Source organism: Trachurus japonicus, chromosome 6 (genome assembly GCF_045865225.1).
Source record: "Trachurus japonicus isolate A0001 chromosome 6, Traja_1.0".
Lineage (NCBI taxonomy): Eukaryota > Metazoa > Chordata > Actinopteri > Carangiformes > Carangidae > Trachurus > Trachurus japonicus.
The window spans coordinates 24,987,242-25,103,828 of NC_140912.1; the positions used below are offsets into that span (position 1 = coordinate 24,987,242).

Consider the following 116,587-nt stretch of genomic DNA (forward strand, 5'->3'; position numbering starts at 1 on the left):
CACTCTCAGACAAAGTAAACACAAGTTAACGCCCCGAGTCACTCTACAAGATACAAAGTATATGAAAAAGAAAAAGTGTCGACAGGAGGGTAGAAGTGACTGACTTTCACATCATCCGAGTGTGGCTTATATGCTGGTGTGTGTGTGATTTTGGGTACTTTCCCATCCCATGACCTTATCTTCTGCTAAATCCGTGATTTTAGCTAACATGCTATCCAAATGAAGCCATTCTGCCAATGTATTCTTAGAGGCTGCCCATAGACTTACATGGGATTCTGTGATCCCGTTTTCAGCCATAGCATGTTAGCATTTTCACGGATTTGTACTAGCATAACAACTTTCAGCAAAACACCAGGTGTGACTGCACTTTTGCCTTGTACTCCAAACCCTGTTGAAATGTACACTTTTATCCATTTATAAGTGGTGAAAGGGCATGTTGTGATGTTTGTACGCAGATAATGGCAATCAGTGATAAAACTCAAGAAATAAGTATTCTAACTATTTAAATCAACACATAATAACATAAATGGTGATTATTAATGACATAATAACACAGTTCACACTCAGTCTTTAAAGGTGGCATAACTTTCTTTTCATTGGTCTTGTTGTTTTCAGGCTTATGTCATTTCTCATAAAAAATGCCACCACAATTGCTGTCGGAAGCTGCGTAGCCCTTTTTGAAGCAATGGTACAAAGACGCACTTTACATCAGTACATAAAACAGAACGGCATTGTATCAGTAACTGTCATTAAAAGATAATATGTATTAATGGGTAATTAATGTGCAGTATTTATTACCTCCACACAATTTACAAAGAGCAGAAGTTGTAAACACAAGACAAAGAGATAGTTAAGGCAACTGTGAAATGACAGACTCCACATGAAACAGTCCTCTAAGCTGCATGTGGTGGGAAAGGTTATCTGTAAGATAACACGTGATTTATGGAACAGATTGGGCTGTGAGGTCCGTGGAGAGAAAAATGACTGACATGGCGCAGAGAGTCGAATGACATTGAGCTTCATGAGATATCACAATGAGGACTTATATGAGAAGAGTTGGGTTTCTTGGAATTTGTACACTTTTACTTTGCATGGTCGCCTACTTGAATGGGAGATTGGGATGGGGCCAACTTGGAGACACACATGAAGAGGTTGTGAGGAAGAAACTGGACCGGATTGAACACAGTCTGGACAGGCTGGGTGAGTCCACTTTACTCTGAATCAGCGGTTAAAACTTCACACCAGGCCTCCAAATGTTTTTGAAGTTGTTTCTGAAATTCATGTTCATAGGTCTGAGTAGCTCCAGCAGTATTTTTTATTTTCCTTTTATGATCCAATTTTACGCATTTCACCAACATTGTTTCAGACTTAACACACAAATGGACAAGCTTTCAAACAATACACCTTAAATTAAAAATAACCCCAAACATGTATATCTTTTGGTAAAAAAAAATCAACAGTACCATATCACTAATCTCAATGGCAAGTCTTGCATAAACAACTGCTGCACTGTTCATTCAAGATTTACTCTAAACTCTACTCTACCAAACTGATTTCAAATTTTAAAAGGCACAAATGTGAGCAGACAGTAATATAAGTAAGTAATATTAGTAATATATCACATCATCAATGGAACAAGTGAGGCAAAGATATGTCTACAAAATTTTTTGCGTGACATTGTCTAAAAGTGAAAGAAAATTTTGCACCTATTTTGGAGACATGTGTGAATTAGAATAAAGTGGGAAACAATGAGGGAGATTGAAGTGTCAAACAAATGCACTCTACATGTACAGTATAAATCTAAATCGTTAGCTACCATTGATACAGCAGCCAAATGCTCAAACGCCCTTGAGAATGTAGACCTGTAATGGACAAAAGAGGAAACGAGGCACAAAATGGCAGAATGGGGCTGAGAGAACATGCAGCACCGATGAGCCTTCCAATCCTTTTTTATTCCTCTACTGAGATTTGTCAGTGACATTGAACAACACTGATTATTATTTCAATTGCCACCCTTCTCTGTCTTTTTATGAACGCAATCAACCAAAGCAAAGCTAATAGAAGTATCCGGTCAAAAGAGCTCCGTCAATGAACGTTCTCCAAAGGAGGAGCAAGAGAAAAAGAAGATTGCCGTGCCCAAGTTATTTCCAAAGTCCTATCTGTTTGCCAAGTGGGGTGATGATCTGTCAGAGGAGGAACAGAAAGAGGCAGAAAACCTGTTTAAGATTTATGGATACAACGTCTTCCTGAGCAACCAGTTACCACTCGACAGGGAGCTTCCAGACACAAGAGATAAGAAGTAAGCATTGCTCATGGGAACTTTCAGGAAGTAACAAACGTGCATTAGGGTTGACTGAATGAGTATGAACCAGATTTTTTTTTTCCACATTTCACCATTTAGATGTCTGACAAAGACGTATCCCAAAGACCTGCCAACCATCAGTGTGGTTCTCATCTACATCAATGAAGCTCTGTCTATCATTAAGAGGGCAATACGAAGTATTATCACTCACACTCCTAAGCACCTGCTCAAGGAAATCATCTTGGTGGATGACTGTAGCACTTACAGTAAGTTTGTCACACAGTAGGCTACAATAATCATGTTTCATTACATCACCCAGGTGGTGTCTCATTCTTTTTTACCAAATCATTTAAATGGATAGTAGCATTTTTTTAAAGTGGGGTTGTATGATCTACAAATAGCCCCTAAGTACTTTAATTGCAGTAGAAGACTCTCTGCACTCCTCCCGTTAGCAACGCCAGCCCATAGCCCTGCCCAGAGATTTACAACATACAGTGTTGTGAACAGACCCAAAGAAACGGCCAATTTTCGTGGCCTAAAAGAGGTTTTACCTGAAAAAAAAATACACAGTTCCATTGTTCGCTATAATATAATTTTTTCCAGCCCTTCAAAGTGCAGGAAAAAACGCAGTTTTTATTTGGACCTAACCAACTGCTGATCAGCGGGCGCTAACCCTGGGCGGAGGGATACGTGAGTTGGTTAGGTCCAAATAAAAACTGCGTTTTTCCTGCACTTTGAGGGGCTGGAAAAAATTATATTATAGCGAACAATGGAACTGTGTATTTTTTTTCAGGTAAAACCTCTTTTAGGCCGTGAAAATAGGCCGTTTCTTTGGGTCTGTTCACAACAATGTATGTTGTAAATCTCTGGGCAGGGCTATGGGCTGGCGTTGCTAACGGGAGGAGTGCAGAGAGTCTTCTACTGCAATTAAAGTACTTAGGGGCTATTTGTAGATCATACAACCCCACTTTAAAAAAATGCTACTATCCATTTAAGTCTGACTGTAGGCCATCTTTTACAGATGACCTAGGAAAACCTCTACAGGATTACATAGATGAGATTCACAAAGAGAGGCCTGGACTCATAATAAAAGTGCGACATGAGCAACAAATGGGCCTATCCCAGTCACGAAACTCAGGTTGGGAGCGTGCCACAGCTGATGTTGTGGCCATTTTAGATGCACATATTGAAGCCAAAGAGGGATGGTAAGAACATAATTGCAATGTAGCCTTATTGGTAAAATCTTTAATTTCCTTGCTCCTGTTATAACCCTAAACAAATACTGTTGTGATTTGGCCTCCTCCTCCTCCTCTTGTGTAGTAATTTATCTTGGTGTCCTTTACAGGGCAGAGCCTATGCTGGCCAGGATCAAAGCTGACAGGACAGTAGTCGTGTCCCCTGTGTTCGATAGGGTCCAGTATGATGACCTGCAGGCGCAAAAGTATTCAGCATACGCTCATGGCTTTGACTGGGCTTTGTGGTGCATGTATGAGTCCTTCACCCCAGAGTGGATGAAGCTGCAGGATGCATCACAGCCTGGGAAGTATGTGAAACACGTAACACTTTTTTACAATGAGCAGGGTTATAATGATGGACCCTGAGCCAGAACATATTGTTGCCGTAATAACTTGATCATAAAATGCATACAGAGAGTGTCCTTGATTTATTAGGGCATTGTTTTCATGTCTAGTGACAAGAGACATAGCACCAAAAATTACAACATCTAACATATAGCAACTACATTTGAAGTACTGCAATACTTTAGTACACACTTTAATGTGTGATAAATAATGTGGTCAATGAGACATGTATGTTTTTCTTGAGGCCATTAAGTTTGCTGTTTGGTGTATTATGTTTTATGGTTACTATGCTGGCCAGGACTCTTTTGTAAAGGATTCTCTCAATGGTAGACTAAGGGAAGTAGTAATAGCACCGTTTTGGTTGGTTTTGACACAGGAGTCCGTCTGTTATGGGAATCCTTGTGGCAGACAGACGTTTCCTTCGAGAAATTGGCGGGCTGGACGGTGGAATGACAGTTTACGGTGGAGAAAATGTTGAGCTTGGGATTCGTGTGAGTAGCCACAACTGTTAAGTCGCACACTGCATGTCTCCCACAGTTGAGTCATTTATGGCTGAGGCTTTGCACCAGTGTTGATCTCTGTCTTGGCTGCTCAGGTTTGGCTGTGTGGAGGGAGCGTCGAGGTCGTGACATGCTCAAGGATAGCTCACATTGAGAGAGCCCATAAACCGTACGCACCTGATCTCAGTGCCGCCATGAGGAGAAACGCCTTGAGGGTTGCTGAGATCTGGTTGGACGATTACAAGAAGAATGTCATGATTGCCTGGAATATTCCTTTTAAGGTTCCCACACTTACTTATATTCCTGGATGTATATATATATATATACACACACACACACACACACACACTACTCACAAAAAGTTGGGGATATTTGACTTTCGGGTGAAATTTATGGAAAATGTAAAGTTCATGCTACAGTTATGTATGTATATTATGGAATGGTAATTTCTTCATTTCAAACAATATATTGAAACAAAAGCTAACAACAGTGGTGGATATAGGCTACCACAACACAAAATATCAATGTGTCAATAAGTTGTCATGTGACCAAAGGATACCTGCTAATGATGCTCTGTGACACTTGAAGCTCAGTGGACACTGCCCTCTGACAACATCCCATCGTTTCAAGCCTCAACATGGCCAAGTCCTGTTGATGGATTGTCAGGTGTCAGAACAGAAAGATGAAGATAGAGGACTGTAAAACACTAGAACCGCCAACATTCCATGTACTCCTAGAACCGCCAAGAGGTCATTTTGACCTCCATTCATTCTAATGCAAAAATGGTAAATGGACTGCTTTTATACAGCCATATATATTATATAAGCAGCCAGACACACAACTCAAAACACTTTATAGTAATGCTTCACATTCATATACATACACATACTTTACAAAAAATAACAATAGTCGTTGGTAGGCAACCAATAGGCTATAGACGACTCTTTATTTTTCTATTGTGTATATAAAAATTTTCAAAATTGTTACAAATTTCTGAATTCATGTCCATTTCTCATGAGAGCAAGGGACTGTCATTGTTATGTTCAATGTTTATGAGTAATGTTCATTTGTTATCTGTTTGACACCTGTTTTAACTGTTTGACAACTTTCTAATATCTGAACTCGTGTTGTGTTGTGGGATGGGGTCAAAATGACTAACTCACTAAATAACTAACTATCTAACTAACTAACTGACAAACTGAGTGACTAAATGGACATTCTTTAGCCCAGATTGCAATGATTGGAAAATCAGTTTTATAATTTTTTATATACACACACTGTTCGAAAAATAGAAAAATAAAGAGTCGTCTATATTGGTTGCCTAGCAACGACTATTTTTTTTTTTGGTAAAGTATGTGTATGTATATGAATGTGAAGCATTACCATAAAGTGTTTTGAACTGTGTGCCTGGCTGGCTTTATAATATATATGGCTATATAAATGCAGTACATTTTGCATTTTTGCATTAGAATGAATGGAGGTCAAAATGACCTCTTGGCGGTTCTAGGTAAAATCACTCTTTTTTTCGTTCTCTTTTATACTAGAATCGTGAAAACGCATAAGATGATGTAGAACACACTTTTAGGAAAAGTCACCGACTGGGAGACATAGGGTTTTTACGCAAACAGAGTTACGTGCATTTTAAGAAGCGAGAGAGGTCAAAATGACCTCACGGCGGTTCTAGTGTTAAATACAGTCATTGAACCAGATCATTTAGTTGCCGACTTATGGATCAGACACTTGTGATTTTTGCAGTTAATCACCTACATAACAAAATGTTATAAGTATTGAAACATTGAACATTTTAGACTAGGTCAAATTAATTTAACCTGTGAAGGTTATAGTGCATTTTAGGTGTGTTCTGAAATTTAATCTGGAAGCCGAATATCCCTAACTTTTTGTGAGTAGTGGGTAACACGTTATAATAAGTACACACTATTAAGCATTACTATACTGAATTCTTCATTTATAACACATGAATACTCACTATGTAATTTATAAATACAGTTAGTAGTAGCAACGATGAGTGAAACATTTTTAACTGTTGTTATAAACTACATATTAATGAGTATTCATGTGTTATGAATTCAGTATTGAGCATTAGTTAAGCTTTCACTTAACTAATGCTTAATAATGTGTACTTATTATAAAGTGTATACTGTATATATTAAGATTAATAGAGAATCTTACAAAACTGTACCTTTCTGACATGACACACAGGATCATGGAATCGATATTGGCGATGTGTCCGAGAGGAAGAAACTGAGGGACAAGCTCCAGTGTAAACCTTTCAAGTGGTACAAGGACAACGTTTATCCAAATCTGGAAACATGGGATAATCTGTTGGGTTATGGTGTGGTAAGGACCAGTTTCAGTCACTAATTGTAACAATTAATCTTACATGTGAGCGTTATAACAGCAAATTAATTCAAGATCAGCACTAAAATGTAGCCGTGCTAAAGCTGTGATTGACAATTGCATTTTAATATACATAAAACACATGTAAATTAGTAAAGCAAACGCAAAACACATAGCAACTTGAGATTCTTTACTACTGTAAGTAAAATCAACAGTATGGCATCTCTACAGCTCAATTGAGAACATCTTGTTACATTGTCCATTACAGACTTTAATGGACATCACTAATCAGAATCAAGAGTTAGCCTACTATGAATCATATAAACCCTAGTAATGTGCTTAAACTAAATGCAAATTTTAAAAGGCATGAATATTTAGTCAACAGTTGTATAAGTAATTTCAAACTGACCTGTGCAGCTGAGGAACAGCCTTCTTGAAAAGTTCTGTGTGGACCAGGGAGCCGTCCCAGGAAACATCCCCATCTTGTACGGGTGCCACGCCATGCAGCCTCAGGTAATATAAAGTAAGACAGATTTCAGAAAAAGGATACAAGAGTCATAATGAATCATAAAATTAAGTCCAGACTTAACTTTCTCACCAGCATTGCTATTACAACACAGAAGGTGAAATCATCATCGGGGCGCTTAAAGCTCACAAATATAACCATAACCGTTGCCTGACGGATCCCGGCTCTGGTAGCACCCCCACCCTGCATGACTGCCATGTGGCGAGGGAGAGTAAACTACACATGTACTGGGACTTCAAACAAGTAAGACCTAAGCTGGCACTGTCCATTATAGCAGTCGAAGGCTCCCACATCGGGAATTGTAGCTACACACAGGCATTTTGAAATATTGTTTCTTATTTTTTTGAACTAATTATTGTTCTATTTTGATCACACGTTTGCAGGGCCAAGCAATCAGAAACAAAGGAACAAACAGATGTTTCGAGATCGCCCAGGGAAAAAACTCATACTATGAGCTCATCATTCAGAAGTGCAGTGGACAGAGCTGGACCATTGAGCATGTCACCAGAAGTTTTTAGTTCAGTGCTTGATCAAAATGTACAATGTGTTAAGATATCAAACTGTTTTTTTGTTTTTGTTTTTGTTTTTTTCCTGTTTGTGTTCTTGTTCAGTATAAAATTGAAATCTAATGACCATGCTTTGAGTGTGCATTTGTGTTTGTCCTTGCAGGTAATCCTTTTAACTAATCTTAAATATTTCAACCAATGTTCAAACTTTTCCTACCACATTTTTAGGAGAAAGGTTCAAATTATTATTTTTTTTTATAACTTAGTGCAAATGGCAGGCTGAGTAGTATATCACCAGAGAATGTGTAAAACAGAAACCCTGTGCAGGATAAACAGACAGGGGCATAGCTAGCCATTAAGCTCCACTGGGGCACAACTCAGTCTGAACTGACTTTAGTGTATTTTTGCCAGGGGGGCTTTGTGACACCTGTAATGGAAATTTCAATTTTTCTGTATTTCAACCACTTAAGATGTCTCTACACCCTATTTTTCCACCACGATATCAGGTGTCCTTTTGTCTTTTAACCATTTGTGAATTGTAATGTCTAGCACTAACTTTCCACATAGATACAAAACCGCAGCAGGAAAAGGGATATGAAACTACCCTAAGAGCATTCCTCAGGTATAAATGTTTAGGTCTCCCCATGCCCAGGGTCTTTCCTTTAATATCACTGCTCGGGTGAGGACTGACCTTTCCTTGCAAGAAAATAAAAACTTGTCGGACGGCAAAAGTCTCTTTTTAATTATTCACCCAGATGGCGCCGCAAAGAATTTTCACAACACACCACACCCAAGCGATGCCACAGTTACATTCACAGGAAAAATAGTTTTGGATTGTTCGCTTTTAAATAGGCCTACTGTACACATGACAATAACAGCACTACGGAGGAACTTGATAAGTTCTTTTCTAAAATCCAACTGTTGGCGTATCCCTTTAACAAAGCTCATCATTCTCCCGAAACAATGTCATTAGTCAGTATTTGTCTAATCTTGAAAAAAGATAAAGATCCCGAAGATCCGGCGTCATATATGTAGGCCTATATGAGTTAGTAGAATAGAAGTCAAAATGCTCACACACATGCTGTATTTTCTTTCTTTCTTTTTTACTTTTTATTTATATTGTGCATTTAATTAATAAATAAAAGAGAGGAAAAAATCGCAATGACTACACAAGTTTAAATAATAAAACTACACCTTTCACAGAAAAGACAAGCGGTAAGCATACAAATCATGGGGACCTACTAAGAATCCGAAGTTTGTGTAACTTGTTCCTAGTATACAACAGCACAAATTCACTTCATAGTCTCCACTTTACCTGACCTCTCCACACCCAGGATGTTTTCAACTGATAGATTAATCATCCCAGCTGACTATTTAAACCTAGCTTTGTCTGAGGGATCTTTATTTAGCCGACTTCCTTTCAAAGAGGTAAGGTCTGTTGGTAAACCCACAGTTGGCAGAAGGTCTTTTGAGAGCATGCATGGTCCCCAGAGGATAAATCTTCTCCAATGAATCCAGTTTTTTAATTTTCATGACAATCGGTTCATAATTATCTATACAAAAGACAAAGCCTACTACCGTAATCTAATTGTTAATTGTCAAATAATGGCATATAATTACTAATACAAATACAAATACAATTTCAAATACCTTAAATAAACCCACATGTTTCTTTTCTAGAATCTGTCATATTCATGATGTTCATAACCATCACATGAGACAGGTTGCAAAGGGCTTATTTTGTTGTGCCTCCTGCAAAATCGTGCTCAATTCTTACATAGAATATGGCTCTTACATAGAGCTATATCTTCATAGAAACAGATTCTGTATCTTAACTGTTTAGGTTAGATGGCATGGATGATTTTAAGTCTGCTTTGATTTCCGGTTTATCCAGGCCCAGGGTTACTTACTTTGAAGTTCAACATGTTTTGTTATAACTGATTTTGTCATTGTTTTTATTGGTATTTTATTGTTGTATTGATTTTGTTTTTGTTGTTATGATTTTCGTTATTATTATTATAATTATTGTTATGGGTAGGCTACCATGCAGCATTTTTATATTATTTGGAAGTTCAGCTCCTTTTCATATGTGTTCATAATTTATGTGGATCTTAATAAAATCAAGTCAAATCTAATCAAATTAAATATTAGCTGATGTCATGGTGATCATGTTGTAGCTACTGAAGAAGAATAGGCTAAGACAGGATTAAATGACAGATAGGCTACAAGTCAAGGTCACTAAGGTGGAAATGCCACTGTGTTGTTAACCATTTGTCACCAACCATGGGGAAAAAAAGGTTGTTTGTCCTCCTAGAGAAAAGAAAAGAGCGAAGCATAAATGGACACTGAGTATTTTTTCCCCCTTCTTCTTTCTTTTTTTTAACCTGTTCTCCAAAGGTGTGTTTTCTTTTTAGAAAGGTGAAGAAGTCCAACGTGGATAAGTTTCACTATCAGTCAACATGCAGCCGTTGGTTAGTTAGGTATAGCCTAGGTGACGAAATCCTGACGTAGGCGTTCATCAGTGGCACCTGTGCCCGACGCGGATAGGAAGCGCAGATTTCATGTGAGATACCCTCAACTCACACCCAAAACACACACACACACACACACACGCACCGCTACCTGTCTAGCTGAACCAGTTTGCCAGGGAACCTGTGGCATCGCTGCGGGGGCTCACAGTTGGCGACTCGCTGTCAGCATGAGGGCGGTGTGGCTGAAGCGGCCGGTGGTCGTGTTGATGGGCATAGGGCTCATGTTCGTGGTGGGCACGTTTGTAAAGAGCGGATATGATTACACCGACAAGACGGCCGGCGGCTCGTCGCAGATGATCAGGACTTTTTCCGACCTGGAGGCGAGCATCAGCAATCTCCGTGAGTTGAGAGACAATGATTAACCTCATGTAGACAGACGCTTTATCTCGATTTCCTATAGGGTCCAGTTGGCAAACAAAGTAGTGAGTCTTTTTTATTCATTTATTTATTTTTAAAGGAGGACAATCTAAGACTTTAACATCAATTAACAAAGTACAAAAAAAGGTTTCTCATTTGTATGCATGTGCCAGGACAGATTGAATGAAAGAAAGAAAGAAAGAAAGAAAGAAAGAAAATAATAATATCAACAACAAACCACAATTTATTCTTTTGGAAAAAGTCAAAGACTTGATGATATGGTCTGTTGCCTACAGCTTGTATGTGTTTCTGTGTGTGTAAATATACCCACCCACCCTCATTTAAAAAATCACAGCTTAACTTATATACACACTTACTGTAATGGTAATTTTGTACATGGCATGTCCATGCACACTGCACCTTTACTGTGGTAGCACCAAATGATCTTGTGGAAACCAACAAAATAACTGTATGATAAACAAACCACACAACATTGATTCACAAGGTGTTTTTTCTTATTCACATTTAACATGTCGAGGTCTAGTCTGGCCAACGGTGATTGTGACTCATTTTCCTTCCGTCTGTCTCCTTGATCCAAGACAATGTAATCCTGGCTTTTGAGAAAAAGCAGGATATCATGCAGAAAATCCTTGAGGAGGACCGAGACAGACGGAGACAAGCTGCAGAGGTCCAACAGCCGGCCCCGGTCCAAAAAGAGCCAGAGCAGAAAGAGCAACCTGCAGCGGAGGTCAAGGAACAGAAGGAGGAGGCACCGAAAGAAAAAAAGACCTCTAAACTGTACCCCAACTCTGCACTGTTCAAGGAGTGGGGTCACAATCTGTCTGAAGATGACCAAAGAGAAGCACAGGGTCTGTTTGAGAAGTATGGATACAACGTCTTCCTCAGCGATCGCCTCCCATTAGATCGAGTTCTTCCAGATACCAGAGACCAAAGGTACAGACTCTCAGTCATTTTTTCATCATACTCAAGAGTCAAGAGTGATACAGGCCCATCCCTAATTGTGAATATGTGATTTGTGGTTAACCATTACACAACCATCTAATGAATCATTTCTCTCAATAGGTGTTTAAAAAAGACTTATCCAAAAGATCTGCCGACTGTTGGGGTGATACTGATTTACCTGAATGAAGCCTTGTCTATTATAAAAAGAGCCATGCGCAGCATCATCGATCGCACCCCGAAACACCTATTGGCCGAGATAATACTGGTGGATGACAACAGCTCCAATGGTTAGTTGGCTATACAAACACATCTGTGTGATAAAGCATGCCAGGCTGAAATAAAAGCATTGTGCAGATGTCCACACTCATACTCATGTTTCCATCTCCATCGTTTTTTGTTTTTTTTTCAAATGTCAAAATGTGAACAAACTGCAGTCACGTGAAATCTCAAATATCTGTTGTGTCAACATAAAGCTACGGGTTAATGATACCTTCCCTTACTTGATAACCTTTGGACAGTCAGGCTGGCTATTTCCTTGTGTTACCAGTCTGAGTGCTGGTGCCGGTTTCTTTGAGATGTGAGAAACAGCTTTGTTATGCAGGAGTCAGACAGAGATGTTTGATCTAATCTCTGATGTTGTGCAACCGAGTATTGCAAAAAATCATCTCCATTTTTTACCTGGTGTTTCCTGTTTATTTGAGCCAACTAAATGTCAGAGTTGATCAGCAGGCTCCTTCACAGAGCAACTAGCTTTCCATCTGCTTTGCATGCCGGACAGTTGCATCAGCGATGAAAATATAAGCCCCCATTGTTCTTTTAATTTTAGAAAACCTGAAGGGGGAACTTGACGCCTATGTGAAGTCGCTGGAGGAAGAGAACCCAACCCTTCGTATTGCTCGAGTGAGGCACACCGAACAGCGAGGGCTTGCTCACGCGAGGGCCTCTGGGTGGAGAGCTGCTACCGCTGACGTGGTGGCCATCCTGGACGCTCACATAGAGGTCCATGAGATGTGGTAAGAATGTGTTAAAATCTTCAAGCTTTTTACATTTACGTTACATTTTACACTGGGAATCTCCACTGTAAATAAAGCAACTCCAGTAAGTTGTTGCTATAGGCCTGTCACTATTGATTATTTTAGCGGACCACAAATATTTTACATAATCGTTAAAAACGTTTCCATTTGTCTTTATAAAAACAGCTGGATGAAACTAACAGAAATGTAAATTTTCCATCACTATTTCCTCGTTGTTTTCCACTGGTCCTCTTTTAATGACATCATCATGTTGCACCCAGTTCTTCTTCTATGGTTTGATGACACATGAGTGGAGCGGCACAAACTGTTGTCTCTAGAGGAACTGAATTGCTAATATTTGAGGACCGCATTTTGATGACAATCGACTTAAGCATCATTTACGGTAGTTGTAAAGCCAAGGCAAACAGCATTTAAAAAAAAAAAAAAAAAATGTTTCAATGTTTAACGCTAATGGCTCTTCTTCTTCATAAGGTGTATGTGTAATATTAAAGTATGTTTTATTATTATTATTATTGGAGAAAAGCATTTCACAAGTTATTCCACAGCTGTTTCCCACTTTTTTCTTTCTTTTTTTAATGGTACATTAGAAAAAAGAACCAGAAAAAGAACATCCCCCAAGAAGAGGGGAAGAAAAATAGAAAAAATATACAAATAAGTACAAATAAATGCAAAAAGAATTAATTGGGAGGTGAAAATAAATAGGTACATAAGGGAGGCAAAAGAGATAATAATAATAGTAATAACAACAATAGATAATATTAAACTATGTTTAGGCTTATACGATAATAGTGGCATAAAATGATCAGGAAAAGACAATTAAACTGTTCATTGCAATTATTTGTATGGCAATTAATCGTCATCTAAAATTTCATGATTGCAACAGCCCTATGTCACCAAAGATGGCCTCACATTTTAGCTCATAATCCAAGACAATAACTACATGAAATTTAAACAAGTGAATACAGTTGTCATTAAGTAGGAAACCAATGCTGCGTTCACATGGAGTCCGGCAAACGGCAGATGGTAAACGGCAAATGCCACGTCACATTCGGTTGAGGATACCGTCGCGCCAGACGGCAAAAGTTAAAATATTTGAAATATTTCCCCCAAGTCTTACCGTCATTCTCTCGTCCACTAATATGGAGTCCGGCATGCCGTCTGCCAGACTCCATGTGAACGTAGCATAAATCTGCCTACTGTACATGTTATACTGACAATAAGGTTGTTCTTTATATGGTGTTTTGACCTGTCTCCAGCATTCAATGCTGCTTCCAAAGAATTGGGTTTGTTACGCTCTGGCTCTATTTATAAAAACATACCAATCATATCACCAACTGCTGAGGTGATGCTGGGCCTGTGAAATTGAAAGATAACTCAACTGAGTGGAGCTGTAAAATGAAAGATAAGTGTCATATTGTCTTTCTTTCCCTCCACCCACATGTAGGGCTGAACCCATGCTGACACAGATCAAAGGAGACCGGACAGTGGTCGTGTCCCCCGTGTTTGACAGAGTTAACTTCGACGATCTCAAGGTTATTCAGTACCTTCCAGCAGCACATGCCTTCGACTGGGCTTTGTGGTGCATGTATGAGAGCTTCACACCTGAGTATTATGAACTGAAAGACGGCTCACTGCCTGGGAAGTAAGTTGAAGTGGAATTTATTGATCTCATTCTGATTAAGCATCTAACAAATATATATATATGTTCTTATCAGCTACAACTTGGATCATTTGACATTCTTTCTGATGCAACGGTTTCAGTTTATAGCGGTACATTGCATCAAAAGATGTTTTTGAAAGGGGCAGTGGTAACGGCTTTCATCTTTCACTTCAGGAGTCCATCAGTCATGGGAATCCTCGTTGCTGAAAGAAAGTTCCTTGGGGAAATTGGACTCCTTGATGAAGGAATGAAAGTGTACGGAGGAGAAAATGTGGAGCTGGGAATTCGTGTGAGTAGCTACACCACACCTGTCTAACATCAGCTCCCACATCTGGTGACACAATCCTAGTTGCAGCAAAAAAAAGAGTACAATTGTTGAGACAGAGGATTAAATGATTGCTGCTGTAATTGCCCTCTGTAAAACCCTGTCTCGTGGTGTTGCTAAAGAGTGTATGAAGTGCTTACCATCTGCTAAGTCATACATTTCCATTTTCCATTCCTGGATCCTGTTGTATCTTGTCTCGAGTGCCTGACTCAAATGATGCCGAATGCATACAAAGAACAACCAAAGCAATACATCTTCTAACATCACGATGATAGAGTAGTACCACAGCAGTGAGTGATTAGTCTCACAAGCATCTCATAATTATGTTTTATCTTCTGTCGCTATCTCTCTCTCACTATGCTTAACGATCCAATGATAATGCTACCTTCTGATGTTTGATATAGGCGTAACTGTTGTGTAAAAGGTAAACTATTGTCTGGCAGCTGAGTCAGCCTGGTGCCCTAATCCATATTTAAGCCATGTTTGCAGCTGGAGATCAAAACCTTAGCTTTCTATGACAAACCTTAGTGGGGACCAGGGGGAGGGATTGTTTTCCTTGAGAAGAAGGCTTTACATTTTGGAAAGAGTTAGGTAATACAACAACATTGATCCATCTCTTAATGTGTGTATGGTAATTATAAAGCTTTGTCCGGTCTGCTTGTGTGACTTAGAAAGAGGTTTCTGTCTTAAAGTCACCAATAAGCGATTTGACCATCTATTATTGTCTGTACAACGACTTGAAGATAATGATACGTTGCAGTTTCTTGACACACATGATGATACATGGTCATCATTTGTGACCTCTTTGTTTTCTCCAGGTGTGGACATGTGGTGGCAGTGTTGAAGTAGTTCCTTGCTCCAAGATTGCCCACATCGAGAGATACCACAAGCCCTACCTGCCAGATCTGGCCCCAGCCATGAAGAGAAATGCCCTGAGGGTAGCGGAAGTCTGGATGGATGAATACAAACACAACATCAACTTGGCTTGGAACTTGCCGTTTGAGGTGCTTCAGAATTAAAATAGTCCATAATTAAAGGGGAACTATGCAAGTCGGTCACTTTTTCGCTGTTTTGGTCGCTTTTTTTCTCTTCAGAGCTCCACCTACAGTTTTCGGAGTGCATATTTTCACTGTTGTAAAAACTCACCGCTAACCCTCCTCCCTCCCTCCGGTCATGTGCATTTGTTTTCAACAAAGCTGGCTAAATCATGGAGCGATGTCTACCAAGATGGGTAACGTTAGCAAGAGATTATGGATTACCGGGCGTGTTTGTGTCGTAGTGCTATAAAGCAGTCCATTCTGATCTTGCCAGGTTGGTTTTCGGTCAAGAGACCCCAGGAAGAAGGCAAAGAGACTCCATTCTCCCTGTAACAAGTAATTTAACCATCACAGTTACTCCGAAGATGTTTAATTAAGGTGCAAATCTTGCATAGTTTCCCTTTAAAGTCAATTCTCAAGAGGTTGTTATGCAGTTAGGAGATGCACTGGATGGCTTTTAGCACAAGAAAGTAATTTAAAGGGAAAATACCGCAAACAAATCTTGCCTAATTCTTTGCTTTTGCAGAATCACGGAATTGACATTGGGGATGTGTCTGAGAGGAAAAAGCTCAGGGAGAGATTGAACTGTAAACCTTTCAAATGGTACCTGGATAATGTGTATCCCAAGTTGGATCCCTGGGAGAACCTAGTCGCCTATGGAGGGGTACGTTTCGTTCCGTTTTGTTTCATTATATCCATTGCTTGTGTGTTGTCTTGACATGTTGCACTGACAAAATGATGCATTCCTCCTTTGTTAGATGAAGAATCTTAATGCTAATATGTGTTTAGACCAAGGCCCAGTGCCAGGTCACACACCCATTTCCTTCACCTGCTTCTACTATGGGCCTCAAGTAAGTGATGCTACCACGAGGAGACTCTGATCTGTCATCTACTTGCTGCTGGATTACTCTCTGATTTCTGAACATTGTCTCTTTTCTCTAGTTCACATATTACCGCACAAGTGGTGAGCTCTATATCGGCGGCATCAAATCGCACAAGTACAACGACAACCGGTGTTTGACGGATGTTGGCCAAAAGGAAACCGTGCCGGGCCTTTACAACTGCAAAGAAGCTATGCAGAAAGGAATGGGGATATACTGGGACTTCACGCAGGTATTGCAAGATGAGATATTATCCTGACAGGCACGTGAATGGTGCACAATGAAAATCTATGTCAGTTAAAACAGTGGGCGAGGGTGAGATACGATATGAATAAATACTGTACATCTGTGTTCTTCTTGACACATATTCTCTTTTACAGGGCAAAGAACTCAAAAACAGACAAACAAATAGATGCCTGGAGATTAAGGACGCCAAACTTCTAATACAGGAATGCACTGGCCAGAGATGGGAAATCCAGCACATACTCAAGACCTTTTAAAAGTGTCTGTGTGACAAACAACAAGTGCACTTCTCTTCTCATAGGTCAGTGGATAGTAACATCTATCTAACAGAATGTCAATTAAATGAAGCTACTGTTATGAATTATAATTATTTAATTTTTTTCTTATTTGGGATTGAAAAAGTAATTGATTTTGTAAAGAAATGTATTGACTCTCCCTAAAAATACAATTTTGTAAAAGTTTGTTTATCGTCGTGTCTTAACAGAGCCTATAAAGGATTCTTTTTTCTATTCATCAATATGAGCATTTTTTTTATAATGATTATTTTAATGAGTAATAATAATCATCAACTACTGAGGTCCAAGGTTATGTTATAATGATGATAAATGAGAGTTACAATAGGAAAACAAGATAAGTGAGAAAAACCAATATTGTTTGGGCCTCATGTTTTTGGATCCAAAATTATGGCAATTAATTAAATGTGTTTTTTACCGGCTCTACTGATCAGATTAATTGTGACATTCAATGTTATGTGATTGTCTACTGACATGGGAATAACTAAATCCAGCAGCCTATCACTAAAATAATCCAGGCCTGAAACCTTGGTTGCACCGACTTTTTTTTAAGAGTTGGATACAAACTCTCCTATGTTTTTTGAAGTAGCTAAAGCTGTGAGAAATTGTTATACACAATTCCTGATGTAGCTATACACAGTTTGGACCCAGCATCACCTCATCCTCTTTGTAAAAGGGACCCATTGTTATGCAGGTTAGTAATGTCTTCACATCAAACGTTGTTGGTTTTATCTTTGCCTAGTTTTGATTTCGGCACAAAATTTAGACAACAGTTATCATTGCTATTAGTTAACCAGTCAAAAATTCAGTTTTAAGTGTACATTTAATTTACATGTTTCACTTCTGTAACCACAGATAATGAATGCAACACATGCCACATGCAACAGCATTTTAATTACTTTGGGTGCTATTGAGTTTCAGATTTGAAAACATAAATGTAATTTTTAGTTAGGCTATCTTTTTCTACATTACCGATTGTTTTAAAATCACAGCAAGAGAACAACTAGGCTAATTAATTATCTAGTACAAAGGACCAACATGTCACAAAATGTGCTGCGGTATCTTAAAAAGATAATGTATTGGGTTTTTTTTTGTTTCTGTTGTCTGTCTTTCTTTTGCAAATATCCCAAAATTATGGTGTGTGGGGTCTAGTCTTAATGGAAAATGCAGGTCCCATTTGTGTAAAATTGATAACTCACATAGCCTACGTTTGAATATACTGTCTAGTATTTAATTGTACTGTCTATTATTTAATTTTGGATTGTTATAGGTTCTCGGTGTTTCATCAGAGTTTGTTGTAGTAAATTAACCTTCAGCCTTAATCTCCTGAAGTTATTTGACACATCCAGTGTCAAGTAAAGGTCTTATTTGGGTCTGGCCACAAGTTGTTATGTTATGACAAAGGCCTTTATACTGTGTGTATATACATATTTATTTTATTTTTTTCCCAATATCTTATTTTTCTCATGGATTATGAAAATAAAATTGATTTGTACAATAGTAAATGTTTGATATTTCTTGATTTATTAACTTGAACAATGGTTAATCCGAATTTACAACTGGCTGCATTTAGGCTATTTGAATCCATTTTAAAAACCATGTGAATGTGCCTCACCAGTTCATGCAAAAGTACTGAGAGAAGTGTGTGTATAAAGGTAGGGCCATAGCACACCAATGCATAACTGACAGTCTAACCTGTCAGTGTGCATTGGATTTGTCATTCTTTCAGAACATGGTTGCGCAAATTTTTGTTTTTGAATCAACTGCCTCACAGTTCCCACCCATCAGTGTCGCTTGGTTAAAACTGAACTGAAAAGTCTTGTGTGATCAGTTTAGTCAGGGGAATGTTGAGCAACCAGGAGTGGGGGTTAATCAAATAGAGCGTGATTTGTGGTAATTTATCAAAATGAATCATTACACAACTGTAGAGGCTACCGGTAGGCGTACATCATGTGCAACTGACCTTTTTCACCACACGCTCAAAAATAGAAATTTGGCGTCATATGGTTAAAAAAAAAAAAGCATCCAAAAGTGTATTGTTGTTGTTGAAACTAGAAATTGGCATCAAGGGTTTACCAAACTCGTAATGATACACCTCCACCATCAGTCTTGAGCCTTTCCAATACCACATGACTTAGGTTCATCTTGGGAAGGAGTGGAAAAATAAAAATGTATCAAATACATCCACTGTAGACTATCTGCAGCATTTTCTTACATAGGCTATTGGTCACAATAACAACCAAATTTAAACTTAATGGAAAATGTATGTGTCCATGTAATAGCCAACATTTTATTTTTATTTATTTTATTTTTTTCAAGAACATGTAGCTCCACCATCATTAGCCTACATAGAATTGACAGTCATCTACCATGATGTGTTGGAGTTAAGCCATGATATAAAAGGTTGTTTTGTTCTTGTAGGGCATTGGATTGTGTTTGTTTACATGTAAAACATGTAGCCTACAGAGCGTCAGATTTATTTCTCACCTTTCAAACGCGGTCCACACACGACAGGTTTACTCTTTCCAACTTCCATATGCGTTTTCATTTTTTTTCACACGGCGTATCTCGTTCATAGATCTCGAGCTGAGACGTGACGTCGAAGACCACGGAAAAAGCCGACACGTTACGAGGATTCACGACGACACCCCGGTTACTTAGCAACCAGTGTGTTTGAAATTTAAGTCCGTACTGCAGCAGCGTTTCTCGGGTGAAAACTGCTGCTCGTTGAAACGCAAAAGTTTCACGCATAGCCTACTAATTTGTCAAAAATGCTGAACAGTGAACTACTCTGTGACCGCATGGCGAGGGCGAGTCTGCAGAGGCGTCGTGACCGAGAGACTGACCGACAGGAGCGGATTTTTAACGACAAAGTGAGAACCATCGGTGTAAGTGGCTTTTTTTTTTTATCAATAAACTTTATGCAGCGTTCTTGTAAATAACATTCAATAGAACCAGTAGATTCAGGGAACAATGAAAAACTTCATAATAAAATAATAACAGTATGATCAATAAAATAAAAATACATCAGGATTAAGAAACAAAACAAAACCGAGTATGATCTGATCACTAAACACTAAAACCAAAATGTTCAAATAATCTAAATGGTTTTGCCAATTTGTTTATGCTTTTAATGTTAAAGTGAGACACTATGGTAAACTAACAGATGCCATCATGCAACTTCCCAAGTTTATCACTTACATTAAAGTATTTTTTGTATTTGTAAAATTTTGTTTGAATATGTTAATGAGGCTTTATTTGCATAGTTACATTTCCAGAACAGAAATCTGAACATTGGATAAAGCCACTTTCAAAATTCTTGTTTTATTTAGTTTGTAAGTTTTTACAAAGAGGATTTTGGATATCCGTCTTTATCACTGTGTAAATGAGAAAATACTGTCACCAGCCCTAAAAAATCTAATTTTGTCATGTTTTTAGGATAAAATGTTGTATAAATCAGGCTGTAAATGATAGCCTATATCAATAAACCCTCTGTAAAAACCTTCAGAATATAGAAAGGAATAAAACTGGAGGGTTTGGTGTCTATAAGTGCTGCTGAAGTGGATATGTCTAGCTCAGGGTATGAGGAAAAACACATTTTGAGAAAAATGCTGGCATAGAGCTTTAGCTCTAATGTCAACATGTGTGCAGAAAACAAACAAACAAAATAAACATTGTTGACAGATACTTCTGCTGTTGCTGTTGTTGTACAGGTTGACAAAGATGCCCTGGACGTGCAGGTGGAAGAAAAGAAGAAACTAGAAGAGGCAGAAAAAGAGAAACAAAATGCACGCGGTGAGTTACAAATCACGTACTGGTGTTAATATATGACCCAGGGATTGACACTTATTCTGTATATTTTGTACATCCATAATTTCCACTGCTTTGTGATGTGTCAGTGTGGGCTATTTTATCTTTATACAGATGCTGAAATGCAGCATAATAGCAGAGTAGCCTCTATTCTTCATAATAGAGAAGTGAAACAGAAGAGGGCCATGGAGAAGGCCATTGTAAACTACCGCCAGCAGTTCCAGCAGCCTTGGAGCCAGAGGGAGTATGACCTGAACAGCCCAAAAGCAAACAGTGATGCCGCACAGATGACGGTCACGGGCCTGGCGGGCGAGGACCCGGAAAGTAAGACCAGACTGCAGAGGCAGAGGGAGCAGCTCAGAGAGTGGCTCATCCAGCAGCAGAGCGAACAGGAGGCAGAGAGGCATCAACAAAAGTTGGAGGGTAGGTTTTTTTTTCTCACCTCCTCCCCTCAGTTCACACACATGAAACATATCCTCACTTTCTCTACTGACTTTCAGAGCAGCACTATGACCAAAGCAGAGTAGAAGTGGACAACAAAGCCCTGCAGCTTCAGAGCCTCGAGGTGGAGAGGAGAAAAGCAGAAGCCATTGCTACTAAAGAGTTTAACCGAGCCAAGGTAAGTCATAATATTAGCTGCTCAGACTGTTGAAAAAAGGTCGGAAAACTAGCTTTGAAAGCTTGGAAACGCAGGCTGAGATGCATTCATTCATATTTATTTTGTATTTTTTTTTTTTTATGTCATGTGGTGTTAAACTGTACCAAGTTTTTTTTTCAGCTCATATTTTCTGTCTGTTTGTTTGGGCAAAAGGCTGAAGAGAGGCGTCGCCGGGAGCAGGAGCGGAAAAGAGCGGACAAGTCGAACCAACTGCAAGGACAGCTGAACGGTGTAGATGTCAATGCCACATTGGACATGGTGGGACCGGTGCCCGGTCTTTTCCCCAGCAGTGAGAGGAAAACCCCCCAGGAGAGCCCACAGGAGGTCGTCCAGGCTCATAAATATCAAATAGAAGACAGAAAGGTAAAACAGGAAACAAATGACACATGCTCTTTTGGATCATTTAAAAAAAATCAGTCTGTAGGAACTTTTTGTTGACTTGCCGTCATCTGTTTATGCAACTGTAGAGGACAGAATTAGAGAAGAAGCAAGAGGAGGAATTGCTTGATCACGTTCGCTTGGCTTCTGCTCATACGGCTCTGCTACTAGAGAGGAAGCAGGAAAAACTGAAGAAGCAGCTGAGACGACACCTGGACAGCATCAACGTCAAACTGGCCGAAACACACAAACAACAGTCAGTGACATTTCTAAAACTACCTCATGAAATTTTACACAGAGCGTATTCTAAATTCGTATCTAAATGTGTTTTTATTTTAAAGGAGACCAGACATTGAAAGAGGATGCATCGATGAGAGCTTCTTCTCCAAGTTCAACACCTGCAGCAGATGATGGATGACACCATGAACTGATCACTCACTCAGTTCAGTGTCTTTGTACTGACATTAGAGCTGTATAACAGAATAAACTCAACCACAAAGTCAATCAGCTGGTGTTTTTAATTATGTCAAATGTATTCTGGACACATCACAACATTCAAATATGTCTGGATGATGGTGACAAAATTGATCAAGTGGCTCCTCTTTGGTGTTCCTTCAAAAACAGCAGGCAGATGTTACAAAGTTTCTTTGTCCTTGAGCAGTTTTTTGAAAAAATCCATTCACATAAAAACTCTTTATACGCTTCCTGAGAATAGTATTTCAAGGCCCACATCATTTAACAACCATTTCCCTGTTCAACAAACACAAACAACCCATTACACACTCTTCAAACCACAAAACATACAGCAGTGAGAAATCAAACAGCATTTATCACCTTGACTAGTTAACAACGCTGTCTGGAACTGTAGTCGCCCAAAAGCCGAGACAACCCCGAATCTTAAAGTGCAAATACAGTGAAAAATCTTAATAAATCTAGACATAACAAGAGGCTTGTGAAGTTATTTTATATAAGGAGTTCAAGTAATGAGCCTAAATGTTATGGGACAGAGCCCGGGCCTGTTTCACACTGTATATTTACCTCTGTGCTTTTTCTGTGTTTTTTGTTGTCACATTTTTATTCGTACTGTACCACAAACCTGCTCATCTGTGCACTGCTGTATTCATTTTCCATTCCCATTGATAATGCACCAAGGTCAAAAAGGCATCCGTTTTTCAAAGGAAGCATGAACTCATGCACGGTGATGATTACCCTGCAGACAGTCTTTAAAAAAAAAACTGCTACAGATTTCTTTCTAAAAGGCGTTTTCAGAGACAAACTTATCCCATCTTCTCCGCCACAGGACCAAGGCTTCCTCCTGTTGCTTTGGAGTCAAAGAACTGTGCCTGAAAACCAAGGGGAAAACAATGTCAGAGAGCAGTTTTGATCACAGTCAATTCAATTTGTAAATTACATCTCAGTTAAACCTCACCTAATAGAGTTTATGGCCAACTCTTTGAGGGAGCCTACATTGGATCTGAGTCCACCAAAGCCCACAAAGGCTTCATAGAAGTCATAAGAGAGGCCGGAGGCACCAAACATGGCCGGGTCGTCTGAACTGATGACCATAGGGTGATCCTCTGACATCAGAGCAGCTCCTGGATGGTTTCGCAAATCTTTTACCAGCATCATCACCTGGATCAGGAGATATTTATTTATGAGATCCAATAATCAATTCAATTTCATTCAGTAACAGTTGAAAGGGTTTGACAAAGTCTTACAAAACTAAGAAGACAGTGTACCTGGTTGGAGATGGGGCAGACTTCCACAGCCACCCCTCTCTTCCTGTACAGCTCTTTGGCCACCGGGTGGCGAAGCAGAGCAAATCCATGACCAATGCGTGATGTGTTAAACAAAAGAGCATCCAACAAGTTCTGGTCCACTTCTGTGCCCTGGAGATCTGGATGTAGTAGAAGAACAATAAAAAAAATGATGTGATCAAAATAGATCTTTGTGGTTCTCAAATGTCTTTTGCTGCAATTTGGGCAGCAGGACAAAAGGACACTGTGGCTTCTCTAATTGGTTGGTTGACCTGATGCTTTACTTTTTATTTATTTAGGGCAGCTAAAACACAACAATGTAAAAGACAAAAACAAAACATGTACTGCTCTGTAACTGTATGAATTTTCTTGAACTCTAAAACACTGATCACTTTAATCTTAAAAACAAAAATGTATCTCCTGTTCATGAATTCCAACACTAACACAATCTAAATCTAATCTGTCCTAAATCTATATTGCTGTATGAATTTACTGCACTCAAGAGCTCACTTGTCTCTCCAGCATGGAAGAAGAAAGGAAGTGTGACCCCTCTCTCTGTGGGCATTGACAGGGCGTCTCTGAAGTGCCACAGGGGTTTGCCTGCATCCTCGCGGCCCACCTGTACAAAATGAGCATAAATTCAAATCGGCCATGTTTAAATACTGTTGCAGCTGGTTTTTGTTTTTCAACTGGACCACAGCTTCTTCACACTTTCATAAATAACTTTTGTTGCCTCTCACCAGGTCAAAACCCGCCATGATGTCCGGGAAGTCTTTCTGTAGCTTCATTGCCTCCTCCACAACTTCAGTCATCGTGGATGTATTCACCCCCCTGTAGCATACAGTGCAGTAGTGTGATCAGTGATCATATCGACATCCTCTGATGTTCGCTAGTGAGCCAATAAGCCGTATGCATGCAGGTCGGGATAATGGATAAAACCCTGAGCCTGAGCAGTCACCTGTGGACCGTGAAGATGATCCGTGCGCCATAGAAATCTGGGTGGTCTGCGGTGAACTGCCTAGTGACCTCCTGGTAGGTCTTCAGAGTCCAGGCTGTGTCATGAATACTGCCGTCCAATTCATAGGTCTGAGTAGCAAAAGAAAAAAACTTCAAAACAATGATACGTTTTATCTGCAAGCTGTTTGTTTGTATTCTTTTTTTGGTTTTTAAATTCATTCATTCATTCATCTGCAAGCAGTTTGTGGCCCCCGTAGTGCCACATTATGTAATAACGCCACATTGTGTAATAATTTTTCACCTCATGATGTAATAACGCCGCAATATGTAAGATAATTTGCCGCATTTGTAACAAGTTGTTACATAATGCAGCCAATTATTACATTTTCTGTGTAACAAAAAGTGCAACAACCGCATTTTCTAACAACGGATGCAATATGTAACAATTTATTACAAAATGCGGCAAAATGTATTACGTATTGCGTTCAAGAATTTTCTTACAAAATGTGGTGTTGTTTCATAATGAGGTGAAAATGTATTAGATTATTACTTAATGTGGTGTTATTATATAACGTGGTGCTACAGCCCCTAACCTCTTTTTTTGCACTTATTTACCATTTACAATTACCAGAATAGCAATGGCATTGGTTTACCTCTGGGAGTAAAGCTCGTAGTTCCATATACATGACGTTGTCCACGTAGAACTCGTTGAGGCCTTGGTAGTAGTACTCTCTGAAGACGGGAGCATACGTGACCAGACCCCACATGGCACGGAAGGCCTGTTCAAACCTGTCCCACACCACGTCCTGACTGGGGTACACTGTTTCTGGATCCTGATCCGTGAAAATCGTCAGGTTGCCCATGATGCTGAATGTGTAAATACGAAGACATAGAGGTTGAAATCAGATAACCAGTGTTATTTTGGATCCAATAAGCACAGCTGACAATATGACTTATCATTTCTGTAAATAACTTTCTAAAAAACACATTTTTTTCTAGTTTGTTTTTAGTATGTGGTGGTTTAAAAAATGTTTGGACACTGCATCAAAGAGTAAGTTACCTGTTGTCCAGATCTGTGGTGTTGACCATCTTGGACCTGAGATTTTCCAGCAGGGACCAGGGCGAGCAGTGCGCTAGAGGTTTGGGCCATTGAGACGAGAAGATGAACCTGATGGAGCGGTTGTCAGTGCAGCACATGTAGCAGTGGGGGCGATAGGTCACATTCTTCACCAGCCACTGTACATCGACCATGGATAAGTCATGGACATGGAGCGCTCCCCCTGAAACAGTGAAGTATTGAATTATTAACAAAAAAACAACAACAACACTGATATATGAAGTACATATATTACTCCATATCAACAAGCTGTTGCTTTGTAGATCAAAGGAAAAGATGAGATCAACTCATCTTACACTGATAGTTATTATATGTATTTATATGTTGTACACATTATTATCATTATTACTATTATTCTTTTGTTGTCTGCATATATATTAGCACATTTATGCTGCTAATAATAGACTAGTGCCATTACTATATATCATGACTGTCAATGATGTGAGTAAAATTTATTGCAATTGCTACTATTACATACAATTTACTTTATTAGAAGAATGTAGACACAAACATGCGTTATTATTACGTCTCCTATGTTGTATAATGATTATTGTACAATCAATATGTTTCTTTCTGTTTTTGTCTTTCAAAAAAGTTATAACTTGACATTTAACTAGGAATTAATTGATTATCAGAATAACTGTCATTTTACTGTAGATCAACTAAATAAATTTGATTAATTGTTTCAGCCTATAAATTCACATTTGTTTCATAAAAGGAAAGGGAGGTTAAGTGATACACACACATCGGTTGCTAACCAGATAATTAATAAAATATTTGTAGATAATGCCCAGTGTTCTCAAAAATTAACATTAGGGTCAGATTATTGTATTAAAAATCCCTGACGTAAAGGCCCAACTTCTTCACCAGTGTTCATGTAGCTAGGTCTTCATTGTAACTTATACAAAACTAGTAAAACATGCATTTTACAATCTTGTTAAAAGCACACATGTGGGAGTTGTGGGACTGAACTGAACACACCTTTAGGCATCTTCTGCAGCAGGCTGAAGATGGGACTGGACTTGATGAGGTCTCTGGCCTTGAAGAAGTGCATGGCGGGAGGGAAGTCCGGCTGCATCATCTCCTGCTGTTTCATTTTCAGCAGCAGAGAGTCCAGCCGCTGCTCAGCATCGGTCAGCACCATCTGCCCACCTGTCTGCATGGAGGTCTCCAGCTTTATCAGGGCCTCTCTTTGTCTCGGGTCTGGTATGGACAGGCCACCGGTCAAGCACTGCAGGAGGAGCAGGCAGGCCACAGCCGCCAGGGGGCGCTGCAGCTCGACTGCCGACATGGTCCTCCAGAGAGAAGAGAAGAGCTGAATGTAAAAGAGAGAAAACATCACAGAGGCTTTGCTTTGTATGGAAACCCTGGCAGAAAAAAAACAGGAAGGAGAAGTGAAAGCAGGTGGCGTAAAAATAACCATTTAACATTAACTGGAAGAAAGGTGAAAAGCTGCCAGGTGTTTCAATTTATTTTATTTTTGTAGAGGGACCATGTTGTTGCCCTTTAATGCATTGTATCAGCTCTAGCTCAGAGCTAATTTGCATCTGCAGTCCCTTGGCCATTGTTCTAACATTATATACAATGTTTACGTACACCTGCATATAGATATAGTGATATAAAATAAAGAGACACACGGCCTATAGCTAGATGTTAAAAGTAAACCAAAACGTGAACAATTAGAGGCAAATGAAAACATAAGCCCGACTTGAAACAACAACAAAAAGAAAGAAATGTTACCTCTTATCTTGTCTTGGCGTCTGGTGAATGTGAAACACTGTATTTTAACAATATCAGCACGAAGTGTAGCATCGACAGCTGCTGGCGACGGCGATTTTGTAAACAGTCCGGACTGTGTAACAAAAAAAAGATAAAGAAAATACTGACCGCTGTCAGCTGTAAATACGGTGTATGTTTAAAAACAAATAGCTTTCTATGCTACTACGGTGTTGGGGGGAAATTAGCAAGCTAACAAGTGAACAGAGCTAAATGTGTTTACAGTCAGTGGTGGTCCGTTTTTTTCCCCTCCAGCAGTGTTTACATCCCTGTTCAAAGCCTCGGAGGTGCCGAAGCCCCGCCCCCATTCGCTTCCATTGGCTGAGAGCGAACCCTAGCGACCAGCTGATTGGTAGATGATTGACATACAAACAATGGGCCTGCAAGACAGAGATTAGGGATAAAAGTTCCCATTTCTCAGTGAAGGGCTTTATCCTAGAAAGCCTCTGGTTTGTTTACCTGTATTTGGAAGAGACTTACTCTTACACATGTATTAATTAATACAACTAAGATAAATAAATAAATAAATAAATACCGACTTAGAGGAATAATAAAAGAAAAAAAAACAGACAGTTATAACCAGCTAGTTAAGTATGTTTCTATTAATGTTTGAGATATGCACATATTAGTCCAACAGAGCAAGATCCCATGAGAATCAGACACTACCTGCTGCCACAAAATTGAGTGACCCACTTTTTAAAAAATGTTTAATGTTAACAAATAAAAATAATTCTTATGAAGAGACATAGGTGGAACAATAAACACAAAGCCGAAAAGAAAACTGATTTTCAACATTTTAATGTGAAAGCTGCATTAAAAAATTGTGGGGTTTTTTCATTGAAGCTGTTTGTTTACTGTTTTATTTTGTCCTATTTTCCCCACATTCACAATTTATTTCTACAACTTGCTTAATTAGGCTCAATTAAAGTGCCTTAATTACATGCCTAATTTGCATTTTCAACTGCCAATTGTGTCCTCATTAGGCCTGAACAAAAGAATATATTACTTGTTAGCTTAGGAGGAGCTCCAGTGAAGGAAGACTTGGGGAGCTGCGGTGCTTCCTCCTCCACTGACGTCACATCACATCACTGACTCCTGCAGACATGAGAAGGCTCAGAGGAAGCAGCACAAGATTTGTGGAGGGACTTCGTCAAGGGGATAGGCACTAATTGAAAGCGATGGTGTGAGCTGCTCCAATAGATTAATGTATTGTCTTGCCTTGGCCCTCTGGTTTAGCTGTTTGCATTTCATTATTATGGCCTTTCAGCTCCTTTAACGGATTATAGATACGTGCCACATTACTGTGGAGTTGCACAGGCTCGGCCTAGTCAGTCACAGTAGTGGTATTTTAAAAGGACTGTAAGTCTCAGGTTAAATAAAGGGGGAAAAAATACTAATAAATCTTTTTTAGCTACATGACTGAAAATGGAAAAGGTGCAGTTTTTCCATAAACATAAGATTTCTTTATTGACAACGGTAAAGCAAAGTCCTGTTCAGGAAAAGTTATTTATTTCTAAGAAATGTACAGTATAGAAAATATTCCGTTCCATTTCCAAAATAATCTATGTCAGTCAGATAAGAACTTGTAAACGTCACTTAAAAATGAAACGTACAGGTCTTTTTTTTCCAATACCACCATGCTACTGAGGTAAAAGACATCTGCTTAAAAATAACATCAAGAAAAAGAGAAACAGACACCACATTTATATTAAAACAAGTCCAAAAATGTACAAAAATTCTTAAAAGAGCAAATAAATATGATTCACATTTAAATCACGTCTAAATGGTTTTCACTAGTGCAGGGGGATGACAGCAGAATAAATGAAGAGTTGAATGCACACTTCCAAATCGTCTGGTGCCTATTCTACACACCAGAAACGCACGTGCACACACACAAACACACACACACTCATACATACACACGCACGCACATCTGTACACCATAAGACATCACAACCTCACAGATCTTTAATAACAACACTGCCCTTCATACATTAGACAGAAGGAGTGAACACACTACCTCCAAAGTGGCTCACTAAATATCGAGACGATTCCCTATGTCAACAAAAAGTCTTGTCTGACACATTTATAAAATAGTCTCACAGCTTCTAGCATGTTTCCTCAAATATATTTCCTTACAGTGCCTTATGTACCTATTACTAAGGCCATCACAACGCTGCCAAACTCTATGAAGTCTATAAAGACCCTAGACTCGAACACGGCCTAAGCTGTCTAGTTACAACAACCTGTAGGCAGGAAGGCATGCAATCTGTACAACTAAGTCCCACTTCAGACATGTGATGTAATATCATCCAGCATACTCCAAGGATGACATAAAAAAAAAAAAAAGTGTGAAAAAGTGTACACTTTCCAGGATTGCTTCTTTTACAGAGCACCTGCAATCAGTGACAAAGTGACAGCTGAATAATCACAACAGCATCTTGTTGACAGCCAGTCAGCACCACATTTGAGTCAAGTTGCACAGCAACCTGATATTAGATTTACTCCGCAGGTGGAAAGATATTGTAAGGCCATTTAACTATCAGTTCTGGGAGCCTAAAAACTATAAAAAGGGTGGTGCCAAATTCAGGTTACATAAAATGTCGACACTTGGGAGTCTGGCGGTGTAAGAGAGGAAGTGGAGGGGGCTCTGTAGATGCCACTGTCTGGCTAGATGAGGTAGATTCATTTGCTGCCATCACTTAACTGCCCCAGTGAGGTCTCACAGGTGCAACATCAATATGACAGAAGAGTGACAGATGCAGGGGGGGGAAAAAACTCCAAAATAGACAAGAATTACGAGAAACTATGTTGGTCGCTGAAGGCCAAAATTAATTGTGATGACAATAAGTACGACATGAAATCAACAGGAATGCTGAACGACTCAGATTAGATCCATTTCACTTGCAATCAACTTTGAAGAAGACGAAAAAAGAAAAACAAGGGTTTAACCGGCTGGCGGTGTGCTACGATGAATACAGACCCTTAGAGGCCAGGTTCTTCACATGAGGCAGACTGATTTGCCACAGCTGCAGTCCCGTTTTCCTTTTGCTGCTCCTCTTCCAAATAATAATTAAGAAAAATACCCGTATATAGAAACTGTACACCCTGAGGATATGTTTAGTAATGACATGGGAACAAGGAAACAAGGAAACACTCAAGAGAAGCACCCACGCAAAGGGCAGGGTTGTGAATAAACAAAGAGCTAAAGCTACACACGTGTATGTGGAATGTGAAATTGAAACAATTAGAAAACAAAAGCAGGATTTGATGTGTTTGTTTTGTGTATGTACATAAACCAGCTATTAGGTTGTGTCACTGTGTGAGCATTTTAGATTCGCCTCACCTGGGACAAGAGGTACATCTCTACAGTGAAGGGTATATATATTTTCGTACATATATATGTGTGTTATCAGGCATTGACTAAAAATAAGACTATCCAAGGCCTCTCGATTTCAAAATGTCTCGACTAACAAAAGCCATATAGTGCATAACAGAGTCAGGTATAGTCGGAAACAAAACAGCGCCATCCTTGTCGGTCCCTCTCTGCTAGTCAAAGACATTCTTACCAATAAAGGCAGCTCTGAAAGATGCATATACTATGTGTTTCCTCCATAGGTGGAGAAACACTGTTAAAGTTGGGGGTGGAGATGGACAATAACTGGGCCTCGTCAGGACGGTTTATGCCACAGACATATTATCAGTGTGATCACGTGCAGCTACGGTGCTGCACTTTTCTACACATTCACTCATACATTCACAAAAAGGGCCTGTGAGTTGACTGGGTCAGGGTGACAGTCTCATAGTACCTCCTTTTTCTACACCTGAGTTTTAAGATATGGTTGGAACAGAAAAATAGTAGTAAGTAGTAAAAACAACAATCCCTTTTCTCTTCATCACAGTTGTCCTCAGTTCTGTCAGTGGATTTTTACAGCTCTGGCGAGCACTACAGTCAGTGAACAACATTAGCAGGCTGCGTTAATCCATCTATGTTTAGACTCCTCAAAAAGGCGAGGGCTGTCCAGTGTTCTTGAAGGCAGCATGCCCTCGACTTGGCAGGTCGGCCTAGTGGTTAAAAAAGGCTGCCCTTCTGCTGCGGGGAGCCGAGTTCAAATGCTTGTGATGGGAAGGAACTGTTCACGTGAGGTGTCCTTGAGCAAGTCAGTGAATCCCTATCAGCTACCAGCTGTTCTGCTGCTGACCGCTGACGCCGTGGAGACGAACAGGGGAGTTGTTCTCCTAGGCTCACAAACATTTCACATTATCATCATCATCATCCCTGTAATACCAGCTGCCTGGTCAGATCCTCATGTCCAATGATGGGAAAAAAAAGGAGCCAAAGGTTTTTGTCCAGTGTAAGAATATCACTTAAAGATGTATGTGAAGCAAAGCGTCCTTTCTGTTGTCTCAGTCTTCCCAGTCTGCATGCAGGTATCTTCTTCCTTTCAGCACTGAAAGAAAAAGAACAATTAAATTTAACACATATTGGTCCCTTCAGAGATCTATTAAAAATGTTCTTAGAAATACAGACCAGCGCTGTAGAAAAAATTAAATGAAGGATGATGAAATGGGAAATATCTAAGTGCTACTGAACAAAGTAAAGCATAATGTATTGTATCAGAATATTATTTCACTTACTCTGATCACAAGGTGGATGTCACACTCCTTGTTTATTGCTAGGGCCGCCTGGGCCAGCCATCATTTGTTGCCTGTGAACACACACAGTTAGATTTAACAAATAAGGTCAGTTTAATTATTTTACCTGCAAAAAAAACATATTTCACATCATTTCATCTGTCCTTTTTAAAAACACACAAAGAAATTGGACTTGTACAAAAAGATTATATATAAATTATACAAGACAATACAAACTACAGTACATAAGAGTAGGTAAATGTATTTTCTGCTGCTGTAATGTTTGTGTGTACAGTATGTGTGGGACAGTATTTATGCACTAAATGCACTTTATTTTCCTGCTGGGCTCCTCTGGACATTAATGTAATGTAATATGCACTTTTTGCACAAGTTCTGCATCAGTATTAAGCTGCTCTAAACGGATATCTTGTTATTTATAATTGTGTTATTATGACAATGACAATAAAGTAGGGATGTCACAATTACTTGTTTTCACAATTAATCGTGGTATTAAACGCCACAATTAATTGATCATAAAGATTCCTAAATACCGTCACTTTCTGAAAAAGATTATGTTGGAACCATATCTGCAGATGTGCGCCAAAGTAAAGGTAAATGCACAGATACTGTTCCATTTATCTAAAGTAACACTGAATTAGTAGGAATTTAAATGTTAGCGTGTCAAGCGTGTGAAAGAAATGATTAAAATAAACTTAAACATTTGATATAGATGACAATTAATGACTTAAATATTTCAAACACTTCCCCCAGTGGATTAATAACTGGTCCTATATTAACAGATTTGTAATGTAATTATATTTTGACTATATTTGATTTTACACATTCATAGGGTTGTGAAATGTATTAATGTATAATAATCGTGATAGTCGTAATGCCGTGATTATTTCTCTGACAATAATCGCACCAAGAAAATCTATAATCGTGACATCCCTATGAATAAAGTATCTAAGTCTAAGTAAAATATTTTACCCTGGGTGTAAGAAGTGTTCTGGTGCCAGGCCTCTCTGCTGTAGCATCATCCCCTGAAAGTGTCCTGCTGGCCGGGGATGCCGGTACATGGCCATGCGCGTCTGACCTGGCGAGTACGGCAGCTGCTGCGGCCGCTGCAGAGCCTCCATCAGGTGCGGGTGAGGCCGCTGGGCAGCAAAGCGTCCTGGATCTGGGTACGGCTGGCCGGGGTAGGGGCTTCCATTCCCGATGCCCCGATGCCCCTGAGACATGACGTGTGGCGGAGGGACGCCGCCTTGCTGCATCCCGGGGTGCATGGCGCGAGGGTCGTACATGAAGCCGGACGCCGCCATGTGAGCAGCGGAGGGAGGTGGGTGTTGCTGCTGAGGCGGCTGGGCGCTCCGCCGACGTGCAGCCGCGTTATGGCTGTCGAGGTCTAGGATTTCTTTCGGGCTTTCCGGCCGCTCAGTGTGCGCCTGTTTTGCTGGACTGCCGCCGCCGCCGCCGCCACTGGGCTGCGCTCTGCTTTCACGCTTCCCGTCCTCTGCCTCCGACACAGGGCCGGGGGAAACCAAACTAGCCCCGCCCTCAGAGCCCAGCGGTGACAAACTGCTCTCCTTCGACTGGCTGTTGCCCCTGGCGCTGGCTACAGGGAGGTAGGCGTTGGGCGGCATGGGGGGCCGAGGCTGATACCGAGACCGATGCCACTCCTCTGGAGGGAAACCCCCCCTGCTGTTGGCTTGGTTATTATGGGGCTGGGCTTGTTGCTGATGATGAGGCTGGGGGTAGTAGTGTTGCTGCTGGTACTGGTGAGGCGGGTACATGTTGGCGTGCTGTTGCCCCGGCATGTGGTAGGAGTAGGCGGCCCCTCCCTGCTGATGGTAGCCAGGGTGGTTATTAACGGGATTGTGGAGGGGGTTCATGGCCTGGTTGTGGTACGGGTGGTGGGCAGAGGGAGGCATGGATCTGGTCATGTTGGTCTGGCTGTAGAGCGGATGCTGAGGGTTCGCCGCCATGCCGTACGGGCCCATGGCGCCGTTTCCTTGGCCTTGGGCGTGAGGGGGCATGCCGGGGTTGTAATGAGGCGAGGGTCCTCTCTGTGGCTGCTGCATACCCGCCGTGTTGCTGCTACCCACCATCTGGGTTTGATGGTGATTTGGCGATTGGTGAAAATCCTGGTGTTTATAAATCCCGTTCGGAGGCCCGGGTTTCACCGTGGTGTGCTGCGGAGGAACGGCGGGAACCTCCGTGTCCGTCCTGCTCGTGGGCTCGCTGGGTCTTTGATTCCCGTGGTCGGCTGGGCTCGGCTGGGAGGGCAACAGCGGTGCGGGGTGACTGGGGGGCAGAGATGTGAGGGGAGCCGGCTGCTGAGGCGCAGGCTGGTGGGCTGCTCCCTGTGTGGCGCTCTGTGGCGTCCCCTGCATGGGGCTGTTCTGTGCGGGATGCTGTGGCGAGATGCTCGGCGGGGCAGGATGAGGAGGTAGCAGGGAACCGTGTTGCTTTGCATTCTGGGGCATCAGCTGAGGAGGACTAGGAGGGTGGCTTTGAGGAGGGGTATTCTGAGGTTGCTGCTGCTGCTGCTTTTGGTCACTGTTGTCCTCTGACATCTGTTGAGTGGGATTGTGAGATGCAGAAACCGGCAGCGGCAGGACGTGATGAGGAGGAAGTGCAGGGCTCGGAGCGTGTTGCTGTGGACTGGTGTGTGCGTGCTGAGAGGGGTTGGGTGGGGGGGTGGGGTCAGTGGAGCCGCTGTTACTTTTTGTGTTGACATGGGCTGAAACAGTAGAGGCACTATTGTGTAGAGGGGGACAGTGGCTGGCAGATTGTCTCTGGTCGTCGACCTCCTGCTTGTGGCTCTGTGTGGAAGTCTGTGGGAGCTGCGGCCCAGACGGATCCTCCTGTGATCTGCCTAGGTTTGGGGCTGCGGGGCTTTGCTTTGCCTCTGCTGCCCCACTGTGGTGTCCTGTGGGACTGGGGTTGGACGGGTGCTCTTGATTAATTGAAACAGTGTTTTTGTGTGATGAAGCCTCATCTGAAATGTTGTTGGCAGCCACTTTGTTCTCTGATGTCGTGCCTGTTAACATACGGAATGATGAAAGACGAGTTAGCTGGGGAGGTTAGCGTTGGATTAATTGAAGAACAAGGTTTTGTGTCAAAGAATATGAACTGATTAAAATGACAAGGAAAAAAGTGAGTTCTGCAATTTTGTGCTACATACTCATGTCCAAAATCAACAATACAACACAGGCAAATTCAAAAGTAACTATCTCTCCCTTCTCATGAAGATGCAAACATATTTGTAGGACTGCTAGTGAAGTTTAACTGATGACATGTCATCTCTCTTGTAGCCTCACAGCAACCAGCAAAAAAATTCCCACTAAACTAATGAATATTCAATTTGCCTCTTACTGTGAAAAATCATCTAAATCAAATTACAAAAAGCACATGACAGGGAGGAAGGGAACGGATGTTTTCTGTGCTAATTAACAAACAGAGACGCTTCAGTCTAAGTCTAAGAACGTTTCTTGTGGAAAATGGACTGTGCTTTGGGTTCCTTCATGCAGAACATATAATAAGGCTGGTGAAATACTACGAGAGAAGGTCAGGTCTACCTTTGGGCTGCGTGTCTGTCTGCTGGGAGGGCTGGCTGTCTGGTCCATTGTCTCTAGCAGGACGCAGCAGCTGAACCTCAGGGGCAGGGGGAGGCTGCTGAGAGGGGTGAGCTGGGATGCTGCCAATTCCTGATGGGGGCCCAGGCTGCTGAAAGTTGCCCATGTGCTGATGAGGGGCACCAGCAGGGGGTCCAGAAGAGGCTGACAGCTGCTGCAGGGCCAGCATCTCTGGGCTTTCCAGCATGGAAGCCAAGCGTGTCCTGCCAGAGGAGTCTGGGTGGTGGGGAACTGGGGGACGTGCGGACATGGGCCCCTGGGAGCTGACTCCTGCAGACATTTGATACTGGGCATTTGGAGAAGGGTGGGGATATCCGGCGGCTTCTGGCCACGGTTTATGCCCCACAGGAGGCGGGACTCCACCATAACCATAGCTGCGCTGGTTCACCATGTTGGGGTCCTGCATGCCCATCCCGTTCCCGGGTCTCTCCTGGTGACTCATACCGGTCCACATGTTGGAGATGCCCATACCAGGAGGCCTCAAGCCGGGGTAGTTGTGCTGCGGTGGTCCATCTGGTCCTGGGAATCTGTTGCCCATGTGGTGCATGGTGTGGCCCTCCGGGTGGTGGTGGTGGGACGGGTACATGCTGGCTTCAGGAGGAGGTCCAGGCTGTAGCGCCACGGGACGAGGGCCCAGAGACGGGCCGTGAGTTGGACCCATGTAAGGGTGCTGCTGCTGCTGGTGGGGAGGGGGCTGCTGGTTAGGATCTGGACCCATGGGATACCTGGGACCCATGTGATGTCCTTCAACCATGCGATGCTGAGGAAAAAAAAACAAAACAGAAAAACTATAAATATCCCTCTGTATGTGATCACGGACAATTCACAAGTCAATACTTTGTTGATACTGAAGACAACTACAATTAAAGATCAACATTAAAGAGGAACTATGCAGGATTTCTCCCGTGCCTATGCTACATTTTTACCTTAATTAAAAAGCTCCGGAGTAATTGTGATTGTTAACTACATGACTTGTGACTTGTTAAGAGTGAGAATGGAGACTGTCTTCCACCTGGTGTCTCACGGCTGAAAACCAACCATGCAACATCAGTGCAGTACCTGGCCGCCGTCCCGGTGTCCCAGCTCTCGTCTCTGCACAGTGCAACACAAACGTGCTCCGTAACCCGTAATCTTTTGTTCATGACGGTTGAGACTACACAAACGCACACGCCGTAACATCGTATATGTTATGTAAGTTATCCACCGCTTCATTTATTGATATATCACCGGCTTCGTTGTCAACAAATGCAGATGGGCGAGAGGAGCGTAACCGTAGCAGCGGAAAAGCGAGCAGACTTGCATAGTTCCCCTTTAAAGAACAGTTGACGAATAACAATGAGAAGAAGATTGATAATCTAATTAAATTATTTTCACTGTAATCAGGTAAGATACAGGAAATATGTATCTGACAATGTAATATTGAAGTATTCACAAACCTGCAAGTTAAAGTTGCGGGGCAAGCGGTTCAAGTTGGGGTCTCCATGTCTTGGAATGTGGGCAGAGTAAGCGAAGCGTGGATCCATCGCCATTCTTTGAGCATACATATGTGGACCGTGAGGACCAGGGGGACCAGGTGGATGTCGGAGCTGGTAAAGTAACAGAATTCATCACTGAAAACTTGCTGATGAAAAGAAATGTAGCCGTTCATTTTACTACTTAAAATTTTTAGAAATGCAGAGGAACTTCAAAAAACAAGCAAAGTAATCCTAATCATACCTGTTGCCCTGGGTGGTACATGCCTTCGTGCATGCGTTGATGGCTTGGGGGCAGGCCGTGGGGGTGAGGGGGGCCGTTGCCCCAGTGAGGGGGAGGAAGCGGCCGTGTCAGCCTGTTGTCATCTTCATCTGAGGGCGCGCTGCCCTTGCCCCCCTGGGAGCTCCGCTTGCGCTGGACTTGCTCTGTAGCCTTGATCAGACTCTCAGGGCCCAGTTGTCTACTGCCGCGGTTGCGCTTCTTGTCCTTGCGCTCCTTGTCTTCTCGGCTGACGTGGAATTCCTCGTCTGTGTCGCCATCCTCTGACGGGAAGTGTTTCAACAGGGCCCGACTGAAACACCGCTCCAGTGACTCGGCCATGATAGTGTACTCTAGAAAACAGATTGAAATCTCAATCAGTTGTGCTCATATGATAACCACCACACGACAACATCTTCCAGACCCCTATAAACAGCCACAAAGTACATAGCTGTAGCACAATCAATGATGTAGACTCTTTCATTCACACAAAAACACACACATAACGTCACTCATCTCCCAGCCACTCCCTACCACTCCAGTCCTCATGTACCCACAGACACACACTTGCTCCTCTGTTCTCAGCTCACACTGACCGACTGACCAGGTCAGAGGGCTTAGGTCGACCCCTTCCTCCGCCTCCTCCTCCTCCTCCTCCTCCTCCTGCTCCACCCGGGCCCCCCTGACCACTCACCTCCCCCCTTGTCCCTGGGGAGGGTATTCAGTTGGATGGATGACTCCAGACAGGGGGCTTAGGGGCAGGAATGTTTCTCTGGCACTGCAAGGCTCAGATCCCCCTGAGCACTGGAGCACAGCTCAATCACTCCCCATTAATCACTGTCAAAGCTGCCCTGGCCCCGGCCCCAACACACCACTAAGTCCGGCCCCCTTTCTTTTGGCTCTTTCTCCCACTCTCACCCCCTGCCTCTCACCCCCAAAAATGCATATATACACTCCTTTCTTTTCTCACAGCACACACCTACTGATATTTGATTTTGATGCATTACACCTAAACTGAAAGCCGACTGTTAATGGAAGGATGGGGAGTGTTTTTTGGGGGGGGGGTGCAGCTGGTTTGTGTTCATTTACCACTGTCTTCTCCATTGTACTCCGTGCAGTTTTCAAACATGAGCTTCACATCTGCAACAAACTCCTCCTTCGCAATGTACTCCCCGTCATTGAGCTTCTTCTCAATGGTGGACAGGTCCATGGGCGTCTGAGGGGATTGGAAGAATACAATTACAAACCATTAAAAGCTCATGCAGTGTACATACGTGCAGCTGGCGACATTCAGTAGGATGTGAACCAAAGACATATGAAAACTAAACTTCAAAAATTACTCTTTTTGTAAAAAACAATGACAGTAATTAGTACCTGGATGAGCTCATGGTAATTAGGGGCATAGGAGTCATCGACAGGCTCCAAGAAGGGCCAAGCATCTTTATGGGCTTTCAGGGCCTCAAGCACTGAAAAGGATAGATTAGAGCAGATCAGATCAGGCATTAGGAAAGTTATTATTGTGTTTGGAGATAAAGAAACAGCAATCAGCAGCAATTCAGTGAACATACCTTTGTATAAAGCCGTGTAGTCGTCGTCAATTTCATAGCTGTTGTGTCAGACATAGGACATGTTAATACACAACATTAAGTCATCAAGTGAGTAGAAAAAGCTAAATCTGATGTCAAACGCACAAAGTCACTCACAACTCTTTGTTCCTGCGTGTTCTATGGACAGGAGAAGACGGCTCCAGGTTCATGAGTTCAGGTGGTAGGTCTTTTCCTTGAGACAGCAACCAGGCTTTTTCCTCACGCATCTTCCGCCTCTTCGCTCGTTCTAGGAGGAGAAGAAGGATGAGCACAGGGAGAAAAATATGAGGACGGGGAGAAATTAGAGCAACAAATAATAAAACACAACCAGTCCTGGGAGGCTTTGGGAAAACAATGTTTTTAATTGCTTTTTTTCTGTTTTTTTTTAGTTACATTTTAATTTAAATTGCACTTTCGGCCCGTTGAGGCTGTCGGGGCAGTCAATGAGAACCAGGCCCTAGCCTTCAAAGACAGCAGTAGCTTTTAGATAAGTAGAACGAGAGATTCATCAGCCATCTTTTTTCTTAGGCCCATCCGATCAAAAGAGCAGAGCAGAGAAAGTGCATATGTATCACTGCTTTATCTTTTAACATGAAAGCCGGAGAGGCCTGCGCGCTCTCCCCCCCCTGCCGTGTGGATTAAAGATGTTTGAGGGAGGATTCCACATATGCAATCCACACAGAGAGCAGACCAGGTCCTGCTGTTCATCTATAATACATTAATGAGGCTCCTCCACTGAAGCACAATCAGCAGTTCATTAACCCCTGACAGATGACATCAGAGGGAGGGAGAAGAAGAGGAGTGATCCTGTGATTAAAGGCCCTGAACATTCCCTCTCACAGTCTCTGTGTACTACACATAAATCACAAGGCTTCACAAGTGCTGCTATGCTACTGCAGATTTTTTCAGCCGTTAAGAGCCAAACTACAGCAATGGAAATCATGTGAAAGCCAGCGCATGGGGTGCCCTTCACAGCCCATTCTGCCCTTGATCCCCGAGTTGGAAGAAGAGCATGAAAGCACCCTACCTGCTGCCGACAGGCTTCTGATGAAAGAATATGAAATTATTGCAGCTCCTTTATATATTTGACTTTGTGCACTTAGCTTCATTTTTGTTTTGTTACTTCCTTCATACGATACCATTTTTTTTTTTTTAACATATTTGATTGCTACAGTGTTGACCTCGAAAGTATTTTTTTAGAAACTGAAAATGTGCTCCACTGTGCACAAACAGATGTTGTGCAGCTTTCCATTTGTGTTCCATCTGCATCGATCCATCCTACCCTCCACAGCTTTGATCTTCTCCATCTTCTCCCTCTGTCGTTCCTCCTGCTGAAGCCTCTCCTCTTCTCGTCGCTGCTCGGCCAGCAGGACCTGCCTGTCCAGCTCTTCGTCTTTCCTCTTCTCCTCTGCCTCGGCCTTCTGATTGTCCTGAATACACACACACACATAAGCCTGTTAATCCACTATGAACTCATGGTAGGACAGCTTGTGATGAATATATGGGAGTTGAAAGTTGGATCTCTCCATCACTCTTGTGCATACAACATAGAGCATGATGTACAGATGCAACTGAGGCTCCTTGAACACCAACTAAAAAAACTGCAGGGGGATGGACAGCACAATAAAAACCCAACTAATTAAATCAATCAATAAATCAATCAGTCACCTAATTACAGAAAAAAGTCGATACAAAGTGAGTCTTGGATAATTTACTATGCTACTGCAGTGGTGCACCTACAGTTTTAAAAACTAAGACAATATGTACAGACAAACACACACACACACACACACACCTCATCCTCTTGCTGAATGTGTTCTCCAGAGAAGCGTTGTGATATGCGAACTGGGGTTGGGTCCAGTAGTTTCTGTTTCTGCTCCCGCACCTTAAGAAACAATAAAAGGGGAAAAGAAGAGATGAAGTCCACCTCTGATACGTATGGCTGGTCAATGATATCCTGTCCAGACCGGATATTAATGCTGTGTTCAAGACAACTCTGAAAATCGGAAAAAAACGGGCTCTGAGTAGTGAAAAATTAATTGAACGGCAAACTCAAACTAATTTTTTGTGTTCAGCAATCTTGGTTACTTCCGAGTTGTCTTGAATGCAGCATAACATCCCACTCAGGTGATACACAGCTCTAAGTACAGGTGTAGATACATCTCAAATCACTTACACTACATTCAGAGGTGGTCTGAGTCACACGTGGCCACATCGTTTCAGCAATATGAATACATTTGTCTTGGCCCCACTAAAGGCTAATTAGTCGATCTACGGTCTCATAATGAACCCAGTATGTTTTAAAATCTCAAATGGGTAAAATGTAAATTCACTGTAGAGCTGAGCTGTGCAAAGCTCAGCTGCTCCTTGCCTCTCTCTTTCTCTCTCAAGCACGCTGACAACGTCTGTCAGAGTCGGACTGCCTAAAAACAACAGCAGCACATATGGTTTATTTGCATACAGAACAAGGAACTGGTCCCTGGATGAAGGCAGGGATGTATTTCTAACGCCAGGTGTGAACTGATGTGCATAGAGCTGTCCATGTCCATTTGTGTTCAGATCACCCAAGACACAGGTGAATGCCAGATCTGAACTGGGCCGAGAACATCCTCCTTATGTGATATCTATGATCCAAATGTAGACAAAAGGACAAGGCCAGGTAGGAACCTCACTCCTGGATTGACTGATTTGTGAATCATACAGACTGCATGTGAAAATGCCTGCAATTCATATAGTGGACAAATAACCGATTGAGTCTTCAAGATGGATTGACGGACCACCACCACACACAAGCCAACACACTGACAGGCCCTGGGGAGTTGTGAAGAAGCACTGAGCATTGAGAGGTCACCGGCTCTGCTCGCCCCTCCCCCGCCCCCTGGTCACCCTCTTTACCCTGCTGCTTACATTCCCCCACCTTTCCCCGGGGTGACAGGCAGCCAAGCTTAGGGAAAAGAAAGAAATCAAACCACATGTGGCCCCTGGAATTCAGCTAATCATATGTAATGATTAGAGGGGGCGGTGCATGTAAATGCAAGCTGTCAAGTTGGACAAAAAGCACCACGACAGTCACACCACCCATTGGCAGATCAGGGAACTTTTGACGATATTATTCTTTTTTCGTCATTTGGAGTCAAAACCTATACGTATGAGTGATCCACATAGAGGACAGAGTGAGACACTAGTCCACAGAGAGCACCTAGTGGATCCCTGGAAAGCCTGTTTACATCAGGGGTTGACCTCTGCAGCTCATGTCAGAGTTCATCAGCAAAGCACTATTGTGAATAACCGTCACACTCAGGCTTCTGACCATCCATAGAATAACTATTGGAGGTCTGAAGAAATGCATTAGTTTCATGAAGCTTGCATATGTGTGCAGAGAGAAGGCAAATGAGGAAGGGTGTGGGCGGGGAATGAAAGGGCAGAGAAACCAAATTGAGAGAGAGAGCAAATTTAAAAAAAGACAGATGTTCACAAACTGATCTATTCTGCCCTACACAACTCCTCTGTTCCCTTTCCATTTCTGCCTCGCCTTAGTGTGAAGCACTGCCGTATCCTGGGGTTACACAATTCCTCTGGTGTCACCGCATAGAGGGGTCTGGAGAATCCTGCACCGCAGCAGAGCTGTCATTCAAGAGGCTCCACTCTGCCTCAAGGTGAGCTCCAGCCCGCTGTCAGTGCCCCGTGAAATGGTTGGTGACAGCAGCAGGAGACATGACGAGGAGAGATTCAAAAAGACGATACGCATTGTGTGCTGGACACGCCTGTACGCACACAGCCACATAAAGACAGATATATTTATGTGTATTTTCGACACATAAATATTATCTGTGTGTCTGCAGCTGCTCGGTTTGCAGGGGCTTTTCTCTCTTAAACTGGACTATACTTCGAAGACATTACTAAAGGCTTGATCACTTGCAGAAGGGGATTATGGAAAGTTTTTTATACTTTTAACATTACAATATCTGTAGTCTTTAATTAGACACCATTCAGTACCAAAGATTAAAAAAAAGATGACAGCTAGATCTCACTTTGTTGCCTAAGACACATTTGATCTCTAATCAAGGAAGAAAACTGTGTACAGTACAATGAAATGTGTTGATGTAATGAAGATAATTAATACAATTAGTATTTGAGCGTGGGTTCTGACATCAGTGCATGTACGAACATCAGAAGAGTGTACTTTCCTTTAATTCAGTCTTTTGCTTGTGTAAAGTCCAATTAAGCAGAGATTTCTCTTTTATTTTACTGTAATAATAGTGAAGTCAGTTCATTCTTAACGTCTTATGTGCTGTAGCAAAACAAAGGTCCACCAGCCTGCTGTGTTAAATAATATTCTGAACAGAGAAAAGCGATAGACAGAGGGTCTTCTGAGCGCCATATATAATGTGACTTGAGATGTAGAGCTGAGTGTACAGTTAATGAAGGACAAGACCACATTCAGCCACTGACCGCTTGTGATAAGTGAGTGACCCCTCTGTCACTATCAAACCGCCAGCAGGATTCCTCCTTACCTCACTGCTGATGATGGATAAAGGCTGAGAGGGTTTCTATAGCAACAGTCAGTGCTGGTTATATATCACAAGGGTGGAAAGAGCCCACCCACCACTATACAGAAGGTAGGATAGAAAGCAAAAGGACCTACTCAAGCTTTGACTAACTGTAGCACCCAATCAAATAAATTACCTCCGTTACAAGACATAAGTTGGAAGGCAAACTGAAAGAAAGACTGGTGTTGGCTCTAACTCATGTGCTGTGGACAAAGCAAAAGAGTACCATACGTCTATAATTTGCTATAAGCACTGAGCAGATTCCAAGGGAGATAACGACAGACAGATGAGCCGAGCATAACCTGACATATGGACAAGTGCAGAAAAGACAAGACTACAGAACTTGTGCCCTCATTCTGCCAAAGTGGCTCGATAGCGCAGCTCTCCACGGTCAGGCTTAAGTTAAAGGCCCGAGGCCAACCTCATCACCAAGCAGGTGCGCAGAATTAAGAGCAAGCACAGACCAGCTTTCCTTCACACCACCTGTCCTGCAGCCATCTCACCATGCAAAACGACGGGCTCCCAAAAACAACAACTAAAAGGAGGAAAGAACATGAAAGCAGCAAAGTGGAGATTGTGATGCATGTTTCCAGCTCGATAACGGAATAACCACCTATTTGAACAGTGAAAAATAGGGGGCTGCTTGAAGTGAGAAAGCTTTTCTTTTGTTCTTCCAACTCAACAAAAAGGTTAAAACCAAGTAACAACTGGAACTAGTTATGATTTATGGAAAACGGTGCTGATATTATCTTTTAATTATCACACAAATGTAAGTGGAACAAGACTGTAAATGTAGATTCAAGAGGAAAGTTTGAGTTGCTGTAATGGAGGCTTATTGTGATGCCTCTCTTGTGTCTGACCTTGTGCTCAATCATGCTGCTGATCTCAGGCAGGAAGTTCTGGCTGATGACACGGTAGAGGTGGCGGTCCTGTGGGGAGGGTTTGTCCTTGATGCTGTCGGCCAGTCTGACCCACTGTTCCTCTGTATCACAAACAAGGGACCAAGCGCCTCGCTTATGGGCTGAGGGAAGCACAGAAGAGAAACGTTTTCTTATTGATCCAAAGAGGGAAATGTGCAGACAGAGATCATTAAGTCAGTGAACCTACTGGTAAAAATGTAAATAAAGTACAAACAAAAAGATTTCCTCAACAAGGTTAAACCAAATAGATTATAATGCTGAGATCCTGTCACCTTTGCGAGGGGGGGAATCCTCCACTCCATTTTCTGTCTTGACTTCTGACACATCTCTTTCAGTCTCACTGAAAAAAAGAGAAAAAAGATAAAGCCAGAACTGCTACAAATAGATTAAAAACGTGATATTTCTAATGTAAAAAAAAATGAAATTACAGTTCTTCCATCACTTTTAGGCTGAATAGATTTTAAATTCTGAGAAACACTTGTAATCAACATAGGATTATAAACTTTATGACCAAGGAACAATTTATATTTATTTTACTTCAGATCAAGCAACAGGCCACAGGTCAGACAAGACTTGACCAAACATAAAGCCAATAACATAATTATTTCATATCATAAAATGTTTTAGGTTCTCCAGGTCATGTGTTTGAAATTATTAATGTATCACTGCAAAAAAAAAAAAAAAAAATCACCAATATGTGATATGATATTGGCCACATGGGAAAACAAAGAGCCGTGGCATCTGCTATAACAGTTAAATACATGTATTCTCTTGATGTAACAAGTACATCTGTGCAACACATGCACATCTACACAGGAATTCTCCACAATATGCGGTTGGCAATAACAACAAGCAAAATTGGTTTTCACCTCAACAGAGGGTCGTCCAACTTTCTCTTCTTTGGTGGTCTTCCCCTTTTCTTCTTCTCTGGTAATGTTAGTTCAGAGGGTTCGCTGTTGAAAAAACAACACAAAGTAGTAATAACTTTTTAGAATGACAGCCTTTTAACGAGGGTAATTTGCAAATGGGAGAACGCTGTAATTAACCCCTAACAGCACAGCACAACTGTCAAACTGCAATTACACACTTAGCGCATGCACTAGTTAAACCACAGAAAACACGTCTAGTGGCATATCATTCATTCTTGATGTACTGGACAGATAAAGGAGACGCACACACACACTGCGCAGTGGTATTTACCTGATCCTATCTGCCTTCCTCTTGACTGGCTCCTCTTTGTACATACGAGTGCCGTAGAAATACCAGTAGAGGGCTCCATCTCCATCTTGCCCCAACGGTTCCACCCTCAGGCTATCTGCATCCAGTCCCTGGGGGGCGGGTGGGGGTGGGGACGTTACATTTCTTAAATCATGTGTAGGACTGTGTTTCTAAATATTCAGTCATTAGTGGGTGATGTCATTCAGCCCTTTCTGCCTACACAGCTGTGAATCTTTCAGAGGTGAGCCGCTTTCAGTATCTCACTGAGTGCATTCAGGAGCTGAATCTGATACATTATTTAAAAAAATACTCTTATCTGATGGAGAAAAAAAAGGAAAATATATGAGAGGAAAACTCTGCTCTGACAGACAACATGAGGATAAAACTGTCAGGTTATTATTAATCACTCCTGTGTTTATAACAGCACATACATCAGCCGATATTGAGCTATGCTAAGTTTAAATGTACATAAAATTGACACCATCTTCTCATCCCACAATAAAACACTCCAGCAGTTATTAATGATTAAAAAAATAAAAAAATCTTATACTGCCTTAAAGTGATTTACTACCTCCATAAAAAGGTGGAAACAAATCAAGGACTTGACCCTTAGTACCACTGTCCTCGACAACATACTTTAAAATAGTGTAATAGAAAAAAAGGAAAATTAAATTAAAGGGATAGTTCACCCAAAATTCAAATTTCACTCATTATCTACTCACCCTCATGTCGACTAAGGGCTGGGAGAAGTTTCAGAGTCCTCCGTGCAGCATTGTATGTCCATATGACGGTAGTGAACGGAGCTCACTTTTCTTCGTCCAAAAAGACACACCAAAAAACATCCAAATACCATATTCCATAGTGCTCGTCTGTAATGTCCCTCTTGTACTGAAGCCCCAACATGAGAAATTGTTCTGAAAAAAATTAAATAAGTCTATGTTTTAAGCTTGAGCGGAAGCTCCCAGTGTTGCTCTGCCGGAATCTCACGCGATTTGCGGAGCCGTGAACTGGGTGTCAATGCAAATCGCGTGAGATTTGCACAGACACAGGCAAAGCAGTGAACTGAGACACTGGGAGCTTCCGCTACAAACAAGCTTAAAACATAGACTTATTAAATTTTTTTCAGAACAATTTCTCATGTCGGGGCGTCAATACAAGAGGGACATTACAGACGAGCACTATGGAGGTATTTGGATGTTTTTTGGTGTGTCTTTTTGGACGAAGAAAAGTGGTGTCCGTTCGCAACCGTCATATGGACATGCAGTGCTACACGGAGCCCCGCTGTAACTCAGAGAAGCCACGGAGGACTCTGAAACTTCTCCCAACCCTTAGTCGACATGAGGGTGAGTAGATAATGAGTGAAATTTGAATTTTGGGTGAACTATCCCTTTAACTGCATGCACGAGAACGAATGTCCGACTTGTTTTAGCAGATCATTATGAGTGATGTACCTTAAGCAGGTCGAAGACGTCAGCAGCATCCAGGCGGTAGTCGCAGAGCCGGTGCAGCAGCTCCACCTGAGTGCGAGGGGGCAGGTTCTCGAAGGGCCCCTCTCTGAGTGGGTTGGGTTTCCCCTCTTCCAGTTCCCACCTGTAGCTGATGATGTCGTCCAGGTAACTGCTAAACGCTCGGGGGCTAAAGAGCAGAGCAGAGCGCAACAACAGGAGAGATTGACAGGAAGTGAGAATGGCAGGTGCTGTGCCTCTCAAGACCGCAAAAAAAAAAAATTGCTTAACTTTCAACAACAGGAACACATTTCCAAAAGCAGATGGGAGATCTTAAAATAAACTTTCTGACCAGTTATTTAGCCCAAGTTTGTAGCATGGCAGTTTCACAAAAAAAAAACACTGTATATTCTCTTTGTGCTATGACTAATACGATACTAATAGAGGAAGCAGCATGCATGGCCTTGTGGTTGATGTACCCTTTGTATGATCACAATCGTTTGTTGTTGTTTTTGAGGTAGTCTCACTTTGTGTGTCAGTGTCTATTCTTCTGTTTGTTTTTGCATCTGCACAGTTCTTTTTACCCATGAGATCCTTCATTTGTTACTAGTATGACAAGTTAGGATTAACATGTGTCTGTCTTTCTTTCTGTGAGTTTCTGTGGTTTGTGGTGCTGAACAGCCGAGGCAAGACTGTGTCTGTGTAACTTCTTTTATGATTTGACGCTACACAAAAATGACTTAACTCAAAATATCTGACTATTTAATGATTGCTACAAATAACTACAAGATCATGATGTCATAAGGAATGTAATAAAGTACTACTTAAGATCTTGTGTGATGTTTATTTGAACATACAATATAAACAGAATACAGAGAGGAGGTTTTTTTGGTCCATTGAATTCTGTCAGTGTGGATAAATGCAACCAATTCAATTGCAAATGCTGTGTGCACATTGCAAAGCCAACACGCCAGGTTTCAATATCAACTAGTGCCATTGTAACATATAGCTTAAGAAACAAAGTTCAAACTGCCATGGTGGCTGTATAGACGGGGGAGGTGGAGCTGACAGGGGGGAAAAAGGGACTAGTTTCTTTGAATGAGAGTTGGTTTGTTGGTTTCTTTGCTAAGAGTGGGAGATGGTGAATAAATGCAGGTTCCTGTTCGGGTCTGGCCGGTTCATTTGAAACCATTATTCCCCAACTCAGATTAACGGAACAAGAGCACGGGGCAGGGGTGAGCATCTATGCAAACGGCAAAGCGAGAGAGAGAGAGAGAGAAAATATGGCTTATCTTGAAAGAGCAGTGTGCACTTTCTACACAGCTGCAATCTCCACCTCCCACTACCCCATCCCTCTCTCCTCCTTTCTATCCCTCCGTTCTCTCCGACATCCTCCCTCCCTCCTTTCCCCCGCTCCGGCAGAGCGTTTAACACGTGCGGATGAAAAGGGCAGCTCTGTGAAAGGCCAGTGCTGAGCAGCCACCCCCAGGATGCCAGCGCCTGTCCAGTCCAATAAAGCAGGTTGTCCTCCTGTTACCGACTGCCTGGATAGAAAAAACTGGATCACTCCTGCCTCCTTGCTTATCAGTTCACTGGTACCAGTATGCTACTTTCTAATGATGTGCTAGAGCGGGAGATGTACAGCACACACACTCAGGGGGAAGCCCTGCGAGAGATAAAGCATGTCTGTGGATTTGAATAACAACCTCTGCTACATGCTCACTTTCTCCCACACCTCGATCACAGGGAAGATAAAAGTTTCGGTGGCTGAAGTGTTCTCACTCATCACAGCAATAGTAGGGCACGATTTCACCACAGCCTCTAAGTCATCACATGGTGAGTAAACTCTGACGGCTCAGCGAGTCATAGTGCCAGTGACACACACTTCCTGTGGCAGTTCCTGCATGCTCTGACTAATTTTGTCAATGGAAATTCTTGTTTTGGCAGCTCTTACTCTTACTTACATACTTTTTTTTTTTTTTTTACAAACAATACTAGTTCTGGCAGAATTATGACCAAGCTCCTGGTGTGTTGCATTTAACTCAACAGTGCAAGTCAGAGCAAGTTTCAGAGCTTCTATAAGGTCATTAAACAGTAAGCTGTGTGTCATCAAAGTTGCTTGTTCTTTCTTAAGTTTTATGGCTTTTTATGTTGAAACAACATCTAGAGGGGTTCCTTAGTCTTATTAAAAATGATTACTTACAAATTATTACTTACTACGTAGGAAAACATGTTTATGCAAAGGTTTCTCGCCATGATGGAGCAAACACAAAATACGTTACCCGACTGTATGTCATTCAAGAATGCCAAGACATCCTTCAAGACATCCTTCAATTGCAGTGGATATAGTGACAAAAAATACAACAGACTTTGACAATATACGGATACTTACGTGATGTCGGTGCGCTGGTAGCATCCCTGCAACAGACAGGCAATGAGGTCCCCAAGGAAGTCCAAGTCCTGCTCTGACAGGGCTTTCTCCAACTCCTGGACACAACGAAAGGAGAAACTAGAGTCACTGCACATACAAATATCTCTGCAAGTACTTCTATTTAAACAGGCCAGGCACAAAAAGCCTAAAGTTACTACATGTTGCCGTAGCTTCACTGGACAATAGTGGAAACTAAAAAATAAACTCTTTAAATGAAGAAAAAGTATAATTATGACCACAGGTGATATTTGACATGTCAAATAAACTGTAAGTGATTATATAATAAAAGAAAAGCCAATATATCAGCCAACGTTATATTAGTGGGGCCTCAGCCTAGATGTGTGTAAGAGTGCTGGTATCGGTGTGAGGTAATCTGGCAGAGGCAGGCAGCAGGAGGGATGGTTGGAATTTGCAACTTGTCTGATTAGGGCTTCTTGGTTTGCCAGTGGTTGTTTGGCTGTAGCTGAGGTTCAAGTTCAGCCATGACCCCTCTCCTGCCTGGCATTGTGTTTCAGCCATTCAGGTTTTATGAAGCGGCAGTAACCAGCCGAGCAAACTCTAAAAGACCTGAAAGCAACCAAGGAGAGATGGCAGGCAGCAGGGGCCTAGAGCTACAACACAGCCGTGCCCCCTCCTCTCCTCCGCTGACCAACCCCGTGCAGCTTTCCCAGCATGCACTGCTCTCTCCAATGATACCCACCCAAAGGGGAACAGAACGAGGGGGGGAGAGAGGGAACAGGAGGCTGAGAGGGCAGAAATGCTAATGCAAAGTGCTCCATCAGCCAAGTGTCCATTTCACTTAAAGCCCCCTTTTGCAGGATGCAAAGTAGCCCCTTCAGGCTCGAGCCCGACCAGTCACTCTTGAGAAAAAAAGAACATGGCTGCCTGCAGCTGACCACTCCTCAACCCACTTGATGACTGCTCCCTAACAACAACAACAAAAACAACAACGTCTAGTCTGCATGGTATCCTCTCCTCTCAGTTTCAAGAAGAACACACACATAAAAAAAAGAAGTGGTCAAAAATGAGGACGCAGAGGCACGTTTAATTATCGTGCACTCACTCGTCTCTTCTCGGTCTGTCTCTCTAGAGGAACCTGGGTGAGCTCAGAGGTCACCAAAGGTCAGCGTACACACCTCCTGGCCGCGGAGGACGACGGAAGCCAGGAGCCGACAAGTCAGCGCGATGAAAAACAGAAGGGAAGGAGGGGAGGAGGGACAGACAGACAGAGAGGAGGTTGGGAGAGAAGTTGAAAAACAGGATAAGATGAACGTTTCTGCTTGAGATTAGAAAAGAAAAAAGCACGAGGGAAGACAGACGCACAGGGACGGCGGCGCGCGCCAGCCTGCTCCTGACTCAGACTACTTTAGAAACATACCAGGAAAACGAGTTTGATGAGAAAAGATAAAAATCAGCTCAAGTCTCATGACTCAAAGGAAGAACAGTTCATTAAGTTTTATGAGCACATTCTAATGACCAATTTAAAAGCCTACAGATCAACGTGCCGACAATGGCAAACAAGACAGACGGTAATGGGTTTGAGAATAATTCGACGACAACAACACAGGAGGTTCTGTGGTTCTGGGTTTGTTGTGTGAACACGAGACTAAGGCCAAGAGCACAGAACAGAGCAAATGGTATTTAAAGTGTTAAGACAGTAAGACATTTCATATTTACTGACCTTACTTCCCACCTTGCCATGGCAACGATGCATGCACATAATGGCAACACAACTCAAGCAACATTACAATTTACGTTTACGATGACAAGGGCTTTGAAGACAGTCAAGGCCTTCTAGGCAGACAATGCGTTATATTGACTGCCAACCTGCATCACAGAAAAACAGAGAAGAAGAAGAATCCATTTCCTGTCATGCCCTGTCAAACACGAGCACCGCACGCGGACAGATTTGTGCAGTCGTACGTCCACAGAAGGAAGGCCAGAAACACAAAGAAACTGATTATGGACAAGCTGGTGATTCAGTGGTCAACAGTGATTTTACATATGATCGAATTAGAATCATACAATAGTGGTGGCATTGCTTGTGTACACAATCAAAATCTACATAAACACATTTGGGTCTGGACATCCTACAGTGGAGAGAAAGGAGTGATCAGGACTGTACTGCTGCTCTCACTTTCAGTTTGTTTACATGCAGAGCTTAATCGAGCTACCGTATGCTCAAAATTTGATTTTGGCGTCTAATCGGACTTCTGTCCTTGTCCCAGTTTACATGCAACTGAGAAAATCGAATAACTGACGGGAACGCGTCCTGCCGTCCTCCTCAACACTAGGTGGTGATATGCATCGTTTCAGAAGGTGAATATGGCCCTCTTTCCAGTTGACCTATTACATCACATAATAAACAACTGGAGTCAGGTGGCTGACCGGCATTTTCAAACAACATCAAGATGGATAATCATACAGCTTTGTTAATCTTGTACGTAATGTACGCGTTACATGCATTGTCTAGTTAAACTCCGATTAAGGTGTATACATGCTGCAGAAAATCGATTTCCAATCGCTTTATCTTATCTGCGTGTCTTAATTGGAGTTGGAGAACTCCGATATTAGTCGGACTAACGCGTTTACATGCACTTCAGTTGTCCAGTTATAGTCGGATTAAGGTAAATTTCATGTAAATGTACTGATTGATATGTATGCAACAATGCTCTTGGTTCTCAAATCTTGACAATTGGTACAACCAGTTCAAACTGCACAACATATTTAGTGCATGTCCAGTCTAAGACAGCAGGCAGAGCTTTAAGAGTCACAGGCTTGAGGGTTTAACAGTTGCTTAAGCTCGCAGCACATGTGTCATGACTTGTTCACATGTACATATGCAATCCAGCTGCAGTGCTCTGTCATAATCATGGGCTCTGATCATTAATAAGATAAAAAAGAAGGTATGCCTATCTCTGTGTGTACAGGATGGTGGGAGATCTCATGTCACGCTCCCTTCCACTTCCCCGTCCCCCTGTCAGCCAGCCTCTGGGCCAGAGTGAGCCCATCCATCAGACACAAACTGCACTTTGATCACACTTCGAAGAAAAAAAAAAAAGCTGGGGGCCACAGCCGGGGGAAGAGTGGAGAGTTGAGTACAGCACAGCAGCAGAGTGGAGCGCTTGTTACAGCCCCTGGATTAACACCACCCTGCTCCACCTTTGAAGTGCCACACAGCATCTCAGATGGCAAAAGGAAAAAGGGGGAATTAATGTGGTGTCCGTGCCCTTTCTTCAGCCATCCATCCAGCTGGCCAATCTCTCTGCTGCTAACAAACACTCAGCTTGATGAAGGGGCTGCAAGGGACACGCCGGTGCAGCTGGATCCGTCCTGTGTGGCAGCCTTTCCCCCCGGCTATAACCCCATACAAACAAACTAACTCACTACACGGATGTGATCTGTAATAAACATGGTCAACAACAACAACAACAGAGGAAAACGCACACTTTTCCCCACGTTCATTCATACACGTGTCAACAGAACGAGCACAGTGCACTGCCCCGGCCCCTTGGACATTAATGATCAATGGACCTCGGAGATAAGAGGGCTGGATAAGCGATAAGCTACAAAGAGGAGAGATCGTGGAGCCAAACTGTCAGATTTATCACTGAGCTACTGCTGCGAACAAAACAGGCCATTCATATTCACACTCCCCGAGACAAAGATTGGGAGGGCGAGTCAAGGCTTAGTCAAAAAGGTGTGTCATCACCACGGCCCCTCTCTGCAAGGCCTGACTGGAGATCAGCAGTTCAGCCCGGAGCTATTTGCCACTTCTCTCACCCGACTCCCCTGCTGTTTCTCTCTCTCTGCCTCTCTCACTGGCTTAACCTCTTATTCCTCTCCTCTTCCACACCATTTTACTCCCCTGTCCTGCTGCCCAGTGTCTGCGAGGGCCTCTGAGGCATGCTATTATTCCCCTGACAACACCCTCTCTCCACCCCATTCTTTTCCTCTCCTTCCTTATCTCTCCTCTCCCCACACACATTGTCCCTCCTTTACTCAGGCCAGTTGTTGGCCTCACTGTAGCCGAGGAGTGAGGACGCTGCTGCAGACTCTTCATAGTCTAAAGGAGAATGTCCAATGGCACTGATTCTTCAAAAATTACCACTGGTGTAGGAAAATAAACAAATAAAGCTGCATCTAGCGTCATATTTGAAAATCGCCACTGGAAACAGTTATTAAGCGACACCTATGGAGTCAAAACAGCATACCAAGCTGACTTTTTATTTGTCTCAGAAGGCATTGTTACATGATATACCTTCACTAATCGTAACAGAACAAAATACATGGTAATTTCACCAGTTAAGGTACAGTAGCTTTATCGAGTGTGTGGGGACACACAAACCATAAAGGTAACACTTTATAATAAGTACACACTACTAAGCACTAGTTAAGCATTAATACATACTGAATGCTTCATTTATAACTCATGAATACTCATTAGTAGTAGTGCTTATCAATGATGAGTAAAACATCAACTGTGTTTATAAACTACATACTGAGTATTCACGTGTTATAAATGATGAATTCAGTATTTAATGCTTAACTAATGCTTAATAGTGTATACTTATCATAAAGTGTTACCACCATTACTGCTCAAGTCCTGGTGTTGCTCATGTCCATTAATGTCTGTAATACTCAAAAAAACAACATGCCATTCAAGCAGTCATTTTATCTGATGGACAGTCATACTACACCTGCCATCATTCTTTGTGTCTCTATTTACACATGAACGCCTACAAGCTGCTTGTTTTCTCTTACCGGACATGCATCACGTAACATGCAAAAGGGCAAGTTCTGTTATTGGTGTAAAAAAAAAAAAAAAAGAGAAAGAAATTTTAAGATCCACCAGATGAAGATAGTGACACTCCATCTACATCAATGTCGAGCAACGTGACAACTTAAAATTGATCTCCTTAGAGCCAATCTAGTAGTGTACCATGGATAAAGAAAACAACAGAAAGCATGACAGCTAAGAGCATTACGGTCATGTGACTTCAGGTGCCTCAAGGTCAAGTGGAAGCTCTTCTTGTTCCACCGAAGACAAATGAAAGCCACTCCTGATATGCTTAGTCTAACTCATGGTAAATGTTACAGAACCAAAGCGCACATGTGTTGTCAAAGTCAAGTAGGCTGGAAGCTGTCAAAAAGAAATTGATAATGTAACACAGGACTGCTTCTAATATCCTACAACTGAAATCTCACAATTCAGAGGTGAGGGTTCGTTGGAGGATATCAGAAACATCGTATGAAATCAACAGTCAATGAGCAAACAGTGTCAACTAGAGTCTCATCTACCAAAGCTAGAAGGCTTTGAATAACCTCTGTCTTTGGTGCAATCTGTTTGAAACATCAAAAGGACGCCTTCGCCCCCTCCAGAGTCCAGCTCTCATAAAACCACCACCAAAAAAAAAAAATCATATAAAAATGCTCATCTCAGCCAGACTGTCTGGTCTGCGTGCAGGTAACTCCTCACTCAGGTCAACAGCGTGTTGTGTAAAATGCACTGTATGTGAATGAGTCAACCCTAAACTGAAACCCTCTCCCCAGCTTTGGTTAAACATAGGTGGGATGCTATTAGGTCTGGAAATTATTCAATGGCACTGACATCTAAACCTCATTTAACTGACTCCTCTGAAAGAAAAGAAAGGAAAAGACAAAAAGAAGAAGAAGAAAGGAAAAGACAAAGACATACAAAAGAGGTTAAGAATGTGAAAAAGCAAGGGAGATAGAAAACATGCACAGCAAGCAGGAGAATTGAGACATGAAACAGTCATGGAGACGTAACTTTTATTACATACTAATACGATTCTGGGGGTCAGATGTGTGAATCTGTGGTATTCACACATCTGGTTTTGATGTGACAGCCATTTAATAAGAAGGACTCAGTGTGACATGAACATGCATTCACAAAGGCTTTTATATACCAAGCTCAAGATGAGGATCATATGGACGGACTGAACACCAGGAATGATAAACGTTAATGGGATATGAGACATGAATCAACTGAGAGGGAGAGAGGGCCAGACTTTTTGAAAGAAATGAAAAAGAAATCATGGCTTAACTGATATTAAAAAAAAAAAAAAACTTAGACAGCCAGCAGGGCTTGAAGGCAGAGTGGACCATCTGCATTTGCAGATAAAAATGAAATGTGCTTTTCTCAGTGGACAATAAGGCCCCATCATGTGTCACAAACCATATTTGCAGAGGGAGACGGAGTAAAAGCAGAAATAAAACATGCGTATTTGTGCCTGGCTCATGCAAACTGCAACAGAGAGAGAGAAAGAGACAGAGAGGGAGAGAGAGAAGGGGTTGTGATAAGCAGTGCAGCAGCTCCAAGGCTGTGGCAGATCCACAGAGCCTCTAGTATCAGGGGGCTGGCCTCTGGCTACCCTCACAGCAAACACTTTCCATGCCACTGCTGTTAACAGCTCCTCCGGGGTCTATATCACCAACAGTTGGAGGACGTATGCACGGATAGCTGGAGGGGGAAGGGAGGCCTGTTTGTTGTGTAAAGGCTCCTCTCTTCCTCTCCTTTGCTTCTTTCTTTATTTCTTCCTCCCCCACTCCCCTCCCACTTTCAGCTCACACATGGTTCCTTCAGGAGCCATCATCTGACAACACCCTCCACCCCCACACGTAACCACCTCCTGCCATATGACAAACACGCACACACAGCCATAACACCACAGGAAAACGCCCTCGCATCCTCAGGATGTACTGTTCATCTGATCATCAGAGGAAAGCATCAGCATCTTTGAGTTACTGCCAGATATATCTGACTGACTGCATCAAAACAAGAACCTGTTGTTGGCTGATCTGTCTGCATAGTCATTCCTGATTTACAACATGTCTGTTCGAGCCACAGTGAGGAGTTGCGTCCTCCACTTCTGCCACAATTGGCGCTTTGACGCATTCTCACAATTAGAGCCTCCAGGCGAAGGACACCATTTGTTCACAAAGACATGTGAGGAGGAAGAATAGCTACAGGTTGGACCAAAGCAGCCACAACAGCGTGTAGGAGCGGCCACAAACACTAAATATAGCTCAAAGACCACACAGCTGTAAGGTCAGATTCAACTTTGAGTCAAGGTTTTGTTACAGTGTCATGGTCATGGCCAGGTGGGACAGGTGGCTGGGGCTGTAAAGAGATGGGACAGTGGACAGATCCTTCTGGGCCCGGGGTCGCTCCAAACAGACGGAGACCCTTTGCCTTGGCCCGGCTCTCTGGCTATTTGGGTGAGGAGGATCATTAAACACAGGAGATGGGAGGCCACCCACTGCAAAAGCAGCACATCTCATGGCTCAACTGCAAGCTCTGAGGAAGCCACATCATCAACTTCCTCATAGAAAATGGGAGCTTCCTGCTTCAGCTGACATCCCAGTGGTCCTATTGTCTGACTACATAAACAGGGACCAGTATATATGTGTACATACACATACAAACAGATAGTTAAAATTCAGCCAGCTGGCCCTGGGGAGAAAAAATAAAAAGGTTCCCGACCAGTGTGGTTGTAGAGGCTTAAAAAGAAAAAAGGAGAAACATGATGTGTAGATGACTTGCAGGCAGCCTTAGGAGATAAAAACAAAGATACGTGTGGAGGAAACGCTACTACACAGGGGCAGAACTGAAAGTGGCATAGTAGAATGACGTAATGTATCACTTGCTACATTACTTAGATGATGGTTGAGTTCACAAGTAGGAAAGCAGCACTCAAGACTTATTTTTACCCCCAGAATACTCAACTGTCATCATAGGAGTATGAAGAGAGCGACGTGTGACTGGCTGCTTCGCCTACTCAACCAGTGACGTGAAGCTTAACTTTCTAGCGCATTTATTCAAGCAGGCGAATTTTCAAATTGTATTCTGCTCATGCTGCAATAGTATCTGCGCTGTGTTTAAATGCAACATTTAACAGAAGACGTGTGGTGACACAGCATTGAGTCTCGCTGGCTCTATTTCTTTGAAGTCAGCCTAGCGTGTCAAGGTCCTGACATTCCCAAACAACGGCGCAAAGCTCCCAAGGCGCTCTGGACACATTCAGATTGACCTCTGCGAAAAAACAAAACAAAACAAAAAAAACAGCCTCCTAATTCATCTGAATGAGGCCACTCCATGATGTAACAAGGGTGCCAATACAGACGACCCCTGTCAAGCCAAAAATAAAAACACAACAACACAAAAACAAAAAAACAGGTGGTCTAACAAGCTTCTGCTGGAGTGCAGCCTTTGCTGACAAGTTACTGTCAGCTAATCAAATACATGGAAGTTATGCCACATTTCAACTATTCACCTGGGAGTCAGGAGAATCACAGGTAAACTGACTGTCAGCTCAATAACTTGTGGTTGGAAAAATGATAAGCTCTCAAACCATCAGAGCAATTACAAAAACAGGATTTCCTGCATTGTATTTCATTGAAGTGTAACGACGGCCCTACACGTTGCTTTATTTCGGCCTGATATTTCCAAACTACTGTGTCATAAGTCTGCCAGTAACAAAAGCTGAGGAACAGCCTACATATTTTTTTTTTTACTTCTAGTTAATGTTACTTTGCTTACTCTGCTGCTGCTGGTATCCGACACCTGCTGCTGAGCGTCAGAAAATGAATGGATGGACAGTTAACATTTTGAAAACAAACAGTGTAAAGAGATGTGCTGGGTTTGAGAGTTCAGTGCCAAGCACAGTTTTTTCTTTTTATTTAAGCCCCTTCTAATGAAATCTATGTATTCAGCAAACCTCATATATCCAGACCCCCTCTCGATTCTGCTTGCTGCATCTCTCAAACCAATCTGTAGACAACGTTGCGACACCTCAGTTCTCCCGCTTTCCTTGCATGGTAGGAGTTTCTGTGCCTACTCACTGTTTTCTATAGGAGCAAATGACAACATGTTCCAGAATAGACCTTTCTCTTTATTACCTCCTCTTACTGTAATGTTGAGTCATAAAGACACAGACACGCACCAACACAGCAGAAAGCGATGCTTCTTGGCAGGCTGCACAGTGCACACGCACTGACATTAAACCAGTGAGCTTCCCAGAGCTCCCAGTGGATGAGACCTGGTTTGGTGAAGTTGTCATCTCACTCTCCTCATCTCTGCCTCATAATAACAAGCTGCAGATACACACAGAGGGAGAGAGCAACAGTGGAGGGATGGGATGCCGCCCCAGACTGGAGACAGAGAGAGGGAACCATGGGGAGCTGCAACAATGGAGCTGGCTGAAACAAACCCCAGTGTATGTGCCCCCTCCACCTCCCCCTCTGTGCACACACTCCCCATGTGAAACCATCTGATGCATGTACTTCTGCTCTCACTTGTCAATCACAATTGGGGGGAGGGGCAGCAGCCTCTTAGAAAGCTTCCCTCGCAGCGAGTGCTAGTAAGGGAGGGCATTAAAAAAAGAGACATATGCAAAAATGGTTCTTGATCTTGGAGGGGGTATTCATTCACAGAGTGTGAAAAAGTTTAGGAGGCTTTATGTTGTGGTCTGATCTGGGAAGGACAAGTGTCAGAGGTTGGTGTGTGTGAAGCTGTAAGAAGGGCTGAGCTGGGGATGTGTCAGTGGGTGGGACAAGAAGGGAAGAAAGGGAAAAGGATGCAAGGGATGAGTGAGCAGTGTAGATCTGGTATGAGAATAGATCATTGTTGATGTTGAGAGGGGGGGAGCAGTGCTATCTTCTCTCTGGAATTGACAATAAAAGGAAAAAAGCAGGCCAAGGTCCAAGGTAAACGTGTCATTTCAGCCGCAAATGACTGATTCCCGGTGAGGAATGACAAGATATCACACACAAAAAGAACTAATTTAAACCTCCTTTTGATGATATGCTGCCACACATCTTCACCACACAACCAACCTTGGCCCTTGCATCAAAGCCCCCTAATTGAGGCCAGACAGGCAACACACATTAAGTGACTGCTATCTTTCGGTTATAATCCACAAAAACTGGGGGGATCGGCAAAGAGTGTGTGGCTGTCTGAAGTTGGGCCATGATGGAGCAACACTTAAGCCTTGATCCTATTCCCCTTGTTAATCCATTTGCTTTGTAGACAACAGAAACAAGGACGTGCTCACAGGCCGCCTGCTCTCGCTTATTTACCAGATCTAATAGGACTAAATCTTCTTTTACAATCGCACTGGGGGCTTTACAGAAGAAAAAAAAAAAGAAAAACACAGCAGCCCCCTCCCCAGCAGGGCTGCAGGAGCAGCAGCAGCCGCAGCAGCAGTAGCTAGCACCCAGTCAGAGCGAAGAGCCTCCAGCCTCCAGGGGGAAGGGAAAGAAAGAACCACCATCTGGGGTTTAGTCATGGTGATGCCAGGGGCTGAGGCTCAGGGACAGGGAGGCTGCTGGGGCTGGGGAAGGGGCTGGGGATGGGGATGGGGTACAGGGACTGCTAATGGTTATGGGGTACTGGAACAAGTGAGGACGGGGCTGGTGGGGGAGGTAGACAGGGAGGATCGTCCTTGGACAGATGACGATGAGTGAGAGGATACACAATCACTCAACAGGAGCAGGGGAAAAAAAAGAATAAATGTTTACCGACATCCTGAAGGCTCTACACACCCATACAGGTGTTTTCAGTTACTCTGACTCATCACACAGTGAGTCAGGTTGATGATGAAACAATGACAATGCCCCAACAAACCAAATTATGGTATAAACTGTCCAACCCTGGCAGGTGTAAAGAAAAAAAAAAACACAGTAGAGTGAGGGAGCTGCCAGTCAAGTTAAGCCTGTACACGCCCACAAAGTCCTGACAAGAGGTCTAATCAGGCAACATAGGTGAAAATACCTGTGTGGGCGTGTGAGGACTTTAAAGGTTCAGACTAGGCTAGGTAGAAGAGTTTAACAACAACTTTTAGGGATTAGGAAAAGGCTGGCTTTGTGGAAGGGTGCTAAAGAAGAACGACAAACAACGGAGACCAAAAAACAACTTAAATGACAGAGTTCTTTGCCTGAAGCCACCATAAGCAAATCAACACACACAAAATTAAGTCTTACTGATGTCGACGTGGAACAACAAGTTCCAGCCTTCGTCAGCTCTGGTTAACATTTCCATGTTTTGCATGTGCTATACACTGTTTTCTTGTCTGTATACAACATCTATTGCAAGTCTGCGGGCTGGGTGAGGGATCCCTCCTCTGTTGCCCACACTGCGGTTTCTCCAAGTTTTCCCTGTTAAAATGGTTTTCCTGGGAGTTTTTCCTCGGTCGATGTGAGGGTCTATGGGCAGAGGATGTTGTTATGATGCTATGTAAAGCCATTTGAGACAAACTGTTTGAAAAAATGGGCTATAAAAATAAAATTGACTTGCTTTGCCATCAAACAGTGCAAGAAACAAATGTGGTTCCTTTCTTTTCTTCCATGGCAGCATATAAAATTGCCGATGACAATTCCTGATGAGACGTCATTGAGCCGAGTGACACAATCGGCGAGATTCCTTTTGAATATCAAATATATTTGACACATGTGGAATTTGCTCAGTCACAGCATGTGGGAGCAGCAGGTGCCATCCTTCTCACACCGGGGTGGCAATGACCCCCCGCGTCGTGTGAGCCTGCAGGTCTTCTGGGGTGTGACCAGACCTGATGTAAAACAACAGCTGTTCTTGCACAAGCAACAAACTTTTAAATCTAAGGTCCGACCGACACTCAATAGCAAAAAAATTATATTTTTTAGATTCAAAACTGTTGAATATATACTCATATTCACATCACTATGACAAATGCAAATGGTTATGTTTGTAAATGGTATTGGGTAAAAAAAAAAATACAAGCCACAGGTCTGACATGAGGGTCTGTAAATTCTCAAGAGTCTTAGCTCCTCGCCACTTCACAAACAATGACCATCTCCAGGGAGAAGCACACGCACGCACAACATAGATAGATGACAAGCAGATGATGAAGATACATGGAATATATGCATGACGATGTGCCAAACAGGCTGCCAGCAGAGCATGGAGTGGGAAGATGACAGGGGACAAAGGTCCCTGGCATGAGGGGCCATGTCTGGCAATAAACGGCACATCGTTGAGGATCCAGCAACAGGGGCCTGTAGCGTCTGTTGGCTGAGGGATTTCAGGCATCATTTCACAGATACATAGCCAAGAAATCAAGCATACGCCGCAGAGACAAAAAGCCAGGCCTGCGAGCGGGGACAGCCAGCCATGTTGACCCTGAGCCGTCTTCCTGGAGATCACCCTCTTGTACTTTTCATGCTCATGTCCTTTCACTTCCTCACTTTCCATCTTTAGGACGCTTTTCTTGACGTCCCCTCCTTTCCCTTCCCTCCCACTTGTTCTTTCTTTCCTCTCCATCTCATCCACTCAACTTTCTCAAACACACACGCACACATGCTGTATATACACACAACCTTCCCAGCTTCCTGCCTCGTACAGGCCGAGGAAAGTGGAAACCAGTGACAGTGAAGTGTATCAGCCTAGGAACAATGTGCAGGGGGCTGTTTTGTAAGGCTAGCCAAGGAGATTGGAGGTTGGTGGGGGGGGGGGCTTCATTATCACTGACCAGCAGCGCAGAATGAAAAGAGCTGCCCCAACCGTACCGCAGCAGCACTGATGGACTGGATCACTGAGTTTGTCAATATCCATCCTGGTGGCAGTTTCACAGGATACAGAAACAGTGTATAGGCTAGTGTAAAATGTGGCATTCATTACAGGAGTGTCCATTATCAGAGAAAAGCAGGTGTTCCTGTGACACAGTATAGTCTCTGGCACCCTGACCTCTCCATATGCGTTTATGCTTTCCCTGAATCTCAAAAACACTACATTGTAATGTCAGCATTGTGATGAAATAGGGAAACAGACCTGAATCTGATTACAGTTGAGCTCCTAAAACAAAACAAAACAAAAAAAAAACAATGATGTGGTGGTACGCGCATGGCCCACACTGCCTCTTATAGCTGACATCTGAAATGAAAAAGAAACCTGAAGAGGCCCACTGACAGTGGACACATTAACCTCTACTGTGTAATATAGAGGCCTGGTGGCAAAGCCTGACACAGGTCGACAGCAGCCAATTTAAGACACTGTGTCCACAAAGAAGGACTGATGGTATGTAAGACAATGTTGACACTGAAGCCCAGACCAGAGTGGAATCACTCGACGCCCCCCACTCCGTCATGACCAATGACAGCCACTTCCTGCCCCCGATCCCAACCCCTGATTCTTGGGTAATTTAACCTGCACATCCAGAGAAGGGAACTGGAACTGACTGACATCACCCAACAACCGGCACAGCGAGAAGCCTCTCAGAGAGCGGAAGACAAAAGATAATTAACTTCAAGCCGGTTTCAAAATCACACTGACTGACAATTTCCATTAACCTTGACTATACAAATCAAAGCGGAAGAAAGTAAAAAAAATAGAACTGGCCACGGTGTCTGACTCGTGACAGTGCCCGGGCCAGCTTTACTTGCTGCTGGTATGTGGCATTACGCAAAACAAACATGTCTGCTGCGCTGCGTGACAGTTTCCTCCTATTTCTAAAACACCAAGTCCTCAGAAAGTAAGCATGTTGGATGATCCAAATGCCCAGTTAGGCGGTTACCCATTCACCGTCACTGGAGCACCACAAGTCAAACTGGTCAGTTCATCGCAGAGATCAAAGCGACAGACAGGACAACAAAAAAACTGACAAATCAGACAGGACAGTGTCAGTTTATTCCTTTGATGTTGTTATTATGCAAACGGTAGAGTTGTGTGTGGAATCTCTTCCTGTTGGTATATACCGTGCAAAAGAGAGAAGGTCTGATTAAGGTTGTCTGCCACCTAATTTTATAACACCCTAAAGCTGGCATTTGTCCAAAAGCCTGCTTTACGCAACAAATGGAAAAGTGCACACAGGTGTAATTAGAGCTCCAAGCACTCTGCACACTTGTTGCCACAATGAGAAGTGGTGTGCTTTTCATGAGAGGATGGATGAATGTGTCCAATATCAGGACCCAGTTCTCAACAACATGGGGTGATGGATGAGAGCCGAACAGCCAGACTCACTGTTTAGTTTAGATGCATTTTGTGCTTTTGAATTATACAACAGCCCGGTGCCAGACGGTACACACAAGTGACAGGATTGGACGTACTGTATGAGCTCAATTCTGACTGAGCGCTTATCTTTATTATTAGTGGAACAAAAGTCTCTATATAAACACAGCCACTGAAGATTAAGTCCGATTTAAACTTGCTAGTATAAAAAAGGGACTGGATTAGTAGTACACCACAAGCTAAGAAAGAAGCCTGCTACATTCATTACACTATTGTTGAATCGTCACCTTTGCTTTTATAAAAAACACTCTCAAAATAAAGTTTACTGTGTGTTTAATCCAAATGCTCATAACGTCAGTGCAAATCTGACACTCAAAGAAACATTTTGCATATGATTCACAAATGCCATGAAGCTGAATCGATACAGTTCACAACCATCCCATGTCCCAGTGAATGGCAGGGTTTTCCAATATTTATGCGGTGTTGTGATAAGTGCTGATATCACAAATAAGTGTCAAATAAGATCAGATGGGCTTCCTTCCATGTGTTCTGCTTGTAGTTTCTACCACCCAACACAATTTATGTGAGGCAGAGGTTTCAGAATTGACACTTTTTGTTCCACTGACACAATTGCCAATTTTTCCTTGAACACACCATCTACTTTCCACCAGCTTTCAATCAAAGACTTAACAGCTTCTACTATTACCACCTACTATCCAACACTTGTGACAACTGCAGCTGCAGATGATTTTTATAGATGATCAAAAGGAGCGATAACCTTCAACACTTGTGCATTTGATTAAGATGTCAAAGTAAAGGATTACAACATCAATCTCAATATTTCCTGAAGTCCAGCTGAAGGGGTGTATCCGCACATGTGATCTGCTCAGTGATGTGGTTGAAGACAAATACATCATTTGTGCTGAGGAGCAGCAGAACGACCCTTGTTAAAGAGAAACGGCTGACCTACAAATACGTTTGTAATGTAAACACCAGGCAGCTGGATAGACTCAATATTGGCGTCGATATGCATTATACTATTTGCGTGAATCCAAATCCATCCAAATGAGTGAAAACAACAGTACAACACCCTCAACTTTCATGTAAACTAAGCGTAGTGCGATCCCCCCCTCCCCTCCCATCTGGCTTGCACCTCGTCTAATAACAAAGCGATGCCTGCGCGTGTTTCTCTCTCGAAGGGGGTGGGGATGGATGAATGAATGATGGAGGCTGTTGATGCGTGATGTTGACCTTACCAATTTCTTTAAAGTGCAATCATTCTTCGAAGGACGGAACAATCTCCATTAACTCAAGATGTAACACTTTGAATAGATGTATGTTGAAATGAGCTCCTCTGAAAAACTCAGAATACATTTCAAAGAGCAAAAAAAAGGAGGTGGGTTTGGGGGGGCGGAGGGGGGTGTCGAGTGATAAAGTTGATTTATGAGATCGCGATGTAATAAACTCCGTTTATTCGGGGATTGAATAAAGCGCTGGTGGATGGTTTCAGATCTCGGACTTCTTTTAGCCGAGTGAAATCGGGAAACAAACGTTTGCACCACCGCTTCTTCTTGCAACAAAAACGGGACTTGGGGGCGAGCAAGCAAACAATGCGTGAGCAGCATCTGCGTCCCTATGGCTACTCAAGCCAGATGGCTTGCAACTCCAAGACAATAAACTCGAACCTCACGCCATGAACTTAACTTTATCTGACATAAAAATAAACACAAATGCAAAAACAGGACAAAAATACTGATCACAGCAAGTCCACTTTGTGGCACGGCTTTCCACTCAATACACAAATTTATTAATATGACCTAAATCAGATTACCCCCCACCCCCCTCCCCCTACACACACACAGCCTACACACATTATCCACAAGTTTCACATCTTTTTTTGTAACTTTCCCTCTCATGCATATCGTTGTCGTTTCACCCACGTACTTTTTGTGTAAGCGGTCACAACTATAGGGTGGCTCTTCAACACAAACATGAGGCTCTGTCTAAATGAAAACAAACGAGTGGCACATGGTTCTGCTCCTCTTAAGTTACTCAGCATCCTTTAGCCAATGAAAAACCCGTAACGTTACTATGAACACTGACTGGACCATAAAAGTATATTATCGGTGCTCTATATAGCTGACGCTTCTTTTTTCTCTCTCTCTTCTCAACTTGAGAGACCAAAAGGTTAGTTATTACATCTAGCTTTTAGCTGTGTGTGCTAACGAGTTGGGCTAGCTCGTTACCTAACAGGATTGCCTTAGTAACGTTAACGTATGAAAAGTTCAGAGAGCACTGCTAAGCTGGTTACAGAAACACACACAACATACTCACACACACCACGCAGACAAAAAAGCTGACACAAACAACTTTTCATTTCCGCAATGAAACAGGTTCATGTGACTGAAAGCCACCATAATTTTTAAATTACCTCTATTTCAAAGTCTGGCAGGTTGAACGCCGTCCTGAACAGCGAGCAGAAGTGGGCTATGGCGGGGACTTCCCACCAAGACTGGATCTCTTCCACAGAAACTGTACATCCCTGGGACATTTTCGGACTGGAGAAATTGTGTGACCTGTGTGTGTCACATTAGAAAGTAGTTTCCTCAGCGACTTATACTTTCTCCTTGGCATTACAAACACGACAAAACTTGATGGTGCCGTCCTGTCCGGACAGTTGCCATTGCGACCCGCGGAGCGCTACAATCTGTTTCAATCAGTCTCACCGGAGCTGAACAGATGGGGAGGGCGATACCACTCCGCGACAGAGAGAGGGGAGTTAACTGCTTAGCTGTTATGTTTTAATACTATGTGTGAGCACAAGATGACTTTCTACTGCCGAGTCTGTTAATCTATAGGGACAATAAACGACAATTGGCGAACATGTGTGCAATCGGATTGGTCTGTTCGTCATAAGTAACAAAAGTCCGTAGCCAGCAACACCCCGCCGGGTTGATAGTGCTGTGGCCGTTTAAAGGGAATTCTCGTGAATGGTGAATGAATAAACAACTAAAAAGCTAATACAGGTGTGGGCCAGGTAGCTTATTTAAATTTAAGCCTGAGTGATTTCCCAGTTTGACTCATTTCAAGTTTTTCCACTTGGCACATTTTACTATGTTTTTTTCCATTAATTTCCCATGATTAATGTTTTTCGAGCTGCCCATCTGATTTTATTACAATTGCAGCTTTCAATCACCCCTATATTCTAAAAGTTCGTTAGTCTGATCATTTCAGGGCACAGCAACTTGTCATGTGCTTTTTTGATTTTGTAAACAACACTGTGAATGTTGTGGGTAATATCCTACACAGGGGCTCCCCCCATCGCAATGTGTGAAAAGTGCAGTCTGTTAAATAGTGGTGGCGCCCAGTGGCAGAGTTACATACACCACACTCATGCACATTACTCCACTTACAGCCTATCCCATTTCAAGACCATAAACTATCAGACCTATGTTTCTAATACTATTTTTGATGTTTGGCATGGGGATAAAAAGCACACATTAACACACATTACCATAGTGTGACAGTCAGTCAAAATCTGATGCCATATAAACGAAAAAAGTAATCAAATTAGCTGTTAATGATCCATGGGCTAGTACTGGGCCAGTGCCACATCCCTTGCACCAAGTTCGGTGCATACTGGTTTGGTACATTTTGCACAATCCTGTAGACATTTACGTAAACAGACAGGAGTGAAAACCTTATCAGTGGCAATAAGGAAATCAACCACAAGTAAAAGAAACAAAAAAAACATTTTATTTATAAAGCTCTTGATCATATATGCCTAGTAATATATCATTATTAAAATCCAAAAGGTAAAAAACCCATTCAACAAACAGAGGTTGCAGATTTATTACACTACATATTTGCACAAAAAATTTAGTGTTTGCCCTGAGGGTGGCACTAGAGACAAGGTAATGGTCTCCCTATGAAGCTTCAATGGCATGAAACAAGATTATTAGAAAGAATTAGTAAATGTGCAAGTTGACATTTTGGCGTAAAGGTGGTGCAAGAGGGAAGCTAATGAGTTGTATCGATTCTCAGTTAGGAGCAATATACAGTACATACTATTTCAATTGTATTGTGTCCACGGTAACTTTAACGACAGGCATGTACCTGGCAAAATTTTACTTGACCAAAATTTGCTATGATACATTTCCTTCCGAGTAAAGGTAGATTTTACAGCTTAGAGGTTATAGTAAAATAAATACACGTGTAAAACTCCTCTTTAAAATCAAGATTACATTTAGGCCTCTGCTGTACAGATGAATGAAAAAAAAAAGTCCTAAATTGACCTAATATGAACGCCACTCCTCCAACGATATTCCCTCATATAGTGTTTTGATGACAGTGTTGGAGAGTGCTGTCTAACAGGTTGGTAAAATGTCCTCTTCAGGTGTAAAGCTTAAGATGCTAGAGTGGGTATGATGGCATAATAGCACTGCTAGAGGAAGGGTCATGGGGTCAACAAATATGACATTCCTGAGATCTTGGAAAGACTTAACTGACCATCTCACATCACCAACCTCAGGCACTAAAAGCCCTAAATAATGTGTAATCAGTCCCAAGTTAGTGACGCTGCTACATGCCATAGCAATCAGGTATCTCCTTAAGTGTGATGTCCCAATTTAAAACTAAAGTATGTCAAATCATAAACAATGAGCTGGGAGGGAATTATCAGTTATGGGATGTTAAGTGTGAACTGCATCTTTAAACACAAGCTTGTCTTAACCCTGCTCTGCATGCATTAGATCCCCATTAACTTTCCAGAGAATGCTCCCCATTGTATGTATAATTATTAATTAATCAATTTGAGTAGGCTACTTTGGTTTATTCTGATTTAGGATCACAGAGTTGATCTTATTATTAGTCACTGTAACCCTGGAAATGTTGGTGGCATGTCCTGGCCAGTGAACTACAAAACCCCAAAGAGGAGCTGCCCAGTTGGATCAGTACAACAAACTGAAGTGGCAAAAAGAGCTGTGGTTCAGCCTTTTCTTTGAATGTAATTAACTGTCTATTATATCTTTATGGAGGGTGGTCTGATTGGCCGCTCACTTCAACTGATAATAGCACTGATTTTTCCACCTGATTTGACTTTGGAGTTTGTGAGAAATCTAGACACAACATTTCAAATGCTGGTTATATCAGTACAAGTATTCCTATCATATGCTAATTTAACTACTTTCTTCTGTGTGTAATATCTCCTTATGTTATGTTTTTTTTTTAATATATCAGAATGAAGCCACATTGTACTTGCTACAATAAAACTGACTTGTTTTAATGTCTGAAACATTTCAGTGTTCTCATCTAGTATATAAAGAATATAACTGGTATATCTGAGCCCTATATTTACTGTGTAATTTAGACGACTTTTTTTTTTTATCTTTCATGCATTTATACTTTTTTATAGAGTCAAAGTTTGTTCATATGTTTGATGTAGAAGCTTGCAATCTCCCTGACTGAAGAGCAGGGAGAGGGATACCCTTTTTGCTACCCCCAAGCAGCACTCCATGCATTGTGTTCTTGATTGATGCTTGATGTAGAGTTGTGCATTCAATTACATAAGGTATTAATAAATATTTATTTGCTAGATCCTCTGTGCAAATTCTGTTTGGTCATCTAAGTATACATTTATTTTTACAGTGTATGGCATAACCATATTTTAAAAATGCTATTAGAAAAATATCTTTAATGAAAGATTTTCACTACCGATGATTGAAACAGTTTTTCCATTAACAGGAATCAATACATCAATCAATGCTCATTAAAAAAGATAGATTAGGGACAACTAGCAATTGCTGTGGTGGTCACATGCTCTCATTGTTGAAGGTCCTTACATAACTTTTTTTTTTTTTTTAATGTACTTTAAGAATTGTCTTTCACATACTTTGACATAGTAAAGAAATACCAAACAGTGATAATCACAATGGTTTAGTTCTGTTACCCTGTAGTGATTGTAAACCTGAGAAAATCTGAGGTATTCAGAGAGTCCTGAGGTATTATGTAATGCCAGGGCTGTTGAATAGAGAGCTCATTAGGGGTGTGCAGCTTTTTTTTTTTTTTTTTGGTTTTGTTTTGTTTTGTTTTCTCTACATATTCTTAAAACAATACACACACACACACACACGTTACAATTGTGGGCATTTGTTTCTGCTGCCTCTGTTGTGAGTGTTGTGGCAGCAGCTCCACAGGCATGAGTTTATGTCGGGTTGTGTTAGTGCAGAGCAGTGTTGCTGTGGCTGTGTCACACAGGGAGTCACCACGAGAGGGAGGGACCACGAGAGGCAGGAGGACAATGCTGGTGTTTGTGCAACGGCCCCTGAGTGGCGGCTGGCTCTCTCATATCGCTCTCGCTTGACTACCATTGCTGCACGCATTGTTGAAGTGAAAGGAAAGTGGACAGCTTGATCCTGTCTGTGGGATGCACCGACAGAGGTAAGACCCCTGTTCCCTACTGCTATGTCTGTGTGATGGAGGAAAATTACGTTTTTTTTTTAAAAGCTGTCTCGTGGGGCTATGCTGTGTGAACTGTGTGAGCGGGGTGTTCTAGTGCAATTTGGGGTTGGCTTGGGGTGAGGCACCCTTGTCAGTGTTTTGGCAGGGTCACTAGTGTGTGTGAATGGAGCTGAGCTGAAAGAAAGTTTCACAGAAAGAGGCTCAGTGAAAGGCATGTGTAGAATATGTGACTAGGATCGAGCATCGGAAAAGACAGGGCTTGAAGTGGAATAGACGAAATATTTGGAGATGAAAAAGTTGAAATGATGATGGAGAAGAGGCATTGCATGATAGAAATCGAGAAGATAAAGGCAAACAAAGTAAAAAAGTGATTGTTTCCGCTACTATCAGAGAAGACAGGCGAGGATAGAGGGAAGGTTTACAGTGGTAAAAATAGAGACAGAATGGAGGTGGAGAGATTAAGAGAGAGATTAATTAGGGAGCTGAGGGAAGGGGGAAGTCAGGAAGGGAAAAGGCAGAAAAACAATGGAAGAAAGTGAGACCCTGGTAAAAGAAGTAAAGATCTGTAAACCCTAGATAAGGTTTTAACATCATTTGTATTATCTATGATGCGTGATTCTTAGACTAGACCACCACTTATTGTACTTCCACAATGAAAAAGAAAGAAAAAAAACTTGTCATACAAATTCATCAACCTCCATTCAAATCTTCTTTTCAGTCCTTTGTGAAAGCTGGATTCCACATGCAGTAAAAAGAATATCGGTAAGCCACTCATTTTCAGTTCTGCCCTCCTTCCTAGATCAAATACTCTTATCCCTTTTAGCTGGCAGATTAGAGAGACTCAAGATGTTCTGTCTCTGTGTGGTAGTCCAGGGATATGCCTCTATTCACATTTATGAATGGCAAAGTCTGGTGTTTATAGACCCTTATAGTCAATGTGAAATGTGTCATTCTTCCATCAGAACCACTACCTTATAAAGCCATTATAAATTTCTATTCAGCAGGGCTTTGAGAGAAAATAAAAACCTATTGTCATACAGGATAAAGACACATTGGTGTCACTTGCACTCTACTTTGGAGGTATTCAATGCACATTACCTGCATGTGTTCTGTTGTTTCAGGCAGTGGGAGTGGGCTCGTTTTTTGGTTTGAGGTACAACAAAGCAGAAAGGCTGGCCAGAGGACACATAACCCAACAGCGGTGGTTTCTGGCCACAACAGAGAAAAAGGGCGTCCACCCCTGCCGTAACGGGGAGGAGAGGAAGGCATTTCACTACTAGCTTGCCGCGTTAACGAGGACCGGTGAGCTCCATTCGTGGCGTGGGTGGGCAGGCAGGCAGGCGGGGGTTAAGCTGTGGTGACAACTTTGGGCTGCGTGCCGAAGTGTGGTGGGGAAGAGGAAGAGGAAGAGGAAGAGGAAGGAGAAGAGGAGAGGTAGGCAAGGGAGGAGAAGGAGGAGGAAGAGGAGAGAAGTAGTGGACCTGGGCCTGGAGCCCCAACACGAACAGGATGGCGGAGAAGAAAGTTAGGTATGTATGTTCATCTTGTTTGTTTTGGTCAGTGAGGATGTATTCACCAAGTTGAAGCAGCAGCTGGCTTAACGTTAATGTTAATTCTTTAATGTTTAATGTTGGAAATTCTTTGTGTGTGTTTGTATCTGTGGGCTTTTTTGACAATGAATGGATGTGTCACTTGCATGCCTTGTGCTGGTGACTATGTGTAAATGGGACTGTGCATGCGTGTGTCTATGTTGATCCCTTCGCAGCCTCCCTGCTAAGCTGATTAATGGGGGCGTGGCAGGCCTGGTTGGTGTGACATGTGTATTTCCTATTGACCTGGCCAAGACCCGCCTACAGAACCAGCAGGGCGTCCAAGTCTACAAAGGAATGTGAGTAGGGCTCCCCCTCGCCCACTGTTATTGATCTGTTACATCCAAAGACAGGACTTTCTCATTACTGCAACCTTTATGCCATGGCATCACACTGAATGATGCTTTTTCTATATGATAGGGGGAGAACTGCTGATAATATATGCAAAAGTTTTGTCAAAGTCTAAAACTGTTACATCTCAAAATATCTGTTTCTCATGCACTCTCGATTTTCAGCGACACAAAAGATAACATCGTTCAGATGACCACATGTTGCATACTTTTCTGCTGAATATCAGAGGGTGAAGCTGCGCAGCCAAACACTCTCTTCCCATATTTGGTGCAGAGGTTTGGTGAGACTGTGCAAAACTCACTCATGGGGTCATGTCAGGGGAACGGCTGTTTACAGCGTGTGCTTTGATGGAGTAACAGTTCAGTTAGTCTGTTGGAAACAAAATCAAGACATGCAGGGGGGAAAAAACAACAATTTTGTGTCCTTAAAAGACACGCTCACCCTGAATTTTTGACTCCAAACATCTGATGGGCATCAATACTAGTGGCTGACTGGGTGTGGCCATCCTGTGTTTAGCAGACTGCGGTTTTCCACTATGAGTCAGAGATGGAAAGCTGGAAAGATGGGTGGTTTGGATAATTTATTCTCCCCACAGCCCAGCTATGGAGTTGGATGTTTCTTATGTCCGTCAAAGAACACGTGTTTTAAACACCAGTTATCAGGTTTGTCTAGTTTGTTTTGGGGAGAGGATAGAGGTTCATGGTGTATTTCAGTGAGGGCTAGGCCAGTGATGATGGTGCCATGGCATAATATTTCTGATCTGATTCATAGATAGCATCGAGTTAATGGTGTGACTGTTATTAGGTTGTTTTCTAAGACTCACAGAAACAGACAAAGTATTTGTTGTTTTGTCTTTTGTCTTTGAAGGCTGGACTGCCTGGCGAAGACGGTACGCTCGGAGGGCTATTTTGGATGTTACAGAGGTATTCTTTGCATTTCTAATCCCTGTGACAAGCGATGCTACAACTCCGCTTTACTATAATCTTAATCTGCCCACCTACGCTGTTGTTTCCCCCGTCAGCCCTCAATCTTTTCATTACAATAACCGGTGCTTGTTAGCCCCACGTTGGTGAGCCATAAGCTCCCGTGTGGGTCGGCTCTATTTGTGTACCTCAGTGGAGTCTGTTGTCATCAGCCCTGTTTGTCTTCCACAGGTGCAGCAGTGAACCTCACACTTGTTACACCAGAAAAAGCCATCAAGCTGGCAGCCAACGATGTCTTCAGACAGAAGCTCTCTAAGGACGGGTAACTTACCCTTACTGATTCATCACACAACAAATCTCCATCAAAATAACCCCCCACTACAGAATAATAGGCTATATTGAAACATAGAGAATAGACCATCAGAACAGACATATCACTGTGTTTCCAGACATTTGCCCCTATGGGGGGAGGTACTGGCAGGGTGTGGGGCTGGGACCTGTCAGGTGGTCGTCACCACTCCTATGGAGATGCTTAAGATCCAGCTGCAGGACGCAGGAAGGCTCGGTGAGTTGGTGACTGGATTGTGGAGCACTTTTTTCCTATTTGATATAAGTTTAGACGCATTTTGTCTTTCAACAGACATCTCCTATTGACTTTGATGTACTACAGTATGTCTTTGCAAATGAACAAATGGATGATAACCCCCGCTTTGTTCAGTAACGTCCGGCACATGCAGTGAAGGCTGCAGGGTTACATCAGTCTGTATGTGTTTTCTAACCTGGGACCGTCTGTGTTTATCCATTAGCTGCACAAAGGCCTGTGCCAACTGCAGCTCAGGCTGCTGCTCCTGGTCCAGCTCCGTCGTTGGTGGCCCAACCGGCTCAACCCCGGCCGACCCCTCCACAACGGCCCTCGGCTACCAGCATCACCGTGGAGCTGCTGAGGACCCGTGGCCTGGCCGGCCTCTACAGGGGGGCAGGGGCCACGTTAATGAGGTCATACACATGACAAGACATTGTCACACATTCCCTCTCAACTTATACACATTACATGTAAATTGTTTTTTTCTCCTTTTTAATGTTATGGTACATATCTGGTTACTGTTTTAAAGCTGAAGTAAAAAGAAAAGAGAAAAAAAAGCCAGACTGAGACTCATCAGAGTGATTTACTATTGTTTTAAAGTGTTTTGAACTACTCCAACCAAATGTCTGCCAGAGTTTGTTTCCATGGGGTTTCACTTTCACTTGTTGTCACTGGCATCCCCCAGTCTGCCCTAATGTTATATAAACCATAAACTATATGGCCTTGGCCACTGGCTTTTGATTTGCAGCTCTATCTATTCATTTAACTCTATTGTCACTGCTTGTATAAGTTGATTTTAGATTGCATAATCCATGTTGCAACTGCTGTATTTCCTGACACCTCTTCCAGTGAACACTGGTCAATAAATTCCCGCAGCTATGTCTGGCTGCCGTACTGTAGTTGACTGAGGCCGTGTCTCTCAGTTTAACCTTCCCATGACCCCAAAACTTGTCAAGATCAGCCTTTCTCCCAGGTTCCCTCCACCTTGTTTAATCAAACGTTCTTTGTTTTTTGTTTAAATCAGGGATGTCCCCTTTTCAATGATCTACTTCCCGCTGTTTGCCAACCTGAATGCGCTGGGCCTGGAAAAAGCAGGTGACCGGGCACCGTTCTGGCAGTCCTTTCTGTCGGGCTGCGGCGCCGGCTCAGTGGCCGCTGTGGCTGTAACTCCACTGGATGGTGAGTTGGAGAAAGAAATGAATGAGAAAAAGGGAGGGATGTGCATGGGGGCATAGCCTTTGCTTCTCACAAAGACAGTATGTTTGTGCACCTGGACACTCCGTTCTGACTAAATAAAGTGAATAGTGCGTGGCCATTGGGTTTTTGACTTTTATCCAGGTGCTGCTATATTAGCTTTTAGTCGACAATGCAACTACTGCTACCTTTGCACATGTCTATGATATTTGACTTGATATTTGACTTTTGGGACTTTGTTTTTGTTAGAATTGTGTTTTTTTTTCTTTGTGCATATTCTCTTCATATGGTTCTGCAACTGGAACCATATCTATCTATCTATCTATCTATCTATCTATCTATCTATCTATCTATCTATCTATCTATCTATCTATCTATCTATCTATCCATCCATCTATCCATCCATCTATATATGTTTTACAACCATCCTGTGGTTTTTTTGTTTGCTCTAACACTCAGTTATCTTTCAGTTTATGTAATGACGGTGCATCCTTCTTTTAAATACCCATACAGTAATAAAGACTCGTCTGCAGACCTTGCAAAAAGGAGAGGGGGAGGACACATATAGAGGAATTATTGACTGCACAAGGTATGACCATAAAAGCTATTACAAACAAAAAAAAAGGCTGTTATAATATTTGCCTTTGTGAGGGGCTACGTAACCAATGCTTGTCTCAACGCTTTTCTCCCCCATTGTCCTCTCTGTATACTTTTGCAGGCGCATCATGAGGCGAGAGGGCCCATCAGCATTCCTAAAGGGTGCGACGTGTCGTGCTTTAGTCATCGCTCCTCTCTTTGGCATTGCGCAGGGTGTCTACTTTCTAGGGGTAGGGGAGATGGCGTTGGGTTTATTGGAGTAGCGGTGCTTGGCAATGCTGGCGGCAGTTTGTGTTATCTCTGTACACATAACCTGCTGCTTTAATCTGCATCGAATGCATGGCACCGCTGAGCAAACAGTGAATACAGAGAGTGAGGGGGGGGGGGGGAGAAGGCTAACCAAAGGAAGAGGTCCAAGATATGAAGAGAAGAGGCTCTATTCGTTAACATGTGGACCGAACGGTTCACACTAATCAACTTTCTCTAGGTTTCTACATGCTGTCAAGCAGGGTTCAGTAGGTTAAACAGGGTCCTGTGTTTGTCTGTGTGTGTGTGACTAATCTGAGGGTATGTGTCCAAAGTTGTCTGGTTTATCCCTGCGCGCTTGCTGCAATATGTCTGGGGCTCTTCCTTTCCGTCTGGATGTTGAGAAAGAGCTGGCGCATGTTGTTTGAGGCTGCTAACTAAATTGCCTACCAATCTGACCATTGATCATGGTCGCGATGAAGAACTGTGCATCATTTCAACGTTAGTGACAAATTCCCCGTCAGTACTATTGTCTAATATCTGACCTCAGAGTCTGAACTGGGTATTTGGCTTGACCATCAGATGCCAGTCATTTAGACTTCACTGTTTGATGCGTTTCTCTGGAGGAGGAGCTCAATCTCCTTTGGCCAACCCTGTTACGCATTCCTCCCACTCCATCCGTGAGGTCTGAGTTGTAATCTTGGATTCCCTCACTGGACTGGGAGGTGCTGCCTGTTAGTGTCTCTAAGGTCATTTGTTAATCTGATGGTAATGCTTTAATCCCTATTTAGCGTACAATATACCCTAACATACAGCTCACTTCCTGCCTAAAGGCCACAGGTTAGACTGCTGGGCCACTGTCTCGTAGCCTTGACTTCCTCTTCTTCACAGCTTGGAAGGGTTTAAATAAAACCTGTGAGAAGCCTAGGGCCGTTTATACTGCTTAGTTATACTGTACATGAAAAAAAAAAAAAAAAGAAGTTGCTTCAAACAATGTGCGCACAATAACTTAAAAAAAAAAATGCAATTAAAGCCTTATCATTGCTGATAGTTTCTAAAGCATCAAAACTGTAAGTCTTAAATGAATTCAGCGGAACTGGTGGTGTCGAACATTGTTTTGGTACTTGAGTCCAATTTAGCGAGGACAATTGTATTTGTTAGACCCATGGAGGGAGTATGGCACCTTGTCTTGCCAACTGTTTGCCATTACTTAAGTCCACTGGGTGGCACTAAAAGCATTTTTTTTTTGTTTTTTACATTTTTAATGAAAGATACATTTTGATGTGACTAGTGTACCTAGGCTACTACATTTTCCTCATTGTAGAGTGAACATAGCCTGAGTAAACTGTTTGTTTACAAGCTGTAAATAAAGATATCTTAAACATGCTGATTTTTTCCGTGTCACACATTTATTTCTTTGGTGTTTGTCCTTTAAGTGCTTCAGAACAATGGTTAACATCCTATCTCTGTCCACACATGCTCACGACACGCAGTCAAACTACCGGTAAAATTATCTTTGGCAAACATACCAGACGATCAGCCTCATTAAGACTGTAGTCTGCATTAAAACATGTAAACGAATTATGTGCAGGAAAAGTGTGTCTTAACATGTAGCTTTGATTATTTCGATCAGTTAGTAAAGCGTAACAGTTGACCCAAAACAACTCGGGCAATGCATAGTTGCAACACCATTGCAATTTGCAGCAGTCCATTAGACAATCCACAGAGAGGTAAAATAGTGCTCTTGAAACGCAAGTAAAAGTGCACATTTGAATTATTGTTCAGTAAAAAAAAAGGAAGACATATAAACACATTCATAGCACCCCATTAATGTAAATCAGGTTTTTCCTTGACCCTTACGCCTGGCAGGTGATTGTGCAGACTCTTGTACACTGTGATGATAGTCTGTGGTCACCTTAAATATCCCATCTGCTGCTGCACCGCTCCCTTCAAATCCACTGTTAATCCATGAACTTGCGGTTGGGGTTGGCACCGAACAAGCTCACTCTGATTTCAGGCATCATCTGTCACAGGTAAAGTCAGGATTGAAATGAGGGAGAGAAAAAAAAGGAAAAACCTGAAGAAATTATTGGAGTAACATAGCGAAGCAACATTAAAAATGCAAATTCCTCAATATTCCTTTTTTGTTTCTTCTGCGGACCTATCAATAAAGCTCAAGACAAAGTCCTCTGAGCACTCAGAGTTGTGGAGAGAGAAAGTACTCCACACACAAAGCATGAATTACAGTAAAACATTTTAATTACCTTACAAAAGCAAAGCAGAGATGTTTCTAATTAGAGCAAAATTAATTTTACATCCTTATCTGACCTCAACTCAATGAAGAGACAGTCAATTAACATTGTTAAATTAGTGTTTGGCATGACTCACCACTGTTTCAACCCTCCAAACTTTAGATAATTAAGTTCACTTGGAAACCCAGTGGTGTCTGCTGCCCTCCGCAGGGCAACAGCAGGAAGTGGGTGTAGTGTGTAGAGCAGAAATGATGACTTGAATGTTAGATGTACAGTCAGAGTTACTCTACCTGATGTGCCATAAGTTCTAGCCGGCTCTCCAAAGTGTTGGCCACCTTGATCTTCCCATTATCATTATACATTTCTATTCCTCCGCAGCTGTTGAAACAAAGGGTGGGACATTAGTGCAAATATTCAGGAACCATAGTAGTCTTTATCTTCATAATCACAGAATCATCATAGAAAATAAGAAATCTCACATTTTCTACACATGAATCAAGGAGTATTAATTCACGTTGATGTAAGTTAAATGTGTCTTACATTTCTGATGGTAGAAAACGTTCCTGGTCAATTCTGACCTCTATGTTGCTCTTCACTGCCTCTTTGTATATTGGGACGTTCTTAATAACTGCAGCCTTCCAGGTTACAAAACAGAAAAATAGGCAAAGCAATATCAACAATCATGAATGCAGAAAAAAGACACAAAGACTCCTGACCCCCTTGTTCTCTAAAATCACAACATAACGTGTAGTTGGCTGAACCTCACCAGAACCATATCTGCATCCTGCTGTCGGCACCGAATGGTAACTTTGGGTTCAAGCAGTTGATAGAATCCCTGAAAAAGTAGAAATGCAAAGCGGGAACGTGGAGATGGAGAACCAACAACTCAGTCACTCATCAGGATGCAAGTTGGGAGCAACTGGATCATTTACCTGAAGAATCAGCCCCTCCAGTAGGGAGGAATACCTGGCAGGGTCCTTTGCAATCTCTCCAAGTCTCTGACGGGCCTCACTCAACAAGTCCTGAGAAGAGAAAACAGGTAGAAAAAGAGAGTGAATTTAGATCCTTTGAAACAGAAACATGCTGCTCATAAATGCTCCACATGTCTTACATAAGACAGACAAGAATTTAAGTAAGTAAAGCTTATATAAAAGGGTTTGTAATAGTAGTTATTTGTGATCAAATGCTGGTCAGTGGTGACATGTAAATGTTATTTTTCTATGATCTATGAACCAAACCTAAGCACACTGATGCAAACTGATTAAATGAATAACTATAATAATCAGTTATATGACATAAAACCTTAAAAATGATCTCTAACCGTGATCATGTCGTCACGGGCCTTCAGCACCTTCAGCCTTGCTTGGTTCATCAAGTTGGACATCTGGCTGTGACAGTGTGAGAAAAAGTTGTTGAGTTAAAATGTCTACATTAACATGTGATGCAGAACCACTGTAACGCCGCTGTTATGTGTGACACCACCAGTTTCCCACAACACGCTGATTTCAAGCCAACTGTGCCACTACAACTTTATTTTAAAGAAACAGTTATATAGTTATGCAGAGGTCAGGAGCACTGCAGTTTACAGATATCTACTTATGACTATCGTGATGTTACAACGTCAAAAGGCAGCACACTGAGATTTAAAAGAAACCAAGACAGTGGAAGGGGGGAGGGATGGGGCATAATCAACAATGTCTGACAGAGATGGGCAAACTGAGACAAAGAGGCATTAAACTATGTTTCATAGAGATTCCAACATCACATGATCCTCTGTCTCTCACTTTAACTCAATGTGCCTGGAAGTAGGATGTAGGAGGGCTCATTATATAAAGCAAAGGTTTCAAAATACTGATAGCACCTCTGTTAAATAATGAATACAGTAATGAGAGGGGGTAAAACAACAGTGTCATTATTATTTCACCAATATCCCAATGCCAATAACAAACAACTCACATTTTCTTATGTTGTTCAATCTGCTTTTCCTTCTTTTCATAGTACTCCATTATTTTCACCCTCTGCGTCTGCACCAGACGACCTTTTTCGATGTTGAACTCCTCCTCTGCCTGTAAACAGCTGGGTGTGAGTAAGATGCATCACCAATCACTTAGGATGCTTACATCATGCATGCTAATATCCTGGTTATGATCGTGTTTCTGGAGTTCACCAGTTATATTTTTGTATCCATACACTGTATTGCAATTGTAGGAACCTTACCCCCGCCCCCTCATAGCTATAGGATACTGTAGTATATAAAACACCTTATGGATTTTTGTAACATCTCCAAGTAGGTATTTAGATGGTGAGACATCAAGACACACCTACAGTATGTAGATGACCAGAAACCTGGATACTGTCATAAGGGTATGAATAGCCAGGTTTTTCATCCTCCATGTAGACAACATAAATTTTAACAACAACACGATATGAGGCCAAACCAGGATATTAATGCACTTGAAAGTTGAAAACACACTAAATTCAGCATAAATCACAAGACTGACACACTGACGTGACGAACTTCATTACCTTCGCATCTATCTCTTCGACTTTTTCACTGGCCTCTTGTTCTATGAAGGCCATCATGTGCTTGATCTGACACGAGACAAACAAGACATGTTACATAAAGTTCAACCTTAACAGATCATCACGTCATGTCATTTTACTAAATACAGGTACAAGCCAATTCACAAAGCATGCTAAACATATCACAGCAAACATATGTCATTCTAATTTACCCCCTAAAATACTCAGGTGACTTTTATTATTGCTCAACATCAGGGAAGCGTTAACATGTTCCCACGATAGCTTGATCCGACTTTTTTACACGTGTAACATAACATAACAATTCTCTTTCATGTGACTGAAATCAGTTAAAAAAAGAGCTGTAACGTTGGGATAGTACAGTTAGAGAAGATCATTAGATTAGATAGATGTAAGCAGTAGTTCAGAGTTGAGCCCTTTTGCCTTGGCTAACGTTTGACATGTTTACTTCAATGTATAAACCAAGACACTGGGACAAAGTTGGTCAAGTTTAAGCGAAAATTCACGAGCCAAACATTGTCTACTTTACCTGTTTCTGTACATCTGCGTCGGTGAGCGCCATGTCCGATATTAAAAATGTGTTATTAATGCAAAATCTGTAAAAAATTAAAAACAATTGCAAGTCTTCCCCGGACGAGTAACACAGAAACAGTTAGAAACACACTTCTTCTCCTCTGGGCTGTTTTCAGACGAAGATAAAACACGACTTCCGGCTACAACTTTCAAAATAAAACATATATTCAACAGATCCAGTCCTTTTCAGGATAAGGGAACAGATTAGCGCCCCTCCCCTCTCAATTTTTTTTTATGTCATGTGGACACCTGGTGGACACACACTGGTGACAATTTCAGACAATTATTTCATAATATGGTTATGAGAGAGTTGAATAACTGTAATGGTTATTTAGGGTTATCAATTTACTATTTTCACACGTTGAATTTTTTTTAATTGAGAATTGAGTCACTTTTTATGATACATTTATAGTTTATCTTTTATCAAACCTATTATTTCATGTTGATTTCTATTGTGTGTATGATTTTATAGTTTATCTTTTATCAAATGTATTATTTCATGTTGATTTATATTGTGTGTATGATTTGATTGTGTGTGAGAGCAGCAGACCATTATTTATATATTATATATTCTGTAAATTGTATTGAAGGTTATCAACTATTTTCAGTTAGGAGAGGTCACACGTAACATTTCGTCTGGTCTTGTCAGACATAATTAACCTACGTCACACACTTGCGGTTGCTGGGATACGCTTCCGCTGGCAAATTTAATTAACGTTTGCTCATTAACAACATCGCGCACTCTCACTGTAAGTTGATTATCGCTTCAAAATGGTCGAACAAAAACAAACAAACATACAAAAAAAAAAAAACAACAACTGTGACCGTTAATTAATTAGGACTGAGAGTGTTATTTTGAAGGTTTTGACAGGAAGGTTTGTGTTATATTCGTCTGACTAGCTTGTGTAGTAGTTTCCAAAGCACACTGTGTACTAGTGCTAGTGCTGCTCCCTGCCTGCCAGCCAGTGGTGGTCTGCCCTCTACAGCTACTGCTGCTGCTGCAGGGGACTGTCGCATTGTTCTCCCCTCAACCTGTCGTCTGTCAGCACCTGGTTGCCTTTGGACAAGGACGGTAAGAAAACTCGACCCAAACTGGACGTAACTCAAATTAAGTTTTGCGTCTTCGAAAATAGCCACTAAAACGTGTACCGATAAAGCTAGCTATATAGCTTGCATGTGTGTGCTGAGGTGCTTCAGCAGCAACCACTCGTTTTTACCTAACACGGACTTCTCAAGAGTAGCAAACCATTTTCTAATTTCACAATTTCAATTAGCTAATGAGCTATGTGTACTGTATTGAATTAATATGATTGTATGACGTTAGCTAGCTAAAGCCATTCTGTCATGCTCAGAAAAATGAATGATATTTATATTTAGATACGTTCTTTATAATAATCTCGTTGTCATATTTTTATTTGAACATTGTAACTTGGGTATTTAAACAGTTCTGACGCTCAGTTGTTTAGCAAGTTAGTTTTATTTTGGTAGTGCAAAACGGAAGTTTCTCTTAAATCTGGCAAACTTGTCTCTAATCGAAACTTTTGGTCCACATGGTGGCACATCATCTCTGGAGGACGGTGTGAGGCAGAAGCTTGGTTTTTATTCAACATTGGACCGAGTCACTAGTGCACGTAAACAAGATTTAAGTAGTGTAGTAGAGGGAGATCTAAATTTTTACTAAACACTTGTTGTCACTGTCATTGAAGGATTTATTCACGCCTCTCTGCCCGCCACGTGTGTCATGTAAGTTGCAATTTGTTTGATGATGTGGTTATAAAAAGTACCAACTATAGTACTATCGATGTGTGCCTTTCTCCCTCTGTCCCAAAGGCACCAAAAATACAATTAAGGACCATGTGTCAGACAGGGGAGCATGTCTACCTTGCATAATGAGCACAGGGCATTGTGACACTTGAGTATATGTCATACATGCAACAGCTGTTTTTACAGTTAAACAACACATGTCATTGTGATTTATAGTGGAAGTCTGACATGGATTTCCTAATTTCTTTGTTAATGAGTGTCTTTGCCAGGATTGGCTGCTGCAGTCTGCATTGATTGTCACAGTAGGAACTCATTATTATTCCTCTCACTGTCATTTTCCTCAGGTGAGACGTCCAGCTTTGACTGTAAGAATTAATGTGCCTGAGTGTCTGACATAAGTCCGTTCAATGGCTACCTCGGGCTCCACCACCTCTGCCTCCACCACCGCCGTTGTGCCTGAGGGTTTTCATTATGAAACTAAGTACATTGTCCTCAACTACCTGAGAATGCCTCCTGTTAGATCACACACACTAACCACAGCTGAAGGTAAGAAGAAAAACTTTCCACTTGTGGTTGTCATTTGTTCTGACGCATATAGGGCGACCCTTACACTTTTGGATTTACATGGTACACAAATAGAGTTGTGTGTGCAGATGCACACATGGTAGTAACGGACAAAATATTCTGGGTGTGTTGGCAGGTTGGCACCTGTTTACCAGCTTAATTTAGCCTTCTCTGACATTGGCTTAAAAACACATTTAGAGACTATGCCCATCTAAACATGACATTAATGAAGTAGCCAGTGCTTGTAAACCAACTCACCTAAGCTTAGTTACAATCATTCCAATATGTTGTTGCTCAGAGTAGCTGAGGACTGGCCGGGCTTTACAGAGGGTTTTATAGCAACCTTGTGCCATGGCCTGAGGGTTTGCAGCATTCCTGTTTTCCATCTTGTTCCTTGTGTGCCGAGCATTCAAAAGGAAAAGTAGTTTAAAAAACATTTTTTACATTTATTTGTTATAGTTGTGCATAAGAGACAATTGTAATACTGTAATTTTAACTCTTTGTGGGGTGCTGTTAGAATAACGATGTATGAAACAAAATCCCACACTTGCCATTGGCATGTTATAAGTCTTCATTTCTGCTATAAAGCTATGGCCACAGCATGTTAGTGGCAAAATAAATCTTACTGAAGACATGAAGAGACATGACAGTTGGACTGTATGACAGTCCTGCTGGATTTTAGGCCAGGCTTGTCACTCCCTCTTTCTCAGGATGAAGAGCAGAGCAAGCTGAGAGGGTAAAAAGCAACAGCATTATAAGCAAACAAAAAAACAGAAAGACAGAGGGGAAGTTCTCTATATTTCCTGTCTGTCTTTATTGTTGTGTGCATGCTTAGAATGGGTGGAGAAGGGCAGATGAGTGGCTGATCCCTGCTTTCCGCTTGACCCGGTCCAATTTCTGACAGCCTGTCATGTGTAATCACCGTAGGATTACTCACACGCCAATGGACCAAAGCGAAATAGTTGGCCGGCTAGCTGTCTGGCTGAATGCTGAAACAGCACCGAGCCCAGGAAAAACCAACACTGGTCCTAAGGGTGTTCATGTATGAGCTGCAGCAAAGAGATCCCGAGCGAGCGAGAGAGAGAGAGAGAGAGGGAGAGAGAGTGGGAAAGGGGTTAACTTTCCTCTTGTTGGCAAACATTTGTATTTAATTTCCCATTTGTTGAATCAGTGTGGAGAGAGATATTTCAATTGCAATTGTCTTTCGTCACTGTTGGCTGCTTGTCACCAGTTTAGCTGAGATCTCAAACCAATAGAACTAATAGAGTTCACATTCCACCACAGTGGAAACAATCAATGTCCTTGGTTTGAGCATGTAAAAAGGCAGTGTGATCCCCATCCTTATCAAATGACTGGAGGATTTTATTTTTCTGTCTTAATGGCTGCATTCATGTTAGGTTTTATGTGAATATGAAAGCTCATGGCCAGTCAGCCTTCAGCATAAGGTCTGCACTGGTGGCTTGAAGGCACTCGATGACAGAGCTCAGCTTTTTCTTTTCTAACCTGCAGACTGACGGAGTAAAGTGATGTCTCACACTCGTAGCCTTTGATGTAGAAAATCTTAATTTAATAAATTTAAACAAGCATGACCAACGTATCGACAATAGTCTTCATCAGGGTACAAATGTTGTACATGTTTGTTTAAATTTATTAAATTAAGATTTTCTACGAGTGTGCGACATGACTTCACTCCGTCAGTCTGCTGTCCCTGTTGTCAGCACCTCATCAACGCTGGTGTGCGCTCTCCCCCAGGACTCTCATTATTAACCTGCAAACATTTTCTCCCCTCCAGGGAAGACAGTGTTTGTATATGCACAACTGCTTCGTTTGCCAAACTCAACTTATTTAGTCAGGTTAAGTGTGCAGGCGTCACTGTCTGGCTCATCATTATGCTGAAGTCAAGGAATAGGAAAATATTGGATGCCTGCCGATATCAAGTCAGGGCCCATATTTCTTCTTCATGTATTTTACACCTAAATGGCACAGCTGTACAATGCACACTTAAAGTCTCTCTAACTTTTAATTTTAAAATTTGCCTTTCAATAGAGACTTGCGTGCGTTTGCAGTTTTGCATAATATTTTGTGTTTGGCATTTGTGAAGAGTCAGCTTGTGTGCTTCTGCATGTGTGGGTGAAAGATAAAAGGGAGTTAGACAGAGGGAGAAAATTGGTTCATGTGTTATGTATCTGTCTTTCAGGGGATGGCCAGTTTGACAGGGAGAGGACTGTAACGATAAAAAGGCAGATAGATGAAGAACTGAGGCATCTGGAAGATGAAGTCGCTGCTTGTAAGTTCACACACACACACACACACACACACACACACACACACACACACACACACAAAACGAGTACCGCCGGTACTATTAATTATCTTTATGCAGTCCATAAGGTTTAGTAATAGCAACAATATTACTTTGTCTAGCCTTTTAAAGCAGAAGTAAGCGATCTGGTCGTTTTGGCTAACTTCTTGTCAGCCGATGGAGTTAGCAGTCCCCGCCCTCGTCCCTACGTCACCACATTCACACGCATCCCTTGGCTGCACACACAGAGAGGACCGCCCCTTTATGCCGTTCTCTCTCCTCATTGGATAAAGGTTGTAGGATACAAGGAAAGTTTTCTCCTCGGCTTACAGCAGAGCAAAGTGACTGACAGACCCGTGTTTCAGACCAAACACTCTATGTAAGTGATTGTTGTCGGAAGATATAACTATTTAAGACTTATATTAACACAAATATTCCGCTTACTTCTGCTTTAAGTATGCAGATATACACAAACCACAGCTGTATTAGTTTTAAGCACAGTAATAAAAATGAATTAAAGGAACCACAAACTCAAAAACCTCAGTGTTTTAAAACTGTTATTTTCTTCTTGTAGACAGTTGGCTGGTCTGTGCAAAGGAATCAAAATGACAATGTTATTCACTGTGACAAGACATGTATGGTGTGGAGAGCTTCTCTGAGTAGCATGAGTGGACATCACTTCACTTCGCCCCCTTTGCTCATGTGCAGCGGGGAAGAGCTGAGCTTTCTTAATGACTTATTGGTTGCTGTGAGACCGCTTTTTATAAGTAGAGGATTTCTCAACTTCCTGACAACTGGTATCCTGAATTTGTCACAAGCTGTCAGACACTCATTCATGCCGCCCACTGAACCATAGTTAGTTAAATAACCCAAACTTTCAGAATACCCTCATAGAGTCTTTTGAAGTGAGGCTGAAAAATATCTTTGCATGAATAAATGTGATGTTATCAGTCATCCTTCTGTCCTGTGGTCTGTGCGCTTGCAGCTTTTTCAACGACAGGCTTCGACCGCCACTCATCACTGGTGTTCAATCCGGCCCACCCAGAGACCTCCATTGAGGACTGCCTTGCTGCGATGGGAGACCAGGTGGCCAGAGAGCTTGACACATCCCTGGCAGAAGCTGTACACACACTACTAACAGGGTTAGTTCTGCAGAACAGTGACCATATTTGAGAAAAGAAAATCGGAATAGATCTTGGTTCACAGAGACATGCTGGTGAACAGATACTGAATTGTCAGCATCAGTTGTCTCTGATTTGAGATCATTACTCCTATTAATCCTACTACTTATGAATGGGCAATCTATAATATAGCCTACTGTATATCACAGTTGATGTTAACATCCAGTGGTTGCAGCTCATTTTCTCACAAGTACCTTTCCCTCATCAACACGATTTCATGTGCAAACAGCTTTCTCCTGAATTTCTTAAGTCAGTATACACACATGCTTCCGCTTTGCAAAACCAGACAAATTTGGAAATACAGGACTCACTGGGGAAGGAATAGTCACACACTGCTCAGTTATAATCTTAATCCAAACATGTTGGATATTTGCTCTGTATTGAAATATGTACAAGTATTTGCTTTTGGTTGAGATTCTTTAGCAGAGCAGCTTTGTGGCCACAAGGCAACTTCCAAATGTGAGTGAGTGGAGCTTAAACAGCATTCATAGTTGGGAGAAAATTCCCCAAAAGGACCACAGCTACACATTTTATAGTAGTGAATAGTGAAACCTCTGTGTTTTCTGATGGATAGGTATGAACACCAATGTCTTTGCATCCTAATATTATTTAATCAGGTTTTGTCCAGTGATTAAAAATGTTAATCTGACATGCTGGGTATGGTGTTGGTCATTTTAATTTTGTCTTTGTGCCGTAGGTATATTTTTAGCCCTAAAACAATTATGTGTGACATCTCTGTGTTTCAGGCCTTTGGACTATCAGAGATTCAGAGAGACAACACTGACTCTCTCCAGACAGACACAGGGAGGCTGGAGCAAGGTGAGCCAGTCAGGTTGACTATCCCTTCCTTATAAAGACTCTTTCTTTTAATTAATTCTGTGCACTATTGGCTTTTTATAAAGTTGGTACCTAATGCATCATAGCTGTAACCCTCAAATGCTTTCTGTTGTTCCTTTTGCCTCCACTCTTCTTAACCACAATCTCTACTCTTCTTTCCTTCCCTCTTTTCAAGGTGGTCGTGCCTTTGGTGCTGCTCCAGGCTTTACAAAGCGAGGGCCAGTCTGTGACAACTCTGTTGCATCTGGGGGTGCGCTTGCTTGAGGAAGATGAAACTGACTACATTATTCAGCAAGGGGGATGGGTGAGTTTTGAGCACGCGATGGAGGAAACCATGAAGGCATACCAGTACATTTTGTTCTTGGTTTACCCATAAATCAGAAATCACTTCCTGTTTTTGTGTTAGGCATATTGAGGGGAGCTACTATTTAGTATAACTTTTAGAGAAAAAAAAATCACAAAACATACTCACTGACACTAACATAGCAATAGACTCCAGAGTAGAAATATACTTGAAACTATGCACATTGTGAGTGATACACTCTAAAGGGTGATAGAAGTTCAGTGTAATCTAGAGCAGAAACTAGTTGGTGCTTCTTAGCTGCATTGATGACAATTATTTGCAGTGGTAGTGAAACAGGAAGTTGGGATGTAGAGCAAACCAAGCAGACAAATGCTTAAAATAGTAATATCAGTTTCTAAATGACCAGTTGGGGGCATCAGTGAGCTGATTGTCTGGTTTATTTCATAGGCCAGAGTCCATGTCCCTTTTCTAATCTACAACAACCTCATAACTGAATACATGAGATTAAAATGTACGTCATAGTGGAATAAGTATCTGTGATTATGATTAATCCTCAACCGATAATGCACATAAATAACCCGACAATATTCAGTTTAGTCAACCTTGTGATTATTTTATTGAGCTTATTTTGATTCACTGGTTGTTACAGTGACAAATATCAGTTAGGAGTCTCATGGTATAATATTGTCGTAGTGTCCCTGGTGGTTATTTCTGTGGCTGTTTTTTGCAATAATGAAAAACCAGCATATTAAATCAAGATTAAAAAAAACAAAAAAAAACTTGTTCAAACATTGAGTTGGAGCTGAACAGTCATCTTGGCACTTGCAGTGCAGCTGTGCATGTTGAGACTGATGCAGAACACTCTGATATAAAGTAACTCCAGGGTGCAGTCACACCTACTGTGTTTTCATATTCTTCTTGTGCTACTTTTGCTGCAACTTTTTAATGTTGTTTGGCTTAGCATTATGTTTTTTTTAGCGATGATACTGATGCGGCTTCAGATCTCCTGCACTGTAATAAGTGGAACACTGCGTCACAGATGGCTCCCTATGAACCGGGTCATACTGACGGCACGGTCACGTGACCCGACACGTTAACGGCTGCCCCGGTCGTCGCCATTACCTCATTGTCATGATGTTCAGCCTGGTTTTCAGGCAATGTAACGTGTACACTGGCTCCAAACAAAGCCACATTCTTGTTTTCAGTTATGTCACAGGGGATGAACGGATGAGGGACAGGATCAGCAATGGAGGCATGAAGAGAGAGGAGGAGGGTTGGGGAGGGAGGGAGAGAGAGAGAGTGCATGAAGAGACTGGAGATAGGGAGGGAGGGAATACGAGGGAGGGGAGGGGTGAGAGATGAGCAAGAAACGGGGTGGGCACTGGGCACGGTGAGAGAGCATAGTGAAATCTCCATTAGTTTGACAGCTGCCTCTGTGCACACTTGTCTCCAACTCGCTGTCTACCTCCACTCCATCTTCTGGACTGTCTGGTTGCCTTGACTCACTTGCGCTTTGTCCATTCAAGTGTGAACCGAGTGGTTTGAGGACTTCGCACTGAGGTAGGATGTTTTATTTGGGGTGTCGTAGGAACAGATTGAGCTCATTGATCTTCATGTGCATGTGCAAGTGTGTTCTGTAAGAAAGAGTGACTGTGCAGCGGGAACTATCTCTCCGCAGATGCTAATCGCTAGTAAATAAGAAGTGTCAGAAAGAGAAGACGGATGTTGGAGACATTTTTCTTTGATTTATTTATTTGCCCTTCACCAGGTTTTGTTCTGCAACGGTGGAGGAAAGCTCTCCCCAGATTAGTACGGGTCACTTTTTTGTGTTGAATCGTTAAAATGACGATATTACATTCGTCTTGTCCCCTTCCAGGACGTGGTTGTAACGGAACAGCGCAAGTGACGCACCTTTGCGAGATTTGGGTGGCTCTCGTCATTGCCTTTTGTGTAGTTACACCAGACTACAATAAGGATTGTCATGACCCTAATGTGGTGTACACTTCATTTGGCACGAACAAAACCAACAGCCGTCAGACAGTGCACAGCCGGGGGGTAGATAGGAGAAGGGCTCGACCGGGGAGGGACAAGGGGGGAGATGGTGCAAAAAAACCTACATAGTGAAAGACATTCTAGCTTCTGTCTGTCCACTGGCCGTCACCGCTGTCCGCCTGTCCCCTTCAGGAGTCAGACAGCTGTCCTTCTGATAGCACGAGGTGCTGCGTGAGGCCTGAGTGCGCACATCAGCCATTTCGTATTACAGTCCCTGTGAGTGTGATATTAAATGACGGCAGAGGTTTGCTTGTAGCACACTGCACACGACTGCACCTGACCTCCGGGCAAAGAGAAAAGGGATAATGAAGGCGTGCTTTATTTGACTATCAAATTATTATCAAATATGCTGCAGTAAAAGCAGAAGATCTCAAAAGGGCAATAAAGTAATCTCAAGAGGCCTTTAGTTTTCTGTCGGCAATAGCTGCTGCTGCTGCTGCTGCTGCTGCTGCTGCTGCTGCTGCTGCTGCTGCTGCTTCTGGGTAGAAACAGTGAAGTTGCAGTGATGATATTTTAAGGACAAGGTGCTGTAAGGGTTCCAGCCTGGGCTGCGTCAGGGCACATCATGCTGTACAGTGTAACAGTGCTGCCCCCCGTGTTACGTAAGCACGCTCTCAGCTGCTCCAGGGTGAAATAATGTGCATCACTGTGCCACTGCACAGACATGAGACCGGACTAGAGCAGAGTGCCTGAGCAGGCTGAGGAAGCCCCAAAAATAACTCTTATAATCCTCTAAAAACACCATCACCAGGGGCTGGACTGGCCCACTTGTAGCTTGTCGAATAAAAAAACTTGCTACAGCATCAACATGCTGGCTGACTGCCAGGGTTTAAACAGGGCAGTCGTCCATTTCTCTCCATCCCTCCTGTCTGTCCGTGAGTCTCACTGCTGCCACAACATTGTTAATGATGACGGGCCAAAAACCAATATTTACTGATGCAGGTTTTGTAGTTCCACGCAGCATGGGGCTATGGCATCTGTATGAAAGGGAATTAGCCCAAGGCTCTCCCAGAGTTGTCAGACTGCATCAACACAAACTCAAGTTGTCAAAATAGTCATCCTTCATGTTGCACTGTTTTATACTACAGGCAACATCTAACAAGTAAGAAACAAACGTGATATATTTTGCCTAAACACAATGATAAAACAGAAACAAGTGCAGAGGAATATTTGTTTTTCCGTCATTAACTAAAAACATACTCTTGGAGAAACAGATTTTTTTTTAATGTGTTTTTTAAATAGATTTTATTTGTGGGTTTGATAGTGATGGTGTTTGCCCATAAAGTTTTACTGCTCTGTTTTGGGTTGCTGGATGTGAGCACTATTTAACTATGAAGATGATTTTCCACTGAAATATGTAAAACCTCTTTGTTTGGTCGTGGTGGAATTTCTTCAATTTCAGTTTGCATAGCCGGCGCCGCTGCATAATATCAACAAGTTGGATCAGTGACCCGCAGCCAGCTGAGATCTTTTTCATGAAATTAAAATTGCCGTACAAGTGGATGCTGATGAGCAGTTCAGCAGTCTCTCGTAGTCCTGGGTGGCAGTCAGCTGCTGTGTGACCTCTTGCAGTGTTTGTCCATTAGGAGCAGTGATGATGTAATCCTCCTCATAAATGTCGAGCACACACAAACGGGCCTGTGAACATTACACTGATCTGAATAATCACAGAATTAAAAAAATGTCACCAGTTCCCACAGGTTTGAGATACTATAGAGGATAGTTTGAAACCATGACGATGTGGAAACTGGTTTAGGTAACAAACCACATCTGATGGTTGGATTTGCAAGTGGATGCAGCATGTTGACCGTAAGTGGGAGTCATGTGTCAATATAACAAGTACTTGTAACAAGTCGCAAAAATGCTGCGACTGTTTTCAGTTTTTGTAGTTTCTTTGGGGCAGCGACTGTGTCGCCTCGCTACCACCAGGGGCAGTTTGAGATCAGCACAGTGAAACGTTGGTACAACTGTACACCTTGCCTCTACCGCAGGAATGCAGGCTTGTCTTATAGAGTCCGTGTTTTCCTCGGGGCGAGGGTGGAGATCGGTGAAACACGCCTGACAACACTTCTTAAAAAACCTAGTGTGTTTCACAACAACATGGAACACTCAAGCAGGAACAAACACAGAGCAAATTCAGAGTTGAAGGACGTCTCAGGTGTGTTTTTCTTTTATAGTTTGTTCTGTGTTCAGTTTTTGCTGCTGTTGTGGCAGAAAGAGGTGGATCAAAAGAGGAATCAGTTGGTCGAGGTACAGGTCCAGATCCACATCTTTCTGCCACAACACTGCAGAAAGAGAATGCGAGTTTGCAGGAATCGCTGTTTATCGTAAATTATTTTGTTATTTTGCCTAATACATTTGACTGCATCTGCTTAGATTCTCCTGTTTACCGTAATCGTCACGCTTCAAGCTGTGTATGACAAGCCAGCACCAAACTCCCTAAAGTTATGGAATAAATCTTGCTTTCAGCTCGAGCCTGTGTTGACACACCCAGTTAGTGTTATTCATGAATGGCATTTAGATCTCTACTGTGGTACCAGCTACCCTCTGAGGTTTACATGTCAATTCAGATTTTATACAAGTGACAGTTCTGTAGCATTAGGGCCTTAAATGCAGAGGGATTGATCGTCAGTGGTCTGTGCCATTAGCAACCTTTGCATGTGGATTTTCTACCACGTGGCAACCCCGTTCTGTCCGGTTGTGTCCCGCTGTGTCCTGCTGATGGGGAAGCTGTTTCCTGAGGGTTTTGTGAAACACTCTTGCTCTCCCACATGCAAATCAGCTTATGGAGAAAGCGAATGTTGGATAACGATGGAGCGCTGTTAGATTTAATCTCTCTCCTGCATCCCAGGATGCAGCTGCTTTGCACCACACCGAGTGTCCTTGTAAGGAAAATAACCTTCACTGTTCATAGCTGCGTTCACTTTAGCTGCGTCATGAAAAGAAATATCATCTTTACATAGGTCATTACTAGTTTACATATGCTTCCTCAGAAGTTGCCTCCAGTGATGATCAGATGCAAATTGGCAGCTGTAAAGGACATTATGTCCTATTACCATGCCGAATGAGAGTGTTGTCTTTGGAGCCGGCCTCTGCTGTCAGGACCTTTCTGTCTGCCGCTCTCACACAAACTCTCACCCTCCCTGTTAGACAAACACGTCTGTTGCCACTGTCTCTTTGAATCTCATCTGTTTGTGTCACACCTACCCGACATGCACGGCAGTACAGCAGGGAAGCTGCTTGTGACATATCCAAATTTAACTTGAGCCTAGTCGAGCTCAGTTCATTATCTGTAAATGCCTCTGCTCGATGCACCTGCTCGGACAGATGTTAATGTTCTGGTTCTGGTACGACAGCTGCTCTCGGCCCATGACCGTCAGCACGGACACCCGTGGTCTCCAGATGATGAATTGACTTGTGCGATAAGTCAGTAATGAAGAATGTGCTGTTTACTAGATGTAGCACAGAATATGAGCACCTGGAGAGAAAAGGGTGACTTTCATCGCAACACATGAGATGGGGAAGTTGAAAATTGCCTGTAACTCACAGGATCTGTTACTGCATCAGATCCTACTCTTGGACAAGATAAAACTAAACTAACAACATCATATTAACCTCTTTATTCATCCAGCTGTGTGCCCTGGAGATATTGATGCCATTATGCACCTTGCTCTTTAGCGCTCATTGTGCAGAGTCATTGGCCTATATTAAAGCCACATACTGTAGATCCTGCAGCACATCCCTGCACGCTGAGCAAAACAGAAAGACCTGGCAGTTATGTGAGGGCGATCCAGCTTTGGAAATGAGTTTGACCTTTTTAATATTATGAGGTCAAATGTGAACTCGGCTCAGCAGACCTTTGTGTTTGATTGGGTTAACTTGCATGTGTTTTGCATGAGCAGGCTGACCTCTGTGTCAGTTACTCATACCCACATGATCGTAATATACCCGTTACATAATGGGAAAGTATTAGAGGTACTTGATCCACTGTTGCAGCTGCTTACCACTAGGTGGCACAAAAGGCCAACATAAGGACTGAAGCAATGCACTGAATGCAAACATTTTACACTGTCTAAACCCATAAGTGTTTAGTTGATTATTGTCAGTTGATGAATATAAATATAATGGCACTTGTGTGAGTGATTGCATCAGTTTCTGTGCCAGTGTTTTTCAACCTTGGCATTGGGACCCCACATGGGGTCGCTTGAAATGTCTAGTAATTACGGTAATTTAAAAAATGACTGATGAATATAAAAAAAATTTTTTTAAAGCAGAAGTAAGCGGAATATTTGTGTTAATATAAGTCTTAAATAGTTAAATCTTCCGACGGGAATTACTTATATAGAGTGTTTGGTCCGAAACACGGGTCTGTCAGTCACTCTGCTCTGCTGTAAGCCGAGGAGAAAACTTTCCTTGAATCCTACAACCTTTATCCAATGAGGAGAAAGAACGGCATAAAGGGGCGGTCCTCTCTGTGTGTGCAGCCAAGGGATGCGCGTGAATATGGTGACGTAGGGACGAGGGCGGGGAACTCCATCGGCTGACAAGAAGTTAGCCAAAACGACCGGATTGCTTACTTCTGCTTTAACTAATTATTATAAAAACACACACACAATCTTAAACAACTGTATTCTATACCTTCACTTTCTTGAATATAAATCAAGTTCAAATAAAATGCAGCATATAAAAATATCTTGATTGACAGCATGATTTGACATCACAAATTCCTGGTGACCCCGGGATCACATGCAGTCACGTGATTGCGGGGTCACCAGGAATTTGTGATGTCAAAATGTGGTCACGAGCCAAAAAAGGTTGGGATTGGGAACCACTGTTCTATGCTCTATATGTTTTATATATATGTTAACATATACACAAGACATCATCTCTGCTCCTGTCTGTCCCCAGGGTGAAATATTCAGGCTTCAGTCAGAGGAGGACCGAGGTGTGACCATCGCCGAAGACAGCAACGACATTTACATCCTCTCAGGGGATCAGCATCTTGACCAGCTCAGTCCTCCTTCATCGCTCCTCTGCACTGGAGACAACAGCAGCGAGCAGAGCTCCTGGCAGACAGAAAGTTTACCTGTGTCTCTGGCCGGCCACGAGTCTTGGGCACAGGTTGGTGTGATGGATCCCGAAGACGTCAAGAGCCTGGACAGCAACGAGGGCGTAGCTCTGGCCGAGGAGCGCAGCGAAAACAACTCGTCAAACTCGGACATTGTCCACGTGGAGCGCGAGGAGGCCGAGCTGCTGGAGGAAGGCGGCGAAGGCGGAGCGATAGAGGAGAGCATGATGAGCGTTTTAGGCACAGAGAGCGAACTGGCCGAGCTCAGGGAGGAATTCAGGGACCAGACTCCTCCGCCTGTCCCAGCGTCGGCCGAGGCGGACTCCACGGCCCCGGCCTCCCTGATCTCGCTAGAGGAGCCGGTCGTTATAGAGACGCCTTTGAGCTTGTCAGCAGAACCATCCCTCATCTCCTCGGAGCCAGAGCTGCTTCCCCCGGCCCCCGAAGACACCGAACCGCCTCCAGCTGAGCCAGAACCCGTAGCAGCAGCAGCACCTTTACCTGTTCCTGTCGCGCAACCAGAGCCTGAGCCAGAACCAGCTGCTGCCACCCCACCAGTGCCTACCGAGGCGGCGGCGCCCCCGTCTCTAGACAAGGAACTCCCCTCGGCGCCAGCAGGGCCTGAAGCCACCACACCCGAACCAGCACCAGAACCGGAACAGGAGCCGGAGCCCGTCGCAGTGCCTCATCAGCCGGAGGATCCGCAGGTAGAGGCCAAGACTGTGGCGGAGCCGGTGGAAGCCCAGCCGGCCGCACCCCCGCTCTCCGACGGCGCCGACGCCGAGGCCACCGCTGCAGAGGCTCCGGCCGAGGAGCCACCAGCGCAGCCGGAGAAAAAGCCAGAGTCAAAGTCAGAGTTCCCAGCGCTGCTTTACGGAGGCGCTGCCGTGGCGATCTTTGCCGTTGCAGTAGCATGTGGCGTGCTAACCTGCAGAAGAAAGTGAAGTGAAGGCGTCTTCCTCAGGGGCAGGGGGATGCAAATTACAAGATATTATGGTAGAAATACATTGTATTAGTAAGCACATGGTGGGACTCTCCTTCCAAATTGTGTTGGCTTTATGAAAAGAGGCTGATAATTTTTTTTTTTTTTTTTACCTGCCCTGCTTTCACCTCATACTCATCTGCAACCTTACTGATAGGAGTCCTCACTGCTTCACTCCACCAAGTACAGACATAGAAAGGTGGGGGAAATCAATGCACTCCACCCTCTTCCTTATTTTCTTTGTTACTTGGAACTTTATGTTTAAATTCTTCAAACTCCAGAGTCCAGTCCTTCATCTCCTTGATTGGAAAGTGTGAATGTGTGCAAGTGTGTGTGTGTGTGTGTGTGTGTGTGTGTTATCCCTGTCCTAGCCTCTGTTGTGTCGTGGCTTTTACTGTTGGGGTTGTTGTGCGCCATTTGAGTCAGTGTTAGCTACATGGAAAAATCCAGTGACGACACTTGTTAGCTGGAGAAAACCTCCACATTTACTCTCGCTGTGTGAATTCAGGTTTTCTTGCTCCCCCCTCGCTTTCTATGCAACAAAGCAGCATCTCTTCACATTTTCCCCCCTGTAACTGTGATGAGTTGTTCTGATACATCCTCTGATAAACAAACCAAATGTAAATGTGGTGAGAACATGGAAATGAAACCAGTGATCAGATTTTTTTTTTTTTTATCAGTGTTGAAACACTTATGGTAGCAAAAACAAAACAGACATACACGATTTGATTTAAGTTCCTTATTTTCATGTCGCAAACAGGATTTGAAGAGATTTGAGAAATGAAAAATGTTGTCAAAGGATGGATTGAAGTATTTGAATGTTTCCCAAAGGACAGTTCTGCTGCTGCACGGCACATCAGGGTCCAGAGTTATTCTTTTACCACAACCACTGTGTCAATCTGACAATATTGTGAAGTTTTTTTTTTGTTTTAAAGATATCTTCAGTTTTTTGGAGGGAAGGGAGGGGGGCAGCTTGGCTATATTGAAGTCCTTGTGTGAACTGCACTACAACTTGTTTGCATTGAAGAGGAACGTGTCGGCCACTGCTTATACTTAACCATGCCAAAGTGAGCAGTATTACTCCAGATGAGGAGTGAAGGAGGAATGTAACTGCAGCGTGTGAATTCAGTCTTCCCTTTAATGAAAATATATGGTTGAGTTTGCTAGATGGAGAAACTTCAGAAGGCTTGTGTGAACCTGTCACTGTTTGTCTCGTTAGGATATGAACTCTACTACGCTCTCCTCGCTAGGGTAGAGGTTGTATTTCACTGTGAAGTGTTAAAAGCAACAATCAGCTCTTCAACAATCAAAACGTCATCCTTTCGCATAAAGATTTGAAGTACCGAAAACAAAAAGGTTTAAATACACACTTGACTAATTGTATGAGGTGACGTTTTTGCAGGAATATATCACCATGTCGTCTGTCACCTATAAATGGTAAAGGAAGTTGTGGGTAAACTGGTGTGGTGGGATATCCCCTTGGCTGGATTAAAATAGAAAGCTAACAAAAAGCACACAATCCAAATATTCTTAAACATTGAGGAATTGGGGTTTCATCATCATAAGAATTCATGAATGGCTCTTAGAATATGGCACTGGACAGACACCATCTTCTTTGATGCAGAAGGGATGTTTCCATGTATGTGTCGGTATTACACATTGTAATACCCACAGACTCAAAGTGTGCCTGCTTTCAAAGGGAAACCGTTAAAAGTACAGAGCAGGATGGATGTCATAAGGTCCCAACCACGACACTTTGTACCTTGACTTTCCTACAATACACTGTTTGAAACGAGAATAATAAAAAGATTCAACTGTTTGAGCAGCTTTCTGTGGTGGTTCGTGAAAATGCGCAAATTTACAAACTTGAAGTTACGTATTTATTTCAAAGTTGAAAGTAAACTTAACCCCAGAAACAACACTGTTTATTCATTTGCTCAAGTTACACAGTGTACTTGCTACATTCATTACCAAATGAAAAACAACAATTGTAAAAAAAAAAAAAAGTATTGTAATGTATTTCAAGTATGGAATGAATAGACACATTTAAGCAAACGGAAACATGAACATTAAGTAATTAATACATTTTGAGTGTCAATAATGCATATCTTAAAAAAAAGAAAGAAAATTAATAAATCATTCCCTTAAGTTTGCAAAGTGTTTCGTAAACACAACTCCTCTGTGTTCTGTGCTCATCTGCCACCACACATTACTCAGCCATTTCCTCTCAGCTTGCAGCTCAAAAGTCAGTTGGTACGTCCAAGGATGCACTGCAGTGTGGCATTGAAGAGGTTTTTCAGAAACCGTGGGCTCTGCTGACACACTCCCTTCACCAGAGTGAGAGTGAGGGCAATCATGACTTGCTCGTGGTGTAGATGCTGCGGAAGTCCTATGTTCCTCATAACCCCCTGCACCTCCCGTGAAAGGTGCACATGCCACTGCTGAGATACAAAGAGAAACAAGGCAGAGATTAAAATACATCATTCAGGATTTCTGGTGGTTACTGTGCCTCAGACAAAAACAGTTATTTAATCAAATTAACTAAAAAGATCACCGGCATCTTATATATGCAAGTGCATCTCAATAAATTAGAATATGATGGAAATGGCCCCAACCAAGAAGGAAGAAGGCCAACATTTCCATATTAAAAATGCTTTTTTAAATTGGTCTTTTGTAATATATATATTTTTTGAGATACTTAATTTTAGGTCTTCATTAAATGTACGCCATATTCATTATAATTAAAATAAATAGAAAAAGAAAGAAGAAAAAATAAAGAAAGACGCGGAATGTTTCATTCTGTGTAATGGCTCTATATAATATGTTAGTTTCAGTTTTTGAATTGAATTACTGACATAAATAAACCTTTCCATGATATTCTAATTTATTGAGATGCACCTATGTATATTATATATTAGCTATTGTTGAGACCAAATCACAAACTGAATTGTTCACAGGACAAATTGCGTCAATACTCCATTACCTCAAACAAATACTAACAGATAAATCGTTTTCTCAAGAGCAAAAAACATTGTGGACTTTCACTTAGGTGATGCAGTTTAATTATTGTCATAGCTTCTTGTGCCAGAATGTCCCAAAAGTCCCCATGTCAGAAAAATTGGGTCATGAAAAAGCAAACCTTTGCTAGGACGACTGCTGATAAGAGAAGTCTGTCGTAGTCGCTATAGATAATGACCAACATACAATATCACATTCCTATACTCAGAGGAGCAGACTCACATCACTGTTGGAGGCTGATAAATTTGCGCTCAGGTTCCTGGTAGCCCGAGCCACAGCACCACGTTCAAGCTGATCGCCGATGGCTCTCAGCTCCTCTGCAACCTGCTGAGGGGCTGCTGCAGCTTCGTGGTTTCCAACTACAAAAACAAGAGTGTCCAAAAGTTAGGTTTCCATTAGTAAAGATACAGCAACAGCAGCACAACAACATCATTTGCATCTTCCTGCTTTTCACTTTGAGTCACAGGTTGTTTTGTTACTGAGAAAGACAATAGAGTGGTGGTTCCTCAGTAATATGTAAATAAGCAGGTGTCTTGAAATACAGATATGACACAAACTGAAAGAGACAGAGTAACTTGACAGGTGTGGATCCATTTTTAAAACATCCAGACAAAAGACTTTCATTTTGAAACCAGCTGATCTGGTGTCAAGAGTTTGATGTGGTGCTACATGAAACCAGTTCTGAAGTTTAAGTTTACTTTCATTTTACTCACTCGGCCAATGCACGTCCGCTGAAGGCCGAATATCATGGAACAAGCGTAAGGGAGAGCTCATCGGGTGACCATCAGTCTCAAGGTCACCATCGTCGGTGGTGCTATCGATCCTGGACCCATTGCAATTGATGTCCCGAGTGAGATTTAATCCCGAGCCCAGGGAGTGGAGCTCCTTGTTGTAGTCTGCGCTGCTGCTGTCCGCTTGAAGGAAAGCTAAAATGACCAGGGCAGTGTTTTGGCCACCGCTCATATTCAACAGGTCCTCCATCCTTGAACACTCTCGGCCTTTGCAAAAAGAAAAGACAACAATAATGAGAAGATGCAACTACTTTTGTTTACTTCATAAATAGGGAGAGTACTGTAGCTCAACTGGTTTGGATGCTTGATGAGATAAACACCGCCGGGTCAGTCAAAAAGTCCCTAAACGTGACTCAAGTAGAGGAAACTGAATGGCATTTAAAACGCTGTCATTTAAAATTAACAACCACGAACCATGTAAACAGAATAAACAGACGTATCACCATGATAACACAGTTAGCGGTTTAGTTAGCTACAGAGCTAAGCTAACGTTAGCTTTCGGGGGGAGAAAACTTTATCGTTAACGAAATACAGCAGGGAAATAACTATTTTTTTTACTTACATTCGTTACTTATGCCGGATTCACCTGTTCTTCACTTCATTCAAACGACTGAGCTCGATCAATAACGATAATACGCCATGAATCACTGCCCACGGGGCAAACAAGTGGCGGAAATAAACAACAACGACGTCCAGCAACACCACTAAAAACTTCTGTGTGTGTCTGCTGCTCTGCTGCTCTATCTCCGTCAGGCTTCGTTAACTGGGGGTTGGACCTTAACGCATCACGGTGCATTCAAAGAACCCCGGATATTCCAGTTTAAAAACACCTTAGTTACATTTCAGTGAATCTTCGCTGTAGCAGAGAATTTCTAATGAGCCCACACTTTTCACCAAATATAAACCTAAAGGTGTTAGACACATCACACCGGGAAGCTGAAAAAAGTTGCTTTTCGGAAGAAACGTACAATTAAAAATAATTTTCATGTAGTTACCCAAGCATACAGAGACTGTCAGTCCACTCCAAACCATAGACTGTAGGAGTTATGGCTTCAATATGTTCTTAAAACTTTAATTATCAACTATAATAATAATAGTAACCGAGGTGATTGGTTGCCATGCGATTTTGAATAAGTTCAGATATAACCCTTTTTTTAATGCCAAAATTACCAACACAGCCAAAAGGACTGTAAACGCAGCAGTACCATATAAATGATTAACCGTGATTAACACAAATCACATGACCTGCATTAAAAAAAATTCCAAATAAATAGATGGGTCTTTCCTCCTCTCAGGCCACATTCTTACTGACACAGTCAGTTTACTGTGGGTACAGATAACACACAGCTGGGAAGTTGCTGGAAAGTCCCTGCACGGCTTGTCCCAACAGCACGTAGGCCTATAGTTTTACTGAGAAAAGACAACAATAAGACAGTAGGGAAGAAAAACATCTGAACATGCTTAAAAACGTTTATTTACAAATAAAAAAACATGGTATAAAACAAGTCAAATACATTGGTTTGATGCAGTTACAAGATGTTGATCTTTGCGTAGATTTGTGCTTTCAAACCACAGTCTTGAGGCTCCAACAGCCTTTCAGTAACATCAGTCGTCCTCTTAGACGTCTTGTGCATCAAGTTGTCTCTCCACTACTAGTCCTGCACAGGGATGCTTGTCATGGGATCATGTTGCATTTATACAACCGTCATCTTGTTTCAGGAGTTACATTATGCAGTGTCAAGGACGGCACTTGACCCATCAAACTGCATATCCAGGACAACCAAAGCTCATGGATCGTGCCGTCTTCCTACCCACAAGCCTCCTCCCTGCTCTGGGGAGGGACCCCATCTTGGCGGGAGGTTTCAGCCCAGGTGAGAGGTTCTGTTTCGGTGACAACGCTGCCTTGCGAGCCTCCTGCAGCTCTCTGTGGAAAACACAACACATACAAGTTGCTTCAATGGGTCAAGTTTGTGATCACATTGTTTTGCAAAAACAGTTCAGTTTTTTTCTTCAAATAAATATGAAATTGCACCACCTGGTGGCCATATTCATGTAGTTCATAATCTTAACAGAGCACCAGGATGAGGCAGATGTTCCCATACATTTCACTAAACAACATTAATTATAGATTTTCATATTTTTCCAGTACAATAAAGGTATTGAATCATTTCTCCAACACTGTATGTATAAGTAAAGTCTGACACAAAATTATTCTTATAAAAAGAAAAAAACAGTATTTTACATGTTACATTTTGTGGTATAAGACTATATACAAATCCAAGAGAATGACTACTACACCTCTGATGAGCAAACTCTGCCAAGTTTATACAGCATGGAATTAATGATGATTGTTGAATTAATTAACCCTTACTTTTCAAGCATGGCCGTCCTGAACTTCTCTACATTGAGCTCTCTACGTAGCTGAGCAGCCAGCCTCCCGGTCCTCTCCTCCCGTAGGACTGTGTGCTTGCAAAGCTCCTTGGCAGATGGTCGTTTTGTCGGGTCTGGATCCAGCAACAACTGACAAAGAACATATATTTCAACAAGTTACTGTATATATGACAGCAAGGTCTGCATTTACATTTTTTTCTTACTACATGAAAACTGACAGCTCGAATCTCTAATTAAAACAAGAGTACCTGAAGTAAGCTTTTGAAGGGAGGTGACAGCTCCTGTGGCAGCTTGGGGAGCGTCCCCTCTCTGAGGCTGTGCCACTCATCTCCATTTTGAGGCAGAGGAGGAGCCCCAGCTGCCAGCAGCACAGTGAGACCCAGAGCAAAGATGTCTGCTTTGGGGAGGTGACTGTAATCCTGGGGAGCAGAGAGACTGCTTAGGAAAAAATGTAAATAAAGACTGGATCTATTAATTTTGTATACACATGTAACACATAACACATTTTTACCTCATGCAGAACCTCAATAGCCAGAAAGCGGCTATCCCCCTCCTCAACCTGAGGACTGTTGGCTGAGGTCACGTGACCCAGATCCCCTGTAGAAAATGACAGGAATCAGAACTAAGAAAACAAACGAACATGTAAGGTATTGATTTATTTAAAGGAATAGTTCACCCAAAATTAAAATTTCACTCATTATCTACTCACCCTCATGTCGACTAAGGGCTGGGAGAAGTTTCAGAGTCCTCCGTGCCTTCTCTGAGTTACAGCGGGGCTCCGTGCAGCACTGCATGTCCATATAGAGTGCCGAAGCGGAAGCAGCCCCATGGGTCCTCAATTCGAAAAAAGTCTCCATACGAATGAATGGGAGTCCAAGTTTTATTTCGTGATCCGTTTGAATTGTGCCATGACAAAAAAATATGTCCTCTGTTTAAAACGTCACGTTTCAGGCCGAGAAATCAGCAGTTTATCGTAAAACGGCAACAGAAGAATGTATTTTGTGTGACGACGCTCTGTGGACTACAAAACTGGTGTCCCACAAAAAATACGTCACCAACTGACACGGGAAAGGCCGGCATTTGGTGTGTGACGTCACCTACGCGACCTGTAGTCTTTCTGGTTATGGACTCTTCGGAATTTTATTTTACAATAGTTTTACAACAAACTGCTGATTTCTTGGCATGAAACGTGACGTTTTAAACAGGTAGAGGACATATTTTTTTGTCATGGCACAATTCAATCGGATCACGAAATAAAACTTGGACTCCCATTCATTCGTATGGAGACTTTTTTCGAATTGAGGACCCATGGAGCTGCTTCCGCTTCGGCACTCTATGACGGTTGCGAACGGAGCTCACTTTTCTTTGTCCAAAAAGACACACCAAAAAAACATTCAAATACCTCCACACAGCTTGTCTGTAATGTCCGCCTTGTATTGAAGTTGCGCCGGCGTCAGTAATCACACTGACGCCGGCGCAAATCGCGCGAGATTTGGACGGACCAGGAAGAGGAGCTTCCGCTACAAACAAGCTTGAAATATAGACTTATTTAATTTTTTTCGGAACAATTTATCTTCATTTTGGATGTTTTTTGGTGTGTCTTTTTGGACGAAGAAAAGTGGTGTCCGTTCGCAATATGGACATGCAGTGCTGCACGGAGCCCAGCTGTAACTCAGAGAAGGCACGGAGGACTCTGAAACTTCTCCCAGCCCTTAGTCGACATGAGGGTGAGTAGATAATGAGTGAAATTTGAATTTTGGGTGAACTATCCCTTTAAACATCAGATGTAATACCAATTTTATAAATGACTCCTGCTGGTGTGCTTCCTTCATCCTCCTCCTCACTCTCCCCCTCAACTGCTGCAGTCGTGCTGGGACGCTGGCAAATAAATATATTACCTACAGAGAGAGAGAGATGAATTTAAGCACCAAGTTCAGATGGAACAGATGAAATCAGGACATGCAAAGTGAAAACTGCAACATGAGACATACTTGGTTTGATGTCCAGGTGGACCAGGCCTGAGCTGTGGATGTATTTGAGGCCCATTGACACTTGTAAGAGCAGGTCCTTCAATTCTGCCACTGAAAACAGCTCACACTGCAGCCGCTTCTTCACAATGGCATCACTGAGGCTTCCACCTGGTTCACAAACACACACATGAACATGGTGACTAAGATAAATTACAAATCAATGCCCTAGAATTAATTATCAATCATCAAGTCTTTAAAAAAAAAAAGGTGACACGCACCATCACAGTATTCATTCTGAATAATCATGTGATCGTCCTCTGCCCAGGCTGAATAATAGCGAACAACATGTGGGTGATGCCCAAGAACAGCATGTGCATACACCTCCTTTAGTGCCAGCTGCCTGAAATGATATATAAATGGACATGGATAAAGTCAGGAACCAAATTAAAAAAAAAAAAAAAGAAACAGGTGATCCATGCCTGGTAGAGAATGATATGATTTGCTGCTGACTCACTCGTTGGCAGAGCCTGCGAGGGGTCGTCGAGAGCGTTTTATGGCGTACCAACAACCATCCAGCCTCTTCACGCACTTATAAACTGCCCCAAACTCGCCCACGCCAATGCACTCCAGCTCCAGGAACTCGCTCTCATAACGTGACAGCATGAAAGCTTGGACAGCTCGCCTCTGCCAAATAAACAGACGGAGGGCCTTGTGGTAAAACCAAAAAGACATTTCTAAAGAAAGAACACGCGTCACAGCTCGCAGTCTCGAGTTTTACAGCCAGTAGGATCAGGGTGGTTCTTTTGATGCGTCACCAAATATGGCAGCACTTCCACAATGGAAGTGTTTTGTCGAGATTCTGACAGGTTTTTTTTTTTGTTTTTTTCCCTTCTTTGGTGGAGATTCCTTAGAGAAATCCCGGAAGTAGAGCTGGCAGCATGTCATTATTGGACAAAAATGAGAAGTGAGGAGGCAGCAATAAGAGATGACAAAGCCTGGTGATGAAATCATATCACAAGTATCTGAGAGGGAGGGTTACATTCACCAGAAAGCACAGACAAAAATAGTCATACCTTTGGTGGGAGAAAGGCTTCGTCATCCTCCTCTGATGACGTTAGGCTGTGTTTCAACCTGAGAGATGAAAGGGAGCCTTCAGACGTTCATATACTTTGAAGTAAAATGCATTAATGAGGCTTTTAATGTCCTTGGTATGTGTCAGTGCACTATATCAGAAAGGAACCATTGCAAATGTCATAAAATCAATTTCACCCTTAGTGGATTGTGCTGGAAATCTACCTTCCAGAAAAGGAAAAAAATGCTCTTACATACATCAGAATACAAACTGACTAACTTCCCCATGATGTGAGATTGTTCCAAAACATCAGAAATAGCTACTCATTTGTGATTGCAAAGACAAGTGCTCTCTTTGCAGAGGTCTATAATATTACAGGAAGTGGTGGTTACCTGCGTCCGTAGTCGTCGTCCTCATCGCTCCGGCAGCTGCTCCTCCACTGCTGCTCACTATTCCTCCGCACCGTCTCAGGAGTGAAAGGATTCACGTTGACAGACGGCACCTGAATGAGGTTTGTAGCAGATGAGGTGGGACGCAGGGTCCTCCGACTGTAATTTATCTTAGAGGTGGAACAAGGGTGGGATGATTTGGAGAGCAGACTCTGCAGGGAGAATAAGGAGTAATGCAATTTAGCTCAGTGAATTTAAAACTGGTTTGACACTTAGATAAATCATTCCAGATCACAGGGGCGCACTCTGGATAATCAGATATTGTTGTTATTATTATTCCCATTCCCCACCTTGGGTGTGCTGGGGGAGTCACAGAGCCTCAATTTGCTCAAGCAGGCATAAGGTATAGGGCTGGTGCACTGCACAGGGGAAGATAAGGTGTTGCTTCTGCTGCGGTGGCGTTGGACCTTGGGGGTCCTGCACGCAGAGCTGGGACTTTGGATCCTGGGAATTTGGATCCTAGGACTCCGGATTCTGGGACTTTGGATCCTGGGACTTTGGATCCTGGGACTCCGGATCCTGGGACTTTGGATCCTGGGACTCCGGATTCTGAGAGTGCAGTCGTCAGAGCTGTTTTCACTGCTGCTCCCCTCCTCTCCACAGCTAGAGAAGTCCAGCTGCTGGCTGATCTCATCAAACAGTGTCGCCATGCTTGGAAGATTGGCAAAAGTTCACATTAAAAGTGTTGACTCAGTCAGTAAACCTGCACTGAACTCTCCTTCAGAGGATAATGGCGATAATACAACTCCCAGTGTCTAAACCAGCAGGCCTACATACACCCAGTAGGTAATTACCACCTCGTCAAATCCACTGACACAAGACAACATCCACAATTTAAACCAACAACAAATCAGTCGTAGCTGCTCACTGATTTACCTCTTAGGCCATTCTGTCACCAAACCAAGCAGGACAACTGAAAAGCAACACCAGTCATGTCAGGCGGTGGTGTTATTGTCAGACTTATCTAAAACTTGTAGAGGTGCTTGACACAATGGTCAATGATACATGTTTATACTCACGAGCAAGTGGCTTCTTGCACCACCATCACCACCACGCTTGAAATTCGCGCCTTGTATGTAAATGACTTCCTGTTTAAATTAACTACGCCGCCAGTTTAACACATCGAGCTCTCTGATTGGCTGAGGTCACCCTGAACAGCACACCTGACTGAGGTGACTGTCAATTGCATAAACAGTTTTAGGCAAAGTTACAATTACAGCGTTGTAATGTGTGTTTTAATGTGGGAAATTCATATTGTGGGATTTTATGTGAAACTAAACAAGTTTCATATAAAGGTAATAATGAAAATATAACTTGAAATAGAGTTTACACTGATTATTTGGTAAAAAATTAGGTCACTGTATGAAATAGTAATATAGACACGTGGGCGGAAGTTAGCGACGTCATCAAAACAGTGAGACAGGAGGAGGAAAAGCAGCCCGTCAGTGGATGTGACACGCTTACAGATCCACAGAAAACAACCCAGCGAGCAGCAGGAAACCATGATCCAGCTCCAGCTCCAGCTCCAGCGTGTTTAACCTGCTCGATTCAACCGGACTTCGGACTTTTTTTTTTCCTGTCTCTTTTTTTATTTTATTTCTCGTCCTCCTAATCGTTTATTTTCTTCAGAGGCAGCAGCCAGGCAGGCAGCGCCATGGTGGAGCAATCGGACCGAGCCCCGCTGCTGGACTGGGAGGAGATCCCACCACCGCCCGATCCCAACCAGGCTGGCCCGCAGATAACGCCTTTGCCGCCGCGGAAGGAGGAGGAGGAAGAAGCTCCGGCTGCGGGGAAAAGTTCCCAGGCAGCCGGGCGGCGCACACAGGCACAGGGCGGCACTGCGGCTGGTGGTACTGGGTGGAGCAGCAGCACCGCCACCAACACCGCCAACACCGCCGCCACCAACACCATCACCTGCAGCCCGACCAACAAGAGTGTAACAGCTGTTGTCGCCAGCAGCAAGGACGGCAGCCGGACAGATCATCATCATCCCCGTGGTGGTGGTGGTGGCCGTGGTGGTGGGTACGGGACCGGGTGGAAGAAGCGCCCGGAGCCCCTCGGCTCGGAGCGCAATGTCCCCTTCCCCGCCGCCGGCCTCTCGGTGAGGGATCAGTGGGAGGAAAAGGACCAGATCGTGGCTGTGTTTGTTGTTACCTTTGATACAAGATCAGGTAAGAAAGAGCAGGATGTTTAATCTTTAAAATCATACATGGTGGACGAAATAGTGATGATATTATTACCCATATAAGCCTGTGAATATTCTCATTTGTGCAGGTCATAGTTAGGCTATCTCAAGGAAATTTAAATCGAATGCAACTGGACTTGGTTAATTGTCTAGGAAGACGTTTCACCTCTCATCCAAGAGGCTTTATATCAGTTCATGTTCACATCTGACCAAGTCCAGTTGCATTCGATTTAAATTTCCTTGAGAGGCCATTATATATTACCTATCATTTTGTAAAGTCATTCCCTCCTTAGAGATGTGTTGAAGTGCGTTATGTTAAGTCATGAGGGGGACTGAAGGGCGTAGGAGTTAGGTTTGTCAAAAGAAAAATGTCTAATCTCAAGATCCACCATAGCTCTGCAGATTCACATTCACAATCCACTGTGGTGAAATACTAGCTGTAATTGTGAAGGGGGAAACTCTTACAAAAAAGAAGTGAACTTCCTTTGTTTTCTTGCTTTATCTGTTAAACACACTGAAAAAGGTCATTTGAACAGTAGGTACAAGAGTTGATAAAATAGAGCTGAAATAAAATCAATAGTCAGTCAAGTTCAGTCACATCTGGAAGAGAGGTCAGTGTTGGTACTGTACAGTTGCTGAGTCAGGGCTTTCTTACTGTCCCGTGGTCTCTTTCTCTGCACTGTCAGACTCAGAGGAATTTGAGGAAGTGGTCAGTCAGAGTGAAAGTCAAGGAAAGAATGGGAAGTAATCTCATGATTTATTGTGTGTATGTCTGTGTATTTCTGTATGTGTGTGTGTGTGTGTGTGTGTGTGTGTGTGTGTGTGTGTGTGTGTGTGTGTGTGTGTGTGTGTGTGTGTGTGTGTGTGTGTGTGTGTGTGAATGACAGGGAACATGGTAGAGTGGTGCTTGCCTCACGACATGAACCTCGATGGAGTTGAGTTCAAGTCGATGGCCAGTGGTTCCCACCGGATCACCAGTGACTTTATGTACGTATACTTCCCTTCTTTCTAAACCATCAGTCAAATGAAACCATGAAATCCAGTTTATGTTGTTGCTGTTGTTGCTAAATCCCTGTCAGAAATCAGTCCCTCTGTGTGTTTACTCCTGTGTGTCGCTCCTCTTGTGTTGCCTTTGGCTAGATATTTCCGTAAAGGCTGTTACTTCGGGCTGGCCTGTTTTGCTAACATGCCCGTGGAGAGTGAGCTGGAGCGTGGAGCCAGGATGAAGTCTGTGGGAATCCTGTCCCCCTCCTACACTCTCCTCTACCGCTACATGCACTTCCTGGAGAACCAAGTCAGGTGAGGTCGCTGAGTTATACCTTTCCTTTCCTTCCTGCCTTTTCTGTCTCTTTTTTTCCCTCATCTGTTTATCTTATTTATCTCCCTCCCAGCTGTGTTTACAAGTTCCTCTTTATGCGCCCACGTCCTTGTCCTTGCCTCTTTTGTTTAAAATGTTCTCATCTATTAAACATGAGCCCAGAAGAGTCCTAGTTACTGCTATCGTCACAGGAGCCCATTTACACACAGTTTTTTTTGTGTGACGTCTTCAAGCACGGAAGTGGAAGAAACCTTGACAGCGTCTTTTCTCCTCAGTAACTCAGCCCCTTCTGCTTCAGTCCCCTCACGAAATCTAATCCCCCTCATTGACTATGTATAAATATATAGCCTATCAGACACCACTTCAAGTTACAGACACAGAAGGGATGATGAGGATACCACTTAATGCAAGTCCATCTGAATTCATCCAAGTGGAGTGTGACTTCGCTACCCAGCTTTCTGTTTATGTGTGGTTTCTGTGGCTTTCCGCTCACTTTGCTGCGGCGGCGGCGGCGGTGGCGGCACAGGATGCGTTAAGCATGAATGGCTGAAGTGGGAAAACCAAATTAAAAGAGACGTATTTATGTAGTGCGAGTGGCCTCCGATGATCCCACACAGCACAGTGCAATGTGAGAGAGAGCAAGTAACGGAGCGCAGTCTGTAACCTTGCATTATGGATGACCTAAATAGCTCCTTGTACCGAATGCACGACTCTGCTACATTTACAGTGTGTCGCACATAGTGAAGGAGTTGAACATGTGAGACTCTGCATGAGCCAGGAGCATGATGGGAAAACACTGACAGACGACAAATACACAGAAAGCTCCAAATCAAACAAGAAACAACGGCATGAATTCATTAAATACACTTTTGCAAGCTTAGTGAGATGACTCATGATAAATTATTCTGCTTCTTTTTCTTCCTTCCTATTATTCTTGTCTTCCAGACACCAGTTGCAGTGTCCAGGCCAGTATTCGCCACTTGAGGCCTTCTATGAGGATAAGAAGGCTGTTCTTCCACCTATAGGAAACGGCTTAGTCACTGCCTGTCCGACCTGGAGTGTTACCACCATCAACCGCTGCATGCACCCAGAAATGAAGGTCAGAGGACATTTAGCTTATATTATTGCAGGTTTTCTCAGTTTTGATGCTTTGAAATAACAAAAAAATAAAATACATAACACCGTTACTGTCACTGTTTGCAGATCACCCACCCGGCCGGCTGCATGTCCCAGTTCATCCAGTTTTTCGGGGAGCAGATAATGGTGCTGTGGAAGTTTGCACTGCTTAGGAAACGACTCCTCATCTTCTCCCCTCCACCTGTGGGTGTGGTCTGCTACAGGGGTGAGCAGCTTAAACACACACACTAACACGTACACACACATACACACACACACACACACACACACACACACACACACACACACACACACAGCCTATCATGTGATCTGGTTGTAACAAACACTCTTTCCTTGTTACTATTTAACACAAATGGCCCAGGATGTAATAAATATGATAATGCCGTGACTTAAGTGTGGCTTTATGTGTTTTTTGTTTTTTTTTATGGAGATGTTTCATTCAACATGCTTCTTGTGCTCCTTTAGTATATTGCTGTTGCTCACTGGCCAATGTGTCTCTGCCTGGAATCGGTGTCTCTGTGCCTGAATTACGGCCTTTCTTCTACATCAACATAGCCGACATCACTACCCTGGAAACGGAGATGTCATACGTGGCCTGTGAGTCAGCCTTTACAGCTAATAGTTCAACATCCACTATAATGTCTGGAAATGATATGATCAAATATGATAATATGTTTGTATATTTCAAGGTACCACAGAGAAGATTTTCGAGGAGAAGAAGGACCTGTACGACGTCTACGTCGATAATCAGAATGTGAAAACGCACAGAAGTCATTTGCAGCCGCTGCTCAGACTGAATGCGGCAGATAAGGAGAAGTACAGGAAACTGAGTGAACAGAGGTACAATAACAACTGTAAAGTACTGCTGAAATTAACTGTACTAGACTTTAAAGGGATAGTTAAACATTTTGGCAAATTGGCCCATTGCCATAATCCCTATAGTTTTAGCAGTAGGTTCGTTACCTTTATTTGTCGGTGCAAGCTATTTTTAGAACGGCAGAATAACGCTATAGAGATAATAACGGCTTGCTGAAAAACTGCCCCCAACGGGAACGCACATCAGCGGTTTTACATGAATTTACCTCTAAAACAACTCTGTCTCATAACGTTCTGTTATTATCTCATAGCGTGGTGAATGTGCAGGTCACAACTTGTCCACCAGCGTTTTGGAGTTGTTGGATTGTGTATTTGATGAGTTTGATGAGGGAAACCAAGAAATCCCATTTGCCTCCATAGTGTAGCTCTGAGCAGCTCGCGGCTCTGCTCCGCCGTTCTAAAAGTAGCTTGCACTGAGAAATAAAGTTAACAAACCTACTGCTATGACTATAGGGCAAATTGCCAAAATGTTGAACAACATGTTGAATCAATCACAGTTAGAAAATTTCATTAGACTTTCCTGCATTCAAATGATCAAATAATTGGTTTCAGGGTTCAGTTTGTTAGATTTCATAATATCTCATGATGACTGTTCTTTTTCCCAGGCAAATGTTGCTGTACACACAGGAGGTGGATGGAGACTGCACGTCAAACGAAGAGGATCTTTTCATTCTGTGAGTCCTTGATTTGTGTATTCATACCCATCAGCGCGCTTGAGTCATTTTTTTTTTTATTATTTGAATGTGACGCAAAAGGAGCACACACACAGCGTGATGATGGCAGCTGTCTTTAATCCTCCCGTCCCAGGTTCTTCATGGAGCTGAACAACCGCATCTTCCAGACGCTGTCCGAAGTAGCAGCGAGCACCGATCCCACCCTGACCTCGGAGCACGTGAGAGCCATGGGGCTGGATCCCCAGGGCGACCGCTCCTTCCTGGTCGACCTGCTGGAGGTGTACGGCATCGACGTCACACTGGTCATAGACAACCTCTGTTGCCCTTGAGTTCCCCCCTCGCCTCGCCCCACCCTCCTCCCTAAGCCCATCCACCCACCACCACTACCACCACCACCACCACCACCACCACCACCACCACTCAGCCTGGGAAACTCTGGAAGTCACTGGATTATTTGTGCCTTCAATCAAGGCCCACACACACACACACACACACATATACACACACAAACACACACACCAAGACACTGCCACCACCCTGGGGCTTCATCTCTTCCCTGCTGTCCCCTCCTGGGTGCCTGTTTCCGCTCTGTGTGTGTGTGTGTCTCTCATCCGACCTGTGGAGACTGTTTTCCAACCAGTGTGTGTGTGGTGGGTGATATGGACACTTGACGTTGTCGGTGCACTGGTTCCACGGTGGCTGGCGGGCGGGCGAACCCCCCCTGCCGAGCAGACTGTGCCGCTTGGCAGCCTTGCGCTTTTGTAGCCGTTCACATCTCATGTCACACTGTGTACTATGTGTACTTTTTTTTGGTCAGAAATCACTGTTTTCTTGTGCGGGACTTTGGATTTAAGCACTGGAGGAAAGCGTAAAAAGCAGGTGTGGACTCATCTCAATGAAGAAGGTTAGTGAAACATTCACAACCCTGTAGCTTTGGTAATAATTACGCACTTTTTTTTTTTTCTTTTTTTTTTGAGGGAAACATTTGTATGATTTGCAAAAGTCTCTTGTGTCTTTTTCCGTGCTTCAAATTCCATTCATTAGACATTCAAGCCTCCGTGATACGTGACAACTTCACTGCTGTAACACCACACACCGAGGTGTACAAATTATGTGTCTTGCTCTTGTGAAGCTACTTCTAAAAATGTAAAGCTTTATGATCATTTTATTTGCCTTTTCTGGAGGAAAAAAAAAGAAAGCAATATGAGTCTGTGTTTGGTTGAAAGTATCTGCCTTTTTAATGTATATTCAACCTCACAGTCATATGCTTAGTGTTAACTTTCACAGCTGAAAGTGAGAAGTGAGTTAAAAGTGAAATACATTGGGTTGGATAGCCTCTTTTTTATAACGGGTAGGGTTAATTATACTGATGGGAAAAGCTGTTATAAATACTTTGTTCACGTTTATGCACCTTCAGCACGAGGTAGGTCTGATAATGTGTCTGTTTGATCACAGTTTAAGTGCAAGTGATGTAAGGGAAGTTTTTTTTTTGGTCATGTCATCATGTGTCTAATTTGTTGTTATTGGCAAGGGATTTATTAATGAATGTGACTCTACTGTATAAACACTAACTTATCATGAATGCTGCACCACGTCCAACCACTGGACTGTTTCCTGATGCACACAGTGCTCATGCTCAACTACGATGTTTTCTTTTCAGTGCTATATGTTTATGACTGACAGTCTGAGCCAGCAAGGGGGTTGTTGATTGGAAGGGGGGTTTGTGTATGTGTGTGTCTAAGTATGTGTGTGTGTATTGTTTGCAATACTGTATACAGGCTTTCATTGATATTTTTTTATTCTTTTTGTAACTCAAACCAGCAGCTGGTGCATCATCAAGGAAGCTAATAATATATCTGTTGTGATCCTGTTGAATGAAGAGTCTGTGATGGAGCCGTTTGTAGTTTACTTGTTGATCAGCTAGCTTCAAAGAGGACGCTCTCTCCAGTTATCTGCGTCTGTGACAAAGATCTCTTTGTGTTATTTTGGAGATGTGCTAATGTCACGGTTAGTGGGGGCTGGAGCTGGAGCTGGAGCTGGAGCTTTAACTCCTCCTCTGCGAGCAGATCCACAGAAGGGCCCCCGTCTGTTCCGGCTGAGGGTTTTTTCTCTCGGTCTTTTCATAACGGTCCCATTCAGTGAATCCAGCTCCGCCAGGGATGGGGCCAACTGTGTCTATTGAATAGCGCTGCTGGCAGACCGGTTCGGTCCATCCATCACATTGCCAATCAGAGTGATAATTTGTTCCATGTTGGAACACATGAGGCTGACGTTTGCCTTGTATAAACTTGTAGTGGTTCTCAGCCTCGTCGTGGGCCCCCTGATGCAAGCTATAAAACGCAAGTCATTTTCTTGAAACATCTTTATCGCCCTCTTCCCTGCACATTGTTATTATTGGTGCTGTGTACTGTGTGTAAATACACCGAGAGACGCTGGAAACTGGAGTTAAATTCCTCGTATGCACAAACCATACTTGGTCGATGAAGCAGATTCTGATGATGATGATGATGATGATGATGATTTACTGGTACTTACTGGTGAAAAGTATTCAGTTTTGTTTTTCATTGTCATTTTCCAAACATGCTCTTTCAGGGGCCTGATCCCCAGGTTGAGAACTGTTAGTTTTATAAGCCTGTATCTTATCTTGACTTGAGTAAGTCAGGATGTTTTTCTAGGTTGGTTTAAAAAAAAAAGAAGACTGTATTAAGTGTTGTGTATGAAAGAAAAAGGGCACTTAAGCTTTGTTGTTAAAATGAGGCCTTAAGGAAATGTGACTTTCTCAAACTTACTTCAGCAAAGTGACCGACTCATAACTGTATGTGCGTCAATATTATTTGCTAAAAAGATTAAGTCAATTGTCCTTAGCAATTCTGAATGACCTTACTGTCTCCAGTGAAGCCTGTTGACTCTATTTGCTTTTCAGCAGATGTGTTTTCTTGCCTTTGACGGTGTTTGCTTTACAGCTGTATGTTAAACGTTTAAAAAAGAAAAAGAAAAAGGGAATGTACACAACACACACCACTGCATTAAATGCCTTCTTTGTGGGGTTTGTTCACTGACGTGTACCAGCATTAGCTCAACGAAAAATCTGTTTGTACAGCGTTTGTCACTCAACTGAATGTCAAAGACAGCAAAACTATTGCACACATGCAGCAGCACATCCAAATAGTGTAACCCTTTTTTTTTTTTCCTTCTCGATTGTAATGTAGTTCAAGATAATTCACACAGTAACAGTTAAGTCTTCACCTTTTACTAATGTGAAACACTGTACGAGATGTCAGTAATGTACACATGAACTCAATAGCATGAGCAACTGTTAATTTCACTGTACTGCCATTGTAAAACAATAAAACATTGATACTGGTTAAATGCTATCTGATCCTCTGCCTCTAACCATGCGTAACTGTTTTCTACCTACACCCTGCTCTTCTCTCTCTCTGCTCTCCAGAGACACATTCATAGCACAGAACAGCTGACAGGATGGTCTGGACGAGAAAGACCATCCTGTCTTACTCATCTTCCCTTGTTTTTCCCCAGCAGTACTTAAAAAAAAGTATAATTAGCACAACACAACATAAAAACACAGAATTGTACTCATCAGCAGGTAAATGTTCTCACTAGCAGAGGTCTGGCCCCTGTGAGTGTTATTCTACACAGGCTTCACGTGTAGTTTGTTAAGGGCGGAGCTGGTTTTTACACATTAATTTCGGTTGATTTGTCCTTGTTAAAAGAGTTGTATCACATATTGTGTGGCTCTGGAAACAGCCTGTGTCACTAACTGGTAATGCGAGCTTTAGAAGAGGACACTATTTGGGTCTGATTAAGGATGTTATCCTGTATTCAGCATTATGGGAAATGTAGGATTAAGCATTTTGGTGCTTGACCTATATTATATACACCAATTGTGTTATCTTTTTCTTTAAAAAAAACATCTTTTTGTGAGCTGTGCATCAATGCATCATATTTACTGTTCGATCTGATATTAAATGCATCTTCTGTATAGTGTCAATGTTCAGTAAAAACTACATTTCTCTACATTTCATCTGAAAATTGTAAACAAGTAAATGCACATTCACTTCTCTAATCCTCCATTTAGTAATGCAGCCACAATAAAAGTGGCGGCATTTACTGTCCTAGACAACCAAATATGATAAGAGTGTCTGCAATGCAGCCACCAGCCTAATCCTGCAGATTTGCTTTCCACACCATCTGTCAGATCAGATGCAGACTCGCATAGCGGGGTGCCAAACTCCTGCTCTGAGCTCCTGCAACACACTTCAGAGTGCTGCTGTATTGTTATAGTCTTTCATGTTTCTCCATGATGTAGCCTACTTCCCTCATACTCATACCACACACTCCTCCAAGTCTCAGCAGCTGGTCGTATCTTACAACTTTGATTAACTGTCCTGTCTCTTGACAACCAGTCCATCAACACCAATCCTTTTCTCCCCTCCTTTAAGGTCACCTCAGCAGAGGTTTCTCAACTCTGTGAAAGTAGCAGCCTCTTATTTTCTTTTGGCAGCCTTAAAGGGATAGTTCAACATTTTGGCAAATTGGCCCATTGCCATAATCCCTATAGCAGCAGGTTTGTTACCTTTAACTGTCGGTGCGAGCTGTTTCTAGAACAGCAGAGCCGCGA

The 116,587-nt window shown here is 42.5% G+C and overlaps 11 protein-coding genes across 15 annotated transcripts; 6 read left to right on the plus strand and 5 right to left on the minus strand.

The window, feature by feature from the left end:
• Positions 1 to 959: 959 nt before the first annotated feature.
• On the plus strand, positions 960 to 7,991 carry LOC146986239 (putative polypeptide N-acetylgalactosaminyltransferase 8). Its single transcript, XM_085779946.1, has 11 exons — positions 960 to 1,200; positions 2,050 to 2,299; positions 2,402 to 2,568; positions 3,324 to 3,507; positions 3,648 to 3,845; positions 4,259 to 4,373; positions 4,478 to 4,663; positions 6,603 to 6,740; positions 7,158 to 7,253; positions 7,342 to 7,509; positions 7,650 to 7,991. The coding sequence occupies exons 1-11, from the start codon at positions 1,035 to 1,037 to the stop codon at positions 7,782 to 7,784; spliced, it is 1,803 nt and encodes a 600-aa protein (XP_085636072.1). The 5' UTR covers positions 960 to 1,034; the 3' UTR covers positions 7,785 to 7,991.
• Positions 7,992 to 10,357: 2,366 nt separating this feature from the next.
• LOC146986240 (putative polypeptide N-acetylgalactosaminyltransferase 8) lies at positions 10,358 to 17,325 on the plus strand. The gene is made up of 11 exons (XM_085779947.1): positions 10,358 to 10,642; positions 11,260 to 11,614; positions 11,744 to 11,910; positions 12,450 to 12,636; positions 14,102 to 14,299; positions 14,492 to 14,606; positions 15,461 to 15,646; positions 16,206 to 16,343; positions 16,438 to 16,530; positions 16,622 to 16,792; positions 16,941 to 17,325. The coding sequence occupies exons 1-11, from the start codon at positions 10,471 to 10,473 to the stop codon at positions 17,058 to 17,060; spliced, it is 1,902 nt and encodes a 633-aa protein (XP_085636073.1). The 5' UTR covers positions 10,358 to 10,470; the 3' UTR covers positions 17,061 to 17,325.
• A 2,383-nt stretch (positions 17,326 to 19,708) lies between these two features.
• On the plus strand, positions 19,709 to 22,446 carry ribc2 (RIB43A domain with coiled-coils 2). Its single transcript, XM_085779951.1, has 7 exons — positions 19,709 to 19,984; positions 20,810 to 20,891; positions 21,021 to 21,329; positions 21,407 to 21,525; positions 21,718 to 21,927; positions 22,032 to 22,198; positions 22,284 to 22,446. The coding sequence occupies exons 1-7, from the start codon at positions 19,868 to 19,870 to the stop codon at positions 22,351 to 22,353; spliced, it is 1,074 nt and encodes a 357-aa protein (XP_085636077.1). The 5' UTR covers positions 19,709 to 19,867; the 3' UTR covers positions 22,354 to 22,446.
• ada2a (adenosine deaminase 2a) lies at positions 22,443 to 27,828 on the minus strand. 2 transcript variants are annotated; one of them, XM_085779949.1, is made up of 10 exons: positions 27,514 to 27,828; positions 26,755 to 27,088; positions 25,717 to 25,936; positions 25,310 to 25,523; positions 24,658 to 24,785; positions 24,440 to 24,530; positions 24,210 to 24,318; positions 23,682 to 23,839; positions 23,372 to 23,574; positions 22,443 to 23,285 (listed from the first exon to the last, which is right to left on the minus strand). In XM_085779949.1, the coding sequence occupies exons 2-10, from the start codon at positions 27,062 to 27,064 to the stop codon at positions 23,195 to 23,197; spliced, it is 1,524 nt and encodes a 507-aa protein (XP_085636075.1). In that variant the 5' UTR covers positions 27,065 to 27,088; positions 27,514 to 27,828; the 3' UTR covers positions 22,443 to 23,194. The 2 variants fall into 2 exon arrangements, with proteins under 2 accessions (XP_085636075.1, XP_085636076.1); XM_085779950.1 differs by having other exon boundaries at positions 26,755 to 27,068; positions 27,514 to 27,795.
• A 1,213-nt stretch (positions 27,829 to 29,041) lies between these two features.
• On the minus strand, positions 29,042 to 66,419 carry cecr2 (CECR2 histone acetyl-lysine reader). Of its 2 annotated transcripts, none has more exons than XM_085779953.1 (19): positions 66,137 to 66,419; positions 49,665 to 49,759; positions 47,279 to 47,462; positions 45,810 to 45,937; positions 45,479 to 45,562; positions 44,882 to 44,949; positions 44,550 to 44,710; positions 40,935 to 41,024; positions 40,422 to 40,569; positions 39,257 to 39,386; positions 39,122 to 39,159; positions 38,928 to 39,019; positions 38,643 to 38,769; positions 37,539 to 37,906; positions 37,259 to 37,408; positions 35,766 to 36,582; positions 33,175 to 35,227; positions 32,188 to 32,258; positions 29,042 to 32,000 (listed from the first exon to the last, which is right to left on the minus strand). In XM_085779953.1, exons 1-18 carry the CDS (start codon positions 66,254 to 66,256, stop codon positions 32,207 to 32,209), a joined length of 4,905 nt encoding a protein of 1,634 aa, XP_085636079.1. In that variant the 5' UTR covers positions 66,257 to 66,419; the 3' UTR covers positions 29,042 to 32,000; positions 32,188 to 32,206. The 2 variants fall into 2 exon arrangements, with proteins under 2 accessions (XP_085636079.1, XP_085636078.1); XM_085779952.1 differs by having other exon boundaries at positions 45,479 to 45,565.
• Positions 66,420 to 69,932: 3,513 nt separating this feature from the next.
• Positions 69,933 to 77,037, plus strand: slc25a18 (solute carrier family 25 member 18). Of its 2 annotated transcripts, XM_085779954.1 has the most exons (11): positions 69,933 to 70,143; positions 70,883 to 70,926; positions 71,286 to 71,693; positions 71,930 to 72,052; positions 72,972 to 73,027; positions 73,259 to 73,349; positions 73,477 to 73,592; positions 73,834 to 74,023; positions 74,635 to 74,789; positions 75,318 to 75,393; positions 75,523 to 77,037. In XM_085779954.1, exons 3-11 carry the CDS (start codon positions 71,674 to 71,676, stop codon positions 75,662 to 75,664), a joined length of 969 nt encoding a protein of 322 aa, XP_085636080.1. In that variant the 5' UTR covers positions 69,933 to 70,143; positions 70,883 to 70,926; positions 71,286 to 71,673; the 3' UTR covers positions 75,665 to 77,037. The 2 variants fall into 2 exon arrangements, with proteins under 2 accessions (XP_085636080.1, XP_085636081.1); XM_085779955.1 differs by lacking the exon at positions 70,883 to 70,926 and having other exon boundaries at positions 70,009 to 70,143.
• Positions 77,038 to 77,258: 221 nt separating this feature from the next.
• Positions 77,259 to 81,157, minus strand: atp6v1e1a (ATPase H+ transporting V1 subunit E1a). Its single transcript, XM_085779956.1, has 9 exons — positions 80,970 to 81,157; positions 80,426 to 80,491; positions 79,856 to 79,965; positions 79,221 to 79,287; positions 78,832 to 78,921; positions 78,666 to 78,734; positions 78,440 to 78,534; positions 78,190 to 78,277; positions 77,259 to 77,671 (listed from the first exon to the last, which is right to left on the minus strand). Exons 1-9 carry the CDS (start codon positions 81,000 to 81,002, stop codon positions 77,609 to 77,611), a joined length of 681 nt encoding a protein of 226 aa, XP_085636082.1. The 5' UTR covers positions 81,003 to 81,157; the 3' UTR covers positions 77,259 to 77,608.
• Positions 81,158 to 81,858: 701 nt separating this feature from the next.
• bcl2l13 (BCL2 like 13) lies at positions 81,859 to 97,886 on the plus strand. 2 transcript variants are annotated; one of them, XM_085779958.1, is made up of 7 exons: positions 81,859 to 82,085; positions 83,122 to 83,323; positions 85,539 to 85,628; positions 86,629 to 86,785; positions 87,571 to 87,643; positions 87,837 to 87,965; positions 94,926 to 97,886. In XM_085779958.1, exons 2-7 carry the CDS (start codon positions 83,185 to 83,187, stop codon positions 96,027 to 96,029), a joined length of 1,692 nt encoding a protein of 563 aa, XP_085636084.1. In that variant the 5' UTR covers positions 81,859 to 82,085; positions 83,122 to 83,184; the 3' UTR covers positions 96,030 to 97,886. The 2 variants fall into 2 exon arrangements, with proteins under 2 accessions (XP_085636084.1, XP_085636085.1); XM_085779959.1 differs by lacking the exon at positions 81,859 to 82,085 and adding an exon at positions 82,544 to 82,756.
• Positions 97,887 to 97,975: 89 nt separating this feature from the next.
• Positions 97,976 to 100,609, minus strand: bida (BH3 interacting domain death agonist). Its single transcript, XM_085779960.1, has 4 exons — positions 100,439 to 100,609; positions 99,799 to 100,083; positions 99,308 to 99,444; positions 97,976 to 98,508 (listed from the first exon to the last, which is right to left on the minus strand). Exons 2-4 carry the CDS (start codon positions 100,064 to 100,066, stop codon positions 98,314 to 98,316), a joined length of 600 nt encoding a protein of 199 aa, XP_085636086.1. The 5' UTR covers positions 100,067 to 100,083; positions 100,439 to 100,609; the 3' UTR covers positions 97,976 to 98,313.
• Positions 100,610 to 101,332: 723 nt separating this feature from the next.
• wee2 (WEE2 oocyte meiosis inhibiting kinase) lies at positions 101,333 to 106,865 on the minus strand. Its single transcript, XM_085779961.1, has 13 exons — positions 106,778 to 106,865; positions 106,635 to 106,671; positions 106,049 to 106,409; positions 105,702 to 105,910; positions 105,311 to 105,368; positions 104,752 to 104,921; positions 104,516 to 104,637; positions 104,259 to 104,405; positions 104,061 to 104,165; positions 102,779 to 102,864; positions 102,516 to 102,686; positions 102,248 to 102,396; positions 101,333 to 101,800 (listed from the first exon to the last, which is right to left on the minus strand). The coding sequence occupies exons 3-13, from the start codon at positions 106,406 to 106,408 to the stop codon at positions 101,635 to 101,637; spliced, it is 1,743 nt and encodes a 580-aa protein (XP_085636087.1). The 5' UTR covers position 106,409; positions 106,635 to 106,671; positions 106,778 to 106,865; the 3' UTR covers positions 101,333 to 101,634.
• Positions 106,866 to 107,150: 285 nt separating this feature from the next.
• Positions 107,151 to 112,477, plus strand: dennd11 (DENN domain containing 11). The gene is made up of 10 exons (XM_085779962.1): positions 107,151 to 107,929; positions 108,831 to 108,930; positions 109,084 to 109,242; positions 110,207 to 110,360; positions 110,465 to 110,603; positions 110,864 to 110,995; positions 111,088 to 111,238; positions 111,880 to 111,948; positions 112,082 to 112,285; positions 112,333 to 112,477. Exons 1-9 carry the CDS (start codon positions 107,413 to 107,415, stop codon positions 112,275 to 112,277), a joined length of 1,617 nt encoding a protein of 538 aa, XP_085636088.1. The 5' UTR covers positions 107,151 to 107,412; the 3' UTR covers positions 112,278 to 112,285; positions 112,333 to 112,477.
• Positions 112,478 to 116,587: the final 4,110 nt, after the last annotated feature.

What these genes read in the sequence shown, in the direction of transcription:
- LOC146986239 (XM_085779946.1), top strand. Translation starts at nt 1,035, where the DNA reads ATGAGGACTTATATGAGAAGAGTTGGGTTTCTTGGAATTTGTACACTT. An exon ending in CCAGACACAAGAGATAAGAA is followed by an intron (nt 2,300 to 2,401) that starts GTAAGCATTGCT and finishes TTCACCATTTAG; the next exon opens with ATGTCTGACAAAGACGTATC. An exon ending in GCCACGCCATGCAGCCTCAG is followed by an intron (nt 7,254 to 7,341) that starts GTAATATAAAGT and finishes CTTTCTCACCAG; the next exon opens with CATTGCTATTACAACACAGA.
- LOC146986240 (XM_085779947.1), top strand. Translation starts at nt 10,471, where the DNA reads ATGAGGGCGGTGTGGCTGAAGCGGCCGGTGGTCGTGTTGATGGGCATA. An exon ending in GGATGACAACAGCTCCAATG is followed by an intron (nt 11,911 to 12,449) that starts GTTAGTTGGCTA and finishes TTTTAATTTTAG; the next exon opens with AAAACCTGAAGGGGGAACTT. An exon ending in ATGTGGAGCTGGGAATTCGT is followed by an intron (nt 14,607 to 15,460) that starts GTGAGTAGCTAC and finishes TGTTTTCTCCAG; the next exon opens with GTGTGGACATGTGGTGGCAG.
- ribc2 (XM_085779951.1), top strand. Translation starts at nt 19,868, where the DNA reads ATGCTGAACAGTGAACTACTCTGTGACCGCATGGCGAGGGCGAGTCTG. An exon ending in ACAAAGTGAGAACCATCGGT is followed by an intron (nt 19,985 to 20,809) that starts GTAAGTGGCTTT and finishes GTTGTTGTACAG; the next exon opens with GTTGACAAAGATGCCCTGGA. An exon ending in ATCAAATAGAAGACAGAAAG is followed by an intron (nt 21,928 to 22,031) that starts GTAAAACAGGAA and finishes ATGCAACTGTAG; the next exon opens with AGGACAGAATTAGAGAAGAA.
- ada2a (XM_085779949.1), bottom strand. Translation starts at nt 27,064, where the DNA reads ATGTCGGCAGTCGAGCTGCAGCGCCCCCTGGCGGCTGTGGCCTGCCTG. An exon ending in CTTCCATGCTGGAGAGACAA is followed by an intron (nt 23,840 to 24,209) that starts GTGAGCTCTTGA and finishes TACTACATCCAG; the next exon opens with ATCTCCAGGGCACAGAAGTG. An exon ending in TCTGCCCCATCTCCAACCAG is followed by an intron (nt 23,575 to 23,681) that starts GTACACTGTCTT and finishes CTCCTGATCCAG; the next exon opens with GTGATGATGCTGGTAAAAGA.
- cecr2 (XM_085779952.1), bottom strand. Translation starts at nt 66,256, where the DNA reads ATGTCCCAGGGATGTACAGTTTCTGTGGAAGAGATCCAGTCTTGGTGG. An exon ending in GCAGCATGATTGAGCACAAG is followed by an intron (nt 41,025 to 44,549) that starts GTCAGACACAAG and finishes TTGTTTCTTAAG; the next exon opens with GTGCGGGAGCAGAAACAGAA. An exon ending in ACACGCAGGAACAAAGAGTT is followed by an intron (nt 39,160 to 39,256) that starts GTGAGTGACTTT and finishes CTGACACAACAG; the next exon opens with CTATGAAATTGACGACGACT.
- slc25a18 (XM_085779954.1), top strand. Translation starts at nt 71,674, where the DNA reads ATGGCGGAGAAGAAAGTTAG. An exon ending in ATGGCGGAGAAGAAAGTTAG is followed by an intron (nt 71,694 to 71,929) that starts GTATGTATGTTC and finishes ATCCCTTCGCAG; the next exon opens with CCTCCCTGCTAAGCTGATTA. An exon ending in GGCTGTAACTCCACTGGATG is followed by an intron (nt 74,790 to 75,317) that starts GTGAGTTGGAGA and finishes ATACCCATACAG; the next exon opens with TAATAAAGACTCGTCTGCAG.
- atp6v1e1a (XM_085779956.1), bottom strand. Translation starts at nt 81,002, where the DNA reads ATGGCGCTCACCGACGCAGATGTACAGAAACAG. An exon ending in ACGCAGATGTACAGAAACAG is followed by an intron (nt 80,492 to 80,969) that starts GTAAAGTAGACA and finishes GTCTCGTGTCAG; the next exon opens with ATCAAGCACATGATGGCCTT. An exon ending in CCCGTGACGACATGATCACG is followed by an intron (nt 78,922 to 79,220) that starts GTTAGAGATCAT and finishes TTCTCTTCTCAG; the next exon opens with GACTTGTTGAGTGAGGCCCG.
- bcl2l13 (XM_085779958.1), top strand. Translation starts at nt 83,185, where the DNA reads ATGGCTACCTCGGGCTCCACCACCTCTGCCTCCACCACCGCCGTTGTG. An exon ending in GTACACACACTACTAACAGG is followed by an intron (nt 86,786 to 87,570) that starts GTTAGTTCTGCA and finishes TCTGTGTTTCAG; the next exon opens with GCCTTTGGACTATCAGAGAT. An exon ending in CACAGGGAGGCTGGAGCAAG is followed by an intron (nt 87,644 to 87,836) that starts GTGAGCCAGTCA and finishes CCTCTTTTCAAG; the next exon opens with GTGGTCGTGCCTTTGGTGCT.
- bida (XM_085779960.1), bottom strand. Translation starts at nt 100,066, where the DNA reads ATGGAGGACCTGTTGAATATGAGCGGTGGCCAAAACACTGCCCTGGTC. An exon ending in AGCGGACGTGCATTGGCCGA is followed by an intron (nt 99,445 to 99,798) that starts GTGAGTAAAATG and finishes TTGTTTTTGTAG; the next exon opens with TTGGAAACCACGAAGCTGCA. An exon ending in TATCAGCCTCCAACAGTGAT is followed by an intron (nt 98,509 to 99,307) that starts GTGAGTCTGCTC and finishes TTTGTATCTCAG; the next exon opens with CAGTGGCATGTGCACCTTTC.
- wee2 (XM_085779961.1), bottom strand. Translation starts at nt 106,408, where the DNA reads ATGGCGACACTGTTTGATGAGATCAGCCAGCAGCTGGACTTCTCTAGC. An exon ending in GACGACGACTACGGACGCAG is followed by an intron (nt 105,369 to 105,701) that starts GTAACCACCACT and finishes TTCATCTCTCAG; the next exon opens with GTTGAAACACAGCCTAACGT. An exon ending in AAGCCTTTCTCCCACCAAAG is followed by an intron (nt 104,922 to 105,310) that starts GTATGACTATTT and finishes TTTATTTGGCAG; the next exon opens with AGGCGAGCTGTCCAAGCTTT.
- dennd11 (XM_085779962.1), top strand. Translation starts at nt 107,413, where the DNA reads ATGGTGGAGCAATCGGACCGAGCCCCGCTGCTGGACTGGGAGGAGATC. An exon ending in TACCTTTGATACAAGATCAG is followed by an intron (nt 107,930 to 108,830) that starts GTAAGAAAGAGC and finishes TGTGAATGACAG; the next exon opens with GGAACATGGTAGAGTGGTGC. An exon ending in AGGAAACTGAGTGAACAGAG is followed by an intron (nt 111,239 to 111,879) that starts GTACAATAACAA and finishes TCTTTTTCCCAG; the next exon opens with GCAAATGTTGCTGTACACAC.